At 38.5% G+C, this 144179-nt stretch overlaps 1 protein-coding gene, 1 non-coding gene and 2 pseudogenes across 3 annotated transcripts; 1 reads left to right on the top strand and 3 right to left on the bottom strand.

Moving 5' to 3' along the window:
* Positions 1-23297: 23297 nt before the first annotated feature.
* LOC134738233 (POTE ankyrin domain family member B) lies at positions 23298-57228 on the bottom strand. Of its 2 annotated transcripts, none has more exons than XM_063652452.1 (12): positions 57038-57228; positions 56597-56941; positions 52071-52185; positions 51738-51911; positions 47110-47216; positions 45652-45789; positions 43103-43173; positions 37215-37285; positions 35761-35805; positions 34549-34715; positions 25122-25245; positions 23298-23516 (listed from the first exon to the last, which is right to left on the bottom strand). In XM_063652452.1, the coding sequence occupies exons 1-12, from the start codon at positions 57226-57228 to the stop codon at positions 23298-23300; spliced, it is 1767 nt and encodes a 588-aa protein (XP_063508522.1). The 2 variants fall into 2 exon arrangements, with proteins under 2 accessions (XP_063508522.1, XP_063508523.1); XM_063652453.1 differs by having other exon boundaries at positions 56597-56886; positions 57103-57228.
* Positions 44297-44403, bottom strand: LOC129019264 (U6 spliceosomal RNA). Its single transcript, XR_008495595.2, has one exon. It is a non-coding gene; the product is annotated as a U6 spliceosomal RNA (small nuclear RNA).
* Positions 57229-71699: 14471 nt separating the features above from the next.
* Positions 71700-129330, bottom strand: LOC134738346 (neurofibromin-like; annotated as a pseudogene).
* Positions 110496-110631, top strand: LOC134738406 (U2 spliceosomal RNA; annotated as a pseudogene).
* Positions 129331-144179: the final 14849 nt, after the last annotated feature.

The raw sequence follows: 144179 nt of genomic DNA, 5'->3' as shown, positions 1-144179 counted from the left end.
CTTGAGCAAGGAGGACAGGGGAGATAAGTAAAATAAGGCTTTGTGGCATAGGAGACATTTGGTGGAAATCTTTCAGCTCAACTAAGATTTGAAAAAAAAAAGAGAATTTTTATAAAAAATGTAAAGGCAGGATTTACCCTGATGAGCTTGTGGAGAAAATACAGAGTCTAACGTAATTCAAAAGAGACTAATCAGTCAAAGTAGTTTTGAAGGAATATCTTGAAGAGAGAAAACATAAAATGAAGATCAGGTATGTACTTATTTTAATAATCTATCCACGAGATAAAAAGCATTGGGTTTTATTTTATTTGTCAAAAAGGGACAATAGTTTCAAGAACCATTCTTTATTCAGCCTAAAGAGGATTTTACATTTTGAACCAGCGACATATTGTGCTAAGTAGGATAATATCCAAATTTGTCTATATCAACAATTTTGTTCTCAGTTAAAAACACTTTATTCACACAACTGATGATTATCTGCATTTGATTTAGTGCTGAACTGTCAAAGGGGGACTAACAAAAACAAAATATTAGAGTTGCAAGCAGCACAAGTGGAAAATAATGATCATATTGAACTCATCATTACTGAAATAGGAAAACAAAGCAAAAAGTAAATAAGAAAAAAATTGACTACATGAACATTTGCTTCTCTCCTAAGAATCAAAACCCTTAATTTGCTGTGGCAAAAAAGCATCTGGGTCCGTTAACCCATGCAAAAGTCTACTGTTTCTGGGAGATAAGAAGAAGCAAAACACATCAGCTTTCAGAGAAGGTTAAGAAACCTCTCATACCCTACCTTATCCCACCTGAGACCAGGCAAAGGATCACTGCTTCTAGGGGAGGGACGCAGGAAAAATACTCCTCCATCAGGAGAGGAACAAGGATTGTTTTGGGGCCCAGGATTTTGCACTAATGCAGAGTCGTGCTACTGTGGTAAAGGTTTGGAAAATCTCGATCCAGTGACCACAGACAAAGGTGCATTGTTCCTATAGAAGGAGAAATAAAAGAGTTTGTCCTTATTGTGGGGTTGAAAACTTGCAATGATATAAATCACAGGTTTTCTACCACTGAGGTGGGAGGAGGGTAAGGTATTATTTCTTCCACAAAAAACAACACAGATAAGTGACAGTTTGACTCCCACTAGAATAAGAGTCAAGAAGTGCTAAAAATACCCCTTCTCTGAGTGTCCAATGATGAAACTGGCTCAAAAATAACATGAATCATCCCTCTGTCCCCAACCTGAGCTTTTTGCCTAGTCACACACACACACAAAATGATGTTCTACAGTTAGAGAGGAACCAGAAAGTGGAGAGAGACCCTCTCTATAACATAGGTGGTAAGGACTACTGAAAGCTAACTGTGGAACAGGATCATTGGCATATGCTCTCCAGAGTCTAAGGCCCCACACAAGGCACATGATATAGCAGCCTACTGCTGGAGAAATCTGAGTTACATTGTTCACCGAATGTTTCAGACACCGCAGCAAAAAGCAACCTTTGTTCCTGCCCACACTAATAGCATGACACAAACCAAAATGAAACAGAAATATAAAACAATCTCGACTTAAATAATTGTCTCATGATCTACTGTTTTTCTACATCTCATGATTTGCATTTTTTAGAAATTGGGAGACACATAAAAGCAAGTTAGAAATTTGAGTTGTGAGTTATAGTATTTTCAAAAGATAAAAAGTCAACAGAATCAAATTCAGAGATAATTCAGATGTTGGAACTAAATGCAAGTAATTTAAAATAATAATGATCAAAATGTTAAAGGATCTAGTTAAAAAAAGACATGTATGGAAAAATGAGGAATTTCAGCAAAGATGGGAACAGTAAAAGGCAAAAGCTAGAAATAAGTGAAAGCATGAGAACAGAGACGAAGAATTACATCAGCAAGCTGATTAGCAGACTGGTCATCAGAGTTAAAGAAAGAAGCAGTAAATTTTATACTAGGTCAATACAAATCTTTTGAATGGTAGCACAAAGGGAGGAAAGAGAAAAACCAAATAAACCAGTGAACCAAGCAAATAAAATACTCCAGTGAATCCAAGAATTCTCTGGTAATATGAAATTAACTAAAATACAATTAATTGGAATTCCAGAAGGAGAGTAAAAACAGAATGTGAGAGAAGAAAAATTTGAAAAAAATGACTAAGGAGACCAAATAACCTCAAAATATCCAAGAAAGATTAATACAAAATTTAAAGAATGCTAGAATAATCACACTAGTCAAACTGCTGAAAACCAACGATTAGCATAAATCTTGAATTCAGTCACAGAAAAAATAGGAACACTGTGTAGAGAGATAAACAGAAACAAACATTATAATGAGCTGCTTGTCAGTAACTCTACAAGTCAGAAACCAATGATACAAAATTCTTAAATAACTGAAGAAAAGTCAACCCCCAATCTTATATCCATTAACTGTAACACAGCAAAAATAACAATTAAATGACATTTTCAGATTAACACTGCAAGAGTCCCTTGCTAACAGGTCTGCACTAAAATAAATGTCAAAATCATTTCTTGAGGCAAAAGGAATATGGAAGCAGATGAAAGTTGAAACTACACAAAGAAATAAATAGTGCCAGAGAAGATATAAAGATATACAACCCAATTATTTTACATTGCTCTAAAGATAATTGATTGTCTAATTTTTTAAAAAAAGTAACTTTATATCATGGAATTCATAATATTTGAGACTATAATGCATGACATAAATAGTATAAAGGAGAGAGGAAACAAATAAACATTTTGAGGTTTTTATACCATAGTAGATATAGTACAAATTATAGGTTACTGTAATAAGCTAGAATAGGTATTGAAATCTCTAGAGAAACCATGAACATTTTTAAAAAATGGTATGTGCATTAATGTTTTCATAGAACTTCCAGCTTTTATTTATTTGTTTTTATTCATTTAATTTTATTTATTTATTTTGAGATGGAGTCTCACCCTGTTGCCCAGGCTGCAGTGCAATGGCATGATCTCAGCTCACTGCAACCACCTCTGCCTCCCAGGTTCCAATGATTCTCCTGCCTCAGCCTCCTGAGTAGCTGGGATTACAGGTGCCCACCACCATGCCCAGCTAATTTTTGTATTTTTAGTAGAGACGCGGTTTCACCATGTTGGCCAGGCTTGTCTCAAACTCCTGACCTCGTGATCGGCCCACCTCAGCCTCCCAAAGTGCTGGGATTACAGACTTGAGACACCGTGCCAGGCCCCAGCTTTTAGTTTTTAAGGTAGTTGTTGTGTTATTACATGTGAAGTAAGGTTATTCTTAAATATCCATGTTTTGAGAATTAATGATAATGACAAATTAATTTATCTCAATCTAAATGACATTTTAATATTAAATATTTAAATATTTTTATTATTTTTCCTTTTTAACAGAAGTCATTCTAACTGGTGTGAGATGGTATCTCATTGATGTTTTGTTTTGCATTTCTCTGATGATTAGTGAGGGTATACATGTGTTAATATGTTTGCTGGCAACATATGTGTTCTTTTGAAAACTGTCTGTTCATGTTCTTTGCCTATTTCTTAATGCCGTTATTTATTTTTTGCTTGTTGATTTGCCTAAGTCTCTTATGGCTTCTGGATAATAGGCCTTTGCTGTATGCATAGTGTGGGAATATTTTCTTCCATTCTGTAGGCTGTCCGTTCAATCCCTTGAGAGTTTCTCATGCTGTGCAGAAGAAGCTCTTTAGTTTAATTAAATCATACTTGTCAATTTTGATTTTTCTGGCAATTGCTTTTGAGAACTTACCCATAAATTCATTGCCAAGTGCAATGTCCAGATGAATATTTCCTAGGTTTTCTTCCAGGATTTTTATAGGCAGAGGATGTAATCTCATGCCAATGGATCTTAATAATCAAATGACTCCACACTGAGAATCATTACTGTGAAAAATCAATTTTGTTATAATGATGGAAATTTAAACATATGAAAGTAAAAACAGATGCCACCTTTTAGCTAGAACTCTACAAGGCAAATTACTATAAGAGAGGCAGAGGAAACATGATATATATATATATCCATACATATATCCATATGTATATCCATATATATCTCCATATATATCTCCATATATCTCTCCATATATATATCTCCATATATATCTCTCCATATATATATCTCCATATATACATCCATATATATAATCCATATATATATCCACATATATATCCATATATATATATCCACATATACCTATCCATATATATATATCCACATATACACACCCACATGTACATACCCATATATACACACCCACATGTACATATCCACATATACACACCCACATGTACATATCCACATATACATACCCACATGTACATATCCACATATACATATCCACATATGTATATATCCATATACACATATCCATATATACACATCCATATACACATCCATATATACACATCCATATATACACATCCATATATACACATCCATATATACACATCCATATATACACATCCATATATACACATCCATATATACATCCATATATACACATCCATATATACATCCATATATACACATCCATATATACATCCATATATATATATCCATATATATATATCCATATATATATATCCATATATATATCCATATATATATATCCATATATATATATCCATATATATATATCCATATATATATATCCATATATATATCCATATATATATCCATATATATATATCCATATATATATCCATATATATATATCCATATATATATCCATATATATATATCCATATATATATCCATATATATATATCCATATATATATCCATATATATATATCCATATATATATCCATATATATATATCCATATATATATCCATATATATATATCCATATATATATCCATATATATATATCCATATATATATCCATATATATATATCCATATATATATCCATATATATATATCCATATATATATCCATATATATATATCCATATATATATCCATATATATATATCCATATATATATCCATATATATATATCCATATATATATCCATATATATATATCCATATATATATCCATATATATATATCCATATATATATCCATATATATATATCCATATATATATCCATATATATATATCCATATATATATCCATATATATATATCCATATATATATCCATATATATATATCCATATATATATCCATATATATATATCCATATATATATCCATATATATATATCCATATATATATCCATATATATATATCCATATATATATCCATATATATATATCCATATATATATCCATATATATATATCCATATATATATCCATATATATATATCCATATATATATCCATATATATATATCCATATATATATCCATATATATATATCCATATATATATCCATATATATATATCCATATATATATCCATATATATATATCCATATATATATCCATATATATATATCCATATATATATCCATATATATATATCCATATATATATCCATATATATATATCCATATATATATCCATATATATATATCCATATATATATCCATATATATATATCCATATATATATCCATATATATATATCCATATATATATCCATATATATATATCCATATATATATCCATATATATATATCCATATATATATCCATATATATATATCCATATATATATCCATATATATATATCCATATATATATCCATATATATATATCCATATATATATCCATATATATATATCCATATATATATCCATATATATATATCCATTTATATATCCATATATATATATCCATATATATATCCATATATATATATCCATATATATATCCATATATATATATCCATATATATATCCATATATATATATCCATATATATATCCATATATATATCCATATATATATATCCATATATATATCCATATATATATCCATATATATATATCCATATATATATCCATATATATATATCCATATATATATCCATATATATATATCCATATATATATCCATATATATATATCCATATATATATCCATATATATATATCCATATATATATCCATATATATATATCCATATATATATCCATATATATATATCCATATATATATCCATATATATATATCCATATATATATCCATATATATATATCCATATATATATCCATATATATCCATATATATATCCATATATATCCATATATATATATCCATATATATATCCATATATATATCATATATCCATATATATATCCATATATATATCCATATATATATCCATATATATATGCATATATATCCATATATATATCCATATATATATCCATATATATCCATATATATCCATATATATATCCATATATATATCCATATATATCCATATATATATCCATATATATATCCATATATATATATCCATATAGATATCCATATATATATCCATATAGATATCCATATATATATATCCATATAGATATCCATATATATATATCCATATAGATATCCATATATATATATCCATATAGATATCCATATATATATATCCATATAGATATCCATATATATATATCCATATAGATATCCATATATATATATCCATATAGATATCCATATATATATATCCATATAGATATATCCATATAGATATCCATATATATATATCCATATAGATATCCATATATATATCCATATATATCCATATATATCCATATTTATATCCATATATATATCCAAAATATAATTTTCAGTGAAATAAATGAAAGCACATTATAAATAAACTTACCTGATTGTACAAACTAACCTGTAAGGGGATTTCTACTAATTTTTCCATTGCCTGCATTGCCCTTTCTTCTAGATGCAGTTTATATTTTTGTACTTCACCAATGTGTCTTTACTAATGTGTACTTTCCATACGTTTTTTAAGATTTAATATTACTTCTTCCAACATCTTTTTAGCCTCCTCAAGTTTTTTGCATTCCTGTTGTATTTTTTTCATACGTAATAACTCCTGTTGAATACCTTGATTGTTCCGAGTCAAACAGACATATTTTGAAGATCCAGCTTCCAGCTCTGCTGTAAGATCATCAAACTACATTAATAAAATAATGTAGCTTGAAAATGAAGTAGGCTGAGAATAATCTCATACAAAACCAATAACAAATTTTGAAATACATTTACTTTCAATAAAATGTTATCTATAATGTAGATTCTTTAAATGTTAACCCTTAAATTACTCAGAAATTCAAGAACTAATTAAAAGCCACCATAAGTCACAAACATATATTCTTTACTATCATCATCTTTGCCACAGAACTTTTGCATTTGACCTTTCTTTTATTTTTCTGATAATTTGTGTTTGTTCCTCCTTAAATGGCTCTAAGTTAACTCTTATTAGAAAGTTTCAAACCCATTTTTCTCATCATCATGCCCCAAAATTTGTCAAAAAAAGTTTCAGAGATATAATATTGAGTTATTTAGGCCAAAGTCAATAAATGTCTCTTAGAATAAGACTTTGAAAATAATGTAATACTCTATGCTAGGCATGGTGGCTCATGCCTGTAATCCCAGCACTTTAGGAGGCTGTGGCAGAAAGATTACTTGAGGCCAGGGATTTGAAACCAGCCAGAGCAACATGGTGATAACATAATCTCGACAAAAAAAAAATTTTTTTTTAAATTAGCCAGGCATGGTGACTTATGCTTGTAGATCCAACTAGTTGGGAGACTAAGGCACAAGGATGGCTTGGACTCAGAGTTCAGGGCTGCAGTGAATTACGACCAAGCCACTGCACTTCTGCCTGGATGACAGACAGAGACCATATCTCAAAAAAACACAAAATAATCCTATAAATAAGGATTCTAATGCCGTAAGCCTTTCCCTAGGCTGTAAATGTTTTATGGTAATTTGAATTGCATTTTAAAAAGTAATGACTCTTGGGGTAGAGGCCATAGACTACAGCACCCAGATAGAAATCCACATATTTGCCTTACAAGAAATAAATCCACATTCTTGCCTTGCAAGAGCTCCGAAGGAAGCACTAAACATGGGAAGGGACAAACAGTATGAGCCACTACTAAAACATACCAAGTTGTAATGACCATCAACACTATAAAGAAACTGCATTAACTAATGGGAAAAATAAATAGCTAGCAACATCATGACAGGATAAATTTCACATGTAACAATATTAACCTTAAATGTAAATAGGCTAAATGTCCCAGTTAAAAGACACAGACTGGCAAGTTGGAAAAACACTCAAGACCCATTGGTGTGCTGTATTCAGGAGACCAATCTCACATGCAAAGACACACACAGGCTCAAAATAAAGGGATGGAGGAATATTTACCAAGCAAATGAAGAGAAAAAAAAAAGCAGGGGTTGCAATCCTAGTCTCCGATAAAACAGACTTTAAATGGAAAAGATCAAAAGAGACAAAGAAGGGCATACAAAGCAGTGCCATCTGCTTTTCCTCAGGACTCTGCTCCATCAGCCATCAGGTGGCAGCCACTCAGGCTGTTGGAACCTGGCCATCCATGCTTCTTTGAGTGGGTGAGGTTAAAGGCTGGTCCAACTGCCCCAGGAGCACGCTTGCAGAGGTGGCTGCTTGCTCTTTGAGCCAGCTTGGCCTTGCCTGGCATGCACAGGCCCCAGCTACTGACACGCTGCTCCGAGTGAGCTTGTCCTGCCTGGGGCCAAATTCTAAGTCTGGCCAGGGCCACAGAAGGCAGAGCCCCTGGGTGGTAATCCTGGCTGCTTTCTGCACTTGAACATAAAGTCCTCCTCAAGACGGCCTGTGGTCTGCCTGTTGGAAATCAAGAAGCCTGCAGTGCCATATGAGCTCTGAGGCATGGACTAGAGCCCCAAAGGCAGCGAACACCCTGCTCCTGAGCCTGCTACTCATTTCCTCTGCGTGGCTCCATTTGTAGCACAGTTGTTGTACTGAGGCTTGTGCATGCTGGGCAAGGACAAGCTGGCTCAAAGAGGAACCAGCCAACTCTGCAAGGCTGTGCCACGAGCTGGTGGACCAGCCACTAACCTCACTTGCTGCTGGTAAGGGTACATCAGTTCTTCTACCCTAGAGGTAGAGCCCCAGTGCCATCTGCTTTTCCTCAGGCCTCTGCTCCATCAGCCATCAGGAGGCAGCCACACAGGCTGTGGGAACCTGCCTATCCTTGCTTCCTTGAGTAGCTGAGGTTTGTGGCTGCTCCACCTGCTCCCGGTGCACCCTTGCAGAGGTGGCTGGTTGCTCTTTGAGCCAGCTTGGCCTTGCCCGGCATGCAGAGGCCCCAGCTACCGACACGCTCCTCTGAGTGAGCTTGCCCTGCCTTGGCCCAAATTCTAAGTCCAGTCAGGTCCACAGAAGGCAGAGTCCCCTGGGTGGTAATCCTGTCTGCTTTCTGCACTTGAACACAAAGTCCTTCTCAAGATGGCCTGTGGTTTGCCTCTTGACAACCATATGAGCCCTGAGGCATGGACTGGAGCCATATGAGCCATATGAGCCCTGAGCCATATGAGCCCTGAGGCATGGACTGGAGCCCCAAAGGCAGTGCACATCGTGCTCCTGATCCTGCTGCTCATTTCCTCTATGTGGCTCCATATGTAGCACGGTTGTCCCACCGAGGCTCATGCATGCCGAGCAAAGCCAAGCTGGCTCAAAGAGCAACCAGCCACCTCTGCAAGGCTGTGCCAGGAGCCGGTGGACCAGCCACCAAACTCACTTGCTGCCGGTTGGGGCACATCAGTTCTTCTCCAATAGAGGTAGGGCTCCAGTGCCATCTGCTTTTCCTCAGGCCTCTGCTCCATCAGCCATCAGGAGGCAGCCACTCAGGCTGTGGGAATCTGGCCATCCCTGCTTCCCTCAAGTAGCTGAGGTTGCTTGCTGCTCCACCTGCTCCTGGAGCACCCTTGCAGAGGTGGCTGGTTGCTCTTTGAGCCAGCTTGGCCTTGCCTTTCATGTGCAGGCTCCAGCTACTGACACGCTGCTCTGAGTGCGCTTGTCCTGTGTTAGGCCAAATTCTAAGTCCAGTCAGGGCCACAGAAGGCAGAGTCCTGGGTAGTAATCCTGGCTGCTTTCTGCACTTGAACATAAAGTCCTCCTCAAGATGGCCTGTGGTCTGCCTCTTTGCAACCAAGACGCCCACAGAGCCATACTAGCCCTGAGGCATGGACTGGAGCCCCAAATGCAGCACACACCCTGCTCCTGAGCCTGCTGCTCTGTTTTCTCTGTGTGGCTCCATTTGTAGCACAGTTGTTGCACTGAGGCTTATGCATGCTGGGCAAGGCCAAGATGGCTCAAAGAGCAACCAGCCACCTCTGCAAGGGTGCGCCAGGAGCAGGTCGACCAGCCACCAACCTCACTCGCAGCCGGTCAGGGTACATCAGTTCTTCTACCCTAGAGGTAGGGCCCCAATGCCATCTGCTTTTCTTCAGGCCTCTGCTCCATCAGCCATCAGGAGGCAGCCACTCATGTTGTTGGAATCTGGCCATCCCTGCTTCCTTGAGTGGGTGAGGTTGGTGGCTGCTCCACCTGCTATAGGCACACCCTTGCAGACGTGGCTGGATGCTCTTTGAGCCAGCTTGGCCTTGCCTGTCATACACAGCCCCCAGCTACCGACATGCTGCTTCGAGTGAGCTTGTTCTGCTTTGGCCCAAATTTTATCTCTGGCCAGGGCAGAGTCCCCTGGGTGGTAATCCTGCCTGCTTTCTGCACTTGAACATAAAGTCCTCCTCAGGATGGCCTGTGGTCTGCCTCTTTGGAACCAGGAAGCCCGCAGTGCCACACGAGCCCTGAGGCATGGACTGGAGCCCCAAAGGCAGCACACACCCTGCTCTTGAGCCTGCTGCTCATTCCCTCTCTGGCTCAATTTGTAGGACCGTTGTTGCACTGAGGCTTGTGCATGCCAGGCAAGGCCAAGCTGGCTCAAAGAGCAACCAGCCACCTCTGCAAGGGTGTGCCAGGAGCTGGTGGACCAGCCACCAACCTCACTCATAGCCAGTCGGGGTACATCAGTTCTTCTACCCTAGAGGTAGGGCCCCAGTGTCGTCTGCTTTTCCTCAGGCCTCTGCTCCATCAGCCATCAGGAGACAACCACTCAGGCTGTGGAAACTTGGCCATCCCTACTTCCTTGAGTAGCTGAGGTTGGTGGCTGCTCCACATGTCCCAGGTGCACCCTCGCAGAGGTGACTGGTTCATCTTTGAGTCAGCTTGGCCTTGCCTGGCATGCATAGTCTCCAGCTACTGACATGCTGCTGTGAGTGAGCTTGTCCTGCCTTGGCCCAAATTCTAAGTCTGGTCAGGGCCACAGAAGGCCAAGTCCCCTGGGTGGTAATCCTGGCTGCTTTCTGTACTTGAACATAAAGTCCCCTCAAGACCGCCTGTGGTCTGCCTCTTGGCAACCAAGAAGCCCGCAGTGCCATACGAGCCCAGAGCCGTGGACTGGAGCCCCAAAGGCAGTGCACACCCTGCTCCTGAGCCTGCCTCTAATGTCCTCTGTGTGGTTCCATTTGTAGCACAGTTGTTGCACTGAGTCTTGTGCATGCCTGGCAAGGACAAGCTGGCTCAAAGAGCAACCAGCCACCTCTGCAAGGGTGTGCCAGGAGCCGGTGGACCAGCCACCAACCTCATTCGCAGCCTGTTGGGGTACATCAGTTCTTCTACCCTAGAGGTAGGGCCCCAGTGCCATCTGCTTTTCCTCAGGCCTCTGCTCCATCAGCCATCAGGAGGCAGCCACTCAGGCTGTGGAAATCTGGCCATCCCTGCTTCCCTTAAGTAGCTGAGGTTGCTTGCTGCTCCACCTGCTCCTGGAGCACCCTTGCAGAGGTGGCTGGTTGCTCTTTGAGCCAGCTTGGCCTTGCCTTTCATGCGCAGGCTCCAGCTACTGACACGCTGCTCTGAGTGCGCTTGTCCTGTGTTAGGCCAAATTCTAAGTCCGGTCAGGGCCACAGAAGGCAGAGTCCTGGGTAGTAATCCTGGCTGCTTTCTGCACTTGAACATAAAGTCCTCCTCAAGATGGCCTGTGGTCTGCCTCTTTGCAACCAAGACGCCCGCAGAGCCATACTAGCCCTGAGGCATGGACTGGAGCCCCAAACGCAGCACACACCCTGCTCCTGAGCCTGCTGCTCTGTTTTCTCTGTGTGGCTCCATTTGTAGCACAGTTGTTGCACTGAGTCTTGTGCATGCCTGGCAAGGACAAGCTGGCTCAAAGAGCAACCAGCCACCTCTGCAAGGGTGTGCCAGGAGCCGGTGGACCAGCCACCAACCTCATTCGCAGCCTGTTGGGGTACATCAGTTCTTCTACCCTAGAGGTAGGGCCCCAGTGCCATCTGCTTTTCCTCAGGCCTCTGCTCCATCAGCCATCAGGAGGCAGCCACTCAGGCTGTGGAAATCTGGCCATCCCTGCTTCCCTTAAGTAGCTGAGGTTGCTTGCTGCTCCACCTGCTCCTGGAGCACCCTTGCAGAGGTGGCTGGTTGCTCTTTGAGCCAGCTTGGCCTTGCCTTTCATGCGCAGGCTCCAGCTACTGACACGCTGCTCTGAGTGCGCTTGTCCTGTGTTAGGCCAAATTCTAAGTCCGGTCAGGGCCACAGAAGGCAGAGTCCTGGGTAGTAATCCTGGCTGCTTTCTGCACTTGAACATAAAGTCCTCCTCAAGATGGCCTGTGGTCTGCCTCTTTGCAACCAAGACGCCCGCAGAGCCATACTAGCCCTGAGGCATGGACTGGAGCCCCAAACGCAGCACACACCCTGCTCCTGAGCCTGCTGCTCTGTTTTCTCTGTGTGGCTCCATTTGTAGCACAGTTGTTGCACTGAGGCTTGTGCATGCTGGGCAAGGCCAAGCTGGCTCAAAGAGCAACCAGCCACCTCTGCAAGGGTGCGCCAGGAGCAGGTGGACCAGCCACCAACCTCACTCGCAGCCGGTCAGGGTACATCAGTTCTTCTACCCTAGAGGTAGGGCCCCAATGCCATCTGCTTTTCTTCAGGCCTCTGCTCCATCAGCCATCAGGAGGCAGCCACTCATGTTGTTGGAATCTGGCCATCCCTGCTTCCTTGAGTGGGTGAGGTTGGTGGCTGCTCCACCTGCTATAGGCACACCCTTGCAGACGTGGCTGGATGCTCTTTGAGCCAGCTTGGCCTTGCCTGTCATACACAGCCCCCAGCTACCGACATGCTGCTTCGAGTGAGCTTGTTCTGCTTTGGCCCAAATTTTATCTCTGGCCAGGGCAGAGTCCCCTGGGTGGTAATCCTGCCTGCTTTCTGCACTTGAACATAAAGTCCTCCTCAGGATGGCCTGTGGTCTGCCTCTTTGCAACCAAGAAGCCCACAGTGCCATAGGAGCCCTGAGGCATGGACTGGAGCCCCAAAGGTAGTGCACACCCTGCTCCTGAGCCTGCTGCTCATTTCCTCTATATGGCTCTATTTGTAGGACTGTTGTTGCACTGAGGCTTGTGCATGCCGGCCAAGGACAAGCTGGCTCAAAGAGCAACCAGTCACCTCTGCAAGGGTGTGCCAGGAGCAGGTGGACCAGCCACCAACCTCACTCACAGCCAGTCGGTGTACATCACTTCTTCTACCCAAGAGGTAGAGCCCCAGTGCCATCTGCTTTTCCTCAGGCCTCTGCTCCATCAGCCATCAGGATGCAGCCATGCAGGCTGTGGGAACCTGGCCATCCCTACTTCCTCGAGTGGGTGAGGTTGTTGGTTGCTCCACCTGCTCCAGGCGCACCCTTGCAGAGGTGGCTGGTTGCTCTTTCAGACAGCTTGGCCTTGCCTGGCATGCACAGGCCCCAGCTTGCCACATGAACCCTGAGGCATGGACTGGAGCCCCAAAGGCAGTGCGCACCCTGCTCCTGAGCCTGCTGTTCATTTCTTCTATATGACTCCATTTGTAGGAATGTTGTTGCTCTGAGGCTTGTGCATGCCTGGCAAGGCCAAGCTGGCTCAAAGAGCAACCAGCCACCTCTGCAAGGGTGTGCCAGGAGCCGGTGGACCAGCCACCAACCTCACTCGCAGCCTGTTGGGGTACATCAGTTCTCCTACCCTAGAGGTAGGGCCCCAGTGCCATCTGCTTTTCCTCAGGCCTCTGCTCCATCAGCCATCAGGAGGCAGCCACTCAGGCTGTGGGAATCTGGCCATCCCTGCTTCCCTTAAGTAGCTGAGGTTGCTTGCTACTCCACCTGCTCCTGGAGCACCCTTGCAGAGGTGGCTGGTTGCTCTTTGAGCCAGCTTGGCCTTGCCTTTCATGCGCAGGCTCCAGCTACTGACACTGCTCTGACTGCGCTTGTCCTGTGTTAGGCCAAATTCTAAGTCCGGTCAGGGCCACAGAAGGCAGAGTCCTGGGTAGTAATCCTGGCTGCTTTCTGCATTTGAACATAAAGTCCTCCTCAAGATGGCCTGTGGTCTGCCTCTTTGCAACCAAGAAGCCCACAGTGCCACATGAGCCCTGGGGCATGGACTGGAGCCCCAAACACAGCACACACCCTGCTCCTGAGCCTGCTGCTCATTCCCTCTCTGGCTCAATTTGTAGCACAGTTGTTGCACTGAGGCTTGTGCATGCCGGGCAAGGCCAAGCTGGCTCAAAGAACAACCAGCCACCTCTGCAAGGCTGTGCCAGGAGCCAGTGGACCAGCCACCAACCTCACTCATAGCCAGTCGGGGTACATCAGTTCTTCTACCCTAGAGGTAGGGCCCCAGTGTCGTCTGCTTTTCCTCAGGCCTCTGCTCCATCAGCCATCAGGAGACAACCACTCAGGCTGTGGAAACTTGGCCATCCCTACTTCCTTGAGTAGCTGAGGTTGGTGGCTGCTCCACATGTCCCAGGTGCACCCTCGCAGAGGTGACTGGTTCCTCTTTGAGTCAGCTTGGCCTTGCCTGGCATGCATAGTCTCCAGCTACTGACATGCTGCTGTGAGTGAGCTTGTCCTGCCTTGGCCCAAATTCTAAGTCTGGTCAGGGCCACAGAAGGCCAAGTCCCCTGGGTGGTAATCCTGGTGCTTTCTGTACTTGAACACAAAGTCCTCCTCAAGACCCCCTGTAGTCTGCCTCTTGGCAACCAAGAAGCCCGCAGTGCCATACGAGCCCTGAGCCATGGACTGGAGCCCCAAAGGCAGTGCACACCCTGCTCCTGAGCCTGCCTCTAATGTCCTCTGTGTGGTTCCATTTGTAGCACAGTTGTTGCACTGAGTCTTGTGCATGCCGGGCAAGGACAAGCTGGCTCAAAGAGCAACCAGCCACCTCTGCAAGGGTGTGCCAGGAGCAGGTGGACCAGCCACCAACATCACTCACTGCCAGACATGATACATCAGTTCTTCTACCCTAAAGGTAGGGCCACAGTGCCATCTGCTTTTCCTCAGGCCTCTGCTCCATCAGCCATCAGGTGGCAGCCACTCAGGCTGTGGGAACCTGGCCATCCCTGCTTCGTTGAGTGGGGGAGATTGGTGGCTGTTCCAACTGCTCTAGGTGCACCCTTGTAGAGGTGGCTGGTTGCTCTTTGAGCCAGCTTGGCTTTGCCTGGCATGCACAGGCCCCAGGTACTGACATGCTGCTCCGAGTGAGCTTGTCATGCCTGGGGCCAAATTCTAAGTCTGGCCAGGGTCACAGAAGGCTGAGTCCCCTAGGTTGTAATCCTGGCTGCTTTCTGCACTTGAACATAAAGTCCTCCTCAAGATGGCCTGTGGTCTGCCTCTTGGCAATCAAGAAGCCCACAGTGCCATATGATCCCTGAGGCATGGACTGGAGCCCCAAAGGCGGTGCACACCCTGCTCCTGAGCCTGCTGGTTATTTTCTGTGTGGCTCCATTTGTAGCACAGTTGTGGCACTGAGGCTTGTGCATGCTGGGCAAGGCCAAGTTGGCTCAAAGAGCAACGAGCCACGTCTGCAAGGATCCGCCTGGAGCAGGTGGACCAGCCACCAACCTCACCCACTTAAGGAAGCAGGGAATGTGTGTTTGTACCATGGATTTCACTACAGGTACATTTCCCCTGAGGTTGGTGGCCTAGGTTTACTTCTAGGTTTTTTATGGTTTTAGGTCTTAAGTTTAACTCTTCAATCCACCTTAAGTTAATTTTTGTATAAAGTGTAAGGAAGTGGCCCAGTTTCAGTTTTCTGCATATGGCTAGTCAGTTTTACCAACACCATTTATTGAATAAGGAATCCTTTCTCCATTGCTTGTTTTTGTCAGGTTTGTCAAAGATCAGATGGTTTTAGATGTGTGGTGTCATTTCTGAGGCCTCTGTTCTGTTCCATTTGTCTATATATCTGGTTTGGTACCAGTACCATGCTGTTTTGGTTACTGTAGCCTTGTAGAATAAGTCAGGTACTGTGATGCCTCCAGCTTTGCTCTTTTTGCTTAGGATTGTCTTGGCTACGTGAGCTCTTTTTTGGTTCCATATGAAATTTAAAGTAGTGTTTCTAATTGTGGGGAAAAAGTCAATGGTAGCTTGATGGAGATAGCACTGATTCTATAAATTACTTTGGGAGATATGGCATTCAGGCACAGAAATGTCCTTGTGTTAGGCAATACCATTCAGGACATAGGCATGGGCAAAGACTTCATCACTAGAACACCAAAAGCAACGGCAACAAAAGCCAAAATTGACAAATGGGATCTAATTAAACTAAAGAGTGTCTGCAGAGCAAAAGAAACTATCATCAGAGTGAAGAGGCAACCCTCAGAATGGGGTTGCAATCTATCCATCTGACAAAGGGCTAATATGCAGAATCTATAAAAACTTAAACAAATTTACAAGAAAGAAACAAACAACCGCATCAAAAAGTGGGCAAAAGATATGAACAGACACTTCCCAAAGGAGACATTTATGCAGCCAACGAACATGTGAAGCAAAGCACTGGTCATTAGAGAAATGGAATTCAAAACCACAATGAGATACAATCTTACGCCACTTAGAATGGCCATCATTAAAAAAATCAGAAAACAACAGATGCTGGAGAGGGTGTGGAGAAACAGGAACGCTTTTACACTGTTGGTGGGAGTGTAAATCAGTTCAACCATCGTGGAAGACAGTGTGATGATTCCTCAAGGATCTACAACTAGAAATACCATTTGACCCAGCAATCCCATTACAGTGTATATACTCAAAAAAATATAAAGCATTCTAATATAAAGACGCATGCACACGTATGTTTATTGCGGCAGTGTTCACAACAGCAAAGACTTGGAACCAACCCAAATGCCCACCAATGATAGACTGGATAAAGAAAATGTGGCACATATACACCATGGAATACTATGCAGTCATAAAAAAGGATGAGTTCATATCCTTTGCAGGGACATGGATGAAGCTGGAAACTATCATTCTCAGCAAACTAACACAAGAACAGAAAACCAAACACCACATGTTCTCACTCATAAGTGGGAGCTGAACAATGAGAACACATGGACACAGGAAGGGAAACATCACACACAAGGGCCTGTCGGGATGGGGGGCTAGAAAAGGGATGGCATTAGATCACGGGTTGGTGCATGTACCATAGCATGTGTATACGTATGTAACAAACCTGCATGTTTTGCACATGTACCCCAGAACTCAAAGTATAATTTAAAAAAAAGAAATTTGCTTTTAATTAAGCTTTTAATAATAGAACTTGTAAAGAAAATCCTTTTGAATCTCTTACTACCGCATCATAGCTGGGACAAACTGCAGATATTTTAAAAGTAACACAAATATCAAACAGAAAGAACTAGACTTAGGAACCAAACTCAGGTTTCTGTAGTGAACAGGGCAGAATCTTAACATTGGGTCGCCACCACTACTCCTTCAGTTTGGCCTTGGCTAGCAAAAGATGCGACCACTTACGTAAAAAAAAAAAAAAAAAGGTTAAAAAAATCATTTCTGCTAACTGGAATTTTTTTTTTTTTTTCCAGCCACATGAGTTTTAGCCAATTCAGAGGCCTTGTTCCCCACAATTTGGAGCATTCTTTGTATTTGACCAAGACAGGAAGAGATGGGAGAAAAGTGAAACAACAACAACAAAACCCCAAATATAAACAAACAAAAAGAGTTAAGCAAAACAAACAAATGCACAATTCATATGATTACTATGATTACTGAGTGTTCTAATGGTAAGGAAAAATTAAAAGCAGCTGGTGAGTAATCTTAAATTTTAGTCATTAAGGAAAAATTTTAAGACAAAACTCTAATTCAGCTACTTACCTGGAAATAAGGCTCAGGCTGGTGATTGTTCTCTGCCATCTTAGAAGCTGGAAAAAACTTACACTCACCTTCCCTGTCAGAAGCAAGCTGAAACTCAAGAAAGGAGGTGCCTGCTCTCCATCGTCATGGAAGCAGGAAAATTTGACTTGTTGGAAATAAGTAAAACTTCAGAAAAGGAGTTGTATAGCAAAATCAACCTTAGATCTCAACCAAATTTTGGGAGATCAGGGATTCTCTGCAGGGGAGAAGCTCCCTAACCTCAGCACATTATCCTATTGGTTTGGGCAATAAAGATAGCCCAGGTTGGTATCAAGCAATAATGAGATTTATCAAAGGTCAGGACCACCTTTGTAATCTCCTTCTCTGTATTGCTTTTTTTTTTTTTTTTTTTTTTTTTTTTTTTGAGACGGAGTCTCACTGTCTCGCCCAGGCTGCAGTGCAGTGGCGCAATCTTGGCTCACTGCAAGCTCCACCTCCCAGGTTCATGCCATTCTCCTGCCTCAGCCTCCCGAGTAGCTGGGACTACAGGCGCCAGCCACCACGCCCAGCTGATTTTTTGTATTTTTCGTAGAGACGGGGTTTCACCGTGTTAACCAGGATGGTCTCGATCTCCTGACCTTGTGATCCACCTGTCTCAGCCTCCGAAAGTGCTGGGATTACAGGCATGAGCCACTGCACCCGGCCCTTTGTCTTTTTTTTTTTTTTTAAATCTTTATTGGTGTGGTCTGTTTTGTCAGAAACTGGGAGTGCAACACCTGCTTTTTTTCTGTTTTCCATTTCCTTGAAATATTTTTCTCTGTTCCTTTACTTTGAGCCTATGTATGGCACTGCATGTGAGATGGGTTTCTTGAAGATGGCATACTCCAATGGGTCTTGGTTCTTTATCCAGCTTGCCGCCTGTGTCTTTCAATTGGAGCATTTAGCCCATTTCCATTTAAGTTTAGTAATGGTATGTGTGGATTTGATCCTGTCGTCATGCTGTCAGCTGGTTTTTTTGCAGACTTATGTATGTGATTGGTTTTTAGCATCACTGGTCTGTGTACTTCAGGGCATTTTTGTAGTGGCTGGTGGTGGTCTTTTCACATTTAGTGCTTCCTTCAGGAGCTCTTGTAAGGTAGATCTGGTGATAATGAATTCCCTCAGCATTTGCTTGTCTGAAAAGAATCTTGTTTCTCCTTCATTTATGATGCTTAATTTTGCGGGACATGAAATTCTGGGTTGAAATTTCTTTTCTTTAAGATGTTGAATATCTTTTCTGGCTTGTACGGTTTCAGTTGAGAGGTCTGCTAAGTCTGATGGAATTCCCTTTGCAGGTGACATTGCCTTTCTCCCTAGCTGCCTTTAACATTTTTTCTTTCATTTTGACCTCGGAGAATCTGATGATTATGTGTCTTGGGGATGATCTTCTCATGGCATATCTTACTGAGGTTCTCTGGATTTCCTGAAGTTGAATGTTGGCCTGTCTGGCTAGGTTGGAGACATTCTCATGAATGATATTCTGAAATGTGTTTTCCAAGTTGGTTCCATTCTCCTCATCTCTTTCAGGTACATTAATCAGTCATAGATTTGGTCGTTTATATAATCCCATATTTCTCGGATGTTTTGTTCATTCCTTTTCATTCTTTTTTCCCCCATTCTTGTTTGCCTTTTTTATTTCAGAAAGCCAGTTTTCAAGCTCTGGGATTCTTTCCTCTTCTTGGTCTATTCTGTTGGATGGTCTTGCACATGAGATGGGGCTGGTCTGACCTCAGCCCTCCTTAGTCTGCTTGCCTCTCCCAGGACCCCAGCCTGGCCACACCTGCTTACAGGGCACTCTCAGGTGCCCACACATACTACAACAATTTTCATAATGCAATCATGCACAATCACCATGTGACTGCATTATGAAAATTCTTCTAGTGTGATTTACAGCTCTGTCAGCTCAGTTATGTTCTTCTTTCTACTCGCTATTTTGTCTTTTAGCTCCTGCAATGTTTTACAATGATTTTTAGCTTGTTTGTATTGGATTACAACATACTTCTTTCACTCAGTGAACTTTGTTTCTACCCATATCCTGAACTCTGCTTGTATCATTTCAGACATCTCAGCCTCAGCCCAGTTCTGAACACTTGCTGGAGAGTTGATACAGTCATTTGGAGAAAAGAAGCCATGCTGAATTTTTGAGTTTTCAGTGTTCTTGCATAGAGTCTTTTTCTCATCTTTATGGGCTTATCCACCTGCAATCTTTGAGGCTGCTGACCTTTGGACAGGGTATTTTTCCTTTATTATATCTGGTGACCTTGAGGATTTGACTGTGGTATAAGGTGGATTCAGCCAACTGGCTTTGTTTTTGGAGGATTTTAAGGGGCCAACGTGCAGCACCCAATTCCTGGACTGTGTGCTTTAACTCTGGGGAACTTGTATTGGGCCACAACTTTGTTCTCTGGCTCCTCGAGGTTTGGAGTCCACTGCACTGAGGGGACCAAAGTGCGGCAGCTATGGCAGAATGCTAGCGGATGCAAAAGTCCCTGCCTCCCTGTGGGCATTCACCCAGTGGTGGAGGAAAACAGCTGGGGTGTGGGCCAGGGGGCCCCTGCTGACTGTGTGTGCTGTTGCACTGGAAGTAGTGCTGGTTTGGGGTGGGTGGCTGGCCAGTGAAGGTCTGGGTGCCTTCTCTGAGCCCCCACAAGCAACAGTGGTCACTCAGGGTATAAGAAGGTCCTTTTTCCTCTGCACAGCATTACCTCAAGGGTGAGATGCTGGCAGGGGTGGGGTTTTTGGTTCTGTGCCTGCCACGGCTTCATCTTCAGTGGCAGTTGGTGTGGGTTGGGGTGTGTGCTGCATTCCCATATACTGTTAAGGCAAGTACAACAAAACCCACCTGTGTAAACACACAGAGCAAAGTGATGTAGGAAGTTTCCATATAAAGGGCTGCAGTGTGGAGAGGTAATGTGCAGGCTGGTGCGTGGCTGTAGGGGCCACCTTGCTGCATCTCTCCACTGATCAGGCACAGTCCACTGGTACAGAAGCTATGGTGTGGGCACCCGAGAGTGCCCTGTAAGCAGGTGTGTCCTGGCTGGGGTCCTGGGAGAGGCAAGCAGACTAAGGGGTGCTGAGGTCATACCAACCCCATCTAATGTGGAAGACTGCCTAGAGAGATCAGGTCTCAGAGGAGAACTCTCTCAAAAGTGAATCCTCAGCACAGCACAACTGCTCTACACAAACGTGGCCAGACTTCTTCTTTAAGCAAGTCCCCTTTTTTAAGAAGGGAACTCTTAGACCTGATCTGTGCTGGGCAATCTTACACATGAGATGGGGCTGGTCTGACCTCAGTACTCCTTAAGTGCTGGGATAAAGTGCCTCATAAGAGCAAGTGGAGCCTAGAGACATAGCTGTCCCTGCCCTCTGGGCTCCACATCAGCTGACTTGCCGCTCTACCACTTTCCTTGTCTCCTGGGGGCTCCACCCCAGAGAGGTGTAAGTTAGCAGTTACTTAATGTAATCACCCCACGGTGGAGGGTCTGTGCTGTGGGCCCAAGCCGGGGTTCTTTGTCTGGTGATGAGCAGTAGGGGGTGTGTTGTAGCTGTGGAAGATGGACGGACTTCTTCCTTGTGTCAACTGCAGCTTGTTGGAGGTGTCAATATGGCACTTAGAGTCTTTGCTCCCTTGATATTCTGAGGGTAGCAAGGGCAGTTCCACTGCAGAGGCAGTGGCAGAGACGATTTCTGTTGCTCCTGGAAGCTCTGTCCAGGGAATTGCTGAGTTGCTACTGGCTTGACAGCTCAAGTGGGGGGCTGGCTGGAGATCCAGACCAGGGGGACCTGCCCATTGAGGAGATATGGAAACGGGCACCCACATAACAGTCTGGCCACTTTTCTGTGGGGCTGCTGTGGTATGCTGGGCATCCACTCCAGTCCCCAATTGCCTCATATTTTCCAGTGGCTGAAGGTATCAGCAGTGAAGCCTGTGAAAAAGCAAAGACGATAGGCTGCCCTTTCCTCTGGGAGCTCTGTACCTCTGAGGTATGAACCTGTTGCCAATCTGAACATTCTGTAGGATGTGGCTGGAGGCAAGTTGAGAAGTCTTGCCTAGTCAGGAGGAACAGGAACAGGGACTTGTTTAAAAAAGAAGTCTGGCCACATTTTTGTAGAGTGGCTATGCTGTGTTGGGGGTTCACTTCAGCCCCTGGTCACCTCAGACACTCTGAAACTCTAAGACTGACCTGGCTGAGTAGTCCAAACAGCAAAGATGACAGTCTTGTCCTCACCCTGGGAGCTCTGACTCAGGAAGGCCTGAAACCTCTGTCAGCCAGAGAACAGCAGTGAAGGTGTCTGGAGACCCTGGTTGAAAGGCTCCACCCCGTGATTAGAAATGTGGTTGGGGACTGACTTAAACAAGAGTCTGGCCACGTTTTCACAGGGTGGCTGTTCTGTGCTGAGGTACCACTTCCACCCCTGATCAGCCTGGGCTCTCCAAAGCCCACAGGCCAGAAGGGCTAGTTGCCCAAACAACAAAGGTGGTGGCCCACCCCTCTCTCTGGGAACTCTGTCCCAGGAAGGTTTCAAATCTCCAATGGCCAGGGAACACTGGTGGGGGTAGCTGGAGGCCTCAGGTGGGAGATCCTGTCCAGTGATGAGGAATAGGATCAGGGGCCTGCTTACAGAAGCATTCTGGCCATGATTTGGTAAAGCAGCTGTGCTATGCCACAGGATCTCTTCCGTCCCTGGTGGGTTTGTACCCTCCAAAGCCCGCACGCTGGAATGACTAAGTTGCCCAAACAGGAAAGATGGTGGCCTGCCTCATCTTTTCTCTCAGAATTTATCCTGTGTGATGGAGCTTAATTTTTAGGCTGTTAATTTTACTGTCAGCATTAGAGTTGTTCAGAAAGAATCTCACTGTTATCTTTTAGGTTAGGTATGTGAGAATTCATTTTCTCCTGTAAATAAACCTGTTCATGTTTGTTCTCTGGAAAGAAGTCCCTTTCAGCTATCTGACTTTGATCACAATCATGTAGCGCAGTAGTCAGTCTACAATGACATGATTGAATTTCCATTTCCAATGTTTCCTAGCTGTGTCTTACATTCTCCAGTTCAGAACTGAGCATTCTCAGTTGTCAGAATGCTAAGCTGTTCACTGTACTTAAATGTTGATTTTTGTTAATGCTTCTGCATTCAATTTTATAGCCTCTAGAAGTTTACCAGTCTTTTCTTTCACACTTTCAATTTCCTCAAAAATTTTATTTTCCCTTAGCTGGTTCTGATGTTTTATTTCATCTAGTTCCAGTCTTAGCATGGCAATTTCTTCCTGCAACATGCTGTTTTCATGCAAGAGATCTTCTTTCTTATGACTAAGAGAAAACTAAGTAAACAAAGGGAACTTTTAGTTAGCACTCAATAGAATGACATATCATGATTTCTTCTAAAATTAAAGAATGACATTTATATTTGTATAATGAAATAATTCCCATAGTGGATATTTAACTGGAAAAAAGTTGGACAAAACTTCAAATCTAAAAGAGTGTAAATTCCAAAAAGTTGAAATATTTATCTAAAGACCATGAAAAAGAAATCACTAGAGGATTTTTAAGAATTTCAGAATTGGAAAAGCCTTTCTCTGAATTACAAAAAACCCAGCGGCATAAAATAGAAGATTAATACATTTGACCACATTTTTAAAATTGGGTTTACACTCTGATAGCTAACCTATAAACCACACCATCTTAAGAGCCTTAGCTATGCATATATTAGGACAGAAGCAATTTCTCAAAGTTCTTTAAGTTCCTTTTTCTGAGGAATGTTTTATCAATATACTGCTTTTCTAATATTTTTACAGTCAATTATAAGAATTACATTGATTCATAACTGTTAAATCTAAGCATTGTACCCTTCTACAATGTACACATCTGCATCTAAGCATTGCACTTCTACATACAACACTGAACTCATTTAAGATCACGATTCTTAAAAGGAGAGGTAACAAATATATGCAGCCAGGATCAGTGGCTCACATCTGTAATCCCAGCACTTCAGGAGGCTGAGGCAGGAGAATCGTGTGAACCTGGGAAGCAGAGGTTGCAGTGAACTGAGTTTGTGCCATTGCACTCCAGCGTGGGTGACAGTGCAAGACTCCATCTAGAATACACACACACACACACACACACACGTATATATGCAATGTGCAGGATTTTCGCCAGGTCTTCTGATGCTACTGCTAGTGGTCCTCCACAAAATCACAGTAACTTCTGTGGTGTAAACATATAAATACAAAAGAAGCCTTTTATTTCAAAACACAAATGGTAAATAAGATATAACTTACAAGGCTTTTCTTAGAAATCATGAGATTATTTGCCATTGCAATAACTTTTCTTTCCTCTTTATAATGTTTGAAACAGTAGTAAGTGTGAAATAGGGGAAACATACTGAACTATTCAACTGGGAACAAAACACTTATCAATAAATTATCACTAAATGTGTATCATGGCATGTCATTGTTCTCAAAGCTCTTTGCACTGAAATGAGAAACTACTTGGAGCAAACTGTTCCTCTCCTCAAAAGCAAGGATAATGACATCCACAATGTGGCCTCTGACCCAGCTATACATTTCCTACTTTCCTATTAGTGAAAATAACAAACTGACTTCTCTATTAATATTTTAAAAAGAAGAACTAATGTCTCCAAACTAGCAAATCTGTTGTTAGTAGCAAAACTTATTTTTGATATTGGAAAGATCATCAATTCTTATGAAAAATATCAAATGCTTTTCCTTTGGATTGAGGCCATTGTGAAGGTCACTACTTGACTGTTGCAGGCAAATGCAGTTGAATTAAGAACATGGCTTTATCCTATATGTACACATATAGATATATGACCAAGGATACTTTCCAAATCCTTTATACTTTCCAAAATAAAGCTTTTTTTAATATATACACATATAAAAACATTTGAAAATGACTAAAGAAAATACCTCAGAATTCATTTTCTTTTCAGCCACTTCTATCTGCTTTTGTTTATTCATCAGAATCTCATCTTGTGATATTCCAGTGTTCTGCTCTTCGGAAAGTTGTTTCTGGGTATCATTTTGTTTGTCACTAGAAGAAATTTTAATTTTCATGAAATACTGGAGGTGTCTCTAAAATGATCTACAGGGCAAGATGGCACCATCAGATGTCATTCGCACAATGTGTATCTGCACATTAATCCAAGACAAGGCAAAGGGGTCTCACATCTGTTAACTCTGCTCTCCCCAGTCATGTTGGCACCAGGGACTAGTTTTATGGAAGATAATTTTTCCATGGACCTGAGGTGGGGGAAGGTTCCAGGATGATTCAAGCACATTACATACATTGTGCACTTCATTTCTATTATTACTAATACATAATGAAATAATTATATAACTCACCATAATGTAGAATCAGTGGGAGCCCTCAGCTTGTTTCCTTGCAACTAGATGGTCTCATCTGGGGGTGACAGGAGACGGTGACAGACCATAAAGCATTAGATTCTCATAAGGAGTGAACAACCTAGATCTCCTGCATGAGCAGCTTACAATAGGGTTCAAGTCACACTCCTATGACAATCTAATGCCACCGCTGATCTGACAGGAGGAGGAGCTCAGGCGGTAATGTGAGTGACAGAGAGTGGCTGTAAACAGATGAAGCTTCACTTGCTCACCTACCACTAACCTCTTGCTGTGTGGCCCAGGTCCTAACAGGCCAGGGACTGGTACTGGTCTGTGGCCTGGGGATTGGAAACCCCTGTGTTAACCCATACTTTTTATGTTTATTTTTTGGAAACAGTTTCCACTTATATTCTTGATTCCTCTGTAATTTATAGACAACTTAGAAATTCCCTTTGGAACAAGACAGGGTCTAATATTGTGTTTTTAACATAGAACTCTGAATTAACTTTATCTGTGTATGAGAGAGAGATGTGAAATAAACTGATCATTAATCGCTTTCAATTTTACTTTTATTTCATGCATATTAAAAATAAAACTGGGAAGCCCTAGGCAGAGCAATTGGGCAAGAGAAATAAAGGGCATCCAAATTGGAAAAGAGAAAGTCAAACTATCTCTTCACCAATGATATGATCTTATGCCTAGAAGACCCTAAAGATTCCTACAAAACACTCCTAGATTTGATAAATGAATTTAGTAAAGTCTCAGAGGTTACAAAATATACAAATACCAATGAATAGTACCACTATACACCAACTACAACCAAGCTCAGAGTCATATCAAGAATCCAATCCCTTTTACAATGGCTGCAAAACAGTAAAATACCTAGGAATATACTCAATGAAGGAGGTGAGTGATCTATAAAAGGATAACAGGAAAACACCACTGAAGAAAATCACAGATGATACAAATAAATGAACATACATCCTATGTTCCTGGACTGAAAGCACTGATATTGTGAAAATGCCATAGTGCCCAAAGTAGTCTATAGAGTCAATACAATTTCTACCCAAGTACCAATGTCATTCTTCACAGAGTTATTTTAAAAAGGTGCCATTCATGTAGAACCACAAAAGAGCCTGAATAGCAACAGAAATACCAAGCAAAAGGAACAAACATGTTGGCATCACATTACCTGACTTCAAATTATACTCTACGGCCACAGTAACAAACATCATGGTACTGGTATAAAAGTACATACACAGATCAATGGAACAGAACAGACAACTCCGAAAAAAAGCCACTTACAACCAAATGATCTCTGAGAAAGGATACAAAAACATACACTGGAGAAAGTACACGTTATTCAATAAATGGTGCTGGGAAAAAAAGATAGCCACATATAGAAGAGTAAAACTGGATCTCTATCTCTCACCATGTAAAAAAATTAATTCAAGATGGATTAATGGCCTAAACCTAAGACTTGAAGACATTAGCCTAGGCAAATAATTTATGATGAGGACCCTGAAAGGAAAAGCAACAAAAATAAAAATAAATAAATAAATAAATAAGACCTAATTAAACTAAAAAGCTTCAGCACAGCAAAAGAAATAATCATCAAAGTAAGCCAACAACCTACACAATGGGGAAAATATGGGCAAATTCTGAATCTAACAAAGGATTAATGTCCATAACCTACCAGAAACTCAAACAAATCAGCAGGAAAAATACAAATAATTCCATTAAAAAGTGGGCACATGACACGAATAGACATTTCTCAAAAGAAGATGTACAAATGGTGAACAAGAATATAAAAACATGCTAAATATTACTAGTCATCAGGGAAATGTACAATAAAACAACAGTGAGATATCACCTCACTTTAGCCAGAATGGTCACTACTAAAAATAAAAAAACAGCAGATGTTGGTGTGGATGTGGTGAAAAAAGAACAGTTATACACTGCTGGTGGGGATACAAATTAGTACAAATCTATGGAAAACATTATGGAGAGTTCTGTTAAAGTAGATCTTACCATTCTCATTTCTGGATACCCACCCAAAATAAAAGAAATCATACTCTCAAAAAGACACCTACATACGTATGTTTACTGCAGCACAATTCACATATGTAAAGATATGTTATCAGCCAGTGTCCATCAACTGATGAGTGGAATAAAGAAAATTTTATATATATATATATGTATACCTGAGACTGGGTAATTCATAAAGGAAAGAGGCTTAATTGATTCACAGTTACACATGGCTGGGAAGGCCTCAGGAAACTTACAATCATGGCAGAAGGTAAAGGGGAAGCAGGCAATTTCTTCAAAAGGTGGCAGGAGAGAGAGAAGTGAAAGGGAAAGAGCCCATTATAGAATTATCTGCTGTTGTGAGAACTCACTATCACGAGAACAGCATGGAGGAAATCGACACCATAATCCAATACCTCCCAGCTGGTCTTTCTCTCAACACCTGGGAATTACAATTTGACATGAGATTTGGGTGGAAACACAAAGCCAAACTATTGGGGGGTGTATCCTTATTTTAAAATATCTAAATGTCATTATTTATATTTCAAAAATAGCAATTGTTATTAGTAATGATTTTGTTTGAAAATAAAATGACCTGGTAAATTTTCTTCACTTTTAGCCTAGTATTTAGTCAAAATATAAAAAGCTGAATTTGCCAGCAGAAAACTGTAATTACTTTTAAATGAGGTAAAGATGTATAAGAATATCACTGTTACTGTACAGAGAAGAAAGTGAACAAGAAAAGGAATTTAAAAAGAGAATATCACTACCATATACATACATGAACTGACAAAGAGACTAAAATCTCCTACTGGAGATTATGTTAGGACTTGAGCAAAAGCTTCTAAAAATACCAAAAATGGAAAGAAAATAATTAATTTTAAGGAATAAGTTATACAGAGAAATACGTATTAAAAAAAAAGAAGTTGCTTATCAGCTTAAGGAGATTTTGGGCTGAGACAATGGGGTTTTCTAGATATACAATCATGTCATCTGCAAACAGGGACAATTTGACTTCCTCTTTTCCTAATTGAATACCCTTGATTTTCTTCTCCTGCCTAATTGCCCACAATGAGATACCATCTCACACCAGTTAGAATGGCAATCATTAAAAAGTCAGGAAACAACAGGTGCTGGAGAGGATGTGGAGAAATAGGAACACTTTTACACTGTTGGTGGGACTGTAAACTAGTTCAACCATTGTGGAAGTCAGTGTGGCGATTCCTCAGGGATCTAGAACTAGAAATTCCATTTGACCCAGCCATCCCATTACTGGGTATATACCCAAAGGACTATAAATCATGCTGCTGTAAAGACACATGCACACGTATGTTTATTGCAGCATTATTCACAATAGCAAAGACTTGGAACCAACCCAAATGTCCAACAATGATAGACTGGATTAAGAAAATGTGGCACATATACACCATGGAATACTATGCAGCCATAAAAAACGATGAGTTCATGTCCTTTGTAGGGACATGGATGAAATTGGAAATCATCATTCTCAGTAAACTATCGCAAGAACAAAAAACCAAACACTGCATATTCTCACTCATAGGTGGGAATTGAACAATGAGAACACATGGACACAGGAAGGGGAACATCACACTTCGGGGACTGTTGTGGGGTGGGGGGAGGGGGGAGGGGGGAGGGATAGCATTGGGAGATATACCTAATGCTAGATGACGAGTTAGTGGGTGCAGCGCACCAGCATGGCACATGTATACATATGTAACTTACCTGCACATTGCGCACATGTACCATAAAACCTAAACTATAATAATAATAATAATGATAAAAAAAGAAATTAAAAAAAAAAAAAAAGAAAACCGATCTTCCTGAGAGCTATTATTAACCAATTCATCTTGACCAAAATTTTAAAATGAAGTCTACAATTCTGGAATATAAAATAGTTTCATTTTGAACATAGTTAATTGAAGGGAACTTTTATACAGAAAATTTTTGGTTAAAGTTGACTCTAACTTAGGAAAGAAATGACCTGTACCAATGGTAACAAGAAGCCACCCAGAGCCAGTTTGAAATCTAGTCAATCAATCAATGACCACTGATCTTGCTCACCAACCAATATCAATGTGAGCAGCTTGCTTCTGAAATACAGCCATGCAGCAGCACCTGCTCCATCAGCATAGACAGTGCCTGACCAGTATTCCTCTTACTATAGGAAGCAAAAAATTCCAACTCTGTCTCTTTATTTCAAACACCAAAGGTTCATAATCCCTTGAAAAGAATTTGTAAGTCTATTAAATGTGCCACCTTACTTTTTTAAAAAATAAAATACTAGTGGCCAGGCTCAGTGGCTCATGCCTGTAATCCCAGTACTTTGAAAGGCCAAAGTGGGTGGATCACCTGAGGTACAGAGTTCGAGACCAGCCTGACCAACAGGGTGAAACCCCATCTCTACTAAAAATACAAATATTAGCCGGGCGTCGTGGCATGCTCCTGTAATCCCAGCTCCCTGGGAGACTGAGGGAGGAGAAATGCATGAACCAGAAGGCGGAGGTTGCAGTGATCTGAGATCATGCCACTGAACTCCAGCCTGGGGGATACAGCAAGACTCCATTTCAATAAAATAAAATAAAATAAAATAAAATACCAGTAAAGTTTGCAATTCCTCTGACTCAGTTTGCCATAATTACAATTATGATTACTAGTAAAAGAATAAATAGTGAATAACCACAATATTGGGCTCTTCTCTCTAAATAAAAAAATTAATATAAAGAATGTAGCTTATTATAAAGAGCCAAAACAATTTTAAAAATGCATGTAATTACTGGGCAAAACTGTTAGAATGAACCATGTCAAACATTTTTAAAGTGAGAATTAATCAAAAAATATATCCAGGATAAACCTGATTCACTCATTTAATAAGTATTTATTAGGTAGCTTCATCCAATATGCTAGGCCTTTTTCTAGGCAGTGAGGATATGGTAGTGAAAAATAAAAACCCTATTCATGAGAGTGAGAAAAACACACAATAACAACAGACAGATAAGGCAAAATATACAGTATGTTAGAGGAGAAAAACTAAAGCAGGAAAATGAAATGTTTATGTGTTCGATGGGGAGGGTGGTGGGAAAGTTGGGATGGTCAGAAAAGTCCCTGCTGAGAAAGGGGATTTTTTTTTCTAATACAAAAAACCTTTTATTTGTATATCAAAGACTCTAAGAAATGATGACATAAGGTTAACAGCGTTGATGTCAAGATGCAAATGGGTTTGAAGTTACAGATGATAAATCACTTTGTTTCACTGAACCTTCCCTTCATTACATTAGAGAGCATCCCTGGTAGGCTCCCAATTGAACCTTAAGCATGACGCATCTGGGTAGCACACGGTTCTTCCTCAGAAAGTGGTTGTTCCTTAATGTGTTTCTTTTTACCCTTTTTCCTCTTCTTCTTAGAAAGGGATTTTTAAATAAAGAACTGAAGGAATGGAAAGAGAAAGCTAGGAGGATATCTGGGGAAGAAGCATTCCAGACACAGGGAACTGCCAAGCACAGAGGTTTGCCTGCAGTCTTTAAGCACTAGGGGTAGATAAGGGATGGCAAGAATTCAGTGTGGCTGAAGCAGAGCAAGGGAGATAAATTAGGAGGAAATTTGACACGTACTCAGAGTGAAATGGGAGACAATCAGAAGGGCTGGGGCAGGGGAATGACACAATTTGACTTATGTTTTAAATACATCCACTGAGTTAAGAATTGATAAAAATGGAAGTTTTTAAAAGCCAGGATGATCAATTCCCAGTCTATGACACTCATCTAGACTGCGGATGAAGGTGGCTCAGATGTACAAGATATGACTGGCTTCTGGACATATTCTTCAGGTAGACCTGACAAGATTTACTGAGAGATTAGATGTGAGGTATCAGAGAGAGAGAGAGAGAGAGAGATGAGTCAAGAATGACACCGAGATTTTTGGCAGAGCAACTGGAAGAGTTGCCCTTAACCAAAGTAGGAAAGACTACATGAGGTGTAGATTTCAGGAAGGACATCAGTAGCCCAATTTCGGATCTGACAAGTGTGTGATACCCAATAACTAACCAAATAGAGATGTCACATAGGCAGGCTGATATAGAAATCTAGAATTAGGGAGCAAGATCTGAGCTGGAGACATACATTTGGAAGTCACTAGCATATACACAGTAGAAAAAGTCACGAGGGGCCGGGTGCAGTGGCTCATACCTGTAATCCCAACACTTTGTGAGGCCAAGGCAGACAGATCCCCTGAGGTCAGGAGTTTAAGACCAGGCTGGCCAGCGTGGGGAAATGCAGTCTCTACTAAAAATACAAAAATCAGCCGGGCATGGTGGTGCGCACCTGTAATGCCAGCTACTCAGGAGGCAGAAGCAAGAGAATCGTTTGAACTCAGGAGGCAGAAGTTGTAGTGAGCCGAGATCACACCACTGAACTCCAGCCTGGGTGACAGAGTGAAACTCTGTCTCCAAAAAAGAAAAAGAAAAAGTCACGGGAAAGAAGATTGAGGACTGAGCCCTGGGAAACAACAATGTCCAAAAGGGGAAAGATGAGGAGGAGCAAGCAAAACAGACCATGATGAATGGACTAGAAAGGCAGGAGGAAAAGCCTGAGGGAGTGAGGTCCTGAAAGCCAAGTGAAGATGCTGTTAGGGATGAGATGCCCTCCATTGGCTCAAATATTGCTGACAGATTAAATAAAATGAGGTGGAAGAAAAGTGCCTAGATTTATTACAGAAAAAAATTAGTGATAATCTTGAGGAAAAGCAACGTTGGAGGACTGCTGAAACTGAAGACTTACTTGTGTGGGATCAAGAGGGAATGAAAAGAAAATTTGAGTTCGTGAGTGTAGACAGTTCTTTTAAGGACATCATACTTAGGAGTCATGACTGAGGATGCTGTAATTTTCTTCCACAGTCAAGGAAAAGTAATAGACAAATAGTTTCAAATTTTATATAACAATTATATATTTTAAAGGTTATAAAAATTATACACATGTGGCATTAAAAATGCGAGGTGTTAAATTCTTAAAACTATAGAACTAAAAGTCGCCTTGAACATTTCTAGATTACATAAGCTGATTATCATTTTGTTCATGCTTATACATAAAGACCAAGAAATACTGAAAGTTTCAAGGAGACTATTTCTTGCTTGATAAAAATCAGCCAATTTTAGGACAGTTGATACTCATCAAATATACAGAGTAATTGATCACAATAAAATACTGAGTTCTATTAACAGGAATAAAGTGGCAGAAATGCAGAAAATAATCTTATTTTACAAATGAAATTTTAAAAATTATATGAAGTCACTGTGGAAAAATATGGTGAGGTGAATACTGAAATATATCCTTTTCTCAAAGGAAAGATAATGTCACACATGCCGGGCACTTTTACAAATAAGAGTCACTGCATTAGCAGCACCTTCCTTTTAGCACAAGGGTCAGCAAATTAGCACCTGTGGGCCAAATCCAGCCCACTGCCTGTTTTTGCAAGTAAAGAATCTTGGAACACAGCCATGCTTATTCACTTTACAGTCCATAGAGTCAATTAGCTGGGTGTGATGTTGCACACTTGTTGTCCCAGCTAGTAGAGAGGCTGAGGTGGGAGGATCACTAGAGCCCAGAAAGTCAAGGCTGCAGTGAGCTGTGATCACACAATTGCACTCCAGCCTGGGCAACAGAGATCCTGTCTCAAAAAAATATATATATATAGTCCACAAAGCCTAAAATATTTACTAACTAGCTCTTTGCAGAAAAAGCTGGCCAGCTCCTGGTTTAGCAGATGAAAGATCCTTTGATATATTTTAATAAAAGTTTTACCCAATATACTCAAATGTTTATATTAAATATAGATCCCCATGTACAATCCCTTGGCAATATTCAGATTGAGGGTGCAATATTTTGGCACTCAGGCACTGACAACAAAAATTTAATAACTAGCAATCTCATTGCTAACAAGGTACAGTGTCAATGTAGCATGTAGCTTCCATTTGCAACACAGCAAATATTACAAGAATTCTAACAAAATTATCTTAAGATGTGTTACCAAACTAAATGCTTTAAATACATTTTAATTGTGAAATAGTATACTCTAGATCTAACCTCATTTGTAAAAAATGGTTGCATACTGTATTATTTTCTGGGTATGAAAATTGAGCTATTTCCTATTGGTAAGGATTTACTTTTGATAATGATAAATTCCTATTGATAAGGATCCCTCTTTTTGATATAATAATGCTGTAAGAAACATCCTTATATGTAAGTATATATGTGACAAATCTATACAAATATCCTTAACATACATATATATCCTTACTATGTTATATATGTGTGTGTGTGAATATGCTACTAAATTAATGTTCAAAATGTATTTACCAACAGTGTATGAAATGTCTTTTTCAATGAGACCATTTCCTTTGCAGCAACACACATGGAGCTGGAGGCCATTATCCTAAGCAAACTAATGCAGGAACAGAAAATCAAATGCCACACATTCTTACTCATTAGTGGGAACTAAACAATGAGAACTCACGGACACAAAGAGGAGAATAATAGACACCAGGGTCTACTTGAGGGTGGAGTGTGGCAGGAGGGAGACAACCAAAAAACTATCTTTCGAGTATTTTGCTTATTATGTGGCTGATGAAATAATCTGTAGTCCAAACCTCCATGATACAGTTTACCTATATAATAAACCTGCACATGAACTTCTGAAGCTAAAATAAAAGTTCATTAAAAAGAAAAGAAAATGCCTTTTCCCTCACATTTGCCAATACTGGTTATTTTTCAAATAAATTAATGACTGGAAAAAACGGTAACTCATTGTTTACTGATTTTCATTTTTCTGATTAACAGGCAAGGCTGAATATTCTAGTAAAAGTATAAAATTTGTTCATCATGAATATTAGTCCAAATTAGGATTAGTTTGACAGCATATACTTATGTCCTGTTAAATGTTGCCATAGGCTTACCTGTGATACTCTTCATTCTCAGTGTCAGGAAATTGCTGATTTTCAGGTGTTCTGCTCTTCCTTTGTGGAATTGATCCATCATCACCATTGCCAGCAGTGGCACCATTAGTCAGGTTTTCTGGTAATCCCACATGATTACTTCCGTGCTTCTCCATTTCTTCTTCAACCTTGAGTGGAAGTTTGATATTAAGGATGGTTATCACTTTATTGAATAAAAATAACCTTTTTAATTGATTTTATCAATTGACTCAGTTTGTCATTATTTTAGTCATTAAAAATATTTCACACTTAAATTTGGTCATATATACAGAATTATTACCATATAATTTTAAGATGTAATTATCGTGTCATTAGTATATCATTGAAATTTTTGTAAAGTTTGCTTGATTGCTGTTTGACTGAATAAAACAGAATTTTCCAAAATTCAAAAAGGGCCCTCCTTCATTTTGTGCTTTTATTCCCAAAAACTCTTCAGAATCTTATATATGAATTTACCCTATTTGACTCATGGGAACACAAAAATAAAAAGACATAGACACAAAATGTGTCTTCTGTCTTTACCACCTAGATTTTACATTAAACACTCAGATGTAGAGGATGAGACACTGTGGGGCTTCAGGAATAGAAAGGAAGATTGCCCTTTTCTGCACTAAGATATTCTTCTCCCCCACTGCCTTTGATCGTTCTTTTTTCATTTGGTTCCTGGATATCAAAAACATGATGGTGCTCACTGAAACATGAAAACCAAAGTTTGCCAGAACACAAGGAGCAGAGTGAAAATGCTGAGGTGCAAGTGTGGACTTCCAGAAAATGAGATGCTCCCCAAATTTCACATTCAATAGCTATACAATTTTCTAGCTGGAAGTTACAAAGAATAAGTAATTATCTTCTTTAGCCACATTATCTAGTGATAATCAGACTAAAACCAAGAAAGATAAAATGATTGGTCCAAAGCTCCTAAAGTGGCATTACCTAGCATTTTATGGTGGCACCATTCAGGATTGTTCCATAATAATGAAAGAATCTCTCTAGGATTTGTATCTCTTGAAAACTCAATGTACAGAATTCTTTCTGAGTTAAATATTAAAATTTTCACTGGTGATTTATGCTACTTACATGATAGGATCATGTATGCCTACACTTACTACACTTTGCTAAACAACATAACATAAAAATCTAATTCAACAGGAACATTTGAACATAAAGGTATACCTCTCTATCACAGTCCTTATTTATTTCTGGTTCTTGAGACATTTTCTGCAGATGCAAAAATAGAAGGTTAATTTGCTTGTTGTATTTCTGTGATGTCTCCTCTTTTGGAATGCATGTTAAAATAATTTTATTCTTAAGTAATCAAGTATGGACATGAAAAATTAGAAAATAAAATTAAAATTTAACTGTTAAAATAATTAAATAAATAAATAATTAAAATTAAGAATTAACTTTTTAAATCTGTGTTTAGCTACTGCCACGTCATTGGCTTCTGACTAACATGTGAAAAATAATTCACCTTAGACAAAGGGAGAATAAAAACATGAACCAGCAAACTTAACTTTGTCACCATTTGTTTGGACTAAACTTAATTTGTTATGTGTTAAATCTACCAAAAATGAATTAGCAGATGATTTGCAGTGTTCCAAAGGCTTCCTCACTTGAAAAGAGTATATCTCACAAAACCCTAACTAGTGAGCCCCTATAGTGCACTGAAGTGCTTTTTTAAAAGATTCCTCACTGGATTTTAGGCACGCTTTAAATTATTAGCAGCTGAAATCAACAACAAACAGAAAGAAATGCAAATTCTTAAATTTTAATTGAAATTATATGCTGTAATATGATAGTGTTATGTATCTAGATTATCTGCTGAAGTCCAGTTCTAATATATTCTAATGTGTAATAATTACAGTGGATAAAATTTTTTAATAATCTGTACTGATTTTCTGCAACTGAAATAATGTAGAAGGTTATTGTGTTTGTGCACTAACACCAAATGTCCCATTCTGCAAGATATGATTCTTGTAATAGGCAGTTGGGTTGCTTTTATGACCTGGTTCCCTCCCTGAACAGAAACACTGAGGTCAATGAGAGACCACAAGGCAGAATATATCTTTAACCTTGGTATCAGTGACTGACAATATAAAACTGCAGATTTTCAATCACTGGCCATGATTACTCTTTAACTATGAATCCAGCTCAGGGACCATCAGTGTTACATTGTTCATAGTTCTATTGCTTAATAATATAATCCAATAATTGATGTTACTTTCTTTATCATGTTAGGGTGTTGTAAAAATAAAAGAACAAACAAAGTTCTGGAATATGTTTTTGCCTCTATTCCAAAAGGAAAGATTAGCTATAAGCTAATCAAAAAGGCAGATAAGAATATTTTAAATAAGAATACTATAAAATAAGAGTATTTTAAATTTTATAGTGGTTATGTTTTTAAGCTAAATATCAAATGTTAAATTAGAATTTATTGATTCTTCTGTTAATGAGATTGCTGAATTTATTAAAATAAATTTTAAGAATCTATTAAAAAATTCTTAAAAAAAAGAATCTGTTGATTCTTAAAACCTAGTCTGAAAGGTAATTTCATTTGGACTATCTAATATTATTAAAGCAAAGAAAACAACATTAAATCAAAAATTTAAATTTAAAATTTTCCATGCCTCTGGCTGGCTATTTTCACTGACTTTAAGCCTTTGCGACTCTTCCTCTGATGTCAGCTTTAAGTCTTGTTCTGTTGAGAAATCCATATATTCAATTAAAATGAACCACTTAGAACAGTTAAAAACTATTGCCTTTATAAAAATAGATTGAAGACAACATTTTATTTTATTTCATAAACTGAGTGTTTAGTCTTTCATGAAATAGTTACTTAGGAAATAATTCTCCAAAACTTCAACAAACCACTTGGGGAGACACCTGATGTGATTCATTCACAAATTCATCCACCCAACATAAATGAACGAAACCACCAGAGACACAACTTTAAAATACAGTAGAAACATATAAGGTAACTCAGTATGTTGTTCACTTCCTAATAGTGAAGAAGTAGATGTAAAGAAAAGGAAATCTAGTTTTAAAGAGAAACAAGTTTTCCTGCACTTAGCTACTCTGACTCTAAGGATAGTAACAGGCAGGGCCCAGGAAAGGTTGTGGTGACCCTGTTTGAGAAGCCAGAGCCCACAGGTATGGGCTCGAGACATCCAAGAGCAAGGTTAAGAAAACAAATTCCTTTACCATCTCCCCTTCCCGTCAGCATTTACTCATAGCTATTTTTACAAATGCAAATATTTTGCAAATTCTTGTTTTCCTTCAATGCAGCTGCAAGGTCACAAGCTATGCTGAGGTTGCAAAACTGTCACTATATGATTAACTGCCTTTGTTCTGCTTCTGTAAGTTTGCCTATATAAGCCAACCCCTGTCTTTGTTCAGGGCTCAACTTTTTGATGCAAATCCACTGAGCTGGTGCACACCTAAATGAAATCCTCTTGTTTGACCCACTGGTCTCTCCTGCCTCCTGTTTTCTGCAACAATAGTACCTTATAAATGATTTCCAAAATTACTGCTGACACCTTTATTAGTGTACAATGTCTTCTTAACATCTAAAATATTTCTGTCCACTATTATGACAAATTTATTTTCATTTTTCTTTTTTGTTTGTTTGTCTGTTTGAGCCAGGGTCTTGCTCTGTCACCAGGCTGGAGTGCAGTGGCACAATCTCAGCTCACTGCAACCTCTGACTCCCTGGTTCATACGATTCTCCTGTCTCAGTCTCCTGAGAAGCTGGGATTACAGGCACACACCATCATGCCCAGCTAATTTTCGTATTTTTAGTAGAGATGGGGTTTCACCATTGGCCAGGATGGTCCTGATCTTTTGACCTTGTGATCCACCTGCTCCAGCCTCCCAAAATGCTGGAATTACAGATGTGAGCCACCACACCCAGCCTTATTTTCATCTTTTAAAACAATGCTATGGGAAGTTTTCCTTGATTCTGCAGGTCTTTCCCCAGATAAACAGGTAACTCCTTCCTTGAGGTTGCCTTAGTACTTCACTGATTTTTCTACTGCATCTTTACCACCTGAACTGTACATTATTCCTCCACATGTCTGTCGCCTCTGCTCCAAGACTGCAGAGGACAGTCTTGCACATCATCTTTGTAACAACAGTCTTTATTTTACTCAGAAATTTCTTACTGAGTCCTGCTACATACATGCTAAGTGTTAGGGTTTAAAAAGAATGAAAATAAAGCCTGCCAGGGACGGCTTTTCTAGAACACCTGCCCAAGCAGAGATTTAAATATTGAGGCTAGCAAGATTAAAAGGGGTAGAGGGCAGGAAAGGGTGACAGCATGCCAGGCAGCAGCAAGAGCAGGAGCAAGGCCTGAAAGAGTGAAAGCATTTGCCTACAATAGAAGGAGGAGTGAGTAGGGCATTACCAGCAGCTCAGTAATGCTAGAGAAAGGGCACACAGGGAAAAGGGCTAAAGATGTAGAGTAGGGCAGAAGTCAGATTATGAAAGCCTTATGTGTAATTTTAAGATGCTTAGACATTAACGTTCAAGAGTGGTCCCTGGTCCTATCTGCATTTAGATGTAGATCATTTTAATGCCAAAACCAATATTCCTAGTGAGCCATTATTCATTAAGACAAGGTGACAGCTAGCTCATGTGGACACAGCTGAGATGATATTATGTAGCAAATTCTCAATAATTTTCATGAACACTTGGAAAGTCAATTCTGTAATAAGTCATAGAAATTATAACAAATCACTTAATATTTGGGAAGGTGCTTTATAAAGTTATAGTGTATATGAATATAACTAATAGTTGTGAATTCAGAGCTGTGACAATAAAGCAAGAAAACCACATTGTGTTTGAGTCAGCAATCTTTAGATTTCTAGCTAGTCTTCCTACCCAGTCCTTAAGTTCTAAGTATAATCCTAGTACTCGCTCTCAAGTTTACGTTAAATGCTAGCCTATACAAAAAACACTCTTTCTCTTACTTCTTTTTTATTATTTATATGTTGCTTTGTTTAAAGGAAGAACACAAAAATGCCCGGCTAAAGGGATTCTGTTTGGCTGCAGGCTGCAAGAGGGGAAAAACACAAAGCACATTTTGCAGAAAATGATTTTTTAGAAGTCAGAACTATGACATGAAGTCAAGCAGGGCACTCTAGGATTGACTTAGCTGGGCTTCCTTAATATGCTCCTTGCTCTCTTTCTTTTCTGGAAGCTGTGACTCACACAGGTCATGGACAGTATCATTCCCTAAGAGGAACACAACTCTGATATTCATCTTTATCCATTAAGTTCATCTGTCCCAATTCTGTGTTCTGTGGATGCTGACTTTCGGTCACGGATGGTGATACACATGAAAATTTATCATCAACTTTCAGATTCTCGGATCTTTGACAAGTCTTATTACTGAGAGTCAAACTAGTAGGATGCGAGTTATAAATGCTGGTTATCCAATTACCTACTCAAAATATCCTACATGAATATTCCATTAAACATGCACAGAAAAAAATAGTCATTCCTGTTGACCTGCTGCTCTTTGCTCTTCTGTATTCACCAGAAAATTTCCTACTCCTTCCTCATCTCCAGGTTAAATACTAGTGTACAATGTAGAAACCTGTAAATTATCTGACATTTCTCTCTGTCCCCCAAACCTTTCTCATTCAATTATCACTAAATCATATTGACTATACCTCTCTTCTGCCTCTGCTTTATATTACCACTGCCACTGAGAACATAAACATTTACAAAATGCCTTTCATTACAAAAAGCCCTGGCAACTAGTAATGTTATTTCTTACATGAAAAAAATTAAGCAAAACAAACGAAAAAAGTATGACATCAAAAAAAGGCCAACACATTAAAATGAGTAACTGAGATTCCAAACTTTATTTCACCATGGACAGGTGAAAACCTTATAATACATTGATACTAGTCCAAGGATGTGTGACATGGAAACTATAGCTGACTATAAGCAAAAGCTTCCTTTGTCTCCTGGTTTCTTTACATGGTTATCTTCCATCAATCCCAGCAAACTATAGGCCACAGGCCAAATCCAATCTGCCTTTTGGCTTTGTAAAGAAAGTTTTATAGGAGCTCAGTCATGCCTGTTTGCTTATATAGAATCATGGTGGCTTTCACACTACAACAGCAGACAACAGCAGGGTTAAGTAGATATGACAGAGACCACATAGTCTAAAATATTTCCCACCTGGTGCTTTACAGAAAAAGCTTGCTAACCCATTTTACACCATAAGCAGAATATGCCTTAATACTCATATTTAATCTTGTGACTCCCCTGCTCAAATTTCTGCAATGAGCCCCTGCAGCACACATTGTTGGCTCCCTACCAATAGCCATTCCTTATTCTTTCTTGCAGAAGAAACACAAGTCTATTGGGATATTTATTATCCCAATCCCCCTCTTCAGCCTCAGAAAGATAAATATTTATTCTAAGCTAGTCATGTATTTGCCTTCCCAGTGCCTGGTTTGGGAATGAGCATGTGGTGTGACCCAGCCAATGAAATGTTACAGGAAGCCCCTTGCATGCTTCTAAGTTTTCTCCCTGTTTAAAAGACACACGTGAAGAAAAGCAGCCCTTGAGATGTTGTGCTGTGAGAACAAGATGTTTGGAGCTGTTGCGGATTAGCCAACCATGAAAGGAGACATGAATAAAACACTGCCAACAGCACCGCTGAAAGAGGGACAAGTGGGATCCTAGGATATCACTGAACAACCAAAACAACTCTGGTTCCTACTGTTTCAGCCACTGCTCATCTAGTATTTACAGTCCAAAGCATTCTACCTGGTAAATTTCCCATGGCCCACAGGATAAGACCTACTCATTTCTATAGTATTAAAAAAGTCTACCATAAACTTGCCTTAGCTAAGTATTCACCTCATTCCCAACCTCTGGTATCTCACACTTTTGGTACTAGCAAAAGCAAACTGCTCAGAAACCCTGCAAAGTTCACTCAGCATCTTGTCTTTTGCACTTGCTGCTCTTCCTGACAAACAGGCAATCTCATTAGATGTTCTTCTGGCAAACACACAATCTTGTTGCATGTTCCTTCTGCCAAACATTATTCTTCTGCTTCTTTACCTAGAAAAATTCTTCTCACTCTGCATGCTTACGTTGAATCATACCTACTTTTTTCAAAACTTTCATTCCTCATCACATATGTCTGGCACATAATTAATATATAATAAATTATAATTATAAGCTTCCAGTGGGCATCTAGCACACAGTAAGCACTGAATAAAGTAGTAAAATAATAAAAATGACAATGATAATAACAAGCTCCTTTCTGTATTTTTAATTGTGTGTGTTCTGTAGCATTAGAAAAATGGTAAAAGACATTTGATAGTTATTTGTTAAGTGGACAAGTGAAAACATAGATAGAAATGTTTTCTTTGTAAATTCTGTTGAAAAAGCACAGAAATGAAATAGAGACAGCTCTATTATGAGTACCTTAAAGATCAAAACTACATCTATTCCATCTTTGTCTCCTGCAATTTATAAAACCTAACTTACAGAAGCTTTTTGATAAATAGATGGCTAAATTAAAGGTGTCCTCATACAGTTTGGATTACACAATGTATTAGGTGTCCACAACCAGGTGGCATACTAGTATTTTCGTTATTGTGAAACATTTTTCTACTTTTATTATAATCTGCTGAGCCTAGAGTTGGGCAATTTGTATATTTATTATGACAATCTTTTGGGAAATGGTAGCAGAGCATCTTGTGCTAACAAAATTACTGTTATCAAGACAATTGACCAGCAGGTAGAAGAACACATCTTGTTCCCACAAAGTAAATGTATCTATTTCCAACTGCAAATGAGGAGGAATGAAGTCAGTAATAGTGAGACCTCGTTGGGACAAGGATATGTAACGTGACTTGTGCTTCGGCGTTCTTTTGTGATCAAAAATTCCCTACTTTTATTTTTTTATCTATGATAGGACCACCCAGAGCAGGGGTCTATAACTCCCAGGCCACAGACTGGTACCAGTCCATGGACTATTATGAACCACACCACACAGGAGGAGGTGAGCAGCAGGCAAGCCAGGGAAGCTTCACCTGTACTTACAGCCACACCCCATGGCTCATATTACCACCTGAACTCTGCCTCCAGTCAGATCAGTGATAGCACTAGATACTCATTGGAGCATGAACCCTGTTGTGAACTGCTCATCTGAGGGATCTAGGTTGTGTGCTTCATAGAGAATCTAATGCCTGATGATATGTCACTGTCTCACTTTGCCCCCAGATGAGACCATCTAGTTGCAGAAAAATAAGCTCAGAGTTTCCACGGATTCTATATTATGGTAAGTTGTATAATTATTTCATTATATATTACAATGTAATAATAATATAAATAAAGTAGCACAGTAAATGAAACATGGTTGAATAATCCTGAAACCATCCCCACCTTCCCCCAGCCCATGGAAAGATTGTCTTCCACAAAACCGGTCCCTGCTGCCAAAAACATTAGGGACAACTGACCTAAAGTAATTCATTATCACAAGTCTTACCTGGATTGCTGTTTTCAGAAGAGATTTTTAGCATCTGTTTTTCTTTATAGTCAGAAAGTAATTCACAAATTCTATGTATAAAAATGTAATAAACCAAATTACTATTTTAATACTGATATAAAAAATACTTACCAAATGTAAAATTCTTAGAGTATTTCAAACAATATCATAATATCAGAACTTAACAGTATTATCCCATCCACCTATGGGTACATTCTATAAACTTCTCTTTAAGCTTCTAATTAAAGAAGAAAAAAAATAAGGTGAAATGCTCATAAATCAAGGGCACTGTGACCCAGCAAATCAGCTTGCATTAGCATGACATAGTAGAAAGTGTCCCAACTCTGCATAAGTCCTAGCTCCATAATGAACAGCTATTTGTTCTTGGACAACTTGCTTCTCTTAGGCTCAATGTCTTCTACAAAGTGAGGACTTTGCTGCCTTATTTCACTAGGTTGTTATAAAGATTTAACAAGATAACATTTTTTAATGCTCAGACAAATAGTAAAGCAATGGAATAATCTGTTCCTAAACTTTATGACTAAAATTATCTTGGAATTCCAAATAAAACCCAATGTGTATTTTGTTCATAGGTTCTAATATGCAAATGTTGTAGTTTTCAGAAAATGTTATTAAGTCCTGATTTTGCTTCTTAGTTGTCCTACTCCTTATGGCTTATAATTCAGGGCATCTCAACTATGTCATAGTTTGTAACTAAATTTTTTCATAAATATCTCATTAAAGTAGATAATGTGATTGTTCACTATTACGGAGTTGACCAATTTGTTATGCCAAGGGCAGAAAAACCAATGGATGTTAAGACCTGGCTTGGACCAGTGATCCTTCTCTACAGACTCAAACTCTGAGCCAGCAGATGTTTGTCGGGATAATGCTTTATATTGATGTTCAATTCCAGCTGACATGGGAGACCAAAACTCTACTTTTATTTTTTTTCAGTTTTCATGAAGAAGCTGCAAGTTGGCATTCTCTAATTTTTGACATACATACTTATAATATATTTTGCACTGAACACATTATTCAGCTCTAAATCATCTCATAGACCATCATCTTCCATGATTATTTTTGCAGCACAAATCACAATTTCAATATTTTGGTGGCACCCATTTTGCTTTGATTCACACTGTTTCCTTAGAGCTAGTCAGCAAGTAGTCAAATGACCTTCCAGTGACTGCATGAAATATGGAATGCTTCAAAAAGTTGTGCTGCCTCCTTATGCAGAAGCCATGCTAACTTTCTCTGTATTGTTCCAATTTTAGGATATGTGCCGCCGAAGCAAGCACATGATTAGTGATGAGTTATGGACAAGGTTTGGCTCTTGTCCATGACTCATCACTACTTACTTAAGATTCTGAGAATTCTCTTCAATGGCTTCCTGCGAGGTACAATTTGAAAATATTTTAAAATCTTGAGCTAGAGATGGAAGCAGCTTGGACGATTTTCATTATCATGTAAATCACATCATTCAAGGGGCCAACCACAACTGGGAGCTACTGTTCAGGGAAGGCTCATATGGGACTTTCTACTGCCTAAGTTTCTATACAGGATATAAAGGTGTCTCACAGTACAGATCTGGTAGCAAAGAAGAAACAAACACTAATCTCTTTCTGCCACATTATTTGAGCCCTTCTGACCCTTTAGAACAAGCCCACCTAATATCTGCTAGAGAAAAGACCAACAACGGCCTGAAAGGATCTCTTACCATGAAGGTCTCAGCTAATTCCTGGCTAAGATGTGGGTTCCACATTAGGTTCTGAATACGGGAGGAAGGGTCAATTTGCTCACTTTGTGTGCGGATAAAGTCAGGATGCCCAGCGACCAGAGCAGGGTGCTGGTGCTTTGGGAACAATGGCTGAGCATACAAGCATAGGTAAGGGAACTAAAAAATGTTGTAACTTCAAAGTCACTGTATGAATTGCCATGAAGACTTGAGGGATCTGAATCAGTAAGGGCATCTTGGTGTCAAAGGTCAACAATTACCAGGAAGCAGGACCAGTTTGAGTGGCAACAATGCAGCAACAGAAACAACGGAAACAACAGAATGATTGGAATGTCCTTTTTTTTCTCCTCCTTCTGACTTGATAAAAGGGACTGTCTTCCTTGGATTTAGTGAACCCCTTCTGTTCTTGAAAAATTCAAGGAGAATGTAGGAGATAGTCCCCAGAAGACAGTACAAGACTTTCTGCTAAACTGGACATTTCAAGACCCAAATAACTAATCAGAAAAATCAAAGATGTGACACTCTTTTTTATCCCATGCATAGATGTTATACTTGGATGAAATGAACAATATTGGGGTCTCTAAGGATAAAGGTCTTAAAAGTCCTGAGGTAAAGAATCCTGCACCCATTGGTACTTCTAACTTGTCTTGCTTTTTGTCTGATTTCTGGCTGATGCAGGGGACTAACTCACTGCCACTCGAAAACTACCTGAACGAAACTATGACATCTCACCTGATATGTAAGATGCAACTGTTATAATTATTTTAAACCTCAATTTAGCATTAACTAGCCTTTTAATGTAAACACTTACACATTATGATGACTGGAAACAGCATACTCTCTAGCCGTCTGTCCAGATAGGTCTTGAGAAGATACATCAATATTTTGCTCAAGTAGAAGGCTGACTGTACTTGCTGATCCACAACATACAGCAAGTATGAGAGCAGTCCTAAAATGACAGAGATAGGAACCGTAATAAAGTTATTTCAAAAGCTAATTTGATATACTTTACCAATTTCACATCTTGCCTGTCCATGCAGAATCAAACATTTACATGCGCTAAAAGACATAAGTATCTTGGGTGCTCCAGAGTTCATCTTTGTAAAATACTACCAAGGTTAAAAGGAAGGGACAAAAAGGAAACCTTTTATCTCAGTGGGGTATTGCATAGCAGAAGCGACTAATTTAATGTCCTTTGATGGGCAAGAAACAATGCTAGGGCCACTTATCTGAAGTGGACAAAGATTTAAGTGAAGATTTTGTCACAGCTTCCCTAGACTGATACGCTGTAATAGAAAATTAGCTAGGGGGCAAGATAAATAACAGCTCTCTGCATGCTGAAAGCAGTAATATTAATAATAATGATAAGAATAGCAGTCACAGGAGTTTCAGTTAATGATGCCAATAAGCATGTGCTAGGCACTGAATTAAATGCCACATATATCTTTCTTGCTTATGCACAGCCAACTTTGAAGGATATATTCTCCTACTTTTCACATATGACAACATATTGGGTGGTAAATAACGTTCCTAATGTCACACACATAACAAGTAAGAAAGTTAGGAATTAAACCCAGTCTTGTGTGAATCCAAAGCCTAGCTCTTTTCTCTTTATCACCCACCTACGGCTTGCCTTCATTAAAGGAAAAGTGTATCCACTTAAAACTATCTTCACTCCCTCTCTCCATACCAACTAAAAATAAAAACATCAAAATACACTGGAAATAAAAAAGGAAAAAAGCTGTTCAACCCACAGTATGTGGGAACAGCAATTAATTGTCATGTAGGGATAAGCTAACATTAATATTCTTCAAAGAAAGCAACTTAAAGCAGAGTCATTGAGAAGACAAAAGGATTTTCAACTCCTATTTATGTTTAATACAGCATATTTAGTGGAAAAGCATATAAGACACAGAGGTTAGAAACTACTAGAAAAGGTTAAGAAGTTCAATACTGAGTCATAAAGTAAACAAAGTTAAAGTTCAAACTTCATAAAATTAATATGAAATCCCTTTAGCTAACATAAGATCATGTAACCAAAAACATCATACAACAAATAACATCAGTCAATATAATAAGAGAAGATGAATCCTACTAAAACAGTTCTTTATGTTGCCCAGTCCAAATAATTGCTTTTCTACTTAACTGATTTGTGTTGATACTGATCACTATATCCCAATAAGTATAATTTAGTCTTATTAATTTATTATTTATGACTTGAGTGACTATCAATCTAGTACAACACACAGATCAAAAGAAATAACCATACCTTCCATATCTATCAAGTGCATTTAAATTAGCTTTTTTCTTGATTAAAAATTTCACCACTTGCTGTTTTTGTCCATGTACGCCAAGCAAAAGTGGTGTGAGGCCATACTGTAAAACAATATAAAACAAAAACAATATGTAATTCAAAAAATTATGTATTTGTCAACTGAATTGGAAGCTTTATATAAGATCCTATGGACTTACACTCATAGAAAGTAAATAAAATGTAGTCGCTTCCTTCTCACTTTTCTGTACTTTCCCACATGCCACTCCCCTTGGAAACACCCCTTCTCTGCCTCACCACATTAACTCTGATCATCTTAAAAACTCACTTTATTTTTTTATTTTATTTTTGTTTAAAAATTTTTTTTATTATACTTTAAGTTTTAGGGTGCATGTGCACAATGTGCAGGTTAGTTACACATGTATACATGTGCCATGCTGGTGTGCTGCACCCATTAACTCATCATTTGGCATTAGATATATCTCCTAACGCTATCCCTCCTCCCTCTCCCCACCCCACAACAGTCCCCACAGTGTGATGTTCCCCTTCTTGTGTCCATGTGTTCTCATTGTTCAATTCCCACCTATGAGTGAGAACATGCGGTGTTTGGTTTTTGTCCTTGTGATAGTTTACTGAGAATGATGATTTCCAATTTCATCCATGTCCCTACAAAGGACATGAACTCATCATTTTTTATGGCTGCATAGTATTCCAAGGTGTATATGTGCCACATTTTCTTAATCCAGTCTATCATTGTTGGACATTTGGGTTGGTTCCAAGTCTTTGCTATTGTGAATAGTGCCGCAATAAACATACGTGTGTATGTGTCTTCATAGCAGCATGATTTATAGTCCTTTGGGTATATACCCAGTAATGGGATGGCTGGGTCAAATGGTATTTCTAGTTCTAGATCCCTGAGGAATCCCCACACCGACTTCCACAATGGTTGAACTAGTTTACAGTCCCACCAACAGTGTCAAAGTGTTCCTATTTCTCCACATCCTCTCCAGCACCTGTTGTTTCCTGACTTTTTTGATGGGGTTGTTTGCTTTTTTCTTGTAAATTTGTTTGAGTTCATTGTAGATTCTGGATACTAGCCCTTTGTCAGATGAGTAGGTTGTGAAAATTTTCTCCCATTTTGTAGGTTACCTGTTCACTCTGATGGTAGTTTCTTTTGCTGTGCAGGAGCTCTTTAGTTTAATTAGATCCCATTTGTCAATTTTGGCTTTTGTTGCCATTGCTTTTGGTGTTTTAGACATGAAGTCCTTGCCCATGCCTATGTCCTGAATGGTAATGCCTAGGTTTTCTTCTAGGGTTTTTATGGTGTTAGGTATAACATTTAAGTCTTTAATCCATCTTGAATTAGTTTTTGTATAAGGTGTAAGGAAGCATTCTTATACACCAATAACAGACAAGCAGAGAGCCAAATCATGAGTGAACTCCCATTCACAATTGCTTCAAAGAGAATAAAATACCTAGGAATCCAACTTACAAGGGATGTGAAGGACCTCTTCAAGGAGAACTACAAACCACTGCTCAATGAAATAAAAGAGGATACAGACAAATGGAAGAACATTCCATGCTCATGGGTAGGAAGAATCAATATCATGAAAATAGCCATACTGCCCAAGCTAATTTATAGATTCAATGCCATCCCCATCAAGCTACCAATGACGTTCTTCACAGAATTGGAAAAAACTAAAGTTCACATGGAACCAAAAAAGAGCCCGCATCGCCAAGTCAATCCTAAACCAAAAGAACAAAGCTGGAGGCATCACGCTACCTGACTTCAAACTATACTACAAGGCTACAGTAACCAAAACAGCATGGTACTGGTACCAAAACAGAGATATAGATCAATGGAACAGAACAGAGCCCTCAGAAATAACGCTGCCTATCTACAACTATCTGATCTTTGACAAACCAGAGAAAAACAAGCAATGGGGAAAGGATTCCCTATTTAATAAATGGTGCTGGGAAAACTGGCTAGCCATATGCAGAAAGCTGAAACTGGATCTCTTCCTTACACCTTATACAAAAACTCACTTTAAACATTTACTGTTTCCAAGACTCTTTGCTTCTAAACCAGCATTTGGCATGGTACTTTTGGATGATAATTTTTTTTTCATTTAAACAAAGAGCTTCTTGAGGGCAGGGGCTGTATCTTTTATCTCTATATTATCCAACCCTAAGACAAAATTGTTGTGTATAAAGCAAGAATTTGAATGTAAAATATTTCTTTAGTTTCACATGTTTTACCAAAAGTTCAAGCTCCAACGTGCAATAAAAATTGCTATTAATACTCATACTGCCCATTTCAAGAATTTTTCCAACATTCATTCATTTAAAATCTATTTGTATTTAATTTTTCCAGATTGTTAACTAGACAGATAATCAGTTCATAGGATTACTGAAACTAACAGAATTCCTATCCGTATTCTTAATAACTCCATGGTTTTTAGTGTTTAAACATGCCATCCTGATTAAGCCAAAGCTCTACAAACTTAAGAGACATATTGGATAGTCCATAATACAGCTTCAATTGACAAAAAAGGTTTAGAATTTGCTACAATTCTAACTGAGAAAACTCTGCTCTTAACAACGACTTACTGAGCTAAGCACTTGAATGATTGAACAAAGGGACACAAAGTCCTGAGAGGGCCATCCTCTACTTATTGGAAGACTACTCACTGCAAATTTCTAAAGACCTTCTGAATGGCAGTGAATAACTGATGGTAGAAAGGAAAAGGTATTATTCTGTAAGCTGATAGATAGTGCCAATAATATTCATTTTAATGTCTCAATGACAGAGATAAGTCAGACTAGGCCAGGAATGGTGGCTCACACCTGTAATCCTAGCATTTTGGGAGGCTGAGGTGGGTGATTCACTTGAGCCCAGGAGTTCAAGATCAGCCTAAGAAACATGGCAAACACCTCATCTCTACTAAAAAAAAAATATAAAAACAGATTGGAGGACCACCTGAGCTTAGGGACGTCAAGGCTGTGGTGAGCTGTGATTGCACCACTGCACTCCAGCCTGGGGAACAGAGTGAGACCCCATCTCAAAAACAAACAAACAAAAATTTAGATTAATGTTATTGGAAAGGAAAGATTTAAAGGAATTAGCACATATCCAATTCCAACTCTTCTAGAAATATCTGAAGTTTCTGAGATATAAGAATTTACATATTACACTTATGTATTCAGTGGTTCTTAAGCAGGAGTGTATCCGGATTTCGAGAAATTTGTCGTTGTTGTTATTGTTGTTAAAGACAGGGTCTCATTATGTTGACCAGGCTAGACTAGAACTCCTAAGCTCAAGCAATCCTCCCACCTCAGCCTCCCTAGCAGCTGAGACTACAGCCCTGCACCACCATGCCTGGCTTCAAGGAAACATTTTTAAACATACATATCCAGGCTTTATTAGACTTACTCTATCAAAACCTTCAGGGGAAAGCCTAGACTTGAAGATTATTTAAAAATTTTCCTGAGGTAATCGGAATGTACAACTCTAGCTGGAAGCTAGTGCAATAGACAATTATTTCAGTCTCATCTCTCATTCACATAAACAATTCCCTTTATCATTTGAGGATTTGGCCAAAAAGAGGAAAGAGTAGGAGAGAGACTCATTTGCTGAAAATACCACAAAATTTTCCCTGGTAAGAGTAGAACAAGGTCTAGTGAACTCAAAATCCAACCTGATCTTGTTACCTACAAGCCCCTTATCTCCCACCTTCCCACCAAGACATTCTTGAATTGAAAGCAGAGTTGAGACTCTAATTGGCCATTTCTACCAGAATAGGATACTAAGTCAGTTAATTACTTGTTATTCCTTCTGCTCAAGGGTTTCCCACTACATTACCACATATTCACTGCCAATCTGGTTCCTCAGAGCCCTCCTAAAATTGATCTCTAGGCAGTTTACAACCCACTAACTCCCTCTTCCAAACTGAAAACTGTCATTCTCTAAAATGGAAAAGAACCTTGTCTCACCATACAAAGGAAACAAATGAACAACAACAACAACAACAACAACAACACACACACACACACAAAACCTCTTCATGGTCTTTTCCCCCATTACCTAATTTCTAAGTTGGCCTTGATATTTCGGATTGCTGCATTTTTCCCTTTCCATTTCTGCCTCATGAGCAATCAGAAATATCTTAAGCCTTGCCACTGAGAGATACATCACCTCATATCTATTAGTGTTTTTTTTCAGGAATTTGCCAAAGCAGCAGGATTACTATTCACTGAAACTTGTTTAAGTTTTCTTGGAGTTTTAATGTAAAACCTATTTCCAGGGCAAATTTTGTCATTTTACATTCATTAGGGAAAAAAACTTGGCAGGGAAGAATTGAAAAAAAAAAAAAGTATTACCTTTTACAAATTCAATGTTTTTTAAAAAATGCTTTAACCACAAATGCACTGAAAAAACTGTACCCTCTAATGCTTCTTTAAAAGAAACAATATTTAAAATAAAGTCTTAGAAAATTAAGTCATTTCAAAATATTTTCATTCAGGTTATGCTTGAGCTTCCAAATATGGAAAACTAGCCCTTACACAGGTCAATGTTAACACGAATACATTTCAGTATTTTGAAGATAAAATTGGTAGATCTATACCTTGTTTTTTGATTCAATATCAGCACCGTATAAGAGCAGTGCTTTGGCCATTAATTTATCTTCATTGTAGATAGCATAGTGTAGAGCGGTATTTCCATACTCATCTGGAATATTTGGATCAGTGCCATGTTCCAGCAACATTAACGCACATTCATCTTCCTGGCATTGTACGGCCTGTCATTATTAGACCAAAAACAAATTATAAGTCCTAGGAATTCAAAATAACCTTCCACAGCTTTCACCAAGTAGTTACATTTAAATGAGAAAACTCATTTTTATGCTATCTATTGAAATCAAACCCATCTCACGCTGATATAGTTGACTACTGCATACCTTTATCAGAGCTGTCCTTTTTTTGTTGTCAAGGACATTAAGTTGACATCGTCTGTCCAACAGGAGTTTTACTACTTCTGAATTTCCATTGGCAGAGGCCAAATGTAGAGCAGTCCTATGAGAGTGAGAAGACTTTTTAGGAGATTGTAGTGCACTAGCTACAGCCACATCAATGATTCATGTAATTGTAAACACTGAATAGCCTGCTATTACTCTGCCTTCAAAACAAACTTAATTTTCCTTTGAAGAAAGCACACTACTTATTACCTCTCATTACTCACTGTATTAATGAAAGAGCAGCCTATTTGAATAGAAAGAGCATAGCCCTTGGATGACACTCAACTTGGGCTGGAATCCTACTTGAAGCTCTGTCGCTTCCTAGCTATTGCTTAGCCTTTTTGTGTTTCAATTTCCTCATCAATAAAATGGGAATGAAAATAGCCAATTTCTCAGAGGAAACCACTGTAATGCTTAAATAAGACTCTACGCAAAACATAGAATAGTTTCTAACACAACAGCTCAAAACTTTAAGATATTATAATTTTTACTGATACCACTAAAGACAACATTTGCATTAAGAGAAATGATACAATTATACCTACACTTTCAGATACATTTTAAAGATTACAGGTAGCATTGTATTGTATTTTAGTGATTCTAAGATGATCATTGTCTCCATGTTTTAACATTTCTTACACTGAAATACTACTTATAATTCATGATTTGCTATAACTATAATTGGCAGCATTTAAATAATTCTCTTAGTGAGACATAAAATAATGTGGCATCGTACAATCCCTGGTGCCTTACATTAAGTAGAATATGTTATAATATAACAGGTCTGGGGCAGTTCCAGTCAGATGACTAGCATTTAGATAAATTTTAGTTCTTAAAAGAACTATGGAATAAGAGGGCTGAGGTGAAAACAAAAACAATTTGCTAAAATAATCTATTTCTTACTTTGGTTTTCAAAAACTTTAAGCCAAAGAAAACTTGAAATTCAAATGAATAGCATGGGCTCATTTTTTTCAATACTTAGATTTATACAATGTATGTACATCAGATATTTCCAATCATCCATATTAGGATTTAAGACTGTTATAAATTTTCTCTTTTTAAAATGGATTTATGAAACTATTTGTGGAGCTTTTTTCAACTTTTACATTCGGGGATACAGGTGCAGGATGTGCAGGTTGGTTAACATAAGTAAACGTGCACCAGGGGGTTGGTTGTACAGACTATTTCATTACCCAGGTGTTAAGCCCAGTACCCATTAGTTCTATTTCCTGCTTCTTTCCTTCCTCCCACCCTCCACCCTCTGATAGGCCCCAGTGTGTGTTGCTTCCCTCTGGGTGTCTGTGTGTTCACCTCATTTAGCTCCCAACTATAAGTGAGACCATGCAGTATTTGGTTTTCTCTTCCTATGTTAGTTTGTTAAGGATAATGGCCTTCAACACCATCCATGTCCCTGCAAAGGACAGGCTCTTGTTCTTTCTTTTATGGCTACATAGTATTCCATGCTGTTTATGTACCACATTTAATTTCTTAAAACAGCTAAAAGAGTCTTTACCCAGGACTTATAAATTTTCAAAAGGGCAGTTAAGGGTTATCTTTTATTATTTTCTACCTTCAGAAATGCTTTTGTTTGAAAGGAGGGAGGAAAAGCTTCAATTGAGATTAAGTCCTAATGCCCCAATTTTGAATCTCTCAGCTTGCTCAGGCCCAGCAGGTAAACATGACGTTCTCAAAGGTGGAAGGATCCTGAGAGATAGCGGAATATGCCTGCCATATAATAGGTGTCTGGCTTATGTTTGATGACTAAACGGATTGAAATAATGGATAAACACAGCTTGGAAGTTCAATATTTTTGAAAGAAAACTCCTGTTGAGTAGAGCAATATATTTGCAATAGTAATGATCATTTATATTTGCTATTTTAGTTTTCATAAATATATAACTAAACTAAAATAATTAATCCATACTATTTATACATGTTAATCTATATATAATGAAAACACAATTATATAATAAAATGTATATACAATAAAATCTACCAGAAGAGTTAAACAGAATCCCTCTACTTCTGAAGAGGGTAAAAGTTCACAGAAGATAGCCATCCCCAGGTATAAACATAAATAATAGAATGTGAGAAATTATTTGTATCTATGCAAGTAGCATATTCCTTCTCTTCCCAAGGATTATTTCATTACTAATGAAACTTAACTAAAACTTTTCAGATGTTCATTGCAGAAATCACAGACAAGAGAAACGGAAAAACTTCACTTACAAATCCCCAGAAATAAGTTTGATTGTATTTTCTACGTATTTTCAGCTAACACAAGAGCAGATTCTGTTTGTGTATATGTATAACAAACTGATTTTTTTCTCACTTGATATAGCAAAGTACATCTTTGCATGCCGACATATTTCTGTATCTACTGACACCCTCAATGGTTACATATTCTTCCATCCTATGGATGCACTGAAATTTGTTCATAAAATCTTTATATGAGTTCTTCTCAATACATGGCTATTTTAAGCAATACTAAGAAAAACAGCTGTGTCTGTTTCATATAGATATTTCAGTATAATGGAATAGATGGGTAAAAGGCATACACATTTTAAAAATGTGGTTCTTACCATCAAAGTGTCTATTTGAAAAGTCACAGCAACTTAAACTTTCAGCAAGTATATAAGTACCACTGTTCTTCACCCTCACAAACTTTGTGGACAGAAAACAGTATTTCATTCCTTTATATTTATTTATTTATTTTTATTTTTTATTTATTTACTTTTTTGAAATGGAGTCTCACTCCATCACCCAGGCTGGAGTGTAGTTGTGCAATTTCAGCTCACTGCAACCTCCGCCTCCCTGGTTCAAGCAATTCTCCTGCCTCAGCCTCCTGAGTAGCTGGAATTACAGGTGCATGCCACCATGCCCAGCTAATTCTTTGTATTTTTAGTAGAAACGGGGTTTCACCATGCTGGCCAGGCTAGTATCAAACTCCTGACCTCGTGATCCACCTGCCTTGGCCTCCCAAAGTGCTGGGATTACAGGCATGAGCCACCGTGGCTGGCCTTTCATTCCTCTTCTTAAACAGAAAACATTCTTTCATTCCTCTTCTAACTTAAATTCCTTCTCTTACTAGGAACGCTATGTTTTCCTATGTGCACAGGTCACTGGTAGACATGCAAAAAAGTACCTTGCCCAGTTTTAAATTGAGCTTATTTTATTATATCTGCATATATATGCCGGTTTCAGTGGCTCATGCCTGTAATCTCAGCACTTTGGGAGGCTGAGGTGGGTGGATCACAAGGACAGGAGTTCAAGACCAGCCTGGCAAAGATGGGGAAATCCCATCTTGGTTAAAAACACAAAAAATTAGCCGGGCATGGTGGCGAGTGCCTGTAATCCCAGCTACTTGGTAGGCTGAGGCAGAGAATTACTTGAACCGGGAACCGGAGGTTGTAGTGAGCCGATATTGTGCCACTGCACTCCAGCCTGGGCAACGGAGTGAGAGTCTGTCTCAGAAAAATAAATAAATAAATAAATATTTGCACGTATAAATAGGCATTTGTGTTTTCTTCTGGTACTTTTCTCCTTTCGTATATTAAAAATTTTTAATCTATACTTCAGGAACTTATTTTTGTGACATAAAAATCTAGGTAGTTTTCTCCAAACAGCATGCATTTAATTTATGAATAATTCATCTTGTTTTACCAATATGAAACATCACCATTATCAAGTGCTAAATTCTTACATATATTTGGGTATTTCTGGATTTCCTGTTCTGTTCTGTTCATTTATGTCTTTTCAGCTGTTAGTAAACAATTTGTGGAAATAGCACATGCACATTTTAATATCTGGAAAAGCAAGTCTTTTTCCATTCTGTTACAAAAAATCAATTTATCACAATGATAAAATACATCATGTGCAATTTAAAGACACTAAGACTTTGCTATTTTTATTTGGCTTACATAAAAGTGATAAACACAGAAAAAGCTCACATCTTAAGAAAAACGAACCTTCCTATTCAAAGATATGAACCATACTTCTCATTTCAGTTTCATTTTAAGGTTACTCAGTAAAGAACATATTTACATAGGGTACATCGATATAAAATCCATATTGGATTTTATTTGAAAAATATTTAGCCCAGAAGTTGATATATTATGGGACTTAGTTCTCAATATACACTTTTCTATAATGTATAGAACATTGTTTTAAAATGTGTACATTAAAAATAATCTGCAGCATCGACTTAATTTCGCGAGTCAAATCACTTTAAAACAGTCTATTAGTGTTCTATAAGGGAAATTATAATTGGATTGGAAATCAGCTAAAGTTTTGTTTTTGTGTTGCTGTTTATAAAGGGACCTGGGCCCTGACCTCTCTGAGGTTTCCACACCCAGGGTGGTGTGGGGCCTGCGGAGGAAGAGAAAGCCTGGCTCATCCCTCCTGGCGCCAGGAGGGTATGTCCCCATCATCCCCCCATGTCCCGCCTCCTCCCAGCCAGGCCCGGTTACCTCTTTTGCTTGTCCCTCTTGTTCACGTCAGTGTCCCTGAGCATGACGATGAGATCCTTTCTGGGGACTTTACCCCACCAGGCAGCTCTGTGGAGCTTGTCCAGATCTTCTCGACAGAGGTGGTACCTCGGCTCCTTGAAGGCGCTGTCGTCGTAGTCTCCCCAAGCGCCCACGTTGCTCTTGCCGCTCCCGCTGCAGCAGGGGAAGCAGTGACGGCACCACTTGCCCATCTGGCTCCTGAGCGTCTTCATAAAGGAGTCGTCATGGTCTCCAGAAGTGCCCACGTTGCTCTTGCCGCTCCCCCCGCAGCAGGGGAAGCAGTGGCAGCACCACTTATCCATCTTGCTCCTGAACGTCTTCATAAAGGAGTCGTCATGGTCTCCAGAAGTGCCCACGTTGCTCTTGCCGCTCCCCCCGCAGCAGGGGAAGCAGTGGCAGCACCACTTATCCATCTTGCTCCTGAACGTCTTCATAAAGGAGTCGTCATGGTCTCCAGAAGTGCCCACGCTGCTCCTGCCGCTCCCCCCGCAGCAGGGGAAGCGGTGGCGGCACCACTTGCCCATCTTGCTCCTGAGATCAAATGGCTTCTTCGCAGCAGAGGCAGCGGGCATGGAACCAACTTCAGCCACCATCTGCTTTTAACAGCCAGGGGAGGCCGGTAGTAGCGAGTAGATCGCCTCTACCAACCAGTTTCACCAACTAGCAGGAAACTCTGGGTTTCCAATCTGTTTGAAGAGAAAGGTCAATCCCAGCCAAAACCTGCCAACCCCAGCAAGGGAGCCGAGCCCACCCCACCCAGGGAAAACCCACGCCCACCCGGGGGACCCCACGCCCACCCCCAGGAAAGGCCAAGCCGGCCCCCCCCGCCAAGGAAACACCCAGCCCAGTCAAGGGAATGCCAAACGCAGCAGAGAAAAGGTCAAGCCCAGCAAAAGAATGTGAGGGAGGAAACGCCAATCCAAGCAAGAAACACCAGGCAAAGCGACTAAGGCCAAGCCAAGCGAGGAACGCAGAGCGAAGCCGTTATGCGCGTGCGGCGTGCGCGCCTCAGACGGCGTCACTGCACATGGTGCAGGAAGTGGCCGATGTGTGCAATCCGCGTGCGCAAGCCTTGGCGCCACAAATGTCAGTGACAGCCTTGCGTTACTGGCAAAGTTCATGGGAGTTGGCCAAGCTTTCTGGCCATTGAGGAGAAGCCTGTGGTGGGAAAAAGCCTCTTGAAGCAGGACTGGGGCTAGAGCGCCTGGAGCTTGAGGATGCTGACAGCCTCCTCTGAAGAAAGCCCCCAAGACACTAGTGGTGGTGGTGCTGCTGCGCGTGGCCGCCGCTGCAGCTCAGAGCTCGGGTTGGCGGAGCTGGATGCACATGGCCTCAAAATCTGCGAGCACAAGACGCCCATGGAGCCCAGGGCCTGCCTGAGGCACCTTCCACACCTGCTCCTCCTTGGTCCGCACCCAGAACACAGGGCCATCAGCAACGCGGCACTCGGGGCCGCAGAATCGGGGCTGGGCTGCTAGCTCCTGCTCTAGTGCCCCCTGCCTGGTGTGTCCAAACCAGGGCCAACAGCTGTGGGGCTTCTGGCCCTGGGTGCTTCGCTTCACTGGCATGCAGTAGGGTTGAGGTGCAGGCCGCTGTCTCCCGGCCTGCAAGAGGGGGCTTGGAGGAACACCTACCACTGATGGGGAGATGCAGGAAGGCACCCCCACGTGCAGATCCTGGGAACAGGACACTGCTAGCACTAGGGAGCCAGATCGGAGCCTCCCTGGCAGCCTCTGAGCTGGACCCAGGCAGTGGCACCTCTACCCTCCTGCGGGGACCCTCCTGCTGTGCAGGCTTATGCAGCCAGGCTCCAGGCTGCTTCATCCATACCGCAGGTGCTTTGGTGTGGGAGGAAAAATGCATCCTGACCGGGCACTGTGGCTCACCCCTGTAATCCTAGCACTTTGGGAGGCCGAGGCGGGCGGATCATGAGGTCAGGAGATAAAGACCATCCTGGCTAACATGGTGAAACATCATCTCTACTAAAAATACAAAATACTAGAAGGCATGGTGGTGGGCGCCAGTAGTCCCAGCTACTCCGGAGGCAGGAGAATGGCGTGAACCCGGGAGGCGGAGCTTGCAGTGAGCCGAGATCGCATCACTGCAGCCTGGGCTACAAAGCAAGACTGTCAAAAAAAGGAAAAAAAGAAAGAGAGAGAGAGAGAGACAAAGACAGAGACAGAGAGACAGACAGAGAGAAAGAGAGAAAAATGGATTCTAAGCCTGGGACACCGACCTGCTCTTGCCAACAAATCAGAGGGGAAGCCAATTACAAGTGCAAAAAAAAAAGTTTTTATTTCAGTGGGATGAATGCCTAAGTGTGCAGTCACTGGAGTAAACTTCACTGGGACATGCTATGTAATCCTTTGTGTACATTGCTGAGTTCTACTGCTAATGTTGTTAAGAATTAGTGTATCCATGTTCAAGAGAATTACCGGACTATAGTTTACTTTTTTGTACTGTCTATTTTGATATCAGAGTAATGTTAGCTTCATAAAATGAATTGGGAAAGAGTCTCTATTTTCAGAAAAGATTGTGTGTATTGGTGTCAACTCTGTAAGCAGTACATTAAATTCTTTAGTAAAACCATTTTGTCCTGGAGATTTCTCCTTCAGGAGTCTTTAAAATTCGAAATTAAATGTCGTTACATTTTTAGGGCTATTAAATTATCTATTTTAGATTGGGTGAGTCTTGTGGTAGTTTGTTTTTCATGAAATTGGCCCATTTTCCCCAAGTTGTCAAATGTATGTGAGTGGAGTTGTTCATGACGTTCCTTTATTATCATTTTCATGTCTTCAAGGTCTGTAAGGATAGCCCATTTCATTCACGAAATTGGTAATTTATGACATCCCTTTTTTCTTATCATTATTAGTTAAGGTTTGTCAGTTTTATTGATATTTTCAAAGAACCAGCTTTATTTCTTTGCTTTGATTTGTTATTTTCTTTTGGCTGTTTCATTTATTTCTGCTCTTATCCTTATTATATTCTTTCTTATATTTGTTTTGGTTTTATTTTGCTACTATTTTCTACTTTCTTGATGTGATAGCTTGAATTTTTATTTGAGAAATTTCTACTTTTCTATTATATACATTTAGTGAAATACATTTTCCTCTCAGCACTGACGTTAACTGTGTTAAATCAAGTTTGATATGTTGTATTTTTATTTTTATTCAGTTTAATATATTTAATTGTTTCCCTTGAGACGTTCTCCTTAGAAGTGTGCTTGCCGTTTAGCACTATTCACAATAGCAAAGACATGGAATCAACCTAAATGCCCATCAGTAATAGACTGGATGAAGAAAATGCGGTACCTATACAACATGGAATACTATGCAGCCATAAAAACGAAGGAGATCATGTCCATTGCAGGGACATGGATGGAACAGGAAGCCATTATCCTCAGGAAACTAATGCAGAAACAGAAAGCCAAACATCTAATGTTCTCACTTATAAGTAGGAGCTGAACAATGAGAACATATGGACACAGGGAAGGAAACAACACACACTGGGGCCCGTGGATGGCGGAGGGAGAGGGAGAGCATCAGGAAAAATCTCTAATGCATGCTGGCCTTAAACCGAGGTGATGGGTTGATAGGTAGGGAAAACCACCATGGCACAAATTTACCTATGTAACAAACCTGCATATCCTTCACATCTACCCCAGAACTTAAAATAAATAAAAATGTAAAAAAAAAAAAAGAACTAAAAAAGTATGCTGTTTATTTTTCAAGTATTTAAGATTCTGCTGTTTTTTTTATTTTTAATTTCATGCCATTTTGGCTGGAGGATACATTCTACATGATTTCAGTTTTTTAAAAATTCTTAATGTTTGTTAAAATCCAGGATACAGTCCATTTTGGTTTATGTTCTGTGGGTTCCTAAACGTTCTGTATTCTGCTGCTAGGGGGTGGAGCCCCTTTTTTTTTTTTTTTTTTTTTGAGGCAGAGTCTTGCCCTTTTGTCCAGGCTGGAGTGCAATGGCGCATTCTCGGCTTACTGCAACCTTTGCCTCCCGGGTTCAAGTGATTCTCCTGCCTCAACGTCCCGAGTAGCTGGGATTACAAGCACGCACCACCACACCCGGCTAATTCTAGTATTTTTTTGTTTTTTTTGTGATGGAGTTTTCACTCTTGTTGCCCAGACTGGAGTGCAATGGCGCGATCTCAGCTCACCACAGCCTCTGTCTCCCAGGTTCAAGTGACTCTCCTGCCTCAGCCTCCCGAGTAGCTGGGATTACAGGCATGCACCACCATGCCGGGCCAATTTTGTATTTTTAGTAGAGATGGAGTTTCTCCATGTTGAGGCTGGTCTCGAACTCTTGACCCCAGGTGATCGGCCTGCCTCGGCCTCCCAAAGTGCTGGGATCACAGGTGTGAGCCACCGGGCCCGGCCTTAATTCTAGTATTTTTAGTAGAGACGGGGTTTTGCCATGTTGGCCAGTCTGGTCTCGAACTCCCGACCTCAGGCGATCCACCCACCTTGGCCTCACAGAGTGCTGGGATTACAGGCGTGAGCCACTGCACCGGGCTGTTTTTGTTTTTGTTTTTTTCTATTTTCATTACTAAGACTAAATAATAGTTATGTGACTGAATACAGTTGATCATTTTACCAACTCTTTTCAGCAAATTTATTTTTTGTCATTTTAATTAAGTATAAATTTAAGATGTGAATAAATATAGATACTATAGCACATATATTTCCCAAAACATAATATATTATGTGTGTGTGTGTGCATGTGCGTGTGTGTGTGTGCGCGCGCACGCGCATTTGGGAAATAAAAGAGTATTATATTTTACTCAAACAACATCAAACATGCGGTCAGGTAAGTTTGATGAAGAAGGTAATATTTCAGCCTAAGAATGAAAATTCTGTAAGACAATATGTTACTTTATAGTATCAGTTATGTGACCCTTCCACACTGATATTTTGGGTGCAATTGCACCCTCTTTGCCATATACTCTTGGGAGAATAGAAGATTCTTCACACTTTTCCATTCATCGTAACTTCTCCTGTAGGACAGCCCACAAATACATTTCCTGGAATATATTGAGGAAAGAAAAACAAACAAATATGAGAAAATAAGAAAGATAAGTGTCTGGGAGGGTGAGAAATCAAATTTAGTGGGGTTTAAACTACATCCCATACAAGTACCCCAAAGTTGTGCTTTTGGAGAAATTCACCTTGGATAGAGACATGGTCAAGTGATATATTCCCTTTACCTTTTTTAAAAAACCATACATAGCTGTATCCTTGGAAGAGAGGCAAGGAGTGCTGTAGAGTGACTGTCTTTGATTTCTGCTGTGGTTCAGAGGAAGTGTAACTTTCTTAAAAGATACCTTGACTTGTGTCACATTTAGCTATTCGTTCCTTTTTATTTAGGAAAAAAGTCTGAACCTGCTGTGGCTCCAGCTCTTATTACTTTTTCTTGGGCTTCTTGGATCTCATAAATGATAACTCTACTTTTATTGTTGCCTTCTCCAAAGGAAACTGAATACCAGCATCACCTTCATTTACCCTAAAGCATGATTTTCTGCCTAAGAAAACCCCTATAGTTGACATTTATATTTACTTTATACCTCTCTTAATCTTTTGAGGAATGCCTCTCTACCTATTCTGCATGGTAAAGTTCTGATTACTTACAACTATGAAACAGATATTTCCTTCTTTTTGTATGTTTTATATATTGAATTACTTTATTATTGCCAAGCACAATCTGCTTTGCTAAATTATTCATAAGCTTGCCTCTTCCATTAGACTTTGGAATTCCTGAGATAAAAATTACGTTTTATTCTGAAAGTGTGCTTAAATCAATGGAAAGATGGTTTGTCCAAACAGGATATAGAGGAATAGAGTTATTCTGTACACAGCCACCTTTAGTTGCAAGAGCGGCTAGAAATAGGAGTTATGCTACCTTTTTAAAGACATGACCTCAGCCGGGCGCGGTGGCTAGTGCCTGTAATCCCAGCAATTTGGGAGGCTGAGGCAGTCGGATCACGAGGTCAGGAGATCGAGACCATCCTGGCTAACACACGGTGAAACCCAACTCTACTAAAAATAAAAATAAAATAAAATAAAATAAAATAAAATAAAATAAAATAGCTGGGCGTGGTGGTGAGCGTCTGTAGTCACAGCTACTGGGGAGGCTGAGGGGGAGAATGGCTTGAACTCAGTAGGCGGAGCTTGCAGTGAGCCGAGATCTCACCACTGCACTCCAGCCTGGGTGACAGAGCAAGACTCTGTCTCAAAAATAAATAAATAAATAAACAAACAAAATAAAGGTAGGCTATACTAAGTTAAAGATGCTGGCTATAACCCTAGAACCAACACAAAATAAAATAAGGTAAAATACAGATATAGTAAATAAGCCACTAGTGAAGATAAAATAGATACAATGAAATTAGAAAAAAATTAAAATCCTTTAAAAAGCCCCATTTGCCTCTATTTTCCTAATTACCCAAAGGAGGCGAAGTGTGAAAAAGGATAGATCATGTTCCTCTAAGGTCCCATGTCAGCTATCTGTGGAATGCAGGCGGTGAAGGAGAGTGGGAATGGGTGGGTGCCCAGCGTTGCTAAAGCTGTGGGGTGTCTTCTCGTTTTTAAAGAAATCCAGAAGTGCAGATCTATTCATTCATTCATTCACTGAGGTAAAATCTTGTTTCTAAGGTGTTCAGTTTGATGACTAATATATGTATACTTTACCATCAAAATCAAACTCACTCACATTCCCATCACCTCGCAGAAATGCCCTCTTTCATGTGTGTGGTGAGAATAAGATCTACCTTCTTAGCAAATGTCAAGTATACATCGCAGTGTTGTTAGCGATACTCACAATGTTGAACAGTAGATCTCCAGAACTTATTCAACTTGCATAACTGAAATTTTATACCCTTTGACCAACATCTACCCATCTCACCTTCTCCCGGCCCCTGGCAACCACTCTATATCCAGCAATCCCATTTCTTTGGGGACACAGCCAAAGGAAATAAAATCAACATCTGGAAAAGATATCTGCACTGTTATGTCCATTTGGGCATTTTTAAAATAGCCAAGTAATAGAAACAACATAAATGTCTGTCAATGGATAAATGGATAAAGAAATGAATACACACACACACACACACACACACACACAGTGGGATATTATCTAGCATTAATGAATGAATAAAAAAATCCTGCCATTTTTGACAGCATGGACGGACTTGGAGAACATGCTTGGTGAAATAAGCCAAGCACAGAAAGACGAATAGCACATGGTCTCACTTATAGGACGACACTGCACTCATGTTTCAGCCACCTCTGCCACACTCACCCATGCAAACACACCCACCCGTCTCAGTTCCTGCCCCTGACTGGGGGACAGGGTGGGCGCTCTCTGGCACATGTTCCACTCATGCTTCCCTACCTCCAGCTATTTTTGGCTCTGACACTGAAAATGAAATTCTTACCAAGACTGGTCCAACTCTGAGGTTGTGTGGGACTAGGGTGTCCTCTACTGTCTTCTATAATGATCACAACTTTGTTTAATTTCATTCAATAAAGAGAAAATGCTAATGAAATAAATGGGAATTCAACAGATAGCCCATTATTTCTCAGCACAAATACAGAATTCAGTAGTAAAACAAAAATCATTGAAATGGTAATAAGTACTCTTCTAGCAATGTGAGTTTCTGTAAGCTTCTGATAGGTCTTATAATTCCACTATCCCTTTGGGGCGGTCCATCTAGCGTGAGGCTATGTTATGTTACATAAACACTAGGAGGAGAGAGTAGGATACTATTTCATCACAGGGAGGAGAAAAGAATTTAAGCAACATGCTTAAATACAATGTTAAAGTGTGACTCTAACTTAAGATACTTTTCATATGTTCAATAATATGTGTTGTGTTGACATAAAACTGATAGAAAGTGTGCCAAAAAACATAGAAGTTTTAAACATAATCCACCAAAAGAACATATTCACAGTCGACATTTCTTTCATTATTAAGAATCAACGTCCATAACCCTCGCTAAGACAAAAGTCATCCCGTTTGTCTACATTTTTTTTCTTTGCAAACACACACTGAATGACTTTGTGTGACATGCTGTGAAGTTTTACCAATTCTTCAAGCTCTTTGATTTGCATTATGCTGTTTAATCCTGAGAGAAGAGCAGCTGTCGCTGGTAATTGTAAGTCTAGAATTCCACCACCTAATACGTGAAAATTATAGTAGACTGATCATAAAACCATGTTGTTAACTTTTTAAAATTTAATGACTACCAAGGAATTTCATCTTAGTGATACATCTTTTGAGAAATTAGAAAATGAAGAAATGCACGTGTTCAATGACCCATTTTAGAATTTAAAAAGTCTTTCAAATGAGCATCTTATTCATATATTGTGAAGAACCACTGGAAACAGTTATTTAATAATGTGGCTAAGCACGTATTCAGAGCAATGCTTCCTGTATATTTGCACATTTGTATACTTATGTCCTGCTCCTGGAATAGATTTACCAGTTTCCTTTTTAGAAAATTTCAGAATTTCTGGAATGTGCTGAAGTACTAGTGGGTAACTTAGATTTGGAATACAGTGTATTAGGTGTAACTGGAAAACTGAGAGGCTTCCTACACTGGAAGGTCAAAGATCTTTCCTGGAGGGGAGTTAAGAATTTGCCTTTACTTACCATTATTCTGTTAAAAGAGAATATAAACAATGCAGTTTCACAAAAGGAAGGGGACAGTGGTGTAAATAAACCTCCCCGTCATGTTCTCCTGCCTTTCCTTTAAGTCTTGAACGCTTTCCACTGGGTGTTACAGTCGAGAGGCCCCCACCTCCTGACGAAGCAAGACCCCGAAACCCCGAGACGATGGGCTGTGCTGCTTTGGCCCCATCTTGCTTGTGTTGTTTGAAGGGGCCCTGCTGCCACCCAGTTGTCATTAACGCCACCCTCACCTCCCAGGAACTGCATCATTCGGACGGACAAGACACCTATGTAATGACCAAAGTAAGACCCCATGTGCGTGGCTAATGAGGCAGTGCCCAACGTGGCTTGGAAGCCCTGCTAGGGAAATCCCGCCCCGCCACCCCAGATGCGCCACCCCAGACCTGCTCTCGGACCTGCGGCCCCGGGCCCCTGGCCCTTTCCCGTTGCCACCGAGGCTTCTTGCTAGGAAATGGAACTTCAGAAAAGCCCCAAATATATACTGCATTAAGTAAGGGTTTCATTCTAATGGGGTCCCATGTGACCCTGGCTTTCCGTCCGGCAGCAATGTACTCCTGTCTATGAATGAGATGAAAAGGGTGCCCACAACAAGCCAATTTCTTTCAGGAGCGACTAAGACATGCGCATGTCCAGGGGTGCCTCAGGGCACCCGGGAGGGACTCAGGCCGGGGCAGGGAGGCGGGGCCGGCCCTAGGGGAGCAAAGCTCTTGAAACTGGCTTCTGTTGCCGGGCTCCTGACCCTGCCCTCCCATCCCTGCACTACAAGAGGACAGCGGCGACTACAGGAGGCGCCGAAGACGCTGCTGAAGGCCCTAAAGAAACTTCAGCAGAACCGGAACTCCCCTTGCAGGTCCAGCCGCGGGCCCTGCGCCCTCCCGCTCAGCCGAGCGGGGCCGAGGGCGCGTTTGCTGGGTGTCTGGTGGCCTCTACCCAAGCGCCTCTTCAGAGGGCTGTTCCTGCGGCCCAGAGACTGCTTGAGGCGCCCGGGGCGTGGAAAGCAGGCGCCGGTGCGCCGGGGGCTCTGCGGGGGACGGCGCGGAGCTGACTGCAGGGCCGCTGCGATAGCGCGGGGCGCAGGAGCTGCTCCACCCGGGAGCGCCGGGAAGATTGGCGCTGGCAACCTGGGGAGGTAACCCGGCACCGGCCTCCAGCGCCTGCCAGCCGGGCGAGAGCAGGCGGAGGAGGAGGATGCACCGTCACCTATGGCTCGCCTCCACCGGCCGGCGCGCAAGGTGAGCTCTGGGTGCGCCCGGCGGGACAGTGAGGTAAAAGGGCGCGAGCGCGGGAGAGGACTCGTGGCCCCGGCTCAGCCTGCACCCCTCTCCTCTGGGATCCCGAATCGCGGGCTGCGTGGAGGGCGAGGAGACGTGCAGAGCAGGCGGGGCGCCGCCACCAGTCCGGAGCGCAAACATTCCCTGGCGACTGCAGGGCTGAATCTGGGCGCAGGAGAGCGCGGGGTCCCGGCTGCTCAGCCCTGCCCGGCGGGGTACCTGGGCGCAGCGCGCATGGGTCAGCTGGTAGGAATTGCGGGATGGGGGACACCCAACGCCACCTTCGGGAACCGGAGGAGCGAGATGGACCACCTGGAAGGCCTGGGTCAGCCTTTGGGCTCTGAGGCACGCGGGGTCCCGGCGCTGGTCGCAGGGTGGACTTGGATCCCGCGAGGGTGTAGCGCTAGTCGCGGGGGCTGCTTGAGGCCGGGGGACTTCGAGCTGCCGCTGTACCACTCGCTCCCAGCCGAGAAGGAAGGCGCCGGCCGGCGTTGCGCTCTGCTGGGACTCAGGGCAGGAGCGGGGGAGGTCTACGAAAGCCGGGAGCGAGCCGGGGAGGGCCCGCGAACTGGAGAGCCTCGGCGCGCCGCTGCGGACGCGGCGGATGGCCGACCACGGGTGCCAGGGGAGGCCCAGGCTGCGGCTCCGCAGGGCAGCCCCCGCGCCCACCTGCCCTTGCGCGCCGGCCCTGGCGAGCCTCTGTGGGGGTCAGGGGACCGTAGCCTCTCCTGGGGTTCCTGACTAGCGAATGAGGGGCGGCGGGAGGCGCCGCTCCGGTTTCCCGCATGCAGCGCCGCGCGCTCGCCGCCTGGTTTTGCCCGGGTCAGGCAGACCAGCCTCAGGACGCGCCCAGGCGACCACCGCATGGCAACCTGCCCTTCTTGGCAGGAGTCGCAGAGGGCCTTCGCTTCTGAGGTGGAAGTACCTGTTGTGTCTCCCAATTCCGGAGTTTGCGGGGGATTGGGCTGGCGGGGGGCTCATTGGGAAAATGCTTTTCAAAGCATTCTGTTTGGCAGCCGTGAGCACCTATTTGCGTTATGCGCATATTGAGAAATGTGTGCTTCTACTAAGGTTAGTCGCTGAGCCCAGGGACAGTGTCGGCCTGGATTTCAAATGCATTAATTAGGGTCCAGCACCCAGCCTAGAGACTTCCACAAATGCAGTATTTATTTAGTCACGGGGACCGAATGCCGAGAAAGTAGCCACACTCTGTTACAGGCAGCTGTTATACCCTTGTGATCCCGCAGAAAACCTGTTTCTTAAATGTGCTTCCCCCCTCTTTCTTTCTATGTACTTTCAGTGCCTTTCCGAACGAGGAGTAGCTTGCTGACTTTGAACACGTGGTAGATATTTCAGAAAGATAAAATTGTTAGGCTTGTGGATTTGACAGATACAAAATACAGTTGCTCAGATAACTAAAGCGTTTATTTTAATAATTGGACTAATGTTTCATTTGATAACATACTAAAAAATAAAACAGAGGTTGGGCGCAATGCTCACGCCTGTAATCCCAGCACTTTGGGAGGCCAAGGCCGCGGATTACGAGATCAAGAGATCGAGACCATCCTGGCCAACATGTTGAAACCCCATCTCTACTAAAAATGCCAAAATTAGCTGGACGTGATGGCGTGCGCCTGTAGACCCAGCTACTTGGGAGGCTGAGGCAGAATTGCTTGAACCCGGGAGGCGGAGGCTGCAGTGAGCTGAGATTGCACCATTGCACTCCAGCCTGGCAACAGAACGAGACTCCATCTCAAAAATAAAATAAAATAAAATAAAGCAGAGTATTTGAGACATGGAAAACAATAAATTACGATGACTCTGCACGCTGAGTAGAAGTAAAAATAAGCCAACTTGTTAATCTTTTTATGTTTCAACTTACTGCCCGGTGAGCGTGGTGGAAAATTCCTTGCGTGCAGCTGTGCCAGGGAAGGACAGCCGGCTTCCTTTCTCTAGGTTACAGCAGGGAAGGACAGCCAGCTTCCTTTCTCTAGGTTACAGCAGGGAAGGACAGCCAGCTTCCTTTCTCTAGGTTACAGCAGGGAAGGACAGCCAGCTTCCTTTCTCTAGGTTACAGCAGGGAAGGACAGCCAGCTTCCTTTCTCTAGGTTACAGCAGGGAAGGACAGCCGGCTCCTTTTTCTAGGTTACAGCAGGGAAGGACAGCCGGCTCCTTTCTCCAGGTCACAGGATCCGCTCTGCTTGGATTTGATAGGGTGGTTAGTGCAGCCCATAGTCCAATTGCTGCAGCAAAAGTTGCTTGAGTCTTTGATAGGAGAGGGCACTTGAAGGCAAGAAATGAGAAACAGATTTTGATCTTTATGTAGGAGCTCATTGTTCCTGACTCTCTCCTGGGATAAAGGACAGGGAAGAGTGGACTTTTTTGCACTTCTAGGTCCTTCTCCCTGTAGCTGTAGTCGTAGCAAGTAAAGGGGTTGTACTGATGCTTTTTAAGGCATATTATCAACATACAGCCATGACTTGTCCAGAGAATCTCACCTGACAAAAAACTCAGAGAAGAAAGAGAAAGAGGATGAAATGGCTGGTTTTCAGGTAAATGTGTCCCAGTTCAAGGACTGTGACATGGATAGACTGCATAGTGGTGAAGTCAGGGCTTTTAGGGTATCCATCACCAGAATAACATACACGTCTCTGAATTTTGACATTAGCCATCCTAACAAGTGTGAAATGATATGTCTTCATTGTTTCTATTTGTATTTGCCTAATGATTGAAGACGTTGAGCAGCTTTTCAAATACTCTTAGTTTACATCTTCACTACAAAAAATATTTCTTTACCTGTCTTTTAATCATGTTATCATTATTGTCATTATTATTGTTGTTTTGGTTTTGTATTTGTTGGATATTAACCACTTAACAGTGGTTTGCAAATATTTTCTCCCAACCTGTAAGTTTTCTTATTGTTTTCTGTTTAGAAGTTTTTTAGTTTGATGTAATCCAACTTTTTTATATTTGCCTTTGTGGCGCACTGTTTGTGTCAGATCCAAAAAAATACTGTCAAGACCAATATAAAGGAGGTTGACCACATCTCGTTTTCTTTTAGGATTTTTAAGAATTCATGTGTTTTATTTGTCCTTATTTTGAGTTAATTTTGGGATATGATGTAAGAAAAATCATCTAATTTTATTCTTTACTTGTGGATATCCAATTTTCTCAGCTCCAGATGATAAAGAGATTTCACTTACTGCATTGTGCATTTTCAGTATCCTTGTTCAAGATTAATTGATTTTATAGGCATAGGTTTTGTTTTGTTTTTTTCTGGGCTCTCTACTGTGTTCTGTGGGTTTTCGTGTCCATTTTTATGCACATGCTGTCTTGTTTTTATTACTATAGTATTGAATATAATTTAAAATCAGAAACTATAGGGGCGGGCATGGTGGCTCAAACACCTGTAATCCCAGTACTTTGGGAGGCCGAGGCACGTGGATCATGAGGTCAGGAGTTCGAGACCAGCCTGACCAACATGGTGAAATCCCATCTCTACTAAAAATATAAAAATTAGCTGGGCGTGGTAGCGCACGCCTGTAATCCCAGCTACTTAGGAAATTGATGTAGGAGAATCACTTGAACCTAGGAGGCAGAGGTTGCAGTGAGCCGAGATCGTACCATTGCACCCCAGCCTGGGTGACAGAGCAAGACTCCATCTCAAAAAAAAAAAAAAAAAAAATCAGAAACTATAATGTCCTTAGCTTTCTTCTTCCTCAAGATTGCTTTAGCTATTCAAAGTCTGTTGTAATTTCACATAAATTTTAAGCTTGTATTTTCTGTTACTGTGAAACAAGTTATTGAAATTTTTATAGGGAGTTTATTGAATCTATAGACAATTTTGGATAATGTAGAATTTTAACAATATTTACTCCTCCAATCTATGATAGCTTTATATTTTTTGTCTTCTCCAATTTCCTTTATCAATATTTTATTTTTCAGCATAAAGATCTTTCGCCTCAGTTGTTAAATTTGTTCCTAAGAAATTTATTATTTTTATTTTAAATGAAATCATTTTCTTCCTTTTAATTGGATAGTTTGCTGTTAGGGTATAAAAACACAATTGAGATTTGTATGCTATTTTTATATTCTGAAAATTCATTGAGTGCATTTATTAGTTTAAATAGGTTTTTGGTGTACTATTTTTGGTTTTTGTATATAAGATCATGTCACCTACAAAAAGTGACATTATTTTTTCAATTTAGATGGCTTTAAAATATTTTTTTCCCAAATTGTTCTACTTAGGACTACCAGTAGTATGTTAAAATAGAAGCATTAAAATTGGCAGAAGGTAGCTTCATTGTGAATCCTCTCTTATTTTGAGCAGACTCAACTGCTTTCAGAACTTTGATCTGTAGGGCAGATGCCAGGGCCAGGGTTCTGAAGTTGGTTTTGCATATGGTGGCCCTGACAGTAGTTGTGTGTGGATGAAGTGTGGCTTCTGCTGAGTACCTGAGAGGGTTTTCTCTCCCTGTGTGGGTCCCCTGCTGGGCAGGACTCTCTGTAAACTATGGTGAAGAGGGCTGAAACTGAGTCACAGACTTGCTTCAGAGGCTACAGTAAGGGCCAAAGGCTAAGTTCTGTAGGTCTGCCTCCATGGCCATGAATGAGTGCCTCTCCCCAGTTCTCTGTGTGGGAAGGACTAATTCCAGACCATAATGGGGAGGCATTGGAGATGGTTACAGAGTCACTTCAGGATTCTCAGTGTGACTGAGTAGGGTGGGTCAATTCCTAGTCTGTAGACAAGATCAGGGGTTCTCAGGTTTGCCCCCTTAATGAGGGCCTGCCTTCCCAAAACAGCCCTCCTCGGTCTTTGTTTTTCACAGGGTGTCATAATGCCCTCTCTAATCCCAAAGCTCCCATAAAGGCACTTTTGTCCATGGATGGCTGCAAAAGTATTGTAACTGTGGGAAGATAAACAAGAGTGATCCGCTTATTCTAACATCCTTGCTGATGTCACTCTCCTTATATAGTTTCATTTTGTATTTTGCTCTATTACAAATTTGTCTGTCATTTTAGACTCAAACACTCAGAACAATATGCTATAATTTCCACAACATGTAAGAAGTAAATCAAACAGTAGGCACTCTGTAGTTATTAAAATGTTCATTTGTACGTTACAGTTAACTGAAGTCATATAGGAATCATTAACATCTTTTTCTCAACCTATACCTAAATGATAAACTACAAAAAATTATTTCAAAATCTGTACATTGTATATAACTCATATTTTACGACATACATGGTTTTACTTTATTTCAAAATCTAATGCTTTGCTTCTAAAGAGTGAATTGCAGCCTTTTTATTTTCTGTAAGAATAGCATCAATATATTAATAGTAAAAAGTTATCTTTACTCTTTAAATATTTATTCATTAAAACAATTTACTAGAGCATTTTCTTAATGTCTGTAGTGCATTTTCTGTACAATTTTACTGCCATACAGTAGACATCAATGATTCCAAGTATGTGCGCTCCAAGTAGGTGCACAATCACAGGTGAACTCTGTAGTTACCTAAAAAAAGATGTTATAATGGTATATCAATGTTGCATACAGAATTTTATAGGTAAATGTTTATCTTATGTTCTGTCTTGCAATTCCTAATTACTGTGTTTTTATTAAGGATACATTTATATTGTTTCTGTTTTACCTACGTATTATAATTTTGAATGACAATTTGCAACTCTGTATACATACTTTAAATCAAGGTGGGGTTTAATTCAAAGATGAATTAACCAGCTGTCTTATCATTGTTAAATTATACATATCTATGTGCATGGTTGCCTGTATAACACCAACTTTGTTCATGGTTCATCTTGTGTATTTCTCCTCTTGGCTGATTTTTTTTTTATTTTTTATTTTTTTATTTTTATTTATTTATTTATTTTATTTTTATTTTATTTTATTATTATTATTATACTTTAGGTTTTATGGTACATGAGCACAATGTGCAGGTAAGTTACATATGTATACATGTGCCATGCTGGTGCGCTGCACCCACTAATTCGTCATCTAGCATTAGGTATATCTCCCAGTGCTATCCCTTCCTCCTCCCCCCACCCCACAACAGTCCCCGAAGTGTGATGTTCCCCTTCCTGTGTCCATGTGTTCTCATTGTTCAGTTCCCACCTATGAGTGAGAATATGCGGTGTTTGGTTTTTTGTTCTTGTGATAGTTTACTGAGAATGATGATTTCCAATTTCATCCATGTCCCTACAAAGGACATGAACTCATCATTTTTTATGGCTGCATAGTATTCCATGGTGTATATGTGCCACATTTTCTTAATCCAGTCTATCATTGTTGGACATTTGGGTTGGTTCCAAGTTTTTGCTATTGTGAATAATGCGGCAATAAACATACGTGTGCATGTGTCTTTATAGCAGCATGATTTATAGTCCTTTGGGTATATACCCAGTAATGGGATGGCTGGGTCGAATGGAATTTCTAGTTCTAGATCCCTGAGGAATCGCCACACTGACTTCCACAAGGGCTGAACTAGTTTACAGTCCCACGAACAGTGTAAAAGTGTTCCTATTTCTCCACATCCTCTCCAGCACCTGTTGTTTCCTGACTTTTTAATGATTGCCATTCTAACATTCCATGCTCATGGGTAGGAAGAATCAATATCGTGAAAATGGCCATCCTTCCCAAGGTAATTTACAGATTCAATGCCATCCCCATCAAGCTACCAATGACTTTCTTCACAGAATTGGAAAAAACTACTTTAAAGTTCATATGGAACCAAAAAAGAGCCCGCATCGCCAAGTCAATCCTAAGCCAAAAGAACAAAGCTGGAGGCATCACACTACCTGACTTCAAAGTATACTACAAGGCTACAGTAACCAAAACAGCATGGTACTGGTACCAAAACAGAGATATAGATCAATGGAACAGAACAGAGCCATCAGAAATAATGCCACATATCTACAAGTATCTGATCTTTGACAAACCTGACAAAAACAAGAAATGGGGAAAGGATTCCCTATTTAATAAATGGTGCTGGGAAAACTGGCTAGCCATATGTAGAAAGCTGAAACTGGATCCCTTCCTTACACCTTATACAAAAATCAATTCAAGATGGATTAAAGACTTAAATGTTAGATAAAACCATAAAAACCCTAGAAGAAAACCTAGGCATTACCATTCAGGACATAGGCATGGGCAAGGACTTCATGTCTAAAACACCAAAAGCAATGGTCACAAAAGCCAAAATTGACAAATGGGATCTAATTAAACTCAAGAGCTTCTGCACAGCAAAAGAAACTACCATCAGAGTGAACAGGCAACCTACAAAATGGGAGAAAATTTTCGCAATCTACTCATCTGACAAAGGGCTAATATCCAGAATCTACAATGAACTCCAACAAATTTACAAGAAGAAAACAAACAACCCCATCAAAAAGTGGGCGAAGGACATGAACAGACACTTCTCAAAAGAAGACATTTATGTAGCCAAAAAACACATGAAAAAATGCTCACCATCACTGGCCATCAGAGAAATGCAAATCAAAACCACAGTGAGATACCATTTTTTTTCTTTTTTATGTTTTGACGGAGTCTCGCTCTGTTGTCAGGCTGGAGTGCAGTGGTGTGATCTCGGCTCACTGCAACCTCTGCCTCCTGGGTTCAAATGATTCTCCTGCCTCAGCCTCCCAAGTAGCTGGGATTTCAAGCGTGCACCACCATGCCCAGCTAATTTTCGAATTTTTAGTAGAGATGGGGTTTCACCATGTTAGCCAGGCTTGTCTCAATCTCCTGACCTTGTGATCCACCAGCCTCGGCCTCCCAAAGTGCTGGGATTACAGGCATGAGCCACTGTGCCCCGTCTCTTGGCTGTTTTTTTTTTTTATACTTTAAGTTTTAGGGTACATGTGCACAGTGTGCAGGTTACATATGTATACATGTGCCATGCTGGTGTGCTGTTAATGGGTGCAGCACACCAGCATGGCACATGTATACATATGTAACTAACCTGCACATTGTGCACATGTACCCTAAAACTCTGATTTTTAATTTTTTTTAAATCTAGCCTAGGTGAGTAGTCAGGAAAATTATCTTAATTTCTACATCTATTTATTGACGAATTCATATTTTTGTGTGTGTGAGAAAAACACTGTGACGTAAAGGTAGTTCTTGAAAAGCTTCATAACTCTGTCTTAGGTTTTATTGTTTAGTTCCAAGTGTTTAAAAACATATTAAATTGACAATCTTAAATTTCGCGTCTGTGTGTCAGAATTTCACTCTGTCGCCCAAGCTGAAGTGCAGTGACACAATCTCTGTTCACTGCAAACTCTGCCTCCCAGGTTAAAGCGATCCTCCCACCTCAGCCTCCTGAGAAGCTGGGACCACAGGCATGCAACATCACATCTCACTAATTTTTTCATTTTCAGAAAAGATGGGGTTTTGCTATCCACCTAACTCGGACTCCCAAAGTGCTGGGATTACAGGCATGAGCCACTGTGCCCTGCCAATCTTAAATATTTTTAATGTATAGTTTAGTCATGTTAAATATAGTGACATTTTGTGCAACATATTTCTAGAATATTTTTATCTTCCAGACAAAAACTCGATACACATGAAACAACTACTCATTTTTCCTGTTACCTTGCACTTTCAAATATTATATATGTGTATATATGTATGTGTATATATATGTATTATATATGTATGTATATATATGTGTGTATATATAATTTTTTTTTTGAGACAGACTCTTACTCTGTCACCCTGGCTGGAGTGCAGTGGTGCAATCTCGGCTCACTGTAACCTCCACTTCCTGGGTTCAAGCGATTCTCCTGCCTCAGCCTCCTGAGTAGCTAGGATTACAGGTGTGTGCCACCCAGCTAATTTTTGAATTTTTAGTAGACAGGGTTTCACCATGTTGGCCAGGCTGGTCTTGAACTCCTGACCTCAGGTGATCAGCCTGCCTCAGCCTCCCAAAGTGCTGGGATTACAGGCATGAACCACCGCGCCCAGCCCCTGCCAAATATTGTATTATTTTTTGTTTTTAGATATCCCATATAAGTGTATTCAGACAATCTGTCTTGTTGTGACTGCCTTTATTTAGCATGTTAAGATTTATTTTGATTTTATATGTTACATATGCTGATTTTGAAAAGCTGAGCAATATTCTATTTTTATATTCCAAATTATATTTATTCATTTAAGAAAGTTTAAGCTGCTTTAGCATGTCAGCTTTTGTCGATAACGCTGCAATAAATATGGGTGTGCAAATAACTCTTCATTTGACCATATATGTGCAGCTGTATTTCTAAGTTTTCTATTGTTTTATTGTTCTTATTGTGTGCATTTATGCCAGCACCAAACTCCTTTAGCTACTGTAGCTTCATAATGTATTTCAAAATCAGGAGGTGTGATGCTCCCAATATTGTTCTTGATATTTCAAGATTGTTGAGTCTTCTTGGTCTCTTTATAGTCTATATAATTTTGGGGTTGCTTTTTTATTTCTGCAAAAATAAACTGAGACTTTGGAAAGGACTGCAGACAGTTTATGTAGTCTGGATATCTTCATAATATTAAGTATTCCCACCCTTGAAGAAAAGCATGTTCGAGGGTGTATCGTTTAATTTCCATATATTTGTGAATGTTTCATTTTTTATTTTATTCAATTTTGGTTATAAATAATAAGCAATAATATTTCAATTTAAAAACAGTTGTTAAGACTTGTTTCATGGCCTAACGTCTTCTATCAAGAATGTTTTCTGAAATGTTGAAAAAATTGTGTATTTTGTTGTGTGAGGTTTTCTCTATGCATGTTGAATTTGATTTTTATAGTGTATTCAAGTCTTCTGTTCACTGTGTATTTCTTGCTTCAATGTCATCAATGTTTGCTTTATAAATTGGAAACCCTGATGTGTGATATAGCTGTAGATATAGGTATAAGCACACACACAGGAATCCACACACACACGTATACAATTGTTATAAGTTTCCAATGAATGACTCTTTTTGTTATTATTTAATGTCTTTTTTTATCCTGTAGTTTTGAATTAAATTTCATAAAATATGATAATTGATTTAAAATGTTTTGTAACGGTGACTACTTCTGCTTTCATTTGGCTCACATTTGCATGGAATATCTTTTTCCATCCTGCTTTTAGTCTATCTTTGTCATTGGATCCAGTGATTCTCCTGTATACAGAATATAGTTGACGCTGTTAATACAATTTTTATAATCTCTTCATGAAATATGTCTTTTGATTGGGAAAGTTAGTCCATTAATATTTTTAAAGTATTCTGAAATGGAACTTACTATTGTCATTATATTAATCATTGTTTCATTATTGTAGCCATTTCCTTCCTCTTTTTCATCTTTCTTGCTGTCTCACTGATTTCTGTGGTGACATGGTCTGATTTCTTTCTCACTTTCTCTACTGTATTTCTCTAGTATTTGTGGTTGTCATGAGGATTACAAAAATCCTCTTAAAATTACAATATATTTTGAATTGGTAAGATCTTCAGATGCATACAGTTTTTTTCAGTATGTCTGCTGTCAACTTTGTTAGTAATGTCACAAATTATATTGTTATATTGTGTTTATAACTATTTTCATGTTTTTGTCGATCAAATTTGAAAATAATTAGAATTGTTTTCTGTGTTATAATTTTAATACTACAATTTCCTGTTATGTGCATGTCTTTAATAGAGTTATGTGTTTTTTATGTAACGTAGGTTTTTCTCTAGAATTTTATTTTCAATGGAAGAGACTCCCCTAAGCATTTTTAGTAAGGCAGATATACTAGTGATGTACTTTTACTGCATTTTGTTACTTTGGAATTTTTTTTGGAAGAATTTTCCTAGTTACAGTATTCTTGCTTGGAAATTTTTTGTTTCAGCACTTTGACTATATCACTTAACTTTTTTTCTGGCCTGCAAGGACTGTGTTGATAAATCCACTGCAAATCTCATTGAAGCATGCTATAGATGACACATCAGGTTTATCTTACTGCTTCCAAGATTCCTTTTGCCTATGAGACTTTTAAAATTTTGCTTATAATCTGTCTTGTTATGAGTAACTTTGTGTTTATCTTACCCAAAGTAATTTAACCTTCTGGACATTTTACAAGTTTTTTTCTGTTTGATAATTTTTCAGTCTTTATGACTTACTGTATTCTTCAGCTCCATAATTTTTGAAGGTTTTTATAATTTTTTTGTGATATTATCATTTTGCTGCTTTCATTTAGTTGTCTGTGTTCCCATTTCATATACTGGGCATCATTTAGATGGTTATGTTGAATATTTTCAGGTAATTTGTGTATCTCAATTTTTTAGGGTTGATATCTGGAAATTTATTGTGTTTTTTTGGCCATATTACTCCGGTACTCTGTTGTCATCTTTCATTGAGATTTGAGCATTAAGCTGTCACAGTCCTTATAAAGTGGCTTGGAGTCTGACACCAATTGACCACGCTAGAGATTCTGGAGGCTTCTCAAGCCTGTTGTCAGGATGTGTCTACTCTGGGATTGTGTGTTTATTTTCTTTCTTCAGAAAGAAGTCAGAAGTTTACTTCTATAAGCATCATGCTGCATTGGAGAGGAAGAAGGGCTGTGGTGGGTAAATGCAACAAATTTTCCTTCCTCTACTATTTGGCTATTGGCATTGTGCTTACCTGCGGTGCTGCAAACTCTTGATTTTTAAACTTATCACAATGGAATTTTGTTCAGTGTATTTTTGTTAAGTGTATATGTATATGAAGAAATTAGGGCCTATGATTTTTATTATGCCATTTTGCTAATGTGCTTAATATAACTTTATACATTAGGTTTCTAACACATATTCACCTGAGTCTAGTAAGTGAGGTAATTTATTTTCCCTTCTTCCAGATGTGTCTTCTCATTTTATGGAAGACATGTTGCCAGAGTAAAGCACAACAGATTCATCTCGAGATGTAATACTGAGAAGATATGGAAATTATAGAAGCTGTGGCCTTCAGAATTTACACTTACGGAGAGACTAGAACAGTGTGGGTGGGTGTAAGGGGCAGGAAGCATGTCATAATGGACTTAACCGATTTTCATCAACTATTCACAGTAAAATCTTTCAATGTAATAAATTTAATAATCTGATAAACAATAAGCAAAATATTTGAATAGGCATTTTTCATAAGAAGACGTACAAAGGGCAGACAGGCATATGAAAAGGTGCTCAACATTTTTGATCATCAGACAAATGCAAATCAAAACTACAATGAGGTATTATGTCACTCAGTTAAATGGCTTATATCCAAAGGTAGACAGTAACAAATGCTGGAGAGAAGTGGAGAAAGGGAGCCCTTGTATGCTGTTGACAGGAATGTAACATTTTGAAAATTCTTCAAAATAACTAAAAATAAAGCTACCATATAATTCAGGAATTCCACTCCGGAGGATTCACTTACTAGAAAGGAAATCCATACATTGAAGAGATATCTACCCTCCCATGTTTGTTACAGCAGTGTGCTCTAGCCAATATTTGGAAGTAACCTGATATCCATCAACAAATGATTGGATGAAGAAAACATGGCACATAGACACAATGGAATACTATTTAACCATGAAAAATAAGATCCTATTTTTGCAACAACATTGATGGAACCAGAGATTAAGTGAAATAAGCCAGGCACAGAAAAACAAACTTTCCATGTTCTCACTTATTTGTCAGAGCTAAAAATCAAAACGATATAACTCATGTAGGTAGAGATAGTTGCCAGAGGCTGGGAAGGGCAGTGGGGAATGTAGGGGACGGTAGGGATGGTTAATGAGTACAAAAAAAGAAAGAATTAGTAAGACCTAGTGTTTGATAGTACATCTGGGTGACCATAGTCAATAATAATTTTAATTGTACATTTTATAATAATGAAAAGAGTATAATGAGATTGGTTGTAACACAAAGAATAAATGCCTGAGGGGATGATGGATACTCCATTTTCCATGATGTGATTATTGCTTTCTATGCCTGTATTAAAGTATCTCACATATCACATCAATATATCTCCAACTAAGTACCCACAAAAATAAAAAATTTAAACCAATTCAAAATGCCAGAATTTCTATACATTAACTATAAACTACACGAAAAAGTCAAGTAAACAATGTTATTTATAATAACTACAAAAAGTTTACTTATAAATGTAGCCAAAATGGTGAAAGATTTTTATATTAAAAACTAAAAAACACTGGGTAGAAAAACTTTCTAAATCACAAATAAATGGAAAGATATTTCTGGTTCATTGATTGGCACAATTAATACTGTTAAAATGTCTACACTGAGCAAAACAATCTACAGATTCAAAGCAGTCTCTATCAGTATACAAATGAAATTATTTAGAGTATTTCAAAAATTCTAAAGTTCATATGGCATCACAAAAACACTAAACAGCAAAAGAAATTAAGCACAAATAATAAAGCTGGAAGCATTACACTACCTTTGAAATACACTACAAAGCTTTAGGAATGGATACAGTATGATACTGGTTTAAAAAGAGAAACATAGGTGAATAAAGCAGAATGCAGAGCCCAGAAACAAATTCATAAATTTTCAGGATCTTACAAAAAGGTGACAAGAACACACAGTGGGGAAAGGACAGTTACTTCAAAAGTGGTGTTAGGAAAACTGAGTATCTCCAGGCAGAACAATGAAATGAGACCCTCAATCAACATAAATCAAAGACTCAAAACTCTGGAACTGCTACACAGAACAGAGTGAAAGCTCCATGACACTGGTGGGGAAAATAATTTTTTCTTATTTATTTCACCTCAAAATCCCAGCAAAAAAAGTGGAAGTAGACAAATGAGATTACTTGAAAACTGAAAAGCTCCTACACAGCACTAGAGACAACCAACAGAAGAAAAATAACGTATAAATAAGAGAAAATATTTACGAGTTATATATCTGATGAAGGGTTACTATCCAAAGTAGACAGGAAACTCAAACAACTATAGAACAATAAACAAGTAACTATTAAAATGGGTGAAAGATGTAAATAAACATTTCTTAAAGGAAGACATACAAATGGTTAAAAAATATATGAAAAAATGCTAGGTAAATTATTATAAGGCTAATCTAAGGTTAAGGCCAATCTAAGGTTAGGGCTAATCTAAACCTCTATTAGACAACAACTCACTATTGTTAGAATGACTATTAATAATAAGCCAAAAAAATAATTATTGGCAAAGATGTGGAGTAAAGGGAATGCTTGCACACTGAATGTAAATCAGCATAGCCATTATACAAAACAGCATGGAGATTTCTCAAACATTAAAAGCTGAACTATCATATGATATAGCAATCTCATTATTGGGCATATATCAAAAAAATCAAGTATGTGAAAGAGACATCTGTGCTGTTATGTTTATTGCAGCACTATTCACAATAGCCAAGATATAAAATCAAACTCAGGGTTCATTATCAAATAAATTGATAAAGAACATGTGGCATACATACAGAATGGATTATTATTCAGCCTTAAAATAGAAAATCTTGTCATTTTCAATTACATGGATGAACCTGAAGGAGATTATGTTAATTGAAATAATCCAGACACAGAAAGACAAATACCTCATGATTTTGCTCCTATGTGGAATTTTAAAAAATTGATTGCATTGAAGTAGAGACTAAAATAGCGGAACCAGAGGCTAAGATATTCTGGAAGGGGATTGGGTAGATGTCTTTCAAAGACTACATAATTAGTTAGATTAAAGGAATAAGTTAAAAAAATCTGTTGTAAAGCCTGGTGACTATAGTTAATGATGATATACTGTTATGTTTTATAAATACTGATATAGTCAATGTTAAGTGTTCTCCATCACAAAAATGATAACTATATGAGGTAAAGCATTTGTTAATTAGCCAGAATTTAATATTAGACAATGTATGCATGCTTCAAAACCACATTTTACATGACGAATACATATAATTTTATCTGTCAATTTAAAAAATTTAGAAACATGAAAAGGTAGTGTTTCAAATAAGTCTGTGTCTTATTCATAAGCTTAGCTGCATAGTATCAAAATATATAGTTTTTGTGACGTTTTTGTCATTTCATTTGTCAGTCATAAGCATAGAAACTCTGATATTTACCAGCATGTGCAAGAACCAGCACAGTGCATGGGAGAATCCTATGTACTTTAGAGCTTTTACTTTGAGCTCCAGGCACCTGGAATTCCAAGTATAGAAGACACTAAAAAGGCAGGTGCTGCTAATGGTTTCACCTCTGGCCCTTCTGTAAACACTGAAAACAGGTTTGCATCCAAAACCACTGAGAAAATGTTTTAATCCAAAAGCCTGCCATTGTCTTTGAGATTTCTCTAAAGAGAACGATCTAGAATTTGGCTGAAATTAGGTGACTGAGAATAAAAACTGTGGACTGTAACTGTGCCCATTCAAATAAAAGAAGTTATAATAATATGAGTGAGAAATTTCCCAAGATTGCAATACAAATCTGGAAAAAAGATTATTCCAAATTTTAAACCCACAAAGGTTCTTTTATTATTGTCCAAAACTTATTATACCCACTCAACAACAGAAGATTCTGCATGGAAACATAAGCAGTGGGATAAATATTTCATAGAAATTTGAATGTAAAATATTTTACTTACCACTAACTCTCCTTAATACTTTATTTCTAAGACACGTCTCTAATGAGATATCCAAATTTTGATTTGTTGTCTTACGTAGCACTAATAATACATGGCCCACTGGTATTAATACTTCACTTAGTCTAATTTGATACTTACCATTCTTTGTGTTATAATACAATAATGTTTTTCTTTAACAAACAATGCTATCTGTCCAACGATCCAGCCCATGGATACTGCATTATCTTACCTAAATTAAGTGACAAGAATGTTGCATTTGTAATCTATAAATGACCTCAAACTCTCCAGCTACGAAGAATTTTTAGGCACATTAAAAATAATTCTAAGTTGTCCTCAGAACCTGCAGAGTACTGTGTGAAATAACACGGGGCGGGGAGAACAGCGAGCAAGCTGTTGCCATAACACAGGCAAAGAAGGAGAAGGGCTGTAATGCACATGTATTTGGGGGTGAAGATAAAAAGACAGTGAAAGAAAAACTGAAGATAATTAGAAAATAAAAGAAGCAGAATTTATCTGTCGAAATTTAGAGTTAGTTGTGCAGCCTGGCTACAGATTTCCTCTCTCACCATGCAAAACCAATGCCACTTCTTCACTCTGGGTGTTTTTAATCTCTTATATGAAGATACAAACTCACTCGAGCAGAAATATTTCCTGATAATTGTAAAGCATTTGTTACACTCCTAGCACCATCTTGTGTTTGTTTACTTGATACAAATGACAAGAAAATCCCATGGCTTATGAAGCCTCCCGAGTTTTTACCTTGAAAACATGGGTCAATAAATTCAATAATTATATCAAATATATCTACTATAAAACATGAAAGAAATAATAATAAAAACATTTTGCTTAAATAGAATTCTCTAATTGAAAAGATTAAATATACTAATTAAATAATGAAATTTAACTTAATATACTCACTGCCAAATTATTCAGATCTTCAAATTATTTAGTTAGCACCATTACATTTTACAGAAAGAGCTATAATCATTAGGCAGGTCACGTAAATAATACTTCATGAACTCTGAAAGAAGAAAATTATACATTAGGTCTAGCATGAATAGAAGGCAAGCTAGAACAAAGGGTTTGGATGGGGAGATTCTGAACCATAAGAGTTTAGAGATGAATGGAAGGCAGAGGAAATAAATTTGCTTTCAGAATCTGTGAGGTTTTAGTTTGCTAGTGTATCATAAACACTCATGAAATCATCTGCTTTGTTCTGATATATTTTTCTACTCAGAATAGGTCCACACTCACACAAAAACAATTACTTCACCAATTCTTTTACATCTAAAGTTTATCTTTAGAGTAATATATTTAGAAATTTTACACCATGTAAATTAAAACTAAAATTTTGTGTTTGTAGAACCAGAGATAACATGTTCAAAAAAATGTAGGCTGAATTTTCTAAATAGTTATTCAGAATTCAGAAATGTAGGGCTTTTGATTATACTCCTATATAATCTTCAGTATAACCATCACAATAACCTCACAGTTACAAAATAAATAATGTAACACGTGGGAACAATATTCTCTAAATTATTTGAAGTATAAGGCCACTGGGAAAAAGAATCACTACAGGTGTTATTCCACCATATTACTTAATGGTATAGTCTTACCATGTTTTACCTACAAGCCTGAGTAAGGTAGAATAAGTTAATGTTGGCAGCAGGATGACACTTCAATCAATGCACAAAACCCTTAACATATTAAAAACATTTTTTATTTGTTAAAACAAATAAAGTTTACAAATAATCTAAGAGACATATCAAAATCCACTCTATTTTATTAGCTTAATGTGCATTTGATGAAACAATTTTCTTCTAAATTTGACAGTGTTTCTTTATTAATAAAATGCAGAGGATATTGCACTGAACCTCATGCATCGCTTACAACACTGTTATCACTTAACCACAAACAGCCTCTCCACTTAGATTTTCTTCATGTATCTTACATTTCCAGGTCCTTAATCTTTTATGGAGAAGTATATAAATGATGACCACCTAATACAGAAGGACCGCTCAGAGCTGTAATGCATCAAAAGTTGACCACATGCTTCCACATAAACATAAGGAATAAAGGCAAAGCACTAAGTTATTCGAAAGTTTAATTATATCAATACTTGCTTTTCAAAACATTTAAAATTACTTTAATGCAAATAATATACACTCTGAATATAATTTTAAATCTTCAAAAAGCAATCTCCTACTACTTTTATCCTACATACAAATAAATTATCCAATTATTTTAACTTTGGATTATTCTCTATAATCAACACTGAATAATTTAACTCATGACAGGATTCATAAAATTAACCTTTTAAACATTTGTCTTACAGTTTACATCACATTGATTATCCTTTTATCAGATCTCAGTAGCACCAAAAACCTGACAATGGTATAGACACTGCCCACTAGCCTCTAGACACCACGGTCATATGCCCATGGCAGGGTTGAGGAGGTTGAGATGATGAAGTCCATCTTATACATGCCCACCAAGAAACTCACCGGCAGCAGGATGCGCTGATGGCCCTTGCCTCTGGAAAGATCCTTAGGTAGAGGCTGGGGCTGTGAAGGTACCAGGATCTCCTCTAGTTCCTGAATGACAGTCATCATGTACACACTTGAGCACAGCATTATTTGCTTAAGAAAAACATCTCTGAATAATGACAGAGTGAAAAACAGTCCTCTGATAATGGAGTTTATTGGGAAAAGTGAACAGTATTTACTGACATGCAGATTGGTCTGGGATACATTGGAAGAAGCCACAGTGTAAAAGATCAGGCTACTACTAACAGGAAAACTGAGACCATGAAACCAAATGGAAGGTAAAAATGGTGGATTTCCGTTTAAACCTCACCAACCAGGAAATGCTGAGGCTGATGGTGACGACCTGCAGCACGCCCAGGAGGCAGGTGGTACAAATGGAGAGGCCCCTCATCACCCTCCTCAGGTAGAAAGATGCCTCATATTTGAAGTCATTCTGAAAACTCAGTGATTCAAAGAGCTGTGGAGACAAGAACACCGTGGTGAGAAGGACCACCGTGTGGACAAGGGCCACATGACAGACTGCTAGGTAAGTGGGCTCTGGCCTGAGAAAAAGCAGAAAAGGAGAAGATGCAGAAAAGAAGGAGAAAAGTGTTGGCTGAGATGCCAACACCAGCTTAGAAATGAAAGGCATTTTTCACGAGAACACAAGTGCAAAGTAATCATCTAAATTACAGACAAACATACTTTGTACATCAAAATATGAAGTATAAAAACATATTTTGTACTTCACATCATCTGTATTATATATTCTATGGCCAAAATTATCATAATTTTTATTCCACTAATTTTTTTCTTAATTAATCCTATCATATAAATCCTTGATATATATAGTGTATGTGTGCATGTATGTATATATAATTTGATGTATAATGTTGAGAATGTATTTTGAAGAATTTATATGAAAAATTGGCTCACTTTTTACAAAGCATTTCTTAATGAAGAGTGATGGTTACATAACAATAACTCACGTTTGTATAGTTGAGCTAAAGTAAATTTTATGTTAAAGGAAAATAATCACCTAAAGAAAAAGTTGAAAAAAAAGTTTAACTGACTCACATCACAGCACTCAGTTTCTCTTATTATTTCTTTCACTTTTAAGAATGCTTATAATTACATTAGGCCCAAATCTGTAATTCAAGTTAATGTTTTTGTTTTAGAGTCAGCTGGTTATCAACCTTGATTTCATCTGCAGCCTGAATTCCCATTTGTCATATACCATAATACATTCCTAGAACCTGGCGGTTAGACATGGGGACCTTTGCGTGGCATTATTCCACTTACCACAAGTCCTATTAAACAAATCTCCTTAAAATAATTCTGGCTCTGTTCAAGTTTTGTTTTTATCCCAGAGAAATCTCATGAAAGCTTTATTTCATCTCAGGAGGAAATTGCTAAAATCCAGTTTTCAATGCTAAAAGTACATGGACTACCTTTTTCTACTTTATGGGATCCATGAATTTGCATTAAGTGATAATTTTCTTGATGCTTCACTTTATACAGAGATACCCTTCCATGGAAAGATGCCTTTCCAAGCCTTGGAAAAACACCAAGGTCGCTAACAGTAAAGATAATTCTCCATATCTTAATCATGATATCTCTGTGTGAGAACCCTTCATAAAATTTTATTGAATAATTCTGCAATTACTTTCTTATTTGCCCTGAATACAGTCATCACTATTGTATCCAACTAATTCAGCCCACAGCTTAGAATAATAGAGGTCTGGCTCATGCCTATAATTCCACCGCTTTGAGAGGCTGAGGCAGGGACATTGCTTCAGCCAGTTTGAGATTAGCTTGAGCAACACAGTCACACCCTGTGTCTATCAAAAATAAGAAAGAAATTAGCTAGGCATGGTGGCACGTACCTGTGGTCCCAGTTACATGGGAAGCTGACATGGAAGGATCACTTGAGCATAGGATCTTGAGGCTACAGTGACCCAGTGAGTTGTGATGGTACTAGTGCACAAACCACAAATATAAATGTGCAAGGCAATGAAGATGATTTGCCAGTATTTTTTACCTCATACTCAGAAATTAACATCGGAGTTAGAAAACTGCTAACCAATTTTAAACCACCTGATATGGATGAGTTTACAAAAAGGAAATTGCATAGTTTATATATCAGTTTTTATTTTTTCTCCTAACATATAATCTAGTATAAGTACACATTTATCTCAATGTCCAGAACCAAACAATGGATAGTTGCCACCAAAATATACTGGTGCCATCAACATGATATGGTTCTTTTGTCATGTTAAACCTAAAAGAAACTCCAGGATAATATCAGATTAAAGCCATAATAATCTCCACATATTAAATACTGCAGTCTAGTTCCAGAAAATAAACATGGACAATTAATATACAAATAACTACTTACTACTTATGTGGAAATCACTTTTACTAAATATACTGTATATATCATAAGTTATATCACAGAAAGAGATAATTCAATTAGATAAAACAACATAGGTAAGAATTCTATTTTTTTCTCCCCATAAGGTATCCAGATCACACGCTTTAATTTATGCCACACCCTCTCTAATGACTACTACATACCGCAAAAGAATGTATCTGCTAATTATCAAACTTTATTTTTCTCTAATGAAGGTTCTCAGGTCATTAATGCTGAGTCTGGAGAAAAGAACAGTGGCTCCTATGAACAAGGATTAACAAATGTAACACACTTGGTTATATTTGAATTTCAGGTAAATGATTAATTGTTATTAGTATATACTTCAATAATTGCTTACACATATTACACCCAGATATAAAAACATTGCATAGCTATACTAAAAAGTTATTTGTTGTTTATCCCAAATTTAAATGTAACTTATGTTTTCTCTATTTTATGTCACGAATCTGTCACAACTACCATAGAACTATTGTATAATTTGGAACAACACGTTACAAACATGGGAAAACAGAATAAACGAAAAAATATCAAAGGTCTTATAAAGGCTGCGTGCTGTGACTCATGCCTGTAATTTAAGCATTTTAGGAGGCAACAGTGGGAGGACTGAGCCCAAGAGTTTGAGACCTGCCTGGGCAACATAATGAGAACCCATCTTCACAAAACAATTTCAAAAATTAGCCAGGCATTGTACCACCTGCCTGTAGCTCTGGCTGCTTGTGAGGCTGAGGCAGCAAGTTCACTTCAGCCTACACGGTAAAGGCTTCCGAGAGCCCTGATCAAACCACTGCACTCATTCCTGGGTGACACAGTGTGAACTTGTCTCAAAAAAGTATCAAAACATGAGATGCAGCAAACTGTTGAGAGAAATTCACAGCAGTAAACACCTACATTAAAAATAAACAATTCTAAATTAATAACCTAATGTTTGGCAAAAATAGTTAAGGGCTAATTAACTACTCATCACACCTTGGAGAAAGAATATCAGTGGGGCAAGCAAAAGTCATGTAGAATATCTAAGAGAAAAGACTGAGGAGTGAGATGCCTGGGGGATTCGGGCTTTGAAAATTATCCACATATTCCTGAGAATCCAGAAGCCCATAAGCATGCTCAGGGTCAGTCAAGGGACAGGCAAATGCTCACAAAGACCTAAGAAGCTGTTATCTCTCATGTCTGCTTTACCTTCAAGCACCACACAAGCAGGAAGAAAAGAAAACAGCAAAGTTGTAATCTTTCTGCCTGAGTAAACCCAACTGCAAGAACTAGTAGATTTATATTTGATGTGAGCAGGCATTTGAGAAAATCTCTGTCAAATAACTAGCTCATGTGAAGCTAATAAAACAGAGATTTTTATTGCTAAACACGACAAAAGGACGATATTTTAAAAATAATTTTGAAAACTCACTAAACAAACAAGTAAAATTTACAATAAGCAACAAAAAAACCCAACAGGATGAGACAGAATATTATTTCAGGGTTGTTGTAATAGAAAAAGTCTAGTTTTCAGCAACAGCAATGAAATACAAAGCGTGCAAATAAATTAATGAAAAAATAATGGCCCACTAATAAGATAACAGATATTAACAGAAACAGTCCTAGAGGAATCGTAGGCATTGAAAAATCTAGAAAAAGTCTTTAAATTACCTGTCTTAAATGTGCTGCAAAGATAAATAACATCAAAAGGAAAAACATTACAGAAGAATAATGTCTCATCAAATAGAAAATATTAATAGAGATAGAGATTATAAACTGAAGACAAACTCTAAAGTTGAAAATTAAGGTAACTAAAATAAAAAATTCACCACAAAGGTTCAACAAAAGATTTAAGCAGATGAAAGACACAATCAGCAAGCTTGAGGTCACTTCAATTCGTATTATCCCAACTAGCAGAAATAAAAAATAATGAATAAAGACAAACAGAGCCTAAGATAACAATGGGATACTATAAAATGTGCCATTACAAGCATTATGAAAACTCCTGAAAGAAGGGAGAAAGATAAAATGGGGCAGAAAGAACATCTGAAGAAATAATGGCTAAAAAGTTCCCAAGCATGATGAAATACATGAATCTACACATTCCAAAATCTCATTGAATTCAAAGTAGTATAAACTCAAAGAACTCTACACCAAGACAAATTACAATAAAACTTTCAAAAGCTAAAGAGACAACTTTGAAGAAAGTTATGGAGAAAAGACTACTATTTGCAATGCATCTACACTGACATTAACAACTCACTAAAAACTACACAGTCCAGAATATAATTTCTCACTAAAAACTATGGAGTCCGGAATATGACAGGACAATATATTTAAAGTGTAGAAAGAAAAAAAAAAGCCAACAAAGGACTCTATTTTCAGCAAAATTGCTCTTCAAAGATGAAGGACATCTTTGAAGACCTTTGAAGACACCAAGAGCTATATAGATCAAAACAAATTGAACAGCTTGTCACTAGTAGACCTGGTCTGCATTAAATGACAAAGGTTATCTTTTGGGTTGAAATGAAAAGACAAACTAGGTAATAATGCAAGGCCATATGAAAAAATAAAGAATGCCAGTAAAAATGAGTACATGGCAAAATATAAATGCCACTATTAAAGAATATTTTGTAACTTTTATTTTATCTATTGTTCTTTTTTACATATAATTTAAAATACTAATGCATAAAATAATTATAAATCTTTGTTAATGTCATACAATGCATAAAGATGTAATATGTGACAAAACAACATAACATTGGAGGAGCAGATCTCTATTGAAACAGCTTTTAAAATAAAACTGAATTATGGGTGGTATTAATTTAAAGTACAGTTACATGGTGATGAGATTAATTGTCATCCTTAAGGTAGCCACTAAAAATATAACTAAAGAAAGAAGTGAAAGAGGAAATGAGAAGGGAATCAAAACTGTTTTGGAAAAATACTAGAACATTAAAGATGTCAGTAATATAAGAATTAATTAACAAAAATATACAAGACTTTAGAAAACAACTAGAAAAATGGCAGAAGTGTGCCCTTCCTTATAAATAGTTTAAATAGAAATTAACATCTACAATTCCAATGCAAAGATTGGCAGATGGTTTAAAAACAAACAAAAACATGAACTAACTTTATGTTATCTACAGGAGAATCTCTTTAGTTCTAAACTCACAAATAGGTTGAAAGTGAAAGGATGGGTAAAAAGATTTCACAAAAATAGTAAGCAAAATAAGCTGGGGTGGTTACACTTAGACAAGATAGGCATTAAGACAACATTGTTATAATTAATCGACATAGGAAATTTTATAAATGTTAAAAAATTATAAATCTATCAAGAAGATAAAATAGTTTTAAATATGCATGTACCTAACAAAGACCCCAATATATGAAGCACAAAATGACAGAATGGTAGAAGTAGAAAATTCTCAGTGTGAACTGTTGACTTTAATATACCAACTAGACCTAACGGACAAATTCAGAAACACCTAATCAAAAACCTTGAAATGAGCAAAAATTGATGCATTTTCAGATTGTTTGTTTTCAGCAAGCAATTTAACCACCTTGCTATTTTATGGCATGCTTATTTTTTTAAAAAAATTATGATGAAATATGCATAACATCATACTCAATTCAATGTTTCCGGTATATTTATAATTATGCAACTATAGCCATGGTATAACTTTAAAATATTTCCACTATCAGGACTAGACAATCATTACTCTACTGATTTGCCTTTTGTGGACATTCCGTTTTATTACCTTTATTGTTTGGTTTGGTTTCATTTTTTAGATGGCGTCTCTGTCATGCAGGCTTGAGTGCAGTGGTGCGATCTCAGCTCACTGCAACCTCTGCCTGCCTCGCGGGTTCAATAGATTCTCCTGACTCAGCTTCCTGAGTAGCTGGGATTACAGGCGCCCGCCACTGCACCTGGCTAATTTTGTGTTTTTAGTAGACTTGGTTTCACCATGTTGGCCAGGCTGCTCTCGAACTCCTAACCTCAGGCAATCCACCTGCCTCAGCCTCCCAAAGTGCTGGAATTAAACGTGTGAGCCACCATGCCCGGCCCGTTTTTATTACCTGTTTAACTATGTTATTGTGGTATGATTACTATTTTGTATAAATGGAATGATACACTGCATTATGTTTTGTGTCTGGTTTATTTCACTTAACATAATGCAGGTGAGGTCAGTTATGTCATTTTTTTTTTACTTTTTTTGTATATTTTAGAAAATGCATTTAGAAGAGAATAAAAAACTTTTAAAATAACTTCCATATTTCTCAATGTTGTGCATTTTTTTCAAAAAATAAGCAAATATTTTATTTTTTTGGTTTCTTTGAGACAGATCTTATTCTATCACCATGGCTGGAGTGAAGTAACATGATCATGGCTCACTGCAGATTCTACCTCCTAGGCTCAAGAAGTCTTCCCACCTCAGTCTACCAAGTATCTGGGACCACAGCTGCACACCACCATGCCCAACTAATTTTTAAATTTTGTGTGTAGATGGGATCTCACTATGTTGCATGGGCCTGTCTCAAACTCCTGAGCTCATGAGATTCTCCTGCCTAGGCCTCCCAAAGTGCTGGGATTACAGGTGTGAGCCACCACACCCAGCCTATTTTTTTCTAAAGACAGGGTCTCACTCTGTCCTCGGCTCAAGTGCTGTGGCGTAATCATAGCTCAATGCAGCCTCAATGTACTGAGCTCAAGTGATCCTCCCTCATTGACCCAAAGTGCTGGGATTATAGGCATCAGCCACCATGTCCAGCCTGAAACAATATTTTAATTAAACATTAAGAAAAATAGAAGAAATAAGATCTAGTGTTTCGTAACACAATAGGACAACTATAGTTAACCGTAATTTATTGTATAAAAGATAGAATATTCATAATGTTCTTAACATAAAGAAATGATAAATGTTTGAGGTGATAAATATTCCAAAACCCTGATTTGATCATTACAGATTGTATACTTGTAGTAAAAAGATCACATATACCCCATAAATATGTAAAATTATATATCCATAAAATCTAAAATAAATGAGCAAAATAAAAATAAAAAAGAGCAAAAAACCATTTGGAAAGTACATAGAAAAAAAGAATGTTGAATCACTTACAAAACAGAACCTCAGAGAGTCTAACAAAAGTGTAGTTTGAGTCAACATTTTCTTTTTTAAATTTCTTCTTATACTTTACATTTCAATGTACAGGGACATGACAGCTGCAGCAGAGGTGTGAAGTTGGAGGAGTCTTCAGGAAAATTAGAGAGATTCTGTGTAGTACTCTGGCAGGGTTTTTTTGTTACTGTTATTTAGTTTTTATTTTATAATTTAAATTCTTGTGCATGTGAGAATATTGTATTCTGAATTTGAGGAATTTTTTTCCTAACATCTTTGTGGATGCACAAGGCCTTTTGTCAGATCTTGTGAAACAGCACAAGTAACAACCATTTTCAATTTTGCCCTCATATGTCTCCCTATGCTGCAGAAAGATGTTTCTGCATTGGGTGGCCATATGATAGAGTTCTGGTCAACAAGATTTAGAGAGAAGTGCCCAGAAAGAATGGCCTTCTCTGAATTAAAAACAATGGCTTCCAATCTAATTTCCTAGGATCTATCAGCTGCACATTTCCTCCCTTTTGCTGTTTGCAATGTGGTTTGAGAAAATGGAAACAAACTGGTATCCCATAAAATCACTGCACTATTTCATTAGTCCTGGGCTGCTAATTATTTACCTTGTACATTAGAAAAAATACGGCCGGGCACAGTGGCTCACGCCTGTAATCCCAGCACTTTGGGAGGCCGAGGCAGGTGGATCACGAGGTCGGGAGATCAAGACCATCCTGGCGAACACGGTGAAAACCCATCTCTACTAAAAATACAAAAAAAAATTAGCCAGGCGTGATGGCGGGCACCTGTAGTCCCAGCTACTCAGGAGGCTGAGGCAGGAGAATGGCATGAACCCAGGGGGCAGAGCTTGCAGTGAGCTGAGATCGTGCCACTGCACTCCAGCCTGGGAGACAGCAAGACTCAATCTCAAAAAAAAAGAAAAAATACACATATTATTTCTGATACTATACAACAGTCTTTTCTTGGTATAGCTAAACATAAACTAATAGCTACAGAATGAGATGTATTATTATGTTTGTGTTTATTATAATGTCCCAATAGTTACAAAAAATATTTTAAAATATAAATACAATGTATGAAATCAATAACTTGTTAGAGTAACAAATAATAACTTATGGAATCAACATTCTCCAAATTATATTTTTACTACTAAGGGTAAAAAATGCTAAAAATAGCATTGATCTAGATAACCCAATAGTGTATCATTACCATTTACTACCTGGAATCTTGAGCAAGGTGGAATAAGTTAACATTTTTGTCAGGATAAGACATTATTCAATAAACAACAGTGTTAACAAATTAAAATACATTCCATTTTATTCTTAAGAACAAATTAAGTTTACACAGACTGAATAAACCATTTCAAAATCCACTGTTTTCTCAATCATCAAAATATAGACTGCAAACATTCAAGAAGCATTCTTATTCTGACACCACGACCTATGTAAAAAAATGCGGTCTCTATTTTCTTAAACTAAGCCTAAGTATTTAGAGAACTAAATAATCCATGTTCTACCAGAGCGAAGTTATTTGAATCATTCTCTGATATTTTTGATATTTCTTTATTAATATAGTTATCACAGTAGTTAATATTCAGGACATCTAACTTGCTACTATGAAGATACATCAGAATATTAACGGGCTAGCAAGACTTCCTCTTTAATGGGTAGTTGGTAAAACTATTTATATCTAAAATTCAGAGTGTTTCTGTCTCACACTTCAGTGCAGAACAATAATATTCTGAACACCTAACTCATACATGACTTAACACTGTTGTAAGTCAAACAAAAAGAGCAACTCTATTTAGCTTACATCATACATCCTATATGCCAATGCCCTTAGTCTTCCATGGGAGACTTTATGTGGATGATTGCTACCTAATATAGAAGGGACTCTCATGTCAGAGACAGCAACCACAGTGGGAAAAAAAGGTAATCTGAATTTAATTACATCAACAATACTTTCTCAATCTCAAATACTGTGATTATGAAAATAAGTGAACATTGAATATAATTATGCCTGTCCAATGTCGTCACTCTTTTTAAACATACAATTTAATTATCTAATTGGGTTTGAAATATTTGTTATAATAAACACACTAATTCAGAGTTGTTTACAAAAGTGTTAGTACCTTAGTTCTTTCTAAGGTGATAGTTCTGATTTTTATTTAGACTTTATTTTTATTAAATACTTTCTCACATTTATTATACCTATAAAGTTTCTTTCTAGCATAAACTCTGATGTTATCTAAGGTATATGTTTTGAGTAAGGCCCTTTTACATTTATTACATTTGTATGTGCTCTCTGCTATGGGAATTCTTTGTCAAGTAAGATTTACACAATAGCTAAAGGCTTTGCTAACTGCTTTACATTTGTACAAATGTTTTTTAGTATAATGTGGTGTTTTCTAAGGTATTTATTTTGGATCAAGATGTTTCAAAAATCATTACCCATATGGGATTTCTAACCAGTATTAATTTCCTAATGTTGAGAAAGGTGTGAGCACCAGTTTAGGGTTTTGGCACATTCTTTACACTTCAAGGGTTTCTATCTGGTATGAATTATTTGATGTTGAGTAAGGGTTGAGCGTCTGTTAAAAGCTTTGCCACATTCTTCACATTTGAAAGGTTTCTCTCCAGTATGAATTCCCTGATGTTGAGAAAGGTGTGAGCTCCTGGTAAAAGCTTTGCCACATTCTTTATATTTGAAGAATTTCTCTCCAGTGTGGATTCTCTGATGTTGAGTAAGGTGTGAGCCCTAGATAAAAGCTTTGCCGCATTCTTTACATTTGAAAGACTTCTCTCCAGTATGGATTCTCTGATGTCGAGTAAGGTTTGAGCCCCTGTTAAAGGCTTTGCCACATTCTTTATATTTGAAGTGTTTCTCTCCAGTATGGATTCTCTGATGTTGAGTAAGGTGTGAAGCTCTGTTAAAAGCTTTGCCACATTTTTTGACACTTTAAAGGTTTCTCTCCAGTATGAATTCTCTGATGCTGAGTAATGTATGAGCTTCTATTAAAGGCTTTGCCACATCCTTACATTTGAAAGGTTTCTCTCCTGTATGGATTCTCTGATGTTGAGTAAGGTGTGAAGCTCTGTTAAAAGTTTTGCCACATTTTTTGACGCTTGAAAGGTTTCTCTCCACTATGAATTCTCTGATGCTGAGTAATGTATGAGCTTCTATTAAAGGCTTTGCCACATTCTTTACATTTGAAGGCTTTCTCTCCAGTATGGATTCTCTGATGTTGAGTAAGGTATGAGCCTCTGTTAAAAGCTTTGCCACATTCCTTACACTTGAAAGGTTTCTTTCCAGTATGGATTCTCTGACGTTGAGCAAGGTGTGAGCTCTTCTTAAAGGCTTTGTCACATTTTTCACATTTGTAAGGTTTCTCTCCAGTATGAATTTTCTGATGTCCAAGATGTAAGCCCCGGTAAAAGCTTTGCCACATTCTTTACATTTCACTGATTTATCTCCAGTGTTAATAATCTTGTGTCTCTTCAGATGTGACTGACTAAAGACTATTATACATTTTTTATTACATCTTTGTGAGCTCTCTCCAATATAAGTTCTTCGATGTTGAGTAAGTTTTGAGGATGGGTCAGAAGTTTCACCACATTCATTAGGGCTGTAAGGCTTTTCTTGAATATGGATACTTTGAGGATTGATAAAACACTTTCTCACATTCATTACATTTGTAATAGTTTTCTAGAAAATGAGTATTCTGATGTTTACTAATATTTGAGTCATGGTTAAAATTTATCTGATTTTTATTACAAAAGACAGATTCCAAAAATTGATGTTGATATTTACTCACAGGAATACACGGTTCTGTAGGAGTAGGTGGCAGAAACTGAGGCTTCTTCTGAAATATTCTATGTTCTTCATCTCCTTTCACAGTTAAATTTTTGTTATGAGAAGTTGTCAAATATTGGCTACATAAATTATAACTTTTTTTTGTCCTTCACCTATACTTTCCCAGTTTTTCCAAAAGCATAAATTTTCAAGGTCACAGCTCCCATATCTTCCCAGTGTTGCTTTTTTGAATGACTCTTCTATGCCTTGCTCTGGTAAAATGCCTTGGTTGTAATAAGAATACATAGCTCAAAGTAGTAAAAATAACTAATTATTCTACATACTGAATTCAGCTGAATATACTTTACAAATCTAATATGAAATTTTACCAAGCTGAGAACATGAGCACAATGCCATAGTAGAAAACCAACAGAGGACAGAGCAAGGTGGCTAAATAGAAGGCTCCAGTGATCATTTCCCCTGCAAGGACACCAATATAACAACTATCTATTAAAAAACAAACAAACAAAAACCTTCATAAGAATAAAGGCGAGCACTCACAGTACTGGTTTTAACCCTGCAGTACTCAAAGAGGCACTAAAACAGGGTAGGAAAGACAGTCTTGAATCACTAATGCCACTCCTCACTCATGCCCTGGCAGTAGTCACATGCTATGTAGACAGAATCTGTACACTTGGGAGAGGGAGAGCACTGGGATTGTGAGCATTGAATTCAGTGCTGCCCTATCATAGCAGAAAGCAAAACTGGAATGAACTCAGCTGATGCCTGCCCACAGAGGGTGTGTTTCAACTGGCCCTGGACAGAGGGGAATCACCCCTCCCAGTGATTGGAACTTGAGTTCTGGCAAGCTTCACTGCCATAGTCTAAAATGCTCTGGGGCCCTAAACAAACTTAAAAGCAGTCTAGGTCACAGGGACAGCAACTCCCAGGTGAGATGTCATGCTGAACTGGGCTTAGAGCCAGTGGACTTGGGGGACATATTACCTACTAAGATACAAGCTGGGGCAGCTAAGAGAGTTCTTATACCACCCCTCCTCCAAACTGAGGCTGCACAGCTCACAGATTCAAGAGACCACTTCCATCTACTTAAGAAGACAGAAAGAGTAAACAGGACTTTGTCTTGTATTTTGGATACCAGCAAGGCCACCAGTCAGAGTTATGAAACACCCTTTTCAGCCACGAGCTCCTAATTAAAATTTCTAGGTACATACTGGACCATAAGGAAACCTGCTGCCTTGAATGAAGAAATCCGGTACTGACAAGACCCATCAACTGCTAAGTAAAGAGCCCTCGGCCTGGAATAACCTGCAGTGATAACCAGGTAGTTTGCTGTGAGCTTTCATGGAGACTCTGAGGCTTGCTAGAATCAGGTGAGACTTGGCACATTCACAACTGTGGTGGCTACAGGGAGACACTGAAAAAGGTAGAGGAAAAACTAGAGAACTTGATCTTGCAACTTAGGTCCCAGCATGGCCAAAGAGAGAAGAGCACCAAGTGGGCTCTTGGGGTCCCTTATTCCAGGCCTTGGCACTTGGATGGCACTTCTGGACCTGCACTGGGACAGAAGGGACACCACTGACCAAAAGGATGAGTACCAGGCCAAGCATCGTTCACTATAAGTGAACTAAAGAGCCTTGAACCTTAAGAGAACATTGGTGGAAGCCTGGCAGTATTCCCCATGGGCCTGCAGTGATGGCAGCAATAGGATAAGGCCCCTCTGCCTGTTGAGTAAGGAGGGAAAAGTGGGAAGAACCGAATTTCACGGTTTAATTGCTAGCTCTATCACAGTACAATAGAACACAAAGTAGACTCCTAAGGTTGTTGACTCCAGCCCCTGGCTCCTGGATGGCACCACTGGGCTTGCCCAGAACCTGAGGGAACTCACTACTCTGAAGGAAAGGATACAAACCTGGCTGGCTTACCACCTACAGATTATAAAGCCCCAGGACCTTGAGCAATTACTGGTGGTACCAGGTAGGGTTACAGCTCACCATGGGTGTGATCAAGTGCTGTGCTGGTTTCAGGTCTGACCCACTGCAGTCCTACTGATAGCAACAGAAGACAAACTCCTAGGCAGACAGGGATGGGTCATTGGTGAAACTTGACCTTCAAGGAAACAGTCTAAAAAGCCTGAAAACTGATCTACCAGTTCCAGAAAGAATTCATGCACTAGAGTGAGAACTTCCATCCCTGTCTAACCTGCTCTCTATTGGTTCTTTGAGAATGATGCCTTTTAACCAATTGAATGGTGTTTTTTCCAAGCCCATCCATGAACCAATCAGCATGCATTCTCCTATTCTAAACCCATAAAAATCCCAGACTCAGCCTCACAGATGGCTAGCTACCTACTTTCAGGTCCCCTCTTGCTGCTGATAGCAAGACCAGAAAACAAATAACAAAATGGCAAGAGTAAGTCTTTATATAATCAATAACAACACTGAATGTAAATGGACTAAATTCTCCAATCAAAAGACGCAGAGTGGCTAAATGGATACAAAAATTAAGACCCAGTGATTTGTTGCCTACAAGAAACACACTTCACCTATAAACACATAGATTAAAAAGATTTTAAAAAATTCCATGTCAAAGAAAACAAACAAAAAAAGCAGTAGTTGCTACACTTATGTCAGACAAAATAGATTTCAAGACAAAACTATAAGAAGAGACAAAGATGGTCACTCTATAATAATAATGAGGTTATTTCAGCATGAGGATGTAAGAATGTCACATACATATGCATCCAACACTGAAGTACTCAGATATATTAAGCCAGTATTATTAGAGCTAAAGAGAGAGACAGGCTCCAATATAATAATACCTGGAGAATGCAACATCACACTTTCAGCATTGGATAAATCTTCCAGACAGAAAACCAACAAAGAAACCTCAGGCCTAATCTGCACTATAAACCAAATGGACATAATGGATATTTACAGAACATTTTATCCAATGGCTTCAGAATACACATTTTGCTCTGCAGTGCATGAATCATTCTCATGGATAGACCATATGTTAGGTCACAAAACAAGTCTTAACACATTTTAAAAATTAAAATAATATCAAGCATCTTTTCTGACTACAATAAAAAAACCTAGAAATCAATAACAAGAAAAATTTTGGAAACTATACAAGCACAAAGAATTTAAACAATATGCTCCTGAAAGGCTAGTGGGTCAATGGGGATATTAATAAATAAATTGAAATATTTCTGCAATATGTCACAATGGAAATACATGAAAACTTAGGATTTACAGTAAAAGCAGTACTAAAAGTTTATAACTAAAAGTGTCTACATAAAAAAATTCAAATAAACAACTTCATGACTGATTTAATGCAATTTCCATGAAAATACCACCAGTATTCTTCACAGAACTAGAAAAAAAAACCCTAAAATTAATATGGATCAAAAAAGTGCCTACATAGCCAAAGTAATACTAACCAAACAAATAAATAAAAAATATGGGATCATCACATTACCCTACTTCAAATTATACTACAAGGCTATAGTTACCAAAACAACATGGTATTGGTATTAAAATTTACATACAGACCAATGAAGCATAATACAGAATCCAGAAATTAAGCCAAACACAGGCAACTAAACTAATCATCAACAAGGCATGTAAAGACACAAATTGGGGAAAGAACACCCTATTCAATAAATTGTGCTAGGAAAACTGGCAAGCCACATGTAGAAGAATAAAACTGGATCCCCATCTCTGACCTTATACAAAAATCAATTCAAGATGGATCAAATATTTCAATCTAAGGCCTGAAAGCATATGAATTCTAAATGATAACATATGAAAAAAAACTCTTCTCAACATTGATTTAGGCAAAGAATTCATGACTAAGACCCCAAAAGCAAATGCAACAAAAACAAACATAAATAAATGGGACCTAATTTAACTAAAAAGCTTCTGCACAGTAAAGGAAATAAGCAGCAGAGTACACAGACAACCCACAGAGTAGCAGAATATATTTGCAAACTACACATCTGACAAACAGCTAGTATCCAGAATCTATAAGGAACTCAAAGAAATTAGCAAAATAATAATTCCATCAAAAAGTAGGCAAAGAAAATGAATATATATTTTTTCAAAAGAAGATATACAAACAGCTAATAATAACCTAAAAATGCTCAACATCAATAATCAAGGAAATACAAATGAAAACCACAGTTAGATATCAAATAACTCCTACAAAAATGGCCATAATTCAAAAGTCAAGAAAACAATAGATGTTGGCATTGGATGTGGTGAAATGGGAACACTTAACAAAATAATGTCATTTGCAGCAACTTGGATGGAGCTGAAGGTCATTATTCTAAGTGAAATAACTCAGAAATGGAAAACTAGATATCGTATGTTCTTACATATAAGTGGGAGCTAATCTATGAGGATGCAAAGGCATAAGAATAATGTAAAAGACTTTGGGGACTTGAGGGGGAAGGCTGGGAGGCGGGTGAGGGATAAAAAACTACATATTAAGTACCATGTACACTGCTCAGGTGACAAGTGCACTAAAATCTCAGAAAACACACTAAAGAACTTATCCATGTCATGAAAAACCACCTGTATTTCCAAAACAATTGACACTTTTTTAAAAAAAACCTAATGATGTATCTTAGAGAGCTAGAAAAACAAGAGCAAACCAAACCAAAAATTAGAAGAAAAGAAATAATAAAGATCAAAGCAGAAATAAATGAATTTGAAATAAAATACAAAAGGTCAATAAAATGCAAAGTTGTTTTCTGGGAAAAAAAAAAAAAAAGAAACCTGACAGACCTTTACTCAGACTAAGAAAAAAAAAAAAAAAAAACTCAGCAGGCAGTGGCTCATGCCTGTAATCCCAGCACTTTAGGAGGCTGAGGCGGGCGGCTGGATCACCTGAGGTCAGGAGTTCAAGATCAGCCTGGCCAACATGGCGAAACCCCGTCTCTACTAAAAAACACAAAAATTAGCCAGGCGTGGTGGTGGGCGCCTGTAATCTCACCTACTCAGGAGGCTGAGGCAGGTAGAACTGCTTGAACTCGGGAGGCGGAGGTTGCAGTAAGCTGAGATCGAGCCACTGCACTCCAGCCAGGGCAACAGAGCAAGACTCCATCTCAAATAAATAAATAAATAAAAGAATAAAAGGAAAAGACTCAAATAATATCAAAGATGAAAAAGGAGACATTTCAACTCTACAACTTATACTGCAGGAATTCAAAAGATCATTAGTGGGTACTATGAGCAGATAGATGCCATAAATTGGAAAATCTAGAACAAATGGATAAATTTCTAGACACATAGAACCTAAGAAGATTGAATTATTAAGAAATCCACAACCTGAATACACAAACAAGACGTGATGAGATCCATAATACCAAGCCTCCCATCAAAGAAAAGCCTGAAATCTGATGGTTTCACTGAATTTGACCAAACATGTATAAAACTAATAGCAATCCCACTTAAACTATTTCAAAACAGAGGAGGAGGAAATACTTCCAACCTCGTTCTGTAAGGCAAGCGTTACTCTCATACTAAAATCAGACAAATGCATTTCAAAAAAATCTATAGGCCAATATCAGCAATAGATGCAAAATTTCTCATAAAAATACTGGCAAGTAAAATTCAGCAACAGATTAAAAGTTTATTATTCCTCATGATCAAGTAGGATTTATCTCATGGATGCAAAGATACTTCAACATATGCAAATCAATTAATGTAATATACCATATCAACAAAAGAACAAAAACCACATGATCATTTTAATTGATCCTGAAAATCATTTGACAAAATTTAATATCCCCTCATGAAAGAAACCCTCAAAACTATAGAAGAAACATACCTCAGCATATAAAAGCTATATATAGATATATGTATCACATATTGTATGATACTAAATGGGGAAAAATGAAAAGCTTTTCCTCTAAGATTGAGAACATGACAGGGATGCACACTTTCACTACTGTTATTCAACACCTGGCAGCTAGAGCAATTAGCAAGAGAAAAAATAAAGGGCAACCAAATTGGAAAGGAAGAAGTCAAATTATGTTTGTTTGCAGATGATGTGGTCTTATATTTGGAAAATCCTAATTCACTAAAACACTATTAGAACTCACAATTTTAGTCAAGATATAGGATTAAAAAGTTAGCAGCATTTCTATATGCCGACAGTGAACAATGTGAAAAACAAATCAAGAGAGTGGTCCCATTTACGATAGCCTCAAATTAAAATTAAATACCTAGGAATTAACCAAAGACGTTAAAGATCTCTACAATGAATACTATAAAACATGGATGCAAGAAATTTAAAAAGACAAAAATATGTATTTTACGTTCATGAATAAGAATCAGTATTTTTAGTGTCTATATTAACCAATGCAATCTACAGACTTAATGCAACCCTATCAAAACATCAATGATACTCTTCACAGAAACAGGAAAAACAATCCTATAATGCAGACAGAACCACGAAATACTCAGAATATTCTTGTAATAAAAAATTTTGTCTTTATGTGTCTGGCTTATTTGTCTTACCACATGATCTCCAGTTCCATCCACGTTGTTGCAAATAACAGGATCTTATTCTTTATAAGTGAAAAGTACTCCTGGGGGTGTATATGTACATTTGCTTTATCCATTCATCTGTTGACACACTGCTTCTAAATCTTGGCTAACGTAAACAATGCTGTGTGAAAGGAAAATAAATCTTTGGACCCCAAAATCACTAAGCTAAAGGGAAAAGTCAAGTTGGGAACTGCTTAGGGCAAATCTGCTCTCTCATTCTATTCAGTCATCCCTCTGCTCACTGAAAGTCCTATCAGTACACAGGAGAAAATTAAAAAATGAATAAAAGCAAAATAATTCAATGAAAACAAAAAAGCAACTGTCATTATCTCCATAAGATGTGACTGTGTGGGTAGAAAATCCAAATGTAACTGACTAGCTGTTAGCTCAACTGTACAAAACACTATTAATATTCCTAAATTCTATCCATACTTAGAAAATAAAATACAATAGAAAACTTCACCTGCTCCACCCTATATTACTCCCTATGTTGATAACATTTGAAATGTCTCATGTAGCTGATTTATTTAAGTATTTGCACTAATCCAGATTTAACCAAATTTTACTATTATTTTTACTTCTTTGTTTTTGCCAATTATTGGTTATTATTATTATTTTTTTAAGACAGTCTCACTCTGTGGCCCAGCCTTGAGTGCAGTGGCACAATCTCAGCTCACTATAACCTCTGCCTCCTGGGTTCAAGTGATTCTCCTGCCTCAGCCTCCCGAGTAGCTGGGATTACAGATGCACACCACCATGCCTGGCTAATTTTTGTATTTTTAGTACAGACGGGGTTTCACCATGTTGGCCAGGCTGGTCTCAAACTCCTGACCTCAGGTGATCCACCCACCTCGGCCTCCCAAAGTGCTGGGATTACAGGTGTGAGCCACCACACCCAGCCTGATTAGTATTTTTAACGCATTTCTTTGAATTCATTTTCTTTTCTTTATGGAGTGCATCCTCCAGTTTTGTATTTTTGGTTTTTTTCCCCTCACAGAGTTTACGGGTAGTCAGTAGTATATACTTCTGAATAAATTCTGTCTTATGTTAGTTTCAGTGATAGTTTGGCTGACTGTAAATTTCTATTTCCAATGTTCTTTTCTATGAGAACTCACTATTGATTTCTGCACTTCTTTTTGCTTCTGGTATCACCACCCTGATCAAATCAAAGTCCCTCTCATTCCTTTGAAGCAAATCAGTTTATATCATTCTGGTGATATAAAATGTGACCTTCATGTTTCTGGGTATGCTTTTTGTTTTCGTTGTTTTCCATTTATCCATTTCAACATAACATGAAATTTTATAATAAAAGCACATTATCCTTTTCCAGTGTCTGGAAGTTTTTCTCAATTATTTTTGTTACTAATTCTTTGAAATTTATTAAAACTGGCTTTATGCCAAGTAAAGTGGTAACTATTACATATGCAATTGAAATGGCTGCATAATATTCTCTAATCGCTATATATGTCCATTAAAATCAAAGTGGGAAATAATCTATTCAAATCTTCTATATCCTTATCCTTTCACTTTATTTTATGCTTTCTACTTGTCTATTTTATCTAGTTTTTTTCCCTCTCTCTTCCTGCTTTTCTTTTGAATGTACTTATTTATTTATTGAGACTGAGTCTCACTCTGTTCCCCAGGCTGGAGTACAGCGGCATGATTTCAGCTTACTGCAACCTCTGCCTCCCGGATTCAAGTGATTCTTGTGCCTCAGCCTCCTGAGTAGCTGGGACAACAGGTATAAGCCACTACGCCCAGCTAATTTTTTTCTTTGTATTTTTAGAATAGAAGGAGTTTCACCATGTTGGCCAGGCTGGTCTTGAACTCCTGACCTCAGGTGATCCACCTGCCTCGGCCTCCCAAATTGCTGGGAATACAGGTGTGAACCACTCTTCCCAGTCTCTTTTGAATAATTTAAATCCTTCTACCCTCACCCACCAATTCCATCTTTTCTCCTTTGATTGGTTTGGAAATTAAACCTCTATTGGTTTGGAATCTTTACTATTCTTTTCGTTGTCTTCCTTGAAATTTTACACTGCATTTTGCATTACAACTTAACAAAGCCTAAAATTAAGCTGATTTTAACTCCCTCCACAAAATAATGCAAGCACTGTAGAATGCCCTCACTCTGATCACCTCATTTTTGTATTTATTTTCAGTTGTTCGCTTAGACTTATTCTGTCTTATTTTCTTTAATTCCACCAACCACAAACAGAAGTTGTTTTACATACAGCTTTCTTATTGTTGCAAATACATGATTAGAGTTTCAGATGTGTCATCTGCTTACTAGCTACTAGATTCTAACTATTCATAACTGCACTCCTTAATCTTTTCCTTTCTTGCTAACCTTCTCTATTAACATCTCTTTATTGAAACTGTGGTGGTCTTAAATGCTCTTAAGTCTTAAAGATTATATTTTTCTGTAAATGACTACCTCAATTTTATTTATTTATTTATTTTTGAGACAGAGTCTCACTCTGTCACCAGGCTGGAGTGCAGTGGCGTGACCTCGGCTCACTGCAACCTCCGCCTCCCAGGCTCAAGTGATTCTCCTGCCTCTGCCTCCCAAGTAGCTGGGATTAGAGGCACCTGCCACCACGCCCGGCTAATTTTTGTATTTTTAGTAGACACAGGGTTTCACCGTGTTGGCCAGGCTGGTCTCGAACTCCTGACCTCAGGTGATCTGCCTGCCTTGGCCTCTCAAATGCTAGGATTACAGGCATGAGCCACCGCACCCGGCTCTCACCTTCATTCTTGAAATACGACTCTACAGTTCTTCACTGGTAAAGATTATTGCCACTGACTCTCCTTCATGGTGGTTTGTTTCCTGTCTACAGTTCTCCCTGGAACCTCTGCTGCTCCTGGTATGCACCACTCCAAACTCACTGAGGCCAGACTCTGAGGACACGCCCATCTTTTGTAGTCACTCTCGTGATTGTCGTTATTTGATGAATTTATTTTTTAAATTAATTAATATATTTTTTTGAGATAGAGTCTTGCTCTGTTGCCCAAGATGGAGTACAGTGGCACGATCTCAGCTCACTTCAACCTCCGCCTCCCAAGCTCAAGTGATTCTCCTGCCTCAGCCTCCCGAGCAGCTGGGATTACAGGCACCCACCACCAGGCCCAGCTAACTTTTGTATTTTTAGTAGAGATGGGGTTTCACCACGTTGGCCAGGCTGGTCTCGAACTCCTGACCTCGTGATCCGCCCACCTCAGCCTCCGAAAGTGCTGGGACTACAGGCGTGAGCCACCCCACTGGCCATGAATTTATTTTATGGAAGAAGATAAACATACTAAAGATTTCATAATTATTTTTCACTAATGTCATACTAACGAAGCTATATTATTAAATAATTGCACTAATACTGGTGCTCAATATTAGATAGTAGTACAGTTACTTTTTTTATTCCTCCCATATAAATTTCTCAACTATGAATTTGTCTTGCCACAAAAGAGGCCTAAAGGATAAATCCATTCAGGCAGATTTGAGAAGAGTACTTGACTCCCCCAAAATATACATTTTCCTATTTCAACATCATTGTTAATGCAATGAAGTGGCAGTACTCACCTGGAAGAAAACACTTGCAAAACACACATCCAACAAAAGATCTGTAACCAAAATATACAAGAGCTCTTACTGTTCAATAGTAAGATGATAAATCACCCTAATAAACAATGGGCAATGGTTGAAACAGATGCTTCACCAAAGAAGACATAGAGACAGAAGCAAGCACAAGAAAAGATGCTCTAGATTGGGTGCCGTGGCTCACGCCTGTAATCCCAGCACTTTGGGAGGCCAAGGCGGGTGATCACCTGAGCTCAGGAGTTCGAGACCAGCCTGGCGAACATGGTGAAACCCCATCTCTACTAAAAATACAAAAAATTAGCTGAGCATTGTGGCAGGTGCCTGTACTCCCAGCTACTTGGGAGGCTGAGGCAGGAGAATCGCTTGAACCTGGGAGGCGGAGCTTGCAGTGAGCGGAGATCGCGCCGCAGCACTCCAGCCTGGGCGACAGAACAAGACTCAGTCTCAAAAAAAAAAAAAAAAAAAGGAAAGATTCTCTACATCAGTAGCCAGTAAGGGATATATATAATGATATAGCACCGCATATGTATCAGAATAGCTAAAATTAAAGACGGACCATACCAAAGCTGGTCAAGATATAGAGCAACTGAAACTCTCATACACTGCAGCTGAAAATGGAAAATGGTTCAACCACTTTGGGAAACAACTTGGCAGTGTATTAAAAAGTTGAGCATGCACTTACCATATGCACTAGGCATTCCACTACCAGGTATTTACCCAAGAGAAACAAAAGAATATGCCTACAGAAAGGCTAGTTCACTACTGATTGTAGTCACATTGCTTGATACTTGAGGTCCACAGGATCAGTAATAGTGACTAAAATTTTCTGAGATTTACTAAGTTCCAGGTATTATTTACATATATTAATTCGGTTAATCTTCATTAACATTTCCATGAGGAAGCAGTGAGAGAGGAAGGACATCTCTCCGGCCAGCCAATTTCCCTTAAGTCAACCATCAATCACTTACCATCGAGGTCGAGTTCATCCTCCTCCAAAGGAAGGCTGAAGATACTGATGGAGGCTCAGTTATGGTATCGCTCAGGGAAGGGAAAAAACTGGCTTCTTCCCTAGAGAGTGGGGCCATGATCAATGCGGCCGTGATTAATGACACACGTCCTTTTCATGATGAGTTTCATGGTGCGTCGCATGCCAGCCTACAGACTCTACCTTTCCACTCTTCCTGTTTCACTTTGCAATGATAGTCACTAGAAAAAGGATCTTTTTCTGGACTAACAGGCAGCCAATCTTCCAGCAAATGAACTGGGTCGCTTAATCAATAGTGATGCAGAGCTCTTGATGATCAGGTTTGTAGGCTTACAAAGACAGATCAGTAGTTCTTCGTGACAAAGAACAGTAAATGATTATGATCAAAATTGTATTCTTATAATCTAAAACACCAATATTGTCTTTTTATTTTATTTTATTTTATTTTTTTTTTTTGTATGTTTCCTTTTTATTTTTATTTTTTTTCTTTTATTATTATTATTATTATTATTATTATTATACTTTAGGTTTTATGGTACATGTGCCCAATGTGCAGGTAAGTTACATATGTATACATGTGCCATGCTGGTGCGCTGCACCCACCAACTCGTCATCTAGCATTAGGTATATCTCCCAATGCTATCCCTCCCCCCTCCCCCCACCCCACAACAGTCCCCGAAGTGTGATGTTCCCCTTCCTGTGTCCATGTGTTCTCATTGTTCAATTCCCACCTATGAGTGAGAATATGCGGTGTTTGGTTTTTTGTTCTTGCGATAGTTTACTGAGAATAATGATTTCCAATTTCATCCATGTCCCTACAAAGGACACGAACTCATCATTTTTTATGGCTGCATAGTATTCCATGGTGTATATGTGCCACATTTTCTTAATCCAGTCTATCATTGTTGGACATTTGGGCTGGTTCCAAGTCTTTGCTATTGTGAATAATGCCGCAATAAACATACGTGTGCATGTGTCTTTATAGCAGCATGATTTATAGTCCTTTGGGTATATACCCAGAAATGGGATGGCTGGGTCGAATGGAATTTCTAGTTCTAGATCCCTGAGGAATCGCCACACTGACTTCCACAAGGGTTGAACTAGTTTACAGTCCCACCAACAGTGTAAAAGTGTTCCTATTTCTCCACATCCTCTCCAGCACCTGTTGTTTCCTGACTTTTTAATGATTGCCATTCTAACTGGTGTGAGATGGTATCTCATTGTGGTTTTGATTTGCATTTCTCTGATGGCCAGTGATGGTGAGCATTTTTTCATGTGTTTTTTGGCTGCATAAATGTCTTCTTTTGAGAAGTGTCTGTTCATGTCCTTTGCCCACTTTTTGATGGGGTTGTTTTTTTCTTGTAAATTTGTTGGAGTTCATTGTAGATTCTGGATATTAGCCCTTTGTCAGATGAGTAGGTTGCGAAAATTTTCTCCCATTTTGTAGGTTGCCTGTTCACTCTGATGGTAGTTTCCTTTGCTGTGCAGAAGCTCTTGAGTTTAATGAGATCCCATTTGTCAATTTTGGCTTTTGTTGCCATTGCTTTTGGTGTTTTAGACATGAAGTCCTTGCCCATGCCCATGTCCTGAATGGTAATGCCTAGGTTTTCTTCTAGGGTTTTTATGGTTTTAGGTCTAACATTTAAGTCTTTAATCCATCTTGAATTGATTTTTGTATAAGGTGTAAGGAAGGGATCCAGTTTCAGCTTTCTACATATGGCTAGCCAGTTTTCCCAGCACCATTTATTAAATAGGGAATCCTTTCCCCATTTCTTGTTTTTGTCACGTTTGTCAAAGATCAGATACTTGTAGATATGTGGCATTATTTCTGAGGGCTCTGTTCTGTTCCATTGATCTATATCTCTGTTTTGGTACCAGTACCATGCTGTTTTGGTTACTGTAGCCTTGTAGTATAGTTTGAAGTCAGGTAGTGTGATGCCTCCAGCTTTGTTCTTTTGGCTTAGGATTGACTTGGCGATGCAGGCTCTTTTTTGGTTCCATATGAACTTTAAAGTAGTTTTTTCCAATTCTGTGAAGAAAGTCATTGGTAGCTTGATGGGGATGGCATTGAATCTGTAAATTACCTTGGGAAGGATGGCCATTTTCATGATATTGATTCTTCCTACCCATGAGCATGGAATGTTCTTCCATTTGTTTGTATCCTCTTTTATTTCCTTGAGCAGTGGTTTGTAGTTCTCCTTGAAGAGGTCTTTCACATCCCTTATAAGTTGGATTCCTAGGTATTTTATTCTCTTTGAAGCAATTGTGAATGGGAGTTCACTCATGATTTGGCTCTCTGTTTGTCTGTTATTGATGTATAAGAATGCTTGTGATTTTTGCACATTGATTTTGTATCCTGAGACTTTGCTGAAGTTGCTTATCAGCTTAAGGAGATTTTGGGCTGAGACAATGGGGTTTTCTAGATATACTATCATGTCATCTGCAAACAGGGACAATTTGACTTCCTCTTTTCCTAACTGAATACCCTTGATTTCCTTCTCCTGCCTAATTGCCCTGGCCAGAACTTCCAACACTATGTTGAATAGAAGTGGCGAGAGAGGGCATCCCTGTCTTGTGCCAGTTTTCAAAGGGAATGCTTCCAGTTTTTGCCCATTCAGTATGATATTGGCTGTGGGTTTGTCATAAATAGCTCTTATTATTTTGAGATATGTCCCATCAATTCCTAATTTATTGAGAGTTTTTAGCATGAAGGGTTGTTGAATTTTGTCAAAGGCCTTTTCTGCATCTATTGAGATAATCATGTGGTTTTTGTCTTTGGTTCTGCTTATATGCTGGATTACCTTTATTGATTTGCGTATAATTGAACCAGCCTTGCATCCCAGGGATGAAGCCCACTTGATCATGGTGGATAAGCTTTTTGATGTGCTGCTGGATTCTGTTTGCCAGTATTTTATTGAGGATTTTTGCATCAATGTTCATCAAGGATATTGGTCTAAAATTCTCTTTTTTTGTTGTCTCTCTGCCAGGCTTTGGTATCAGGATGATGCTGGCCTCATAAAATGAGTTAGGGAGGATTCCCTCTTTTTCTATTGATTGGAATAGTTTCAGAAGGAATGGTACCAGCTCCTCCTTGTACCTCTGGTAGAATTCGGCTGTGAACCCATCTGGTCCTGGACTTTTTTTGGTTGGTAAGCTATTGATTATTGCCACAATTTCAGCTCCTGTTATTGGTCTATTCAGAGATTCAACTTCTTCTTGGTTTAGTCTTGGGAGGGTGTATGTGTTGAGGAATTTATCCATTTCTTCTAGATTTTCTAGTTTATTTGCTTCTCGGCCTTTTGGCTAAGATCAAGTGTAGTATCTGTTCTTATCAGTTTAATTTTTTTTTTTTTTTTGAGACAGAGTCTTTGTCTGTCACCCAGGCTGGAGTCCACTGGCGTGATCTCAGCTCACTTCAATCCCCGTTTCCTGGGTTCAAGCAATTCTCCTGCCTCAACCTTTCAAGGAAGTAGCTGGGACTACAGGTGTGTGCCACCACGCCCAGCTAATTTTCTGTATTTTTAGTCCAGATGGGGTTTCACCATGTTGACCAGGCTGGTCTCAAACTCCTGACCTCAGGTGACCCACCCACCTTGGACTCCCAAAGTGCTGGGATTACAGGCATGAGCCACTGCACCTGGCTAATGCCTTGCAGTACACATCTAAAGAGAGCATTTGACTTTATCTAACAAGTGCTTGACTCTGAAATCTGTTAACTGTATGTCTTCTATGTCTGAAAGTATTTTTTTTTCAATTCCTGTGCTAAGTGCTGTATTTACTTCCTTATCTCATGTGAACCTTACAAACCATATGAACGTATTTTTTAGAAATTTTCCTTGAAACTTTAAGAAAGCAAATGGCAATGTGGTGTGTGCTTTCTTAAACTTCCTTAAAACTCTATTCAGTGTATCCTCTTCCCATCCTCACTTTTTGTGACTCTTGGCAATGACTGCGTCTTTCACACCATAGAAAATAACCTGCTCTGAAACATCAAGGCTCACAAGCTGGCCTTACCAGAACCTCCATGGACCAAACACTGCAAAGAAGCCTCAGAATCACAGATGCATAACATCTAGCTAGCCTGATAACATTACACAGCTGTTTATTTTTTATTTTTATGTCTATTACTTTTAGTGTAGCAGTTTTCTTATACTCAAATGTCTAAACATTGAAAACTCAGCCAATGCAAAGCTATACAACAAACCCTTTGACAGCCTTCGCACATTTTAACAGTATTACTTTTCTTAAATGAGCCAATTCTGAGACACAAATTTCATAATTCTTGAGATTTTCTTCCACAATAGAAGTTTTGGTTAAAATGATTTATTTGACCTGAATCAAATTATGGAATTATGTTCTAAAACTAACTGTATTCCATTTATTACATCTATTGGCCCTTAAGCCAAAATTCTGCCAGCCATTTCTCGTCTTCGTGCTGTGCTCACAAGGACCAGCAGCATGTACTAATACTGACTGTCTGCCCAGTAACATGCTAGAGTACGAGGAAGGCACCTCAGGCACATGGAGGCAATAGCTGCAACTGTGTCAAGGCACATGCCCTATTTTTTCATCACTCACACACTCAGAAATCCACAATGGGGAATATACATTTTGCATGGCAGAAGAAAAAAATGACTCAATCCCAGCTAGGGGGATTCCCACCTCACTCCCTCACAGCACTCTCTACCCAACCACCCTCCCTCACCACACTCAGACATGCTCACAGCTACACACAAGGATGATCTAGCCACTTCTCCCATCAATTCACCACTCCTAGAAAAACTGTATTTGGCTTAACTTTATCAAGCTGTCTGGCTGCCTGAAGATTTATAGATGTCAAAATAAAAAACTAATTACAACTCGGAATACTGCAGTAGCACCTGATTTAATGTCTAAGGCAGCAGGCCAGTGAACATACTGAGAAAGGGGAACCCTCACACACTCTCCATAAAGGAGCCATGATGGGGATCAGCATGGAGGATCCTCAGAAAACTAAAACTAGAGCTACCATATGCCCACAATCCCACTGATGGGTATACATCCAAAAGAAACAAAAAACAATATATCAAAAAGATATCTGCACTCCCATGTTTATCTCAGCCCTATTCACAACAGCCAATACATGGAGTCAACCTAAGTGCTCATAATAGATGAATGCATAAAGAAATGTGGTATGTATACACAATGGAATACTATTCAGCCATAAAAAAGAATGGGATCCTGTCATTTGCAGCTACAAGGCATAACCGGGGATCATTGTGTTAAGTGAAATAATCCAGGCACAGAAAGAAAAATATTACATGTTCTTAGTCATATGTGAGAGCTGAAAAAGTGGATCTTATGAAGACAGAGAATAAACTGATGATTACCAGAAGCTGGGAAGGATTTGGCAGGGGAGGGCTCAGGAGGCTGAGGCAGGAGAATTGCTGGAACCCGGGAGGTGGAGGTTGCAGTGAGCCAAGATCGCACCATTGCACTCCAGCCTGGGGGACAAGAGCAAGATTTCATCTCAAAAATAAAATCATAAAATAAAATAAAATTTAAAAAAGTTCCCGGTTATCATGTTGTTGAGTACTACTTAATCAGAATATACTTGAAAACAAAAGATTCTTTGTGGTTTTTTAACTCTTGGTAATTAATCTATTGTAGGCAGTATTAAAAAAATGGTGTAGGGCAGTGAAACCAATATGAAATGGGTAGTCTGAAAAGCAGTTACTAGATATTGACCATCATTTTAGGAAAGACAGGCTATTTACCCCGCTATATGCTCCCAGGTAAACTTGTCTTCAATTCCTGTTAAGTCAAACGGGAAAAACCAAACTTGCCATCTCTCTATATTCACTATCATTTAAAAAATTCTGTTAAGAGACACCAAAACATAGTATTTCTTACCTCCTCGCAACATAAACAATTGGCTTCCCAGCTTTGGAATTCCCAGCTTGGTAGAAAATACTTAATGTTTTCAAAGCCTTGATCTCTTCTTTTTCACGTACCTGATGCCTAAAAGAAAAAGAACAGGGTAACTCTGAGGCTTTATGTTGTCTACTGAGTATGTAAAACAGTCCATAATTGGATAAACAATAAAATGCTAAAATGAAAAATTATTTTAAAAGCAACAGGCATTCTAAAGGGTAATTTGACAACATGCACAAAAAATCTCAAGGTATTGCTCTTTGAGCCACAAAAGCACTTTTAGGACTATTCTAAGAGAACTACTGGATAAGGATATTAACCATAGGATTGTTTTTACTCATGACATCTTTGTGCCAGACAGAAGTTTATGATTTTTTAATGAATTCATTTTATTAATCTTTTCCTTTCTAGTTTATGGATTCTGAATGGATGAAAAAGGCCTTGCTTTACCCATGTTTTTTTTTTTTTATTTATGGGAGTTTATCCTCATAAACGGTATGAAAATATTTTTTCAGATCATTACTCAGTTTTATCAACACCATTTATTGGAAGTCCATCCTAATCTTGATTTCAAATACCACTTTTATCATATATTATGTTCCCATATGTATTAAAGCCTGGTTTAATTTTTATATAGTCTGCTCAAGACTCAGTATGCTTCTTTAACTTCAAGATTCATGTCATTCATCAACTCCAGAAAACATTCATCCTTTACCCTTTCAAATATTTCTTCTTCCCATTCTCACTGAGCTCAACTTCTAGGGAACACCTACTAGACATATTTTGGGACTTCTCATATTCTATCTTCTGCATCTCTTAATCTCTTTCATATTTTCCATTTCTTTGTCTGTAATGACTGTATGCTAGGTAATTTGCTTAGAAACTACCTTCAGCTATAAACTTAATTAATTAATTAGGTAATTAATTTACAGATGGAGTTTTGCTCTTGTCGCCCAGGCTGGAGTGCAGTGGCACGATCTCAGCTCACTGCAACCTCTGCCTCCCAGGTTCAAATGATTTTCCTGCCTCAGCCTCCCAAGTAGCTGGGATTACAAGCACCTGTCACCATGCCTGGCTAATTTTTATTTTTATTTTTTTTTTAGTAGAGATGGGGTTTTGCCATGTTGGCCAGGCTTGTCTCGAACTCCAAACCTCAGGTGATCCACCTGCCTCAGCCTCCCAAAATGCTGGGATTACAGGCGTGAGCCACCGCACTCTGCCTAAATTTTTTTAAGTATACGTATTTTCTTTTACACCTAGTGTATCTATGAGTATTGTGATTTGGGAAGGGGACTGTATTAACTCAGCCCATCATGCTGCTGGTACCAGGTCAGCATTTAAAAAATATTAATGGAAACAACCTAGATATCATTTGATAGGAGAAAAACATATACATCTGCATAGATAAATGACTGGGAGACTATACACCATATGTTAACTGAATTATTTCTGAGCAGAAGGATAAACAATTTTTAATTTTTTTTACTTTCTTTAGATTTCTATATTGAGTAATTTAATAATTTTTTTTTAATAAGAGAATATTGGCTGGGCACGGTGGCTCATGCCTGTAATCCCAGCACTTTGGGAGGCTGAGGCGGGTGGATCACCTGAGGTCAGGAGATCGAGGCCATCCTGGCTAAAACGGTGAAACCCTGTCTCTACAAAAAATACAAAAAATTAGCCAGGCGTGGTGGCGGGCACCTGTAGTCCCAGCTACTTGGGAGGCTGAGGCAGGAGAATGGTGTGAACCCAGGAGGCAGAGCTTGCAGTGAGCCGAGATCATGCCACTGCACTCCAGCCTGGGCAACAGAGCGAGACTCCGTCTCAAAAAAAAAACAATGACAAAAATACCTGAGACTATTATAAAGCTACCTTCATTTTTTTAAAAAAGAAAATGGGTCTCCAAAAGCATTGGTGGAAATTTAGAATAAAAATAAGATCTAACATTTATTAAACACTTTAGAAGTACCAGATACTGTCCTAAGTATACTATATATATTAGATCACATAATCTTCAAAAGCACAAAAGACTGCTTTGTAAGGAAAGGCAGGATGTTAGAAAAAAAGGAGTAATAAAAATATTTTCCTAGAAAAATAGAAAAATGGCCAGGATGCCCTCAGTGATGTTAAATTTAAAAATTGTTTGTTTTGATGTACTCATTTTTATATGTATTTCTATTTCTAGTTACTTATTTTTTTTACTTCTTTTAATTTATATTTTACTTATTTCTTTCTTTATAGACAAGTCTCATTCTGTGGCCTAGGCTGGAATGCAGTGGTGCATTCCCAGTTCACTGCAGCCTTGACCTAACCTCTCACCTCAGCCTCCCAGGTAGCTGGGACCACAGGTGTGCACCACCACACCTGGTTAATATTTTATTATTTGTAGAGATGGAGTCTTGCTATGTTGCCCAGGCTGGTCTCAAACTCCTGGCTCAAGCAATCCTCCTGCCTTGGCATCCCAAAATGCTGGGATTACAGACATGAGCCACAGTACCCAACCTATTTATTTATTTATTTATTTATTTATTTAAAAAAGACAAGGTCTCACCATGTTGCCCAGGCTGGTCTTGAACTCCTGGTCTCAAGTGATTCTCCAACCTTGGCCTCTCAAAATGTTGGGATTACAGGTATGAGCCACCATGCCTGGCCTAAAAATAGTATATTTTTGTATTATATAATTTTCAATTAGGTAATATGAATATTCTGTACAGAAAATACAGAATATTTCTGTACATATATAAAATATGTCCTTAATTACATAGGAATAAACATTTGCTACACTGAGAAAAATCTAACAGAGCTAAAAATAAAAATTGATTTGGAAAGGACATTATATACCCATACATTCTTATGTTTATACATTCTTTCATAAATTCATATATTCTTTTAACAGTATCAATGGTTTGGAGTTATGTGTACAAAACCATGACCTATATGTAATACAACTAACAACAGGCACTTACAATTCAAGGCATATTATATACAAAGCTTTAACATCCCATCATCAGATTTTGTTTTTTTCTCTCTGTTTTGACAGATACTATGAACACAACATTCAACTCACAGACACCATGGAGCCCTTACTAAGCATAAAGTACTGTGAAATGTACTTTAAAAGATTCAGCAAACTACTCTCACTGTATCATCACAGAGTAAGTGTCTAACAATGAGGATATCTTATTCACAAACTAAATCCCACTAAATGGGATTCAAAACAAACGTCCACAGAAATTTTATAGCAATACTGAAGTAGACTATATTTTCTGAGCCTTAATCTAAAAGAAGTTAAAACCATTCATCTTTATGAGGGTTCTGAAAAGTGTTATAGTGTAGTAGTAAAGTTCTGCACTTAAAACCAAAAGACCTACGAATCAGGTGTGGGATCTCACAAAGCCAATTATTCACACTGAGTTGCATTTTCCTTAACTATCATCTGAAAATAATGTTGTCTTCACTCCCTGGTAAGTAGTAAATGTGAAAACTTATGAAACCAAGATGATAAAATATGATTTGTTACTACTATTATGGAATCAACATATAAAACACTCTGTCTCTATATATAAATAAATAATATATAGAATAGGAGAAAAGTTGGATCCCCAAACATGGCAATGTGATTATTAGATGCATCTTTCCTCATAGTCTTCTATCATATCTAACAAGTGGCCTAGTGGTAAACTCTGCTTCTCAACCAAAAAGAAAGCAATCTACATTTCAAGGTTGTACTTTACCTCATCACAAATTCCTTAAACTTTGAACTGGTAAGGTTAAGGCTGGACCAGTATGTATCTGCCACAGGTTTGTGCTCTGGAGGACCCAGGTATACAAGAAGTGTTGCCATTTATCAAAAGGTCATCTTCCAACAGCTTTATGATCCCTAGATATAGCAAACTACTTAGAAAAAAGTAGCAGTTCACATTTAGCAGTACACATTTCTTTAACTTGTAACTGGTTGCTTTTCCTTTAACTATCAGCTGGTGGTCCCTGTTGATTTGTAAACAGCATCCAAAAGACCTCAGGCCCATGTCTACTTCGATCCATTAATAATGCACAGAAGATTAAAATGCCCTGTGGTTTAAACTCCCATCTCCAAATTGCTTACCCTTAGCTTCACAGTCCACTACTTTTCCGTGAATGTGCTAACCACTTTTATTGCCATTTAAAAATCATTTGGACTCATTTTTCCTTTGTAAGGAACTCCTCATACATAGGAATTTGGTCCTTTTACAAGTTTATATAACTAGATGGGACAGCAAGTAATTTATGTTACACAAGAGACTAACAAGAGTTAATGAAACAATGCCCAAATTAATAATTTCAATTTTTAAGTATTTTTTCTTTCTTTTTTTTTTCCCTGAGATGGAGTTTTGCTCTTGTGGCCCAGGCTGGAGTGCAATGGCGCAACCTTGGCTCACTGCAACCTCCGCCTCCCAGGTTCAAGTGATTCTCCTGCCTCAGCCTCCCAAGTAGCTGCGATTACAGGTGCCTGACACCATGCCTGGCTAATTTTTGAATTTTTAGTAGAGATGGGGTTTCACCATGTTGGCTAGGCTGATCTCGAACTCCTGACCTCAGGTGATCCACCTGCCTCGGCCACCCAAAGTGCTGAGATTACAGGCATCAGCCACCATGCCAGGCCAGTATTTTCTATATAAAGCTTTATTTGCATATACTTAGAGTATCACAAATGAGTTTATCATAGAATTGAAACACTGACAATATTTTAATTACTGAATTCCTACGAATTAGCTGTTCTTCAGATTCAAATGCCAACACTAATTTGAACTTCTTTGGGTCTATGACAGTTTGCAAGCCATACAAACCCAAAGAGCTAATCTCTGATTTCTTAACTTGAGAAAATAATAATAATAACCACCACCGGAATCTACATAGGTTTGTTGATTATTTAATATGACTTAACCTTTTGTTTGTATTTTTTTGAAAAAAAGACTTTCTCTTTCTAAACCATAATTCTTAGTCCAAGAATTATGGACTATGCAAAGTAAAAAGCACTATTCATGACCAATAATTTTATTAATCTAAATTTAAACAGAGAATGTTCACTATCCTCATGACTGGGAAATCTTACCTGTTGCTAGAAAGACACTGGCCGATTTTCTCCTGATTGTTCCAGAGTAGATGATGTAAAGCGAGCACATTGCCGTCACTGCTGAAGGAAAGGCTATGATTTACTGCATCACTTGTAGGACAATCAGATGCCATATCAAGAAAAAACATTAGAAAATGCAAAGTCACTAGAATTTTCAACACCAGAGACACCCCATGTTTGAATGAAATTTATACGAAGTAACTTTGTGAAGCAACTGAGATGACAATTACAAATATGGAGGGCTCGTTCCCAAAACGTGATTTGTCATTAGACAAAGTTAAAAGGACAAGGAGAAAGTTGGCTTTCCATTTCGGATACCTGGCTTCAGCTTCTGTAGTTAAACAACAACAAAATTGAGATGGATGAAACTTTGGAAAGAGGCTGGTATTTTACAGATAAGGAAATGAAGGTCCAGACAAAAGACCTCCCCAAAGATATATAGTCTGTTAGGTCAGAGCCAGGATTAAAACTTTGTTCCTTTTAACTTTCTATGGGTCCTCAGTCTGCCAGAATATGAATCCTGTGCTGACATTCACTCTCTTTCCAACGTGGCTTGTCATTCAGCAATATATCTTTTAAACTCTAATTTTCCTAAGAGAATAAAAGTCAGTAACAATTAAAATGATGATAAACTGGAAGAGAGAGTTGTACAAGCCTAGCTTAGATGATAAGGATCAATTAGATTCACACTGCATGAAAAGCAGAATTCCAGACATAAATTTACAAAGCACTTTCTTATGAATTATCTCATTTTTTTTCTCTAAAAACAACTCAGGCAAAGAGTTTATCCCCACTTTACAGATAAACCAATAACTCAGAGAAATAAAGTGAAATAACTGGTTATGGAAATCCAGCAGAAAAGTTTTCTAAAATCATAAACTTCAGTTACTCATGAACAAAATCTTACGTGTTTGCATTACTTGGTTAAAAAGATAACATTTTAGTTTAGATACACTTCCAAATTTAAGTATCACAAATATTCTGATACCAATAAAAACCTTATTAAACATTCTTATGCATTATCAATACCAATTTGGTTTTAGTTTTAAATAAAAAGAATCCTGTTTCTTCCTTATCTCCATATTGCACCATCCTCAAATCCTTTACTTAACTAGACATGTCCAAAATGCCTCTTGGTTTTCAAATATGAAGATCACTACCAAATTACAAAAAATATTAATTTATTTCAAGACTGTCTTTTATAGTAAAATAAAATAAGACAAGCTATGTCTTGACCTAGAGCAAGAAGAGAAAAAAACCTACACAGAACTTCATGTAAAACAGGATTTATGTGAAACTGAAAATATTTCATTCAAACAGAGCAAGTGAATAAGTGGCAAGTAGTTTACCTTCATGCTGCATCAAAGCTGCTTTCACAAAATCATTGAAAGGCCGCATATGCTCTTCTTTTGTGAAGAGAACATGATTGGCAATACTCTGAAGTATCTACACAATAAAACAGCGTTATAAATAATCAGATTATTTATTGTATGAAGTCTATACATTAATATAGTCTTTAAAAATATGAATTTTCTCGATATAATTTCTGCTAGTAGTTAAAATCAATCATTTCTCATTCTATAAATTATTTTAGGTAGTGTTTCTATTCTTCCTAAATATAATTATATTCATATAAGAATACATATTAAAAATGTTTAATGTCTTTTAAAATAAAAAATCCTATAGCCTTCATTCTAGTCTGTTTCAGAATGTCTAGAATGATTACGCAAAAAATGCTCTTCATGACACAAGGCATCTGCTATAATCAAAAGTTTTCTCATGAAAATAAGGTCCATCAGGTACCTAACTAATGAATTCCTTTGTAATATAAACAAAATAAAACAAAAACACATAACTGAAAACCATAGGGTATTTCCAATATAAATGTAAGAGGAAGTACTGTAAGAAAAGCTGAAAATTTAGTTGGAAGGGGAACTTAAGATAGCTAGATTATCAAAATAATTCACCTTTGACATTAACTTCAAGCCCCTTCAGATTCTAGGTGGTGGCTTTTTATCTAAAATCCCTGCTTCATACAGTGAGACAATGGCAGGATTCATAAATCTGAAGAACATGGCACTTCCTACTGCACTGATACTGTTCTGAGGGAAACGTTGGCTAACCACCGAAAAACAAGTTGAGAATTGAGTATAAGGTTTGAATTAAAACAGGGGCATGGGAACAAAGAGTTCAAAGGTCAAAATTTGCACAGAAACTCTGAGTCAATCAGTCCTCATGAATGACACATTTCTATTTTTTTCTTCTCCCAAAACATGAGAAAATAGTTTCCCCTCAATTCTAGTCTTGTATCATATTAAAGTACAATTTAGGTATCTCAGAGGAAAGAAAAACCTCATGGATGAGATGGGTAGAAGAAACCTGAAAAAAGATCTTCACTGTATCATCACCTATACTGCAAGTTTGAGGAGTCATGAAAACAGACCAAATTTTCACACAAAGATGATCATAATTTACTAAGATTAACAGACACGAAAGTGTGGTCAACATTATAAGGTGAAACTAAATTTTCAACAGCACACCCCCAAAACATCCTATACCTGATAGTACATATTTATGTTTTGTTGTGTACCAGTTACAACTGAATTAAAGAAAAAAATGCTTGCTATAAAAAAACAAAATCTTAGATTCCTATTGAGGAAAAAAAAACTTACTTACAAGTAATGTTATTGCCTGTTGCCAGCTTCCTTTATAACAACCTACCTATTATTTAAACCATGGAGGGATGGGAATTCTTGGGGACCTAAAAGAAAAAAGGATCTCAACAGAACAGCGAACCCCTATGTCTACCTCAATTTATAATTCTGTCAAATAAAAATAATTTAAGAATTCAAGAAATAGTTGTCCAGCCTGAAAAGTAATGTGAACCCAATATTTAAAGTGGATTGATTTTCTCTTTATAAAACATTCTACATTAAGATAAAGTAAAAGGTACCTTAGACTGGGAAGAGTGCCATAAAACTGGTTCAGCCCCCATCCCTTCCCAGTGTCCCCTGCTTTAAATCATGTTATAGATGAAAATTATATTATTTTGGAATTTACATTTTTATATATACTATATATATTCATTTTTAAAGAACACTTAATGTAACATTTTAATCTCTACAGCTATTCTTGCTTAGTGTGGCTAACTGCTGTTTAAAGTAGCAGTGATTACAAAACTGTAGCATTCCACTCAATATTTTGTGATTCCAAGGATAAACCTTCCTTTCAAAGGATATTGGTGTGGGGGACCCAGATTTACATGCAAAATATCACATAACTATTTTTTGCACAATGCCTCAATAAATTAATATTTCCTGTCCTAAATTCACATGACTGACTCCAGATTAACTCTGGAATCGGGATTATTTCACTTCATCCTGTTCAACACAGTGCTTCACGCAGTCCACATTTTAAATGCATTCTTATCACTGCTTATAATCTTAAAATAGCTTTCTGTAATCTCTAATAGGAAGTTAGTAAAAATTAGATTTTAGAGAATAAAGTATTTGTAAGCGGTGAGCTGTAACAATATAGTCCCACCTTCAGTTACACTGCACACAGTTCAGGAAGCTTTCTTTATGTTACAGTGTTTATTGCATGAAGAACAACCTTAACCCTTCAATAAGGGGAAACTGGTGAAGGTGGCTAAATATAGCTGCTTTATTAGAATGGCTTTAAAACCTAAATACCATTTATTTTTAGCTGAAATATATAAATTTAGAATTAGATATAGAAGTTTTAGCTAAAACCATAAAAAGATAAAGAATTAAGAAAAAATTTGAGTGCTTTGACTATTCCAATATAGTGTTCAACCTTCTGGGGATGAGGAACCTCTTTGAAATCTGATAAAGGTTAGAAAAATGGATGTATGCTTTCACACAAATTTCTTCACATGATTTTAGAATATTCATAGACCATCACTGCTACTGAGTAGTTCTCTTAAAACTCCCAAATTTTAGTCTCAAAACAGACAATTCTCTGGTTGGGCACGGTGGCTCACACCTGTAATCCCAGCACTCTGGGAGACTGAGGCTGGTGGATCAGTTGAGGCTAGGAGTTCCAGACCAGCCTGGGCAACATGGTGAAACTCCATCTCTACCAAAAATAGAAAAATTAGCTGGACGTGGTGGTGCACGCCTGTAACCTCAGCTACTTGGGAGGCTGAGGCAGGAGAATCGCTTGAACCCAGGAGGTGGAGGTTGCGGTGAGCCATCGTGCCACTGCACTCCAGCCTGGGTGACAGAGCATGCAGGTGACTGTGTATGAATAAGTAAAGTCATGGAAAAAGGAAAGAGGAACAGCCTTAACTAGTAACGGTCTCTGGAGGTAGAAGCCAAAGACACCTTTCTCCAGCCTGTCCCTGGATCTGAGGCAAATAAAAAGAAGGATACCTTAAAAAAATTACAGGTATCATTAAAGAAAAGCGTATTTGTATATAACTTTTATAATTAAAAACAAATTTTAATGATCAAGGGGAGAAGTTATGAGGGCCTTGCTTTATGAAGTGTTAGCAAAAAAAAAAAAAAAAGAGCAGTTTTATGTGAAAAGATGATAAAACTGGTAGGATCCACTTCAGAGCTAACATGTTGCCCATCAGAGATGTGATCAGAATTCGTAATGAAGGATCCAGGAGTTTTTATAGACAGGTAGCACCATATACCTATAGAAATGCATGAGTAGGACTTTATTATGCCTGCTCCATACATTTTACCTTAAAAGAAGACAATCAGCTCTGCACATTCTGTACATAATCATTACTTGACATACCTCAGCACACACACACAGAAAATGAATGATACAAACCTTGAAACAGAGTGTCATTATTTTACTGGCCAAACTGTTGCCTCAGAGGAGAGTCTGAATGGAGTCAGTGTGCCAATTCTACTTCTTTACAAAACATATTCCAGAGCAGCTGGTAGAGTAAATGCTGAGAATCAAATAGAGTAACCAGAACTCAAGCCAGTTCATGCTGAGAACAAAACAAAATCAGGTTAGTGCAAACAATCCCATTTTTTTCTCAGGTAGATAGGTGAAGAGTGGCAAAAACGTAAACCCAAAGTTGACAACCACTTGCTAAATTAAGGCAAAGGTGACTGATAAATATTTCTCCTGAGATTTATCTGCGTGTATTGTTTATGATAGATGACTATATATGATGTCTACGATAGCTGTTAATTCCAAGGATTAACTGGTGAAAGCTATTAAGAGAGGCCTAGGCTTTACCAGGAGACAAAATCTCCAAGATTCAGTTCAAATTACATCACAAAATGAAAGACAGCAGAAACAGAAGATGACAGCAAATAATTTAGTTTGATTTGTACAAGCATTTTCACAGAGCAGAAATAAGACTGATGATCAGAAGAGTTCTACTCTCTTTCTTCTCATACAGTCGGGGAACTCAGTGAATGCTGAACATAGACTAGGTAGAGACACGACAAAAACAGAAAGACTACAGGATTTTTGAGAAATCAGGAAGAAAAGAAACTGGGCATTCAGAACCCAGAGATCATCCAGATTTACAAACAAAGCAAGGGGACAGGGATGAGGGCTGAAATTCCTATTACCTAAATGATATCCTTTATAACTCCCTGTAGTAAAGCAGTTTGGGGTACACTCAAGAAAAATGATCTACTGGTAAATCACTGTTTAATCACAGGAAGAACTTCATAGAGAATAGGGGTAACCATAAAAATATGCCTCAATCCTCAAGCAGTAACAGCAGGGGCCAGGATCATGGCCCATAGCTCTCTAATTCTTGCCTGGTCCCAGGATTACAATAATGTGATAGGTGAGATCTGGCCTAATAGAAAATTCCTTCTCAAAGTCATTTCATATAAAACTCAACAACAAATTAAAGCTACTTGAACTTAACTGATTCTTTATTTAAAAAATTACTGAGTATTTTCAGTGCTAATCATAGGTAGATCCTAATAAGATAATTCACAATAGTCATTTTCAAAACATTTGAATGTTTGTGAAGTAATTTTAGGCTTTAAGAAGATTTCAGTGATTTGGGGCTGTTGCTAATCAATGAGTATAAAATTTCAGTTATAATAAGTTCTAGAGATCTGTGGTGCAGCACTGTGCCTATAGATAGCAATACTCTATTCTACACTTAAAAATATGTTAGAGGGTAGATCTCATGCTAGGCGTTCTCACCAAAATAAAATACCAGAGGAGAAGCATTTCAGGTGGTGGCAGCAGCAAGGGTGCTTAAAGCAGAAACAAGTCTAACAAGGAGGGACAGAAAGGTAGCTGATGTGGCTTTGGTGAACAAGAAGGAAAATGGCATGAGATGATGTTAGAGATGAGGGAGGGCCGAAATCAGGTGGAGCCTTGTAGGACAGGATAAGGAGTTTGAATTTTACTTTAAGTACAGGTATAACAAATATCCTACAGCTTTTAGCAGAAACAAATCTACAATGACAGATTACCTTATTAGTTATAATTTACTATAAGTGAAACCATTTTTGGTACACTAAAAAGGAAATACCCTTTTAATACTGGAAAGGAACAATCACCCTTCTCAACGTTTTCACATTTATTAGGAATGATGTGATTTTAGGAAAATTTTTCATTAAATTAAGAGAGAGACCTAATAGCCATATGATGTTTCCAGTGTTTAAAATAAACAATATCATAATATCAAATGCAAATACAGTGCTTAAATTTTTAAAAATTGTGTAAGATATTATGGGGAAAAGAACAGCAAACTGGAGGTAGTAAACAGGCACAAATCATGGATTCCAATTCCAGCACTGCAACAACTGACTAAAAGTAGGTTTAACCTAATTACCTTCTCAAACATATGAAGACACTGGAGTAGATCAGCGATTTCTAATCAGTGTTTAAACGGAATTTTTCGGTGGGATGAAATGATACAGAACACTAGTCAGGTCTAGGGTGCCAACCACTTCCCTACAGCTGAAAAGTCACCTAACTAAACATCTAAGATTTCTTCTGGCTCTAAAATTTTATTAACTAATTCAACAAACATTTATTGAACCAACATGTTCTGAAGGATTTGCTATGTGCCAGGCACTTTTCTTCCCCACTTACTCTATGCACTTACCCACTGAGAACAAGGAACCACACTGGCCAGATGTGCCATCGCTGTAGGGAGCTCTCCTTGATCACCCATCACTGTGACCAGTTCCACCAATCGCTCAAACCCATCAGCCAATACCGTTTCTGAAGTATGTCAAATTCTGTGCCTTGTGGAGGGATTTTCATCAGAACTTCCATAAATGTAGCTCTTGTCTGGAGATCCTTGTAGTACCCTAAACCTGATGTGGACAAATGGATGCAAATTTACTAACATGGCCTGGCTGAAGTAATTTTTGCTTATCTTACAAGCCAGTTCTCTGGGCTGTGTATTTCTATATGAAACTTTCATTTGATCTCACCTATGGAGTGCATGAGACCACCGTCTACGCTGGCACTGAGTAAGTTTGACATTGCAAAGACCGCACAGTGCCGCCGTGATGCCAGCCTCTGAGACATGCCACGTTTCCTGCCACCTGTTTGTGCACTTTCATCTTCAGCTTCACTGCAGGCATTCAAAAGGTTCATAAATAGTGTGAAGTATCAGAGAAATAAAAAGACTGACCTTTACATAGTGAAGGCCGTATCAACTAGAAAGCTAACCAGACATTCCAAAACAATCACATGTGCATGGTGTGACTGGCCCTGGATTAACTGCTTCTCTCCTCTCTCACGATAATCAGCCAGGGTGACTCATTATGAAGCACGCTGTGTTGGGCATGATTATACCTGATACAGCCTAGCATACCTTTCATAACATAAGCATCAAATAGATGCAATGTTTCCTGGTAAATGTGTCATTTTTAATGTTAAGTATATAAAATTAGTGGTCCAAACAGCTTACACAATGTCACTTTTGTAAATGACTTAGTGAAGCAATCTGGGTTTTATTATAAGCAAAATTTCAGGGATCATATTATTTTCTTTAAAAATCATAAAACACAGTTATGTTCCTAATCCTAGTCCTGAATGGGGAACATTTCTTTGTTTTTTTGTTTTTGTTTTGTTTTTTGTTGTGTGTGTGTGTGTGTGTGTGTGTGTGTGTGTGTGTGTGGCGGTGGGGGGGGCTTTATTTGCTTTTGCTTTGTGTTTTTTGGTGACTGAAATTTACTTAAGAAATAACTGTGTCCCCTTTGGCTTCCATCAATTCCACACCATCTCCTTCCTCAGGCTGCACAGGGAGACCAGCTAGAAGTGAAACTACTGCTTCCATGCTTGCCTGGTCCAAATCTCTGAAAAAAAAAAAATTAGAGACCATAAATCTTTCAGGTTATTTCACTTCCTCTCAAATAAACCTCTTATTAACAGATATAAACTTTAGGAACTACCTGTTTCATTAAACAAATTATTAGCACAACCCAAATAATTTGAATTAATATGCAGATCCCAGAATACAAAATCATCTCAAATAAGGAGAAGGCAATACTAACTTTCTACAAATCTTGGCAAAATGACTATCTTCAATCAGAAGCATGTACAATTGGCCCTCTGTCTCAGCGAGTTCTGTATCCACGGATTCAACCAATCATGGATTGAAACTATTTGGGGGAAAAAAAAGTAGGGTTTCATCTGTACTCAACAAGTACAGATTTTTCTTTGTCGTTATTCCCTAAACAATATGGTATAACAACTTATATTTATATAACATTTATATTTATTAGTTATTATAAGTAACCTAAAGATAATTTAAAATATATGGGAGGATGTGCGTAGCTTATATGCAAATACTATGACATTTTGTATCAGGGACTTGAGTCTGTGGATTTTAGTGTTCATGGGAGTGAGATGTGGGCAGGAGTTTGGGGGGTGGTTCCTGGAACCAATTCCTGACAGATACTGAGAGACGACCGTATTAAAAAGCTAGGCTTCATCAAAGAAACATATGTAAATGCTTATTATACAGTCCATAGCGTTTAATCACTTTCTGATATGTGTCAATAAGTATTTATCACTAAAACAGACTTAATTAGACTTAATTACTTCTTTTTTTCTGTCTGTGGTGCCTGAATCAGGAAATCAATTATTTTTTAGAAAGACCAACACAATGAGTTCCTCAAATAATACCTTTATCTATCTAATCATAACATAAATGCAATCTGAGGCTTTATGTATCTTATTTCCCAATAACGGTAGACTATTCTTCATAAACTGACAACACTAACTTCCCAAACATACCACTCTCGCACCTTTATTTTTACAGAAAGTCTATCAGTCAAAAAAAAGTAGTAATAAAGATTAGTATCTTTACATATTTCAACCACAAAATGTGACATCTAAAAAGTTTAAATACACATAAAATACAAGTATAAAGCTGTAATGAAGTAGTTATAATTCTTACAGGAAAACCCACTAACACTTGAAGGTCATTCTCTTTTTTACCTTGAAAGACATTTTACAACATCATCTGCTGCTTGGTTTGATGTTCCCATAACCCAGGCTGTCAGGTATTCTACAATCTTATTCCTATAGAATAGTGGAGAAAAGAGAAACAGTAAACAATTTTTTTGAAGCCACACACACACCTTTAATTGTGTAAGATTTCTTATAGTGCAAATACTTTGGCAGATAACCCAGGTGACATGACGACTTTATAAAAGAGATACTGATATCACAGATGTAAAAGCCAGAAGGGAACAAGCAACGTGGATATTTATCCTCCAACATGGCCCTGATTTATGATATCAAATTGGAAACAGAATCAAATTCTTAGCTCAAGTACAGCACAGTTTTAGAAAAAGGGAGGCTTGCCACAGGCACAAAGCTTAGGGAAATTTGAGGAGAGACGTAGAAAAAAACAAACATGTAAATTGCTCTCTTTTTATATCTTCCTTTCTACCAATAACCAGATATCTACTCTATTTCTGTATTTCATTGAACAAATTAAGATTTACAACACCCTACATTGCTCTTTTGAGAACTCACCTAAATTTCATCTCTTGGCAAAATGAGAGGTCATCTCTCCTTGCCATCGTTACTCCAACCAACTGACACTGTTTCATTTTTATTTGAATTGCATGGACCATATTCCCAAGCACATGAACATACCTATACAGACACAGAGACAATAAAAAACTTATCAGATATAGACAAAAGAGAAAGCATTCAAAATACTTTAGTCATCAAATAAAATGAACTAAATGTAAGTCTGAAAACAATAAGATATTTATTTTTATGAGAACATACACAACTTCTGATTACCTTATTGTCACACCCTAGTTTGTGTGCAGTAAAGAATGGCAAATTATTTTATCAATTACTACCAATATCAATGTGTAAGAGGTTTTTCTTATCTCTTAAAGTATGTTTCTGCTACATTTCAGTAGAAAGCTTACCTGACCAGATGTAACATCATTGGTTCAATGCTAGCTTGCTCTAGATGTTCAGAGCTGCCTTCAGTATGATTATCTAGCAAGTTCTTCATTATAGCTATGGTTTGCTCTACAAATCGAGTGTTGGTATCAGTCAATAAAACCTATAGAAAGAACAAATATATTAATCATTTGCCATCAATGCCCAGAAGACAGACTTCTAGAGAGATGAAACTGACTGATCTAAACACACAAACAGAGAAGTGCACCCACAGGCACACAGCCAAACAAGCATACAGATATATGCAGACACTCATACCCATACACAAGGCAGGTATACCCTCAGGCACACATACACACCAGAGTTCCTAAGAAGCAAGCTGACCCCTACATTGAGATGACTCTTCTTTCTGCAAGTTTTTGGCAATTTTTAAAAACTGTGAGCACCTAATTTAAATAATCGGAAAGAAAAAGGCTTCCTTATTTCAAACAAGGTGAAAAATAAAAAAGAGCACACTTTACCTGTCCTTGGGAGTCAAAAAACTTGCTGATGGCATTCTTCAGTTTGTTAAATAGCATCAGATAAAGAGCAGGACTCAATTCTAGACCCACCAGGTCCTTAACATTGGCCCGTATTTGAAGTCCCACTTTCTCATGGTTACACACCATTAAGGACAACAACTGATCCATACATTTGCTGACAGGTGTACCTGCGTTTCCCTCTGAGGACATCACTGAAATCATGGAACCCTGACATTCACTGACTGGACCCATGGGTGGGCTATAGGTTGCCAGGCCAGAATTACTTCTCTGCTGGAGGCACACTCCCCCAAGGGCACAAAGGAAGCCAGTCATATTGATCCATTCCTGTAGGGAGTCTGTGTCAGAAAAATCTGTGCGTCCTCCTCCACTCACATGGAACACTCGACTCCTAACAATGGTCATGTGAAACTTTCAGCAGCCTAAACACAAAATTTTTGTGCAAAGCATGAATTAAACCTAAATTAGTTGAGACTTGACAAATTACTCTTTATCCAACATTTCTTCCATGACAAAAGTACAAAAAATGTAAAAAACACATTAAAATCACCCCCCCAAATTACCATATACATTTTTAAAGAGCCACTGATTTATTTTTGTCATACACTAATATAATCGCCCAAGTATCAAATTTCTTTTAAAAAGCTTTGATTTCGGGGGAAGGAGCCAAGATGGCCAAATAGGAACAGCTCCGGTCTACAGCTCCCAGCCTGAGCGACGCAGAAGACGGGTGATTTCTGCATTTCCATCTGAGGTACCGGGTTCATCTCACTAGGGAGTGCCAGACAGTGGGCGCAGGTCAGTGGGTACGCCCACCGTGCAGGAGCCAAAGAAGGGCGAGGCATTGCCTCACTCGGGAAGCGCAAGGGGTCAGGGAGTTCCCTTTCCTAGTCAAAGAAAGGGGTGACAGACGGCACCTGGAAAATCGGGTCACTCCCACTCAAATACTGCGCTTTTCCGACGGGCTTAAAAAACGGCGCACCAGGAGATTATATCCCACACCTGGCTCAGAGGGTCCTACGCCCATGGAGTCTCGCTGATTGCTAGCACAGCAGTCTGAGATCAACCTGCAAGGCGGCAGCGAGGCTCGGGGAGGGGCGCCTGCCATTGCCCAGGCTTGCTTAGGTAAACAAAGCAGCTGGGGAGCTCAAACTGGGTGGAGCCCACCACAGCTCAAGGAGGCCTGCCTGCCTCTGTAGGCTCCACCTCTGGGGGCAGGGCACAGACAAAAAGACAGCAGTAAACTCTGCAGACTTAAATGTCCCTGTCTGACAGCTTTGAAGAGAGCAGTGGTTCTCCCAGCACACAGCTGGAGATCTGAGAACAGGCAGACTGCCTCCTCAAGTGGGTCCCTGACCCTTGACCCCCAAGCAGCCTAACTGGGAGGCACCCCCCAGCAGGGGCAGACTGACACCTCACACGGCTGGCCGGGTACTCGAACAGACCTGCAGCTGAGGGTCCTGTCTGTTAGAAAGAAAACTAACAAACAGAAAGGACATCCACACCAAAAACCCATCTGTACATCACCATCATCAAAGACCAAAAGTAGATAAAACCACAAAGATGGGGAAAAAACAGAGCAGAAAAACTGGAAACTCTAAAAAGCAGAGCGCCTCTCCTCCTCCAAAGGAATGCAGTTCCTCACCAGCAACGGAACAAAGCTGGACGGACAATGACTTTGACGAGCTGAGAGAAGAAGGCTTCAGACGATCAAATTACTCCGACCTACGGGAGGATATTCAAACCAAAGGCAAAGAAGTTGAAAACTTTGAAAAAATTTAGAAGAATGCATAACTAGAATAACCAATACAGAGAAGTGCTTAAAGGAGCTGATGGAGCTGAAAACCAAGGCTCGAGAACTACGTGAAGAATGCAGAAGCCTCAGGAGCCGATGCGCTCAAATGGAAGAAAGGATATCAGCGATGGAAGATGAAATGAATGAAATGAAGCGAGAAGGGAAGTTTAGAGAAAAAAGAATAAAAAGAAACGAGCAAAGCCTCCAAGAAATATGGGACTATGTGAAAAGACCAAATCTACGTCTGATTGGTGTACCTGAAAGTGACGGAGAGAATGGAACCAAGCTGGAAAACACTCTGCAGGATATTATCCAGGAGAACTTCCCCAATCTAGCAAGGCAGGCCAACATTCAGATTCAGGAAATACAGAGAATGCCACAAAGATACTCCTCGAGAAGAGCAACTCCAAGACACATAATTGTCAGATTCACCAAAGTTGAAATGAAGGAAAAAATGTTAAGGGCACCAGAGAGAAAGGTCGGGTTACCCTCAAAGGGAGGCCCATCAGACTAACAGCGGATCTCTCGGCAGAAACTCTACAGCCAGAAGAGAGTGGGGGCCAATATTCAACATTCTTAAAGAAAAGAATTTTCAACCCAGAATTTCATATCTAGCCAAACTAAGCTTCATAAGTGAAGGAGAAATAAAATACTTTACAGACAAGCAAATGCTGAGAGATTTTGTCACCAGCAGGCTTGCCCTAAGAGAGCTGCTGAAGGAAGTGCTAAACATGGAAAGGCACAACCGGTACCAGCCGCTGCAAAATCATGCCAAAATGTAAAGACCATCGAGACTAGGAAGAGACTGCATCAACTAACGAGCAAAATAACCAGCTAACATCATAATGACAGGATCAAATTCACACATAACAATATTAACTTTAAATGTAAATGGACTAAATGCTCCAATTAAAAGACACAGACTGGCAAATTGGATAAAGAGTCAAGACCCATCAGTGTGCTGTATTCAGGAAACCCATCTCACGTGCAGAGACACACATAGGCTCAAAATAAAAGGATGGAGGAAGATCTACCAAGCAAATGGAAAGCAAAAAAAGGCAGGAGTTGCAATCCTAGTCTCTGATAAAACAGACTTTAAACCAGCAAAGATCAAAAGAGACAAAGAAGGCCATTACATAATGGTAAAGGGATCAATGCAACAAGAAGAGCTAACTATCCTAAATATATATGCACCCAATACAGGAGCACCCAGATTCATAAAGCAAGTCCTGAGTGACCTACAAAGAGACTTAGACTCCCACACATTAATAATGGGAGACTTTAACACCCCACTGTCAACATTAGACAGATCAACGAGACAGAAAGTCAACAAGGATACCCAGGAATTGAACTCAGCTCTGCACCAAGCAGACCTAATAGACATCTACAGAACTCTCCACCCCAAATCAACAGAATAAACATTTTTTTGAGCACCACACCACACCTATTCCAAAATTGACCACATAGTTGGAAGTAAAGCTCTCCTCAATAAATGTAAAACAGCACAAATTATAACAAACTATCTCTCAGATCACAGTGCAATCAAGCTAGAACTCAGGATTAAGAATCTCACTCAAAACTGCTCAACTACATGGAAACTGAACAACCTGCTCCTGAATGACTACTGGGTACATAACGAAATGAAGGCAGAAATAAAGATGTTCTTTGAAACCAACGAGAACCAAGACACAACATACCAGAATCTCTGGGATACATTCAAAGCAGTGTGTAGAGGGAAATTTATAGCACTAAATGCCCATAAGAGAAAGCAGGAAAGATCCAAAATTGACACCCTAACATCACAATTAAAAGAACTAGAAAAGCAAGAGCAAACACATTCAAAAGCTAGCAGAAGGCAAGAAATAACTAAAATCAGAGCAGAACTGAAGGAAATAGAGACACAAAAAACCCTTCAAAAAATCAATGACTCCAGGAGCTGTTTTTTGAAAAGATCAACAAAACTGATAGACTGCTAGCAAGATTAATAAAGAAAAAAAGAGAGAAGAATCAAATAGATGCAATAAAAAAATGATAAAGAGGATATCACCACCAATCCCACAGAAATACAAACTACCATCAGAGAATACTACAAACACCTCTACGCAAATAAACTAGAAAATCTAGAAGAAATGGATAAATTCCTCAACACATACACTCTCCCAAGACTAAACCAGGAAGAAGTTGAATCTCTGAATAGACCAATAACAGGAGCTGAAATTGTGGCAATAATCAATAGCTTACCAACCAAAAAAAGTCCAGGACCAGATGGGTTCACAGCCGAATTCTACCAGAGGTACAAGGAGGAGCTGGTACCATTCCTTCTGAAACTATTCCAATCAATAGAAAAAGAGGGAATCCTCCCTAACTCATTTTATGAGGCCAGCATCATCCTGATACCAAAGCTGGGCAGAGACACAACCAAAAAAAGAATTTTAGACCAATATCCTTGATGAACATTGATGCAAAAATCCTCAATAAAATACTGGCAAACCGAATTCAGCAGCACATCAAAAAACTTATCCACCATGATCAAGTGGACTTCATCCCTGGGATGCAAGGCTGGTTCAATATACGCAAATCAATAAATGTAATCCAGCATATAAACAGAACCAAAGACAAAAACCACATGATTATCTCAATAGGTGCAGAAAAGGCCTTTGACAAAATTCAACAACCCTTCATGCTAAAAACTCTCAATAAATTAGATATTGATGGGACGTATCTGAAAATAATAAGAGCTATCTATGACAGACCCACAGCTAATATCATACTGAATGGGCAAAAACTGGAAGCATTCCCTTTGAAAACTGGCACAAGACAGGGATGTCCTCTCTCACCACTCCTATTCAACATAGTGTTGGAAGTTCTGGCCAGGGCAATTAGGCTGGAGAAGGAAATAAAGGGTATTCAATTAGGAAAAGAGGAAGTCAAATTGTCCCTGTTTGCAGATGACATGATTGTATATCTAGAAAACCCCATTGTCTCAGCCCAAAATCTCCTTAAGCTGATAAGCAACTTCATTCAGCAAAGTCTCAGGATACAAAATCAATGTACAAAAATCACAAGTATTATTATACACCAACAATAGACTAACAGAGAGCCAAATCATGAGTGAACTCCCATTCACAATTGCTTCAAAGAGAATAAAATACCTAGGAATCCAACTTACAAGGGACGTGAAGGACCTCTTCAAGGAGAACTAGAAACCACTGCTCAAGGAAATAAAAGAGGATACAAACAAATGGAAGAACATTCCATGCTCATGGGTAGGAAGAATTAATATCATGAAAATGGCCATACTGCCCAAGGTAATTTACAGATTCAATGCCATCCCCATCAAGCTACCAATGACTTTCTTCACAGAATTGGAAAAAACTACTTTAAAGTTCATATGGAACCAAAAAAGAGCCTGCATCACCAAGTCAAAAGAACAAAGCTGGAGGCATCACGCTACCTGACTTCAAACTATACTACAAGGCTACAGTAACCAAAACAGCATGGTACTGGTACCAAAACAGAGATATAGATCAATGGAACAGAACAGAGCCGTCAGAAATAACGCCGCATATCTACAACTATCTGATCTTTGACAAACCTGACAAAAACAAGAAATGGGGAAAGGATTCCCTATTTAATAAATGGTTCTGGGAAGACTGGCTAGCCATATGTAGAAAGCTGAAACTGGATCCCTTCCTTACACCTTATACAAAAATCAATTCAAGATGGATTAAAGACTTAAACGTTAGACCTAAAACCATAAAAACCCTAGAAGAAAACCTAGGCATTACCATTCAGGACATAGGCATGGGCAAGGACTTCATGTCTAAAACACCAAAAGCAATGGCAACAAAAGCCAAAATTGACAAATGGGATCTAATTAAATTAAAGAGCTTCTGCATAGCAAAAGAAACTACCATCAGAGTGAACAGGCAACCTACAAAATGGGAGAAAATTTTCGCAACCTACTCATCTGACAAAGGGCTAATATCCACAATCTACAATGAACTCCAACAAATTTACAAGAAAAAAACAAACAACCCCATCAAAAAGTGGGCGAAGGACATGAACAGACACTTCTCAAAAGAAGACATTTATGCAGCCAAAAAACACATGAAAAAATGCTCACCATCACTGGCCATCAGAGAAATGCAAATCAAAACCACAATGAGATACCATCTCACACCAGTTAGAATGGCAATCATTAAAAAGTCAGGAAACAACAGGTGCTGGAGAGGATGTGGAGAAATAGGAACACTTTTACACTGTTGGTGGGACTGTAAACTAGTTCAACCCTTGTGGAAGTCAGTGTGGTGATTCCTCAGGGATCTAGAACTAGAAATTCCATTTGACCCAGCCATCCCATTACTGGGTATATACCCAAAGGACTATAAATCATGCTGCTGTAAAGACACATGCACACGTATGTTTATTGTGGCATTATTCACGATAGCAAAGACTTGGAACCAACCCAAATGTCCAACAATGATAGACTGGATTAAGAAAATGTGGCACATATACACCATGGAATACTATGCAGCCATAAAAAATGATGAGTTCATGTCCTTTGTAGGGACATGGATGAAATTGGAAATCATCATTCTCAGTAAACTATCGCAAGAACAAAAAACCAAACACCGCATATTCTCACTCATAGGTGGGAAATGAACAATGAGAACACATGGACACAGGAAGGGGAACATCACACTATGGGGACTGTTGTGGGGTGGGGGTAGCGGGGAGGGATAGCATTGGGAGATATACCTAATGCTAGATGACGAGTTAGTGGGTGCAGCGCACCAGCATGGCACATGTATACATATGTAACTAACCTGCACATTGCGCACATGTACCCTAAAACCTGCTGTATAATAATAATAAAGAAAGAAAGAAAGAAAGAAAAAGAAAAAAAGCTTTGATTTCACATGGATGAACCTTGGAAACATTATGCTAAGTGAAAGAAGCTAATCACAAAAGTCCACATATTCTAAAATTCCATTTACAGAAAAGATCCAGCATAGACAAATCTGCGGAGACAGAAAATAGATTCATGGTTGCCTAGGGCTGGAGAAGCCGGGGGAAGAGAGACAAGAAAGTGGCGGGCAGGTGGGGTAGGATATTAGAGGCAGAAATAGCTAAAGGATACAGGGGTTTTTTTCCTCAATTGATGAAATTGTTCTAAAACTGACTGTGGTAATGGTTGCACAACTCTGGGAATATACTAAAAACAGCCACTGAATTGGACACTTTAAATGGGTGAGTTGTATGGTATGTAATTATATATTAAACAGTTATCCCCCCAAAAGCTTTCATTCTAAAGCTACATGTCCCCTCCAAATAAAGCTATTAGGTACACAATTTTGCTTCATAAAAACATAACACTTTTCTTATTGCAATTAAGTATGACAGAAAAAAACATGGGGGAATAATCAGTTTTTATAAATCGCCTAATAATGAGAGGAATATGAACATTACAAATCAATTCCACACAAACACCAACTCATCAATTTCCAGAGTAACAGATAATATAGTCAATAGTAATAGTTGAATGAACTGTCCACATTTTAAAATTTCATTTTATCTATGGGTTCAATCTTTTGCCCAAGACATTCCTTAATTAGAATACTTAACAAAATAGCAAAGTGAATTGTTTCCACGTTTTTTTTCTCTACCTCTGTTGCTCCTTTTCTGAAAATTCTGTGAAACACCCTGATGAAGGGATAAAGAGCAATAAAAGATAAAGAAATGGTCTCTGCAACAGTCTCTAGCAGTGTTGCCCAGTATTTCTGTGATGATGGAAACATTTTCTCTCTCTGCTGTCCAGATTGTCATATTTGGCTACTGGGTACTTGCAATGTGGCTACTATATGATTGAGGAACTAAATTGTATTTAATTTTCATTATGTTAAAATTTAAATAGTCACACGTAGCTAGTGGCTACCATATTACAAAGTACAGGTCTAGATAAACCACAACTAAATATCCGTCTTCAGACAACTATATGCTTACTTTACTGAGTGACTCGTGAAAGATTACCAAAGAGAAGTACATATATTTAGTAGATCAGTTAATAGACAAAAGTCAACTTTACAGACTTACCTGGCTATCATCCATTTTGGCTTTTGGCTAGTTAAAGATTAGTTTTGTTGCTTGTTCCCATTTTGCATGTGTATCTTCCCAAGCCTAAAATGAAGGCAGTTATCACTTGAAAGCAACTTTAAGTCTAGAGCTAAACGTTCATCAGCAACAGCCAAGCTTCAAACTTGATGTATAGTAAGTACTCAGATATTACACTTCTAACACACACATATCTTGGATTTACTTCAAAGCTATTCCTGATTACACATATGTAACAATAGGTTTCCAAAATTGAGGGTGGGCGCCTGGGAGGGGTGTTTCTGTTGCTGAGGGCACACCTCAGTGTTTCCTGCAGTGGGATGCTCAGTGCGCCTCAGCAGTGCCATCACTCTTTCTGAAATGCTGCTCTTCCTAAGCAAATACAACAGCCAATCAAGTCACTGCACTTAGAGCCCTGCCTGCCAATGGAGAATCTGATAAGCCCACCCAAAAGGCAGAGTAGGAGGAGCAGAGAAAATGCTTCAAATGATAAACCGAAAAACTTCCTTTCACTAACTTCACAGGAAAGGTACTTATCTTAGTCTCTACAATGTCCACAGCACAAAATAGCTATTCCCACCTATAATTTACTCAAAACATATGCCAATATGCGTAAAACTTCACTATCTACAACTTAGGTGGAGTAAATTACATGATCACAACTGATAGTAACAGATACTGCCAGTTATTTTTAAAACGTATAGCATATTAAAAACTCAGTGGGAGACTATTTCAAATGCTTTTTATTTTCATCTTACTTTGTTCAGAAAAGGATTTCAAGTAAGCTACTTGAATTTCCCCTGTAAACTTACAAAGTAGTAACCTTAAATACATTCTCACAATCAGATGCCATGTGCTTCAGGCAGGTTGAGTAAAAAAACAACTATTCACATTTACCTGTTGACATCACGTTGCTGACAGAGGCAAACTCCATGAATGTGCTACAGTTGGGCAAGAGGTTATGCACTGACATTTCATCCACCCCACACCAGGTATCTGCTTCCTCACAGAGGTGGCGGAAACAGGATATGGCAACCAGAACAGCTTCAGTGTCAGGGTTCCACAGAAACATGTACAGCGCCACACTTCTGGTTTGGTCTGCCCTTGTTGGCAAATCGGGGAGGAGGGGGCGCAGGGGCGGTTGCGCTTCATCCTGCTGCACTATCCTGAGAGTCAAAGTTGGAAGACATATATTTGCAACTTGGGTAATTTTATGTATAAAACCCAACAATGCAATAAACTGCCTGTGTGTGTGTGTGTGTGTGTGTCTCAGCATACAATAACTTACAAGAGTTTTCTCCTTTAATCATCAAAGGAATTTTTCAAACTCTCAAGTATCTTGTCCAAATGAGAAATGAGATTATCTGGACCAACATAAAGCTACTATTTGTCCAATTTCAAATCAAATAGGTATTATCCTATTCCAGATTCCAGAAACGTAAACTGATTCTAACATAAACAAGTAAAACACCGTAACATAAATCTGCTACAGTAATGATATAATGTACTTACCAGTCAATTAGAAATGACAAAAAAAGAAGTAGGCCGGGCGTGGTGGCTCACGCCTGTAATCCCAGCACTTTGGGAGGCCGAGGTGGGCGGATCACGAGGTCGGGAGATCGAGACCATCCTGGGCTAACATCGTGAAACCCTGTCTCTACTAAAAACATAAAAAAACAATTAGCCGGCCTTGGTGGCGGGCACCTGTAGTCCCAGTTACTCGGGAGAGGCTGAGTCAGGAGAATGGTGTGAACCCGGGAGGCGGAACTTGCAGTGAGTGGAGATCGCGCCACTGCACTCCAGCCTGGGCGACAGAGTAAGACTCTGCCTCAAAAAAAAAAAAAAAAAAAAAGCCTAGGTTTTAAAGACCAATAAAATAGTAAACATGAACGAGGAAAAAAAGAAATGAGGAAACAGTTACAAACATAGATACTGAAGGTAATTATATGATAATATAGAAATAAAATACAACCTTTATGTAATTGTACAAGTAAAATATATAAATATTATATACAACTCTGCACTGATAAAATTGAAAAACATGTTTTCTAGGAAAGAACAAACCATCAAAAGTGACTTTAAAAATAACAGAAATTCTTCAAAAAATTAAAAATAGAATAACCATATGATCCAGCAATTCCACTTCTGGATATATATTCGGAAGAATGAAAGCAGGGCCTTGAAGTTATTTGTACACCCATGTTCACAGTAGCATTATTTATAATAGTCAAAAGGTGGAAACAACTGAAAAATCCATTGGGAGATAAATTTAGATCAATAAAATGTTGGTATATACATACAATGGAATATCATTCAGCTTTAAAGAGGAAGGAAATCCTGATATGCTACAAGATGAATACTATTTCAGCCATAAAGAAAGAATGAAATCCTGCCTTTCAAGGTAACATGAATGGAACTGGAGGACATTATGCTAAGTAAAATAAGCCCATGTCAAAAAGACAAATGCTGTATGATTCCACTTATGTGAGGTAGTGAAATTCAGAGAGACAGAAAGTAGAAAGATGGTTGCAGGAGTTGCAGGCAGGGAAGAATGGAGAGCTGTTGAATTTGTTTTGCACGATGAAAAGGTTTTGGAGATTGGTTGTACAACAATGTGAAAGATAGTGCTACTAAACTGTATACTTAAAAATGGCTAAGATGGTAAATTTTATGTTATGTGTATTCTACCGCATAAAAAGTTTTAAAGAGAGACAGAAAAACTACATAGATCCATAAGGCAGCTCAAATAAAAGGTGATGAAAGAGTTATTTTAAATAGACAATAGATAGGCTAGTTCTAGAAACAGCATAAGAAACCCGCAGTAGTACTTGACTTAGGAAGAAGAGTATAAACTGAAGGTCAAGAGGGAGCAGGAAGCTTACTTTTCCACTGAATTCCCTTCCTGATTATAGTGAAAATTTCTATTATGTCAATTTATTTTGTTCTTTAAAAATAATAAGCAAAAGTCAAAGGAAATCTTAAGAGGTTCTAAACTTGATGATTTTACAATGAATTTCTATCTAATCAGATAATTTCTATTACTTAAATTACTCCAGGCCATAGAAAAGACTGATAGTTCCCAAATTCATATTCTAATTTAGCACAAATAAGTGCTAGAATAACTAGTTACTTTCAAAAGTGATAATGCATATTATGTTAAATATACACGTTCTAAGAATCAGAAAGCTGAAACACTGGAAGGAAATGTTTTATTAAGTAGCTACCCAGTACATTTGCCAATAGCCAATCAAGTTTACCTCACACACACACACACACAAATGAACATACTAAAAGTAAGGATTTCCAAACATATCTCCGCTCCAAATTTAAAGTGAAAGTTTAAATAACATATAAACCATCTGACTGGATACAATTCAGCTCTAAAGCTAGAGTTCAGGGCCCTTTATCTTTTGTTCATTATTAATTTTAAAATTTTTGATGTATTTATTAGTATTTATGAAGAACATAGTAACATTCCCATAGATATGCAGAGATCAAATCGAGGTAATTAGCATATCCATAATCTCATTTAACATTTCTTTGTGCTGGGAACATTCAACATCCTCCTCCTAACTCTTTGAAAGTGTGTAACATATTGTTGTTAATTACAGTCATCTTACAGTGCTATGCAACACTAGAACTTGCTCTTCCTATCTAGCTGTAATTTTGAAACCTTTAACAAATTGCTTTCTACCCTCCCTGCACCCTATGCTTCCCAGCCTGTAGTATTCTGTTCTACTTTTTACCTCTATGAGATCAATGTTTTTTTAGCTTCCACAAATGAATGAGAACACACAGTACTTAACATTCTGTCACTGGCTTACTTCACTTAATGTAATGTCCTCCAGTTCAATCCATGTGCCTCAAACTACAGGATTTCATTCTTGCTTATGGCTGAATATTATTCTATTGTGTATATATACCATATTTTCTTTATACATTCATCTGTTGTTAGATACTTAGGATGATTCCATATCTTGGCTATTGTGAATAGTGCTGCAATAAACACGGGGGTGCAGATGTCTCGTCAATATACTGATTTCCTTTTCTTTGGACAAATGTCCAATAATAAATTGTTGGATCATATAATAGTTCTATTTGCAGTTTTTTGAGGAACCTCCACACTGTTCTCCAAAGTGGCTGTACTAGTTTACATTTCTACTAGCCACATTTAAGTGTTCACTTTTCTCCACATCTTTGCCAGCATTTGCTATTTTTTGTCATTTTGATAGTAGCCATTCTAAGTGGGGTGAGATGACACCTCATTGTGGTTTTGATTTGCATTTCCCTGATGACTAGTGATGTTGAGCTTTTTTGGAAAACATATTTGTTGGTCACGTGTCTGTCTTCTTTTAAGAAATATCTATTCAGGTCATTTGCCCATTTTTTAGTTGGATTCTTTTTTTTTTGCTATTGAGATGTCAAGAGTTCTTTGTGTATTCTGGATATTAATCCTCTGCTGGATACATACTTTGCAAACATTTTCTCCCATTCTGTAGGTTGTCTTTTCACTCTGCCAATTTTTTCCTTTGAGTTAATATTAATTTTTTAAAGAAAAGTAACTTAAATGCTTGACAATATGGAATTAAAAATACAGTATCTTCAAGCTGGGTGTGGTGGTGCGTGCTTACAGCTGCAGCTATCCGAAGGCTGAGGCAGAAGAGGACTGCATAAGTCCAGAAGTTTGAGACCAGCCTGAGCAACATAATAACAAGACTCAGTCTCTTTTTAAAAAATGATATATTCAATTTGGGGACCACCATACAGCAGTTAAAGACAATAACCTAGATGAACAATGGTTCTCAAACTTCAATGTGCATCACAATCACTTGAAGCACTGACTAAAAACAGCTGTGTGCCAGCCCCAGGGCTTCTGATGCAGCAGGACTAGCATAGGGACCTAAGAATTTGCATTTCTCACAAGTTTCCAGGTGATGCTGATGGTGCTGGTCTGAAGACCACGCTTTGAGAAACACTGAAATACATCCCTATCTGTCTATCTCCCCATTCTCATAAAAATATAAAAGCTAGACTAGAAGAATACACACAACCCTTTGCAGTGGCTGTCCCTGAGAAAGAAAAAAAAGAAATCAGTGGGATTTGTAATTAAGCAAGAATTTATGGAAGTATTACTTGTTCCCAACTCTTAAAAGCCGTATGAGGACTAAGCTCCGATTTTTTAACTTGCCCAAATTCCTACCAAAGGGGTCTAGGGAGTCATGCCCTACAAACCATAAATTCTCATCAGATGGGTTTTATTTGACCCTATATATCGTGACTTACTTTTCAGTCTGACTCTGGCATAACATTATGAGACAAGGAGAAAGTATTTACCCCAAAATATATTTCCTTGCCATATCTTGAAACTGCCCTGCAAAGTCTCTTGTGGGAAAAATCCACATTCTACAGAGAATCCCCTTTCACCTTTGTTTTCCTCCCTTTCTTCCCAGATCCAGGAGATCCTAAGAGCCAGGCACCCTTTTAGGTCTAATAAGAAACAATTTACAACCTGCTCGCTCTCTCTGAAGTCCGCTGAGAGATTCCTCTGCCCAATAAAACTTGGTCTCCACAATCCTTCATCTTAACCTGGACATTCCTTTCCATTAGTCCCAAGTCTTCAGATAAACTCAACCAACTGTCAACCAGAAAAATGTTAAAATTTACCTATAGCCTGGAAGCCCCAACTTTGAGTTGTCCCGCCTTTCTAAACCGAACCAATGCATTTCTTAAATGTATTTGACGTTTCATGCCTTCTTAAACTATATAAAACCAAGCTGTACCCCGACCACTTTGGGCACATGTTCTCGGGAGCTCCTGAGGGCTGTGTCATGGGCCATGGTCACCCGTATTTGGTTCAGAATAAATCTCTTAAAATATTTTATAGTTTGACTCTTTTCGTGGACACATATTAAAACATGAGCAATATATCAAAATGTTAATAAGAGTATAGGGAACTGTCACATTCTTTGTACATTTCAAATATTTCTTTTTTAAAAAAGATACTATACTCCAAAGAAACAGACTAAAAATGTAGGACTACTGCTCTTAATATACAAAAAGTTTCACAAATTCATAAGGAACTGGAAGCAACATAACAGAGTAAGTAAAGGAAGTCAACAGACACTTGCAAAAGAAGACATCCAAATGGCCAAGAAACATATGAACTATTTTCAAACTCACTAACTTTAACAAGAATAAAAATTACAATGAGATACTATCTTTGTTCTCAATATTTATTTGAGAATGTTAATTAGTGATCTCATTTGGAAAATCAATGTTTAAGGCATTAATGCTTTTTTCTATCACTTATTAAATATGAATTATTTTTAATTAGCTTTAAGGTATAATTAACATATAATGAATATCAGCAATTTGAAGTGTACAACTTAATGAACTTTCAGAATAGTCACGTAACCACAACTATGATCATGACATAGAACATTTCAAACATCACCACAATCAATCCCCTACTGTTCCTTTGCAATAAATTTCCTCCCCTAACTCCCACTCCTGGCATCCACTGAGCTGCTTTCTGTCCTGAATTTTGTCTTCTCCAAAAATTTTAAAAGAAATCACATAGTATGTCATCTCTCTTTCACTTAGTATAATATTTTTGAGATTCACACATGTTGTGAGTCAGTAGTTAGGTCCTTTTTATTGCTGAATAGTATTCCATTCTTTCAAGGTATCACAGTCGGTTTATTCATTCACCAGTTCATGGACATTTTGGCTGTTTTCAAATTTAGGCTATTACAAATAGTATGTGTACTCAAGTATGCATCCTTGAGTGAAGGTATATGCCTTTGTGTGAATTTTTATTTTCATATTATAGGTACACATAATTTTCATTTTCTTGAAGGTTGAAACTTGCCTTTAAGAGTTGTATACATGGATTAATATTCACAGATATAAATGTTCAAACCTATTCACACACATTCTTGTTCCTTATCATTTTATGCTTGAAAATTTATTACATATTTTTAACGCTAGTATCTACTGTTTGCTTCCTTTCTGAATGACATTTTTTCAGCTTTATTGAGGTATGATTGAAAAATAAAAATTGTATATATTTAAGGCGTACAAAACATGATGTTCTGATAAATGTATACATTCTAAAATGAGTACCACAATCAAGGT

This window comes from Pongo pygmaeus, chromosome 16, assembly GCF_028885625.2.
Source record: "Pongo pygmaeus isolate AG05252 chromosome 16, NHGRI_mPonPyg2-v2.0_pri, whole genome shotgun sequence".
Lineage (NCBI taxonomy): Eukaryota > Metazoa > Chordata > Mammalia > Primates > Hominidae > Pongo > Pongo pygmaeus.
The sequence above is the reverse complement of the archived record's forward strand: the minus strand, read 5'-3'. Positions and strand labels throughout refer to the sequence as shown.

Excerpts from the sequence above, each read along its gene's own strand:
- LOC134738233 (XM_063652452.1), bottom strand. The coding sequence starts at position 57,228 with ATGGTGGCTGAAGTTGGTTCCATGCCCGCTGCCTCTGCTGCGAAGAAG. Across the intron at positions 34,716-35,760 it reads ATAAGGACTGTGATAGAGAG|GTTGAAGAAGAAATGGAGAA; the intron begins GTATACCTTTAT and ends CTTCCACTCAAG. Across the intron at positions 25,246-34,548 it reads GAGAATGAAGAGTATCACAG|TGACAAACAAAATGATACCC; the intron begins GTAAGCCTATGG and ends AATTTCTTCTAG.